Here is a 144179-nt window from a genome sequence, read left to right as displayed (position 1 = left end):
TTCTAAGGGACCAACGTTTACTTTTGCCACTCTCTTCCTTTTTACATACTTGTAGAAGCGGATCTAGCAGCTCAAAACTGGGCATCCATGAGGCGCTGTGGGCCATCAGCAGCAGCAGAATTGTATTCCAGCACAATCTGTAACCTCATGGCCCGGCATATTCCTCACTCTACCATTACCAACAAGCCAGGGGATCAACCCTGGTTCAATTAGGAGTGTGGAAGAGCATGCCAGGAGCAGCACCAGGCATACCTAAAAATGAGGTGCCAACCTGGTGAAGCTACAACTCAGGACTACATGCATGCTAAACAGCGGAAGCAACATGCTATAGACAGAGCTAAGCGATTCCACAACCAACGGATCAGATCAAAGCTCTGCAGTCCTGCCACATCCAGTCGTGAATGGTGGTGGACAATTAAACAACTAACGGGAGGAGGAGGCTCTGCAAACATCCCCATCCTCAATGATGGCGGAGTCCAGCACGTGAGTGCAAAAGACAAGGCTGAAGCGTTTGCAACCATCTTCAGCCAGAAGTGCCGAGTGGATGATCCATCTCAGCCTCCTCCCGATATCCCCACCATCACGGAAGCCAGTCTTCGGCCAATTCGATTCACTCCACGTGATATCAAGAAACGGCTGAGTGCACTGGATACAGCAAAGGCTATGGGCCCCGACAACATCCCAGCTGTACTACTGAAGACTTGTGCTCCAGAACTAGCTGCACCTCTAGCCAAGCTGTTCCAGTACAGCTACAACACTGGCATCTACCCGACAATGTGGAAAATTGCCCAGGTATGTCCTGTCCACAAAAAGCAGGACAAATCCAATCCGGCCAATTACCGCCCCATCAGTCTACTCTCAATCATCAGCAAAGTGATGGAAGGTGTCGTCAATAGTGCTATCAAGCGGCACTTACTCACCAATAACCTGCTCACCGATGCTCAGTTTGGGTTCCGCCAGGACCACTCGGCTCCAGACCTCATTACAGCGTTGGTCCAAACATGGAGAAAAGAGCTGAATTCCAGAGGTGAGGTGAGAGTGACTGCCCTTGACATCAAGGCAGCATTTGACCGAGTGTGGCACCAAGGAGCCCAAGTAAAATTGAAGTCAATGGGAATCAGGGGGAAAACTCTCCAGTGGCTGGAGTCATACCTAGCACAAATGAAGATGGTAGTGGTTGTTGGAGGCCAATCATCTCAGCCCCAGGACATTGCTGCAGGCGTTCCTCAGGGCAGTGTCCTAGGCCCAACCATCTTCAGCTGCTTCATCAATGACCTTCCCTCCATCATAAGGTCAGAAATGGGGATGTTCGCTGATGACTGCACAGCGTTCAGTTCCATTCGCAACCCCTCAAATAATGAAGCAGTCCGAGCCCGCATGCAGCAAGACCTGGACAACATCCAGGCTTGGGCTCATAAGTGGCAAGTAACATTCGCGCCAGATAAGTGCCAGGCAATGACCATCTCCAATAAGAGAGAGTCTAACCACCTCCCCTTGACATTCAACGGCATTACCATCGCCGAATCCCCCACCATCAACATCCTGGGGGTCACCATTGACCAGAAACTTAACTGGAACAGCCATATAAATACTGTGGCTACTAGAGCAGGTCAGAGGCTGGGTATTCTGCGGCGAGTGACTCACCTCCTGACTCCCCAAAGCCTTTCCACCATCTACAAGGCACAAGTCAGGAGTGTGATGGAATACTTTCCACTTGCCTGGATGAGTGCAGCTCCAACAACACTCAAGAAGCTCGACACCATCCAAGATAAAGCAGCCCGCTTGATTGGCACCCCATCCACCACCCTAAACATTCACTCCCTTCACCACCGGCGCACTGTGGCTGCAGTGTGCACTATCCACAGTTTGCACTGCAGCAACTCGCCAAGGCTTCTTCGACAGCACCTCCCAAACCTGCGACCTCTACCACCTAGAAGGACAAGAGCAGCAGGCACATGGGAACAACACCACCTGCACGTTCCCCTCCAAGTCACACACCATCCCGACTTGGAAATATATCGCCGTTCCTTCATTGTCCCTGGGTCAAAATCCTGGAACTCCCTTCCTAACAGCACTGTGGGAGAACCGTCACCACACGGAATGCAGCGGTTCAAGAAGGCAGCTCACCACCACCTTCTCGAGGGCAATTAGTGATGGGCAATAAATGCTGGCCTTGCCAGCGACGCCCACATCCCATGAACGAATAAAAAAAAAATTTTAAAAATTGATTGGATGGGTAGATATTCACGTGGGAAACCCGGAAGCGAATTGAGTATGTCACAATCTGCGATCGCAACTCAATTGACGGTACATATTTGTTCTTTTGGGTTTCCCACATGCCAGGCAGCCAGATTGCCAGGCTGGCTGCCTATTGGGTGGGAAGGGAGCCACAAATTGGAAATGGGGGTGTAAGGGAGAGAGAGATCGTGGGCCGTAAATGATTTTTAAATGATTCAAAAAAACCCAGAAAAGTTAAAACAGAGTGTATCATTTAGAAATTAGAAGACTAAAGTTTAAACAGCAAAATTATAGAAAACATATGAGAAAAAAGAAAAGATTGGGGAAGTCAATGTGTAATTTTTTTTAAAGTATGTATTTTAGTAGTTTATAATTTTATTACAGTAATAACATTACTGCTAATATCTGAGCAGCTTTAACACTAATATCAAAGCTTGCTTCACTGTTGCTATGTGTGAGCTGAAATCTGAAAAAAATGATTAGCTCAGGAGCCTGAAGTTCCGGAGCTTTTGGTCGTCATACAGTCCAATACCTGTTGGGGCTACCCCAGTGAATTGATCTTTATTGGAAATACTACAAATGTTAAAACCTGGTGGCTGGGATTAAAGGTAATTCAAGGATAAATTATAAATTGTGGAATCATTTTCGAGAAGGAAAGGAGAAAATACAGGTAATGAAAGGATGCTTGGATTGGAGGAATGTTTTACTGTAAGAAACATAGTGGGAGTAAAACTGAAGTCAATGGGAATCAGGGGGAAAACTCTCCAGTGGCTGGAGTCATACTTAGCACAAAGGAAGATGGCAGTGGTTGTTGGAGGCCAATCATCTCAGCCCCAGGACATTGCTGCAAGAGTTCCTCAGGGCAGTGTCCTAGGCCCAACCATCTTCAGCTGCTTCATCAATGACCTTCCCTCCATCATAAGGTCAGAAATGGGGATGTTCGCTGATGATTGCACAGCCTTCAGTTCCATTCACAACCCCTCAAATAATGAAGCGGTCCGAGCCCGCATGCAGCAAGACCTGGACAACATCCAGGCTTGGGCTGATAAGTGGCAAGTAACATTCGCGCCAGATAAGTGCCAGGCAATGACCATCTTCAACAATTGTAAACAATTTTACAACACCAAGTTATAGTCCAACAAATTTATTTTAAATTCCACAAGCTTTCGGAGGCTTCCTCCTTCCTCAGATGAACGGTGTGGAAATGACATTTTCGAATCCTTTGCATTTGAAAATCACAGAACAATGCCTGGTGATTACTGCCCGTTGCCAAGGCAATCACAGTGAGCAGACAGAAAGGTGTCACCAAAAAGGCCACCGAATATACAAACCCCCCCAAAAAAAGAGAGAGAGAGAAGGAAGACAGTCAATGACCCGTTATATTAAAAACAGATAACATTTGTTCGCTGGTGGGGTTACGTGTAGTGTGACATGAACCCAAGATCCCGGTTGAGGCCGTCCTCATGGGTGCGGAACTTGGCTATCAATTTCTGCTCGACGATTTTGCGTTGTCGTGTGTCTCGAAGGCCGCCTTGGAGTATGCTTACCCGAAGGTCGGTGGCTGAATGTCCATGACTGCTGAAGTGTTCCCCGACAGGGAGAGAACCCTCCTGTTTGGCGATTGTTGCGCGGTATCCGTTCATCTGTTGTCGCAGCGTCTCGCCAATGTACCATGTTCTGGGGCATCCTTTCCTGCAACGTATGAGGTAGACAACGTTGGCCGAGTCACAGGAGTATGAACCGTGCACCTGGTGGGTGGTGTCCTCTCGTGTGATGGTGGTATCACTAAAGAGACTACACGATAACATCAACAAGTTCCATCCCACCATCAAGCTCACCATGGACTACTCCTCAGAATCAGTTTCTTTCTTGGACACACGAATCTCCATCAAAGACGGGCACCTCAGCACCTCACTCTACCGCAAGCCCACGGACAACCTCACGATGCTCTACTTTTCCAGCTTCCACCCTAACCACGTCAAAGAGGCCATCCCCTATGGACAGGCCCTGCGAATACACAGGGTCTGCTCAGACGAGGAGGAACGCGATGGACACCTACAGACGCTGAAAGACGCCCTAGTAAGAATGGGATATGATGCTCGACTCATCGATCGACAGTTCCGACGGGCCACAGCGAAAAATTGCATAGACCTCCTCAGAAGACTAACACGGGACGCAACCAACAGAGTACCCTTCGTTGTCCAGTACTTCCCCGGAGCGGAGAAACTACGCCATGTTCTCCGCAGCCTTCAACATGTCATCAATGATGACGAACACCTCGCTATGGCCATCCCCACACCTCCACTACTCGCCTTTAAACAGCCACCCAACCTCAAACAAACCATCGTTCGCAGCAAATTACCCAGCATTCAGGAGAACAGCGTCCACGACACCACACAACCCTGCCACGGTAACCTCTGCAAGACATGCCAGATCATCGACACAGGTACCACCATCACACGAGAGGACACCACCCACCAGGTGCACGGTTCATACTCCTGTGACTCGGCCAACGTTGTCTACCTCATACGTTGCAGGAAAGGATGCCCCAGAACATGGTACATTGGCGAGACGCTGCGACAACGGATGAACGGACACCGCGCAACAATCGCCAAACAGGAGGGTTCTCTCCCTGTCGGGGAACACTTCAGCAGTCATGGACATTCAGCCACCGACCTTCGGGTAAGCATACTCCAAGGCGGCCTTCGAGACACACGACAACGCAAAATCGTCGAGCAGAAATTGATAGCCAAGTTCCGCACCCATGAGGACGGCCTCAACCGGGATCTTGGGTTCATGTCACACTACACGTAACCCCACCAGCGAACAAATGTTATCTGTTTTTAATATAACGGGTCATTGACTGTCTTCCTTCTCTCTCTCTTTTTTTGGGGGGGTTTGTATATTCGGTGGCCTTTTAGGTGACACCTTTCTGTCTGCTCACTGTGATTGCCTTGGCAACGGGCAGTAATCACCAGGCATTGTTCTGTGATTTTCAAATGCAAAGGATTCGAAAATGTCATTTCCATACCGTTCACCTAAGGAAGGAGGAAGCCTCCGAAAGCTTGTGGAATTTAAAATAAATTTGTTGGACTATAATTTGGTGTTGTAAAATTGTTTACAATTGTCAACCCCAGTCCATCACCGGCATCTCCACATCATCTTCAACAAGAGAGAGTCTAACCACCTCCCCTTGACATTCAATGGTATTACCATTGCTGAATCCCCCACCATCAACATCCTGGGGGTCACCATTGACCAGACACTTAACTGGACCAGCCATATAAATACTGTGGCTACGAGAGCAGGTCAGAGGCTGGGTATTCTGCAGTGAGTGAATCACCTCCTGACTCCCCAAAGCCTTTCCACCATCTACAAGGCACAAGTCAGGAGTGTGATGGAACACTCTCCACTTGCCTGGATGAGTGCAGCTCCAACAACACTCAAGAAGCTCGACACCATCCAAGATAAAGCAGCCCGCTTGATTGGCACCCCATCCACCACCCTAAACATTCACTCCCTTCACCACCGGCGCACAGTGGCTGCAGTGTGTACCATCCACAGAATGCACTGCTGCAACTCGCCAATGCTTCTTCGATAGCACCTCCCAAACCCGCTACCTCTACCACCTAGGAGGACAAGAGCAGCAGGCACATGGGAACAACACCACCTTCACATTCACCTCCAAGTCACACACCATCCCGACTTGGAAATATATCGCTGTTCCTTCATCATCGCTGGGTCAAAATCCTGGAATTCCCTTCGTAACAGCACTGTGGGAGAACTGTCACCACACGGACTGCAGCGGTTCAAGAAGGCGGCTCACCACCACCTTCTCAAGAGCAATTAGGGATGGGCAATAAATGCCGGCCTCGCCAGCGACGCCCACATCCCATGAACGAATAAAAAAAACTGCTAGTAAAACCACCCTTCTGGGTGTAGTTGTTTGTCACATGGAGGTGCAACCTTTAAGGCTCACCCCATACAGGTTAGGTCATAACATTTATAAAAGGAGCAGTTGGATCATCAGTGGAATAGACTTCAGACTAAGAGACTGGAGCAACAGGAGTTTAACATCTGTGCTGTTGGCTACAGCTTCATAGACTGGAGACTGGTAGGGATACATAAATCCATCTTTAAAATGAGTAGCTCCCTCTCTGAATTGAATAACTCCATAAAAAGAAAGATCAATGGGAAACATGAGCCACATTCTTTAGATATTGAAGAGAATTGATAATATAAATTTAAAGATATATTTTGTAAAAACAAGTTACAGAGACAGAGGTCATGGTTACAAACTGAAGCCTTTGCAAGCTTCACTTCTGGAATAGCACCTCCAAGCTTACAGTTATTGACTTGTGGAATACAGTGTCACCCATTGCGATGGATGCTAGTTCAATGGAATTATTACATAAGAACATATGAAATAGGAGGAGGAGTAGACCATTCGGCCCCTCGAGCCTGCTCTGCCATTCAATAAGATCATGGCTGATCTTCGACCTCAACTCCACTTTCCCACCCTATCCCCATATCCCTTAATTCCTTTAGTGTCCAAAAATCTATCACTCTCCATCTTGAATATACTCAATAACTGAGCATCCACAGTCCTCTGGGGTAGAGAAATCCAAAGATACACAACCGTCTGAATGAAAAAACATTTCCTCATCTCGGTCCTAAATGGCTGACCTTTTATCTTGAAACTATGACCTCTAGTTCTAAACTCTCCAGCCAGGGAAACAGCCTCTCAGCATTTCCCCTGTCAAGCCCTCTAAGAATTTTATGCATTTCAATGAGGAGTTTAATTAATTCCTGAGTCAATTCGCTATAGGTTTAGATAGGAAAGGATTCAAAATTGCCAGTATAAATCCTAAACAGGATCTAATTGTGGAGCAAACTGTATGGACTGAATGGGATTTTATCATTATTATATTTTTGATGCACTCGCAATGGCAAGGCTCCAGGATGATTTCTTTTCCCATTTGCAACTGAGTTCTGTATAAAAATACATAGAAGTTACAACACGGAAACAGGCCATTCGGCCCAACCAGTCCATGTCAGCATTTACCCTCCATGTGAGCAAATAATTCTAATCACATTTATCCAACTTATTCCCATATCCCTTCATCCTCTTTTCCTCCATCCATCTATCCAAGCTAATCTTGAATGTTGACAGTGTTTCTGTTTCAATCACTAACCCTGGAAATGAATTTCACAGTCTCACAACTCTCTGTGTAAAGAAGTTTCTCCTGCCCTCTGTTCTAAATCTTGTATTATTGTCTATATATTGATTGTCATGTTACAGAAATGTGACCCACATTTTGATTTTGTTTGTCCACTTAAAGTGCCCAAGACACTATCTTATACTTGTGCTCACTCTCCAGATAAATATTCCTCAAAGACTTGGGTAGTCAAGGAATTTTCTTCATGACAGACTTGATTACTCTGAGATCATTAGTGACAATGGAGTTCTGTTTGATGATTTTATTGCCAAGGGACTCAACTCTCAATCTAGACTATTGGAAAATACTATTGATTTAATTCTTGTAGTGAAGAAATGTCCTACCAATAGACTCTGCGAGGAGTAGGTGCACTGTAATGATTTGTTTGTTTGAGTATGAGCAATTAGAGATGTTCCACTAAGTGTCAGTGTTTCATTTAAGAAACCAATTAGATGAAGAGGGCAGAAGCCAGACAATCTGCAAGATGGAATCTGTAAGCTGGCAGTGAACTGCTAAATATAAAGATGTTTAAAAACAAAGAGAAAACATTGGCCAGGAATTTGCTGGGCTGTAGCGCCATAGTGATGGAGAAATAGCGGCAAACGCCATTACTATCACCACTAAGGTCCCTGGAAATTATGGCTTTGGTGAATAATGCCACCATTATAGCAACATCATAATTTGTTGGGATATGAGCACCACTCCGCTGGAACCATCGCTGGAACTTGGAAAGGAGTGTAATGCAAGTTCCCCCCACCCACCATTGAAAACAGCGGTGTGGGCCAATTTTTGCTGCATTTAGGCCAGTTTTATCTCAGCTTGTGGGAAGGCCATTTCAGAAAGGCTGCAGAGAGTCAGGTTCAATAAATCTGTAACTATTGGGACAATTATGAGAGAGACGTCTGATGAAATTTAACATGTGGTGCATCAAAAGATGCCATAGCAACACTCAATAACAATATAGTGTGTGTGTATATATATATATATATATATATATATAGACTAAAAGTACAAAAATTATACACTCTCCATGGGTTGTTTTTAAGAATGATAAATTACTTTATTCCGACCATGGCCAACCAAGTCACCCCAAGCAGTGGGCTTTGCTCACAATCACTACTCAGATTTTGGAATTAATCTCTGATTTACCATCAGAGATGATGAACCAATAACAGAAAGGCACAGTTAAATTCTAATTGTGCTTGTGATTTAGACACGATCATTGAGGATTTGTGAATTATCAACATCATCCTGGAGATAACCACAAAGGAACTTTTCAAGAATATACAAGACAGTCTGATATGTGTTCATTTGCTGTTTTCTTCTGTTTTATAAACAGCAATAGGAGCCTCTTTGAGCAGTTGCGATGTCACTGCTATAACATTGCTTGGCCACTTCAGAGGGCAGTTAAGAGTCAACTACGTGGTGTGGGACTGGAGACACATATCGGCCAGACCAATTAAGGATGACAGATTTCCTTCCCTAAAGGACATTGGTGAATCAATTGGGTTTTTACAACAATCCGACAGCTTCATGGTCACTTTTACTGATACCAGCTTTTTATTTCTAGATTTCTTTTTTAAACTGAATTCAAATTCTCAAACTGTAAATTCAAAATCTCAGATTGCCATGGTGGGATTTGAACTCATGTGCCCTGGATTGTTAGGCCAGGTATCTGGATTACTGGGCCAGTAACATAACCACTACTCTACTGTCCCCCAACAATAATGAGTTTCACAGCCAATTTTGGCTTTGGATCGGCACTGGAGGATCGGGGCATGGCGATGGTTGCCAATAATACCGTTGCTATAAATTCCAAGCCAGGATTATTCATTTATCATTTAACCCTAGCCCTAACCCTAACTATATAACACGAGCAATATGCATGGAACTATGTAAACTGCTCAAACTAGCGTTCACGAACAGATTATTCTTGAAAGGATTACCTTTGAGCTTTCTTTTGCTGAAGCAATAAAAATATGGTAGATAACCCTGAACAGCAAATAATTAATCCAATTAAACTCTGATGTGGGCAGTGGAAGGACAAATTCCAACATCCCTGGAGAAGTTTCCAAAAAAATCTTAATATAAGACCAAGACTGGGCTTTTGTAACACTGTTACTCAAAGGAGAAACCTTTGTTTCTTATACTAAACTGCTGCATGACCCCAATTACAATGATTGCCAGCTACAGTTTTCAGTTTGAAAACCAATCATAACCTTGTTGAATGGAAAGTCAAATTAAGTCCAGGGATTCATGAGGTAGAATTAACAACACCAACTTGCATTTATATCATGCCTTTAATACAGTAAAACATCCCAAGGCGTTTCACAGGACCGTAATCAGACATAAGAATTGACACCAAGTCAAAGAAGAAGACATTAGGATAGGTGGCCTAAAGCTTGGTCAAAGATGTAGGTTTTAAGGAGTGTCTTAAAAGAGGAGAGAAAGGTGGAGAGAGATATTTAGGGAGGGAATTAAGGAGCTTAGGGCCTCGTCAGCTCAAACCACGGCCTCCAATGGTGGGGAGAAGGAAATGGGGGATGCACAAGAGGCCAGAGTTGGAGGAACGCAAAGTTCTCGGAGGGTTGTAGGCTGGAGGAGGTTACAAAGATAGGGAGAGGCGAAGCAGAATGAGTTATCTTCATTATTGTATTTTTGCTGTGGTTGTTCTGTAGGACTTTAGAAAAAGGGTGTGGAGACTAATAATATAACTCACAACATTCTACAATAAAATCAAACTTTCTTATTCACAGCTGGCTACTCGTGAACTGATGGCGTCAAGTTAAAAATCTATTTAACATAAACATATATGTTTGGTGTCATTTTTATTTTATAATTTTATCTGAATTTGCTTTCAGATTTTTCAACAGGCTAGAGCAATACTAAGTAATCTGATCAGACATGTAACAAATATACATTGGCAGACAAATCATCATGATTTAAATCCTATTCAAGAGCTCAAACATCTCCAACACAATCTGAAATTATTCTTTAAATTAAGTACTAAACGAATACTGCGCTTTATATAATAACTGCTGGATCTAGCATTCAGAGGGAGAAGTAGTAAGGTTTCTGTGATAAAGTTTTACAGCTATAAATGAAAATGTATAAAAAGATTACTTATATTCATTAGTTCCTTTCTGTAATCTGTCACAATTTTGATATTGATTGTACATTTTCAGCCACTCTTGTTTTACATTGGTCGCTGGGATCTTATTACCTGAACCAAATGGGAAAAAATCTTTTGTGTGTATGTCCAAAATCTTCAGTGATTGATTTTTTTTGTGTGTGTGATTTTTCTTCTCATCAACGTAGGAGATGTCTTTGCTGTAGAATGGAACATGTTTCCACTATTGCTCACTATCAGGTATAACATAGTGTAGATGCAGTCTTCTTCTGCATCAACAATTTACAAGGTCAACCCCTACCCTTCAAGTGCAAATTATACCATCTCCCACACCAGCAATCTTTAGGCCGAGTCTAAGCGAGATTGTCAATGTAGTGCCATGTCATGTGGAATTACATAGATTTTGTGCTGTGGACCAGGAGCTGGATTGAGACTGCGCAAGATGATTTTAAGTAATGATCCTTATTGCTAGCAGAGACTTTATACATCAGGCTGGGCTAGATCTTCTAATCTCGATCCCAGAGATGAAAAGACAATGTTCAAACCTCTCAGTATTTTTAATGTGTCTCCCATTCCCACCAGTGCTGCACTGTCTTGGTTATTGGGATCCAACGTGATGTTTGTGGTGCATGAATCACAAGACACATCACCAATTTACATTAGGCAGCATGTATCTTAACTGAGATCCTTAAAAGATGAAACAAATAAAATAAAGAAATGAAAGATAGATAAGAATATAAATGGAATGGGTGATGCAAAGATGCAATGATTTGAAGAGGTAATGGAAGTAAGCAATAAATGAATTACAGTTCAGACAAAGAGGAACTGAATGTCCTGTGTATTTTTTAAAACATCTCTAATATAAATTTACCATTCTCATTACTTCCACTCTGCTTCAGTTGTAATGAGTCCCAGTCAAATTGGTTGTATTTGGTACTCATACCCTTAGCACAGGGGCCATTTGATTGAGTGATTTCACCAGCATTAAGGATTGTAGGTAATAACATTACTTTACAGGGAAGGAGAAAAAAACTATGACTGGTTGAAAAGTAGTTAATAGCTGAAATAACGGGAATAGAATTGAAGGGCGTAGAGAACGTGGGTATAAATTGCTGTGGTACAATAAACAAACAGGACAATTTGATCTGTTGCCAAGGTGACCTTCAATCTAACAAGCAATGATGGTCTGACAGAGGTATCTAAATCAACAAATTTTAGTTCAGGACTAGTCATGATGAGTCACTATTGGCCCTAGTAATCTTGGTCCTCAAAATTAATTTTGACTCCAAGTGCTCTCGTTCTTCCCCATATTCTCTTATATTCAACCTTGACAACCTATTCATTGTCTGTGCCAGTCAACAAGTAATACTGAACTACAAATCCCAATCTCATGCAATTGGGACTGGCAGGAGGCAGCGCAAGAAGCACTATTTAATATTAACGGAGTGTCAGAGAGAGAAGTAGTATATCCTGCTTGTCAGCCAGTCTCAGTATGTGTTGTTCGAGGGTATGACAAGCAAACAAAACAAGCTGAAACAAAAAGGTTCAGAAAAAACTGACTGCAGAAAGAAAGGTTTAAAGCTTCTATGATACTACTACTTTTGCATCAGTTCAGTATATCTCAGGTAACAGATTGGCAGACCCTGACACTTTCTGGCCAGAGGAGTGAAATCACTTCTGATAAGTGGTTTCAGACCCATTTGGGTTTGCACTAGGGTAGTATAACTTGGTCCCACTGTGTAAGGCGCACCATCTGTTCTCATCATTCTTGACCTGTCTGCAGCCATTGACACGGTTGGCCACACCATCCTCCTCCAAGGCCTCTCCTCCGTTGTCCAGTTGAGTGGGACTGCTCGCCTGATTCCATTCTTACCTATCCAGTAGTAGCCAGAGAATCTCTTGAAATGGCTTCTTTTCTCACCCCCGCACTATTACCTCTGGAATCCCGCAAGGATCTATCCTTGGCCCCCTCCTATGTCTCATCTACATGCTGTCCCTCATTCGAAGACATAATGTCAGGTTCCACATATACGCTAATTATACTCAGCTCAACCTCACCACCACCTGTCTCGACCCCTCCACTGCCTCTGTGTTGCCAGGCTGCTTGTCTAACATCCAAACCTGGATGAGTCAAAATTTTCTCCAAGTAAACATTAGGAAGACTAGTCACCGATTCCATCCCCTTCACTGGCCACTGTCTGAACCAAACTGTTTGCAACCTTGGCGTCCTATTTGACCTTGAGCTAAGCCTCTCACACCATATTCTTTCCATCACAAAGACTGCCTACTTCCAACTCTGTAATATCGCCCGTCTCCTCCCCAGCCTAAGCCCATCTGCTGCTGAAATCTATGCCTTTGTTATCTCTGGACTCGATGATTCTAATGCTCTCCTGGCCGGCTTCCCATCTTCCATCCTCCATAAACTTGAGCTCATCCAAAACTCTGCTGCCCGTATCCTAACTCACAATAAGTTCCATTCAACAATCACCCCTCGCTGACATACATTGGCTCACAGTCCAGCACTGCCTCAAATTTAAAATTCTCAACCTTGTTTTCAAACCCCTCCCTATCTCTGTAACTTCATCCAGCCCTACAGCCCTCCGAAAAAAGTGCTCCTCCAACTCTGGCCTGTTGTGCAGCCCCCACATTCTTCACCCCACCATTGGCAGCTATGCCTTCAACTGCCTAGGCCCTAAGCTCTGGAATTCCTTCCCTAAATGTCTCCACATCTCCACCTCTCCCTCCTCCCTTAAGACGATCATTAAAACCTGCCTCACCTGTCCTAATGACTCCTCCTTTGGCTCAGTGTCAATTTTTGCCTGATTACACTCCTGTGAAGTGTCTTTGGATGTTTTACTACATTAACAACGCTATATTTCTGCACGTTCCCCTCCAAGTCACATCCTGACTTGGAAATATATCGCCATTCCTTCATCGTCGCTGGGTCAAAATCCTGGTACTCCCTACCTAACAGCAATGTGGGAGAACCTTCACCACACAGACTGCAGCGGTTCAAGAAGGCGGCTCACCACCACCTTCTCAAGGGCAATTAGGGATGGACAATAAATGCTGGCCTTACCAGGGATGCCCTCATCCCATGAACGAATAAAAAAATATATAAATGCAAGCTGTTGTTGTAGGTGCTTTCAAAAGGCCTCCAGGCAGTCTGTTGGACAATTTGGATGCTTTATGAATGGAAGCAGAGTCTTTGTAACGTTATCACATTGTGATAAAATTGGCTACTGACTCGTTATCACCCATTTTACACTATCGCACAAGGTCAAAATCTACCCCATTGTGTTTGATGGATCATCACTAGCTGTGGCCATTATGTATATACTTTGTTTTTGATCAGTTGGGTATCTGACACATATAGATAGCCATCACCATGTATAAGAATCTCAAATCAAGCTGCTGAGAAGTCCAAATCAATAAAGTTCTGTTTGCCTGATAAGGTGAGGAAGATTTCTAGTGAACTGTATGCATGCTTTTTTACAACCTTTTTATGATTTTTGCTAAAAATAGCAAAGATGGGAAATCTTTGTGATTTTTAAAATGTAGCTAACACATAGCAACCAAAGGAGATCTTCCCTGAAGGTCTTGACGTCCTCTCCCCACTGAGACACTCCTTACTTAACTAAGCCCAGTGAAATCCAGCTATGAGCCCATGGCCTGTCCCATGCCTTTTCTGGATGTTTGCTTTTTTTAGACTTGAAAGAAGAAAGAAGAAAGACTTGCATTTATATAAAGACTTTCACGACCTCAGGACATCCCAAAATGCCTTACAGTCTTTTGAAATGTAGGAAATGTGGCAAAAGATGGCAGCCCAATTTACTATATTTGTACAATAATGATAGGATAAAGCAACTTGCTGAAATAAAAAGGGGGCCTAGTTTTCTGTGAGCATAGCAGGAAGATTTTCTACGTTCGTTACTGTAAGCACATTCTAAAAAATAAATTGCTGGAAATAACAGTCAGAGAAAATCTGACTGTTATTTCCAGCAATTTATGTTTATGATGCCACTAACACAAAGCAACCAAAGGAAACCTTTCCTCTTGATTCTGCAATGTAATGACAAAAATATCAACCAGTGTGAAAAGCTAGGGCTATAGCCCTGTTGCAGTTTTTTTCTTGGTGGTATTTCTTTTCATCAAGTTGACAGATGTCATTGGTTAAGAATAGAACATTTTCACACAAAGGGTAGTCGAAATCTGGAACACTCCCCCCCCCTCCCCCTCCCCCTCCTCCTCCTCCCTCCCCCCTCCCCCCTCCCCCCTCCAGAAGGCTGTGGATGCTGGGTCAATTGAAATCTTCAAGACTAAGAGCAATAGATTTTCATTAGGTAAGGGTGTCAAGCAATATGGAGTGAAGGCGGGTAAATGGAGTTAGGGTACAAATTAGCCATGATCTGATTGAAAAGTGGAGCAGGCTTGAGGGGCTGAATGGCCTACTTCTGTTTTTATTTTTCTATGTTGTTATCATTTACATCTACTGTCAGTATGAAAAACCCCAAGGTCGGGGTATAGCATAGTGTAGAGCAAAGTAAAACACAATGGCATAGATTTGGACCCCAATACACCACTTTTACGGGCATAAAACGGGATAAAAATGACAATTTCGGGGCCCAAGAACGCCTGAGATATGTCTGATGCCATATTGGCTTTAATCGATATTCAGGCATCCAGGGTGGTCACCTTAAACACACATGAAGCCTTTTGCATATACTAACACTAATGAGGCCCAAGACCCAATTTCAGGCAAGGCTCAGGCCTTTGGCTTTTGGTGTGCGGCCCAAGCACGCCGTCAATTTTGCGCCCGAAAATGTACCTAAATGAATTTTTAGCCCATATATGCTTTAATACAAACATTAGAAGAACAAGCCATGCTCCAGCAGTCTCAATAATTCTATTTTCCACAGCACCAATCCTTGTGGCCCCCGAGTCAAATTGTCAATTTAGTGCCAATTAACATGGAATTATAAAGAGTTTTGCTCTATAGACCAGGACCTGGATTGAGACTGCACAAAGTGATCAGACTTGTGAATACCAGTAGCTAGCATAGATTTTCAGCTATCCAGCTGAGCTATATTTGAACTGAAATGTCCATACTACTAAAATATTAATTAAGATAGATACAAATCATATTTAGAAGTGGACAATCATATATTTTAATGTTTCTGGTATAAATCTCCCAATATCATCAATCCTTTTGTTCCTCAGAATCACAGTCAGGTTCACTGTGCTCAGGTCAAAATCGTAGCATTTGTTACTCATATTCCTTAGAGGCAATCAGGATGCTTTTACCTACTTTTACTCTTTTAATTTATTTTTCATCATTTCCTTGTTCAAAGACCTAAATAGCAATTTCTGAAAGTAGATAGCATCTGTTTTGAGCTGAAGTCTTTTCCCCAATCAAGTATATAGACACAGGGTTTAATAATTATCCCACTTGCAATACTGCTGCAACTGAACAAATTTATTTTCAAAATCATGTGAAGCTACAAAATACGGAAGATTAAACAAACTTTCAAGTGGAAGACAACAAGGATTGATAAATATGGTTCACAGGGTCCTTTCTCAGTCCAGTCTTTTGGAATACAAAGCAAAGTTCTCAGTAATAGCATACTGAACAGTATCAGTTCAGACATGTGACACTATATCAGAGCCTTATGTTCATTTATATCTTGGGTAGGGAGTTTCAGAGGAGCCGTGTAAACCAAATGCTCATGAAGTTCTTTAGCTTGTACAGCTTCCAGAGTCCAGCAAGAACTAAGGAACTGGAGACAGAGCCTGGCAATATCTAATTAATTATTTGTCCATATGAAGCAATTTCTCTGCAGAAAGAAAACACATGAATTTTAAAGATATTACCAAACAAAAATGCAATGGAATGACATTTGACAGATTTAGTTCTGCAAGTCCCTTTTAATCCAGAGCAAAAACAGATTTGAATCCATCATTACATAATGATAACATTCATATAAGCGATTCCTAATTCTGAATTCAATGGCTGTATCAATTGATAGTCATATTCCATTAATAATGTGATTGTTTGGGATTATTGTACCTCAGCAATTCAAAACACAGGTGTAATTTACATTTAGCAGTTTAACCAGATTATCAAATCCAGCAACCCAAGAGCAAAGGTTAACTAAACCACTTGAAACAAAATAAAACAGCCAGTCAGTATTTTAACCCTTCTATGTAAGGATACTACTAGTATTTCTATATACTTGCTGCACTAATTTAATGAGCATGACTAATAACTACCATTAGGGAGGAGAAAAACAGCTGTGACTAATTGAAAAGGAGTTAACAAAAGATCTGAAAGAGAGAAAGAAATAAAATTGAAAGGATAAAATAAAGGCAAAATAACAGAAAGACGTAAAGGAGTGTTGGTATGAATTGTTAAAGTACAATAAACACACAAGATCACCTGATTTGTTGCCAAGGTGACCTTCCTTCTGATAAGCATTGATGGTCTAGCTAAGATATTAAGCTTAACATTTTTTTAGTAAGGGTCAAGTAACCATTAGTCACTATTTGTCCTATTAACCCTGGTTCCTCAAAATTAATTTTGATTCCTTTCTTCACCATTTTCTCTTATCTTCACCCTTGACAACCTACTCATTGCTTGTGCCAGTCACCACGTAATACTGAACTACAAATCTCACTTTAGTACAACTGGGACTGGCAGGACGGAGAGAGAAGCACTATACAATATTAACAGAATGTCAGAGAGAGATATAGCGAGTTCTGTTTGCCAGCCAGCCCCCAGCATCTGTTGTTCTGAGTATATGACAAGTAAACAAAACAGCCAAGGAATGCAATCTGAAGAGACGTTCAAGTTTCAAAAGTGTGATCAGATTTGCTCAGCCTTTTCAAGACGACAATCCTTATTGATACCCAACATCAGAAAGGGGTGGAAAAAAAAGGTGATATTTGAGAGTACAAGATAGCGGGGTGTCAAATTGGATAAACCCCGAAACTGGGCATGGGGGTCGCTGTGTGCAATTAACCCAGTCATTGAGATGCAGGCAGCACATGAGATTGGTGCGGACTGATAATCTCCATGATTTCTACATGCAGCCAGCCCTACCTGTTGAGTGGCTGTACGCACCGGCAGGGGGCCCGAAATGGGGCGTGGCCAGCACTATTTAAAGGCAGCCTGCACCTCTTAAAGGGGAGGTGCACTGTCAATCCAATCGGTGGCAGAAAAGTCTAATGGCTGGACCTGCGCGAGAGCGTGCACCAAGGTTCTTGGATGATGCACTAGAGGCCGTGGTGCATGAGGTGGACGCACAGAGGGCCATCCTCTATCTGCAGGGTGGCAGGAGGCCCTCCAGACACCAGCTGCAGAGGCAGTGGAAGGAAGTGGCGCTGGAAACGAATGCCAGAAGCATTGCACCATACACATGGATGCAGTGCAGGAAAAAGTTCAGTGATTTGATACGAGTGATCAAGGTGAGTGAATTCAACTGTCAAGTGGCACATGCACCACTGCTTCACGCACAACACCCCCCCGTCACTCATTCAACAACAAACGCTTTCCAACGCTGCATTTCAGAGGCTGCACCTCACCCTCACATAGTACCACTCTTGCAAGCCACACACTCACAACTCACAGGTCATGCACGCTGGCAGCTATTCAACCATGACAGCCACATCACTCAAACACCTTGCAGGACACTCACTGACACACTTCCCTCTGTCTTGCAGGAGAAGGTGGTGCATAACAGCCGGCCGCAGCAAAGACCTGGGGGAAGACAGGCACGCCTACACGTCCTCACCCCCATGGAGGAGAAAGTGCTGGGGATCATTGGGTGGGCCGTCGCTGCAGCTGTGGCCACTGGCAGCGCTGGAGGTATCGACAATGAGGGTCTCTGCATACCTAATCCTCCTTCTCGTTTCCCACATCTCCTTCATCCCACAATCTTTTCTGACTCACATACTGCAGTTTGTGTCAACACGCAAGTCTTACTTTCTCCTCTCCCCATTCCACAACTCAACCTGTTTCCCTTTGTCATTGCCGATACCCAAGAACTGGAGCCGGCACCGTCCGAGGTGGAGGGGGAGGAAGAAGACAGTGACGATGAAGCTACACCATCACTTGATCTGACACTCGCAGCCACCAGCTCAGTTACTGACACTACGTGTCCTTTAGAGGTTAGGTTAGAGGAGGGATCTTCACATGGTGAGACACTGAGCACAAGTGTGCAGGAGCCGGAGCGGAGGGAACGGATACCACAGGTGCCAGCACGCCGGAGGGCGAGGTCACTCACTAGTTCTGCTACAGAGGAGTCAGATGAGGACTTCGATGGACGAGGCTCCAGAAGACAGTTGATGGACGTACCCCACCAAATGCTTGGTGCACTGGAAAGCCTGCCGGAAAGCCTGCGCACAATGTCATGAGGCATGGAGGTGTCCACCTCGAACTTGGCACAGGGCTTTACGCAGAGCTTGGAGCCCATCCTTTCCCACATGGAACGGGTGGTCACCTCCATTAGCACACCTGTGGAACCCACCATGATACAGCGTTTGATGACTGATGTCACACCTTTCACTGCAGCACAAACATCTGCCATCCAAGGTCTGACTGCTGCATTTGGAGCTCAGACTGCTGCTATCATGGCTCTGTGAAACGGGGGTTCCAGGGCATCACAGCACTCCAGCAATCTGTTCTCCAAGAGATCACCAGGATTGCTGAGGCACCGCCCCATGCGAGTGGCAGTGGTGCCATAGCAGTCAAACCTGCTGTCCTCCCTCAGGATGACAGCATTCCTGCCCTGCCACTCCACCAGTGCCCTTGCTGTTGCCTGTCAGCCAGTCAGGCCAGACTGCTGCAGCCCATGCCGAGATGGTGCAGTCTGAAGCCGGGCCCTCCCGGCCCAGAGCTGCTCGAGGTCGTCCTGTATGGCCATCTGCACGCTTCTCAATTGAAGGTCAGCAGCCTTCCACCACCCATGCTCCAGCCTCTGGAGTTGCACCTCGTAGGAGCATTAAGAAAGGAAAAGGCACACGAGTGACAGGCACTAAGGGAATGCACAAGAGTGAATAGTGTAATGTTGTATACATGATGTCATGTGTTGGTTTATAAATTTGTATTTGACGTTGCAGTTGGTGGTGGTTTTTATTTCTGCGATGAGCTGAGGAAGCAATGTGTAATCATAAGGTGGACAATTTGATGATCATGTGGGAGAGGAAAGGTGAGGAGTGTAGGACTGTTGGTGAATTGGGAGGTGTCGATGAGGTTACTGATATTGCTTGTGAATAAGGTGAGCATACAGAGCCCTGGCTGACAGGGCCTGAGCACCTCGTTGCCTCTTTGCCTCTTCCTCCACTTCCTCCTTTGCCTGTTCCTCCACTTCCTCCTTCGTCTCTTCCTCCTCTTCCTCTGCCTCTGGCTCAGAGTTTTGCCAGATAGGCAGTGGCAAAGGCTGTCCTCTCATAAAGGCGAGGTTGTGCATCACGCAGCATACAATGATGAATCTTGACATCACTCAGCTGAGTACTGCAGGGCTCCTCCAGAACGATCCAGTCAGCAGCAGCTTTAGGACCCCTATCGCATGCTCGATGACGTTTCATGTGGCCGCATTGCTCTCATTGTAGGCCTGCTCTGCACGTGTGCATGTGTTCCTGACCAGAGTCACGAGTCACCTGATGAGGGAATAGCCCTTGTCGTCCAGTAGCTAGCTTTTGACTTGCCATGCCAGTTGAAAGATAGATAGGATATTGGACTGCCGCATAATGAAGACGTCACGACTGCTGCCAGGGTAGCGGGCATTGACCTGCATGATGCGCTGCGTGTGGTCGCACACCAGCTGCACATTGAGGGAGTGGAACCCCTTTCGATTCATGAAGATGGCCGAGTTGAGATGTGGAGCATGCATGGCAATATGCATGCAGTCAATGACACCCTGCACCATGGGGAAGCCTGCTATGCGAGCAAACCCTCGTGCTTGCTCATTCTGCTCGTCTCTGTCAAGAGGGAACGTTATGAATCTCATGCGCAGGTCATACAGTGCCTCAGTGACCTCCCTTATGCAGCAGTGCACTGCAAACTGCATATATCGCCAGCAGTGGCCTGAAAGGATTCAGAGCCGTAAAAGTTCAACGCCACAGATAGCTTCACAGCCACAGGCAATACTGTCCTTGTGGCTGCAGCAGCTGACATATCTCCGTCACAACCTCTTTCATGAACCACAGCCGTTGGATGTACTGATCTTCGCTCATGTTGAGATAAGAGAATTGGTCCCTGAAGGCCTTCATTTGATATGGTCTCCTCCTCCTCCCTCTCCTCACAGCTTGACCTGCTCTGCATGGCCTCTCTGCATGCTCCCAGTCATGTTCAATGCCCAGCGGGAGCTCTAGCAGGTCACCCATGGTTGGCAGCAACCTTGTTCAGCACACTATTTTAAATGCCACCAACATTAATGCAGGACCTGCCAGACCACTCTCTATATAATATTAGAAGCTTCCAGAAACACATACCAGCAGCCAGAAGCAATAATCCAGCAACTAACCTGCATGATCCCTTTAAATAGCGCTGGTGTGGGGTCCTCCAGGCCGTCCACGACCCGTTCAGCTGTGCATGGTTAAGTCAGTGCGTTGGCTGGAGCTTTGAGTTCCAAAATCACATCTGTCCCCATAAATCAGCGTTACACACTGATCTACCGTATATTCTCCATACTTAACATAGTGCTGGTGTTCGTTATCCGCATGTGCACAAACGCCTTTCGGTGGCATTCGGTACACATCACCCTAGAAGTACGCACGTGCATTCTGGACGCCATTTTGGGTTCTTAGGAGGCCATGTAGGGCCTACAAAATGTGCGCTACGTGGCCCAATTTATAGCCCAGGGTGTGAGATGCCAAAGAGTGGAATACAGCACATACAATGGAGAGATATTCTGATTCTTTGTTCTTTTCTGTTGAACTAAAATCTACTCTTATTCTAAATATAACTAAGAACCTTTGAATTTAGTTTTCATTTTAGGTATTGAATCCACAATTATTTTCTAACCAAACACAGTCAATTTAGCAGATTAATCTTAACCTCTCCATAATTATTTTTTTAAGGATTAACCAGTGCAGTTCAATTTTGCTGCAAAGAATATATCAGTAAGTATTATGCTTCATAACATGTAGTTGACTGAAGCAAGAACAAGGAACACATCAAAAATACTTCATGTATATAATATACTGATTTTCAGATATGGGAATTGATCTTAAAGTCACTCACTTTAAGCTGATCTTCCCAAGCTAAAGTTTGGTCTTTGGTTTTAAGACTTCAATTCTGTTTTGGGTAATACCTTCTGAAAAATGTGGGGTGAATATCTCAGAGAATTGATGATAAAGGATGTTGTAAGGGCAGTAACTTGGATGGGTCTCTGACAGAAAGGGTCTCTAACTGAAAGGGAATGGACAACCCAATTACTGTAATGATATGTGAGAATGAAACAGGACTTGCTGTTGTCTCCTGGCCAATGTAAAAAGGACTGGATTCTGAGAAGTTTTCTTGGAGACTACAGCTTGACAGTCCCTGCAGATAGAATAGAAGGAAGAAAGGACTGCTGGTAAACCCTCACTGAATAAAATTTCCTTTGGCCACGATGTCTGGTAACACTGATGCACTTTCTGACCAAATCACATTCTAAAAACACATATTTACAATTCTGCTAGAAATACTAAAGAAAGGAAATCCATACTAACATGCTTAGAATTTTGATAGAGGTACTTATCTTCTTTAGCCATGATGTGGAGATGCCGGTGATGGACTGGGGTTGACAAATGTAAGGAATCTTACAACACCAGGTTATAGTCCAACAGTTTTATTTGAAAATCACAAGCTTTCGGAGGCTTTCTCCTTCGTCAGGTGAGCGAGTGTGGGATTCCATGGAAGGTTACCGCATGGTGTTGTAAGATTCCTTACATTTGTCAACCCCAGTCCATCACCGGCATCTCCACATCATGGCTACTATCGACACCACAAACTGCCGGCTCACAGTGGAGATGATATCCAAGAAGATCGTGCAAGAAAGCAGACAAGATCCCGAAAGGACTACAGATCACGAACCCACTCAAGTCGACATACAACTCGGATTACGCTGAGAGACTCTGCCGCCGTACCTCTCGCACACTCCGCAACCATCTCATACACCAACTCTACAGCAGACGCCGCAACCTCGAAACCAAGATAGAGTCCATACCCTCAACCTGTACTCAGGACACAGCAGACCAGCTACGAGACACCGCCAAACAGACGAGGCAATGGAACTACGCAGCCTACATGAAAACCAAGAGCAGGATGCTTGAGAAACTCGGCATCACCACCAGCACCAACCAAGCCTCCCCCGGTACCACGGTTGCAACCACAGGGAAGTCTATCGTCAATTTGTCCGACCACACCCTTCAACCAGACAAAATCGAAGTCCTCGGCCGAGGGCTCAATTTCTGCCCCACCACCAAAATGGACCCCATTGGTCTCGTGGCGGACACAGAGGAGAATGAGACTCCGGGAATTCTTCCACAAATCCCACGATTTCAGCAGCGAACCCAATGAGACAATCAACGATCCGGAACAGCAGACAGAGGGATCCGCGGTACAGCAACCGAAGAAGAAAAAGTCAAACTGGACTCCTCCGGAGGGTCGCTGCCCTAAGCTTGACATGTATGCTCAAGCTGTCAGGAAATGCGTCAATGCCAGATTCATCAGCTGCACTCACAAGACAGTCCAGAATGTCACCCGAGCACAATGCAATGCCATCGGCGCTCTCAAGACCAACCGCAACATCGTCATCAAACCAGCGGACAAAGGAGGAGCCATCGTCATACAGAACAGAACGGACTATTGCAAAGAAGCATACCGACAACTGGACAACCAGGAACACTACAGATGGTTACCCGCAGATCCGACCAAGGAACACACCCACCAGCTCAACAAACTGATCAAGACCTTCAATCCAGACGTTCAAAGCATCCTACGCACTCTCATCCCACGTACTCCCCGCGTGGGAGAATTCTACTGCCTCCCAAAGATACACAAAGCCAACACACCCGGACGTCCTATCGTATCAGGCAACGGAACCCTGTGTGAGAACCTCTCTGGATACATCGAGGGCATCCTGAAACCCATCGTACAGGGAACCCCCAGCTTCTGCCGCGACACTACAGACTTCCTACAAAAACTCAGCACCCACGGACCAGTTGAACCAGGAACACTTCTCACCACGATGGACGTCTCGGCACTCTACACCAGTATCCCCCACGATGACTGCATCGCTGCGACAGCATCAATACTCAACACCAACAATAGCCAATCTCCAGACGCCATCCTACAACTCATCCGCTTCATCCTGGATCATAATGTCTTCACCTTCGACAACCAGTTCTTTACCCAAACACACGGAACAGCCATGGGGACCAAATTCGCACCCCAATACGCCAACATTTTCATGCACAAGTTCGAGCAGGACTTCTTCACTGCACAAGACCTCCAACCAACACTATACACCAGATACATCGCCGACATTTTCTTTCTATGGACCCACGGTGAGGAATCACTGAAGAGACTACACGATAACATCATCAAGTTCCATCCCACCATCAAGCTCACCATGGACTACTCCTCAGAATCGGTTTCTTTCTTGGACACACGAATCTCCATCAAAGACGGGCACCTCAGCACCTCACTCTACCACAAGCCCACAGACAACCTCACGATGCTCCACTTTTCCAGCTCCCACCCGAACCACGTCAAAGAGGCCATCCCCTATGGATAGACCCTGCGAATACACAGGATCTGCTCAGACGAGGAGGAACGCGATAGACACCTACAGACGCTGAAAGACGCCCTCGTAAGAACGGGATATGACGCTCGACTCGTCGATCGACAGTTCCGACGGGCCACAGCGAAAAATCGCATCGACCTCCTCAGAAGCCGAACAGAACCAACAGAGTACCCTTCGTTGTCCAGTACTTCCCCGGAGCGGAGAAACTACGCCATGTTCTCCGCAGCCTTCAACATGTCATCGATGACGACGAACACCTCGCTAAGGCCATCCCCACACCTCCACTACTCGCCTTCAAACAGCCACCCAACCTCAAACAGACCATCGTTCACAGCAAATTACCCAGCTTTCAGGAGAACAGCGTCCACGACACCACACAACCCTGCCACGGCAACCTCTGCAAGACATGCCAGATCATCAACACAGATACCACCATCACACGAGAGGACACCACCCACCAGGTACATGGTTCATACTCCTGTGACTCAGCCAACGTTGTCTACCTCATACGTTGCAGGAAAGGATGCCCCGGAGCATGGTACATTGGCGAGACCATGCAGACACTGCGACAACGGATGAACAGACACCGCGCAACAATCGCCAGACAGGAGGGTTCCCTCCCAGTCGGGGAACACTTCAGCAGTCAAGGACATTCAGCCACCGATCTTCGGGTAAGCGTTCTCCAAGGCGGCCTTCAAGACACACGACAACGCAAAATCGTCGAACAGAAATTGATAGCGAAGTTCCGCACCCATGAGGACGGCCTCAACCAGGATCTTGGGTTCATGTCACACTACACGTAACCCCACCAGCGAAAAAAAGTTATCTGTTTTTAACACAACGGGTCATTCTCTGTCTTTCTCTTCCTTTCGGATGTTTCTCTCTCTCTCTCTCTGTCATTTGTTCTGGCCGTTTGTGTATTCGGTGGTCCTGTACGTAACATCTCTCTGTCTGAACACTTTGATTGCCTTGACAACGGGCAGTTGGAAAGATTATCTGTAATCACCAGGTATTGTTCTCTGAATATAAATGCGGTAACCTTCCATGGAATCCCACACTCGCTCACCTGACGAAGGAGAAAGCCTCCGAAAGCTTGTGATTTTCAAATAAAACAGTTGGACTATAACCTGGTGTTGTAAGATTCCTTACATTTATCTTCTTTAGAGATTTTGTCGCTCTCCTCCTTCCCCAACCATTTATCGTGGGCCTATTTTAATAGGACACAGATCCAAAGAAATGAAGCCAAGAATGAGCCTTCCTAGCTCTAGTCATTGTCATTCTACTTCCATTACTTGGGAAGTATAAGTGCTGCTGTAAGAAGGACTACAATATTTCCATGGAAGAGTCCATTTGAAGTTTTAAAAGAGGATCAATCCAATTAGCCACCATCCACTGGGCTGTAGGAGTAGTAGCTTCCACATAACTAAGGCCAGAGGTAAACCCTTTAATGGATGCGGCACTTCATTAGGTAATCTGCATTTAAATTTGGGGCATCCCAAAAGGTTGGAGCTCTCTTGTGACAGCCAACCAATTTCTCCCAATGATAAGGTGCAAGAATGTTAATCTCGTGGGCTCAAAGAGGGAAATATCTTTGGACTTTGTTCAAGGCTTGTGCTTTCTAGATCTGCTTCAGGGAAGTTGCCAGAAGATATCTGAGCCTAGAAATTCGATGCTGCTGTGCATAAAATGAGCGTGAAAGCATCCAATATGGTGGGCGGCATGTGCAAGCATATTGGGCTGCAAATTGGGCCATGTAGCGTTCATTGTGTAGCTGTATGCGGACTCCTAAGGACCCAAAATGGCATCCGGAATGCGTGTGCACACTTCTAGCGCGACGTGTACTGGACGCCATTTTGGTAAAGGCATGCGCGCACTCGTGGTTAACGAACGCTGGCACCATGTAATGTAGGGAGAATATGCGGTAGATCAGCGTGCAACGCTGATTTAAAGGGACAGATGCGATTTTCGAACTCAACACTCCAGCCAACACACTATCTTAATCTTGCACAGCTGAACAGATCTTAAATAGCATGGAGGATCATCTGGTTGAAGAGACGTCACAGTACTGGACAGACCTAGAGGCGTCTTTATGGTGTATGCAAATCAGGGCAAAAGACTAATAAAAAGAGAGTACCATAGGAGGAAAGGCGGCTTTTATGACTTCCAAATGGGAATTAGGGGCCAAGAAGAAAGGCAACCATAATATACTTAATGATAGTAAACCTCAAGAATCAAATAGTGAACACAATGAAATACATGCATTGAAGAAACTGGGAGCTTTAATAAAACATGTTGTGTGACTGCTGACTGAAATGATTCATAGGTTCTATTATGCACATCCAACTGCTGGATCTCCTGGAAAATGAGTCCTCTATGCGCCAGGTCAAACTCAGTGGGGTAATTTTGACTTTGGGGGATTGTGTAAAACGGCTGATATTGGATCAGCCGCCTGTTATACATCTCTTCCCATTTTCATTTCCATTTACTTCAATCGGGAGAGATGTATAACAGGCAGCTGATCCGATATCACTCGTCTTACACTATCGCCCAAAGTCAAAATTTCTCCCCAGTGAGCTGGCTGTTGGGGTCCAACCAAAAAGGCTGGTTATCTGCTTGAATGTCAGCGTAAAATCCATCACCCGAGATACTTCACTGGGTCCTCAGAGTTTTTCAATAATGTCTGAAAGGCTATTAGTACTTGTTGGAATTTTTGAAGTAATCCTTAAAAAAGAATGAAATAAAAGCATTGCACAGTTTGCAAAGCACATCACTGAAGATCTGCCAAAAATCATAAAAAAAGGACTGCTATTTGGCAATGTCACCCTTTATATTTCAGCAATGGAGCAATTTTTAATCAGCAATTCCCTTCATGTGTCCTGATGTAGCATTACTAAGATCTTTATTTAAATGGTAATTTGCCATTACACTGTAAGAGAAAAAAGCAATGCAAGTTTATTAGAATTAATTGAAAGTTAAATGTTGACTGTTTCAAATCACAGTTGTCTGTAATTCAAATCCCGCTTTTTATTTCTATCAGTCTAACACAGATGAACTTGATTAATGTAAGTGTGTTAGGTCTTCTATCTGACACTATTGCTGATACAGTGATACACCAGCAAGTTAGAAGTGATTGATTGTTGTAATCTGCAAGGCATTAATAATTATTTTTAAAATGGAATGCAAAATACTGCGGATGTTGGAAATCTGAATTAAAACCAGAAAATGTTGGAAATACTCAGCAAGTCAGGCAGCATCTGTGGAGAAAGAAACAGAGTTAATGTTTCAGGTCGATGACCTTTCATCAGAACTGGAAGAAATTGAAGATTTAACAGTTTTTAAGCAAGTACAGAGCCAGGGAAAGAGGAGGGGGTGAGAAGGGGAGGAATGAACAAAAGGGAAGATATCTGGTCGGGTGGAGGGCAGGAATGCTTAAATGACAAAAGGGATGATGGTGCAAGACAAGGAGGGTGGTAATAGGACAAGTAAAGATGGGTCTAGAGGAACTGTAAATGGCAGCAGCAGAACCATTACCAGCACTTGCTGTCTGAAAAAATAGGAGCAGTGGTTATGATCTGAAGTTATTGAAATCAATGTTGAGTCCAGAAGGTTATAAAGTGTTTACCAAGAAATTTGCAGAAGGGAATAAAGCTAGGCTAAGGTAATGCAGCATCATCCTTCACAAAACCGCTGTTGCCACAAAAAGGAGTTGTGTCAGGGGAGCAGGAGTTGCAATTTAATGATACTTGTAATGAAACCCACGCATCAGTCAAACCCTGAACTTCATATACATGCAGCTCGCAGCCTCATTGAATATGTGTGAATCCTTGCAGAGCTCTCCTGAGCCTTAGGACATTGTGGAGTCTCTGTGATGACTGCTGCGTAATAATATGGGATCAGCGACCCAAGGAGACCAAAAAAACAGAACGTGAGGATTCTTGCCTAAAATAACATTGCATTTCCAAATTGTAAATTGATTTCACAGTTAAACATGTTGTGCGAGAGGCAAGAATTGGAGGAGCGCAGAGATCTCAGAGGGTGGTAGGGTTGGAGGAGGTTACAGAGATAGGGAGGGGCGAAGCCATGGAGGGATTTGAAAACAAGGATGAGAATTTTAAAATCGGCATTCCCGGACTGGGAACCAATGTAGGTCAGTGAGCACAGGGGTGATGGGAGAACAGTGCTTAGTGCAAGTTAGGATACGGGTTGCAGAGTTTTGGATGAGCTCAAGTTTATGGAGGGTGGAAGATGGGAGACCAGCCAGGAGAGCATTGGAATAGTCCAGTCTGGAGGTAACAAAGGCATGGATGAGGGTTTCAGCTGCAGATGAGCTGAGGCGGGGGCAGAGACAGGCGATGTTACGGAGGTGGAAGTAGGCGGTCTTGGTGATGGAGTGGATATGTGGTCGGAAGCTCATGTCAGGATCAAATAGGATGCCAAGGTTGAGAACGGTCTGGTTCAGTCTCAGACAGTGGTCAGGGAGACGGATGGAGTCGGTGGCTAAGGAACGGAGTTTGCAGCAGGGACCAAAGACAATGGGTTCAGTCTTCCCAATATTTAGTTGGAGGAAATTTTTGCTCATCCAGTACTGGATGTCGAACAAGCAATGTGACAAATGAGAGACAGTGGAGGGGTCGAGGGAGGTGGTTGTGAGGTAGAGCTGGGTGTTGTCAGCGTACACGTGAAATCAGACGTTGTGCTTTTGGATGATTTCGCCAAGGGGCAGCATCTAGATGCGAAATAGGAGGGAGCCAAGGATAGATCCTTGGGGGACTCCAGAGGTAACAGTGTGGGAGTGGAAAGAGAAGCCATTGTGGGTGATTCTCTGGCTACGACTGGATAGATAAGACTGGAACTAGGCAAGCGCAGTCCCACCCAGCTGGACGACGGAGGAGAGGCGCTGGAGGAGGACGGTGTGGTCAACCGTGTCAAATGCTGCAGATAGGTCGAGAAGGATGAGTAGGGATAGTTTACCATCATTATAGTCACATAGAATGTAATTTGTGACTTGGATAAGGGCCATTTCAGTACTGTGGCAGGGGCGGAAACCAGATGACATTGATTGTGCACATCTACGTTGGATACCATCTGCTTTGGTTGTGTGAGGGTCAGTTCAGAGTGCCAGAAAAAAGATAACTGCCATGAAGTTGAAAGCCATCTTCCACTTCAGACACATTCCTTACACAAAGTGCAGCCGCCTCCCTCTTTGTTGAGATGTGTTTTGTCAGCACATTTGACAAAGGCAAACAGACCTGTCAACTTCAGCAAGTAGAAATTCCTTTGAATTTCCCCTCTGATTTTCTTCCCTTAAGTTGGGGATGACGTATGTTTAATAGGTCTCTCCAGAACCTCACCAAGTGGCTATTCTTCATATTTGAGCTTGGAAAATGAGTGTTGTCAGACTATTCGACTGCAGAAAGCATTCTAGACTCAATCAGACCCAAAGGATCAATCGGAGGAAGTGGGGGTTATAAGTTGGAATATCTCGGTTTTACATTCCATTCAAGTTCTGCTCTAAATTCCACTGCAAGTGAGGGAGGTTGTCAGATGAGTCTGCCCTAACAATGGTGCAATCGTCCAAATGGTGGGTTTAAGACAGGATGACATCATGGGGGAGAAATGTGACTTAGGTTCATTCTTTTCTCCGGTGTAAAATCGTCATTGGGCCTGCAAATTTCAGATCACGATCTCCAGCATCCGATCTACCCCGGAATGCACCAGTCACCATATTGGATCAGGTGACTTTTAATCATCCAGGGTGGCCATCTGAAAACAGTGTGGGCCTCATAAATATATTAAAATACATTTCCTGGGTCCTGCACCTGGTTAAGGACCTTTTTGACAAATTAAACTGTGGGAGCGCTTGATACATTGGCCTAGAAATTCATTGGCATCGTGCTCATTTTACACACGCAAAACGGATGCCGAAGCATCCACTATGGTGCATTCTGCACCCAAAGTGCACCGCCCACCATATTGGTAAAGGCTCCTGTATAGGCGTACAGGTCCCAGGCCTGAAATAGGCCTTAAACCCTTTGCATGTGCAAATAGGGGCCTAAAGCCTGTTTGAAGCCCCCTTTCCAAATTCGTTAGTGACTGACCGCATCATGCGCCAGGCATATTACGGTTAGTATTCTCAGATGCTTAGGAGCCAAACCAGCAGAGGTTGCCTCCCAAAAGGTGAGTTTTTATATTTTTACTTACCTTATTGTGGAGCCGGGAGGAGCAGGAATGTGCGATCCAATATCTAGGCCGTTAATTCTTAAACCCACCACTAATCCTTGGCACCAACAGTCGGGAAGGAGTCTGCACCAATGTTATTTAAAGGGATCCTCAGCTACATTCAGTTAAGTCTCTGATTAAGAACAGAAAATGCTGGAACACTCAGCAGGTCAGACAGCATCTGTGGAGAGAGAAACAACAACAACATACAACAACTTACATCGAGTTACATCGGAACTACGGCACAAAAATAGGCTACTCAACCCAACTGGTCCAAGTCGACGTTTATGCTCCACAAGAGCCTCTTCCCACCCTTCTAGATCTAACCCTATCAGGATACCTTTCTATTCCTTTCTCCATCGTGTGCTTATCTAGCTCCCCCTTAAATGCATCTATGCTACTGGCGTCAACTACTCCTTGTGGTAGCACGTTCCACATTCTTATCACTCTTTGGGTAAAGAATTTTTTCCTGAATTCTGTATTGGATTTATTAGCAACTATTTTATAATTATAACCTCTGGTTTTGGACTACCCCATAAGTAGAAACATTTTCTCTGTCTACCCTTTCACTATCTTAAAGACCTCTATCAGGTCACCCCTCAACCTTCCCTTTTCTAGAGAAAACAGCCCCAGCCTGTTTAGCCTTTCCTGATAAGGATATCCTATCAGTTCTGGTATCGTCCTTGTGAATTTTTCATCCTTTCTATAATATGGAGACCAGAACTTGCACAATACTCCAAGTGTGGTCTAAGCAAGGTTCTATACAAATTTAATGCAACTTCTTTGCTTTTCAATTCTATCCCTCCAGAAATGAACCCCAGTGCTTGATTTGCATTTTTTATGGCTTTATTAACCTGCATCACTACTTTTAGTGATTTGTGTATCTGTACCCCTACGTCCCTTTGCTCCTCCATCCCGTTTAGACTCTTATTATCCAAGCAGTATGTGGCCTCTTTATTCTTCCTACCAAAATGTACCACCTCACACTTACCTTTATTGAAATTCATTTGCCAATTACATGCCCATTCTGCAAATATTAACTACGTCCCGCAATTTGGTGTCATCCGCAAATTTTGAAATTGTACTTCCGATTCCAAATCATTATTGTAAATTGTGAACAACAATGGTCCCAGCACTGATCCCTGTAGAACACCACTTCCCACTTTTTGCCAGTTTGAGTAGCTACTTGCATTAATATAGCGCCCTTAACGTAGTTAAACATTCTAAGACATGTCACAGGAACAGTATAAAACAAAATTTGACACCGAGCCACATAGGACAGTTGACCAAAGGCTTGGTGAAAGAGGTAGGTTTTAAGGAGCGTCTTAAACAGGGTTTACGTTTCAGGTTGATGAGTTAGTCTTTTTAGAATGCGAATAGGCGTTTAAGCCTTTATGTTTGGCTGTGTTGGCTACTTTAACTGAGTTTAAATATTTTGGACAGTGACCTTTTGGAACTGCAGGACAATCTCTGTGCAGGGGCTTCTGCCAACATGGACATGCTGCTTGGTCTGCCAATGGGGCTGGAGGATGAGGAGGAGGAAGAGCAGCAAGTCAGAGTGCAGAGTCCTGCAGCTGCTGGGAGAAGAAGGCGACGGAGGGGAGGGCACTGGAGACCTCACACCTTGCATGTCTACAAGAACAGAACATCTTAACCACATGTAACTGAGAAGCAGTATGTCCAGTGGTGCTGCACAGGTGACATAGCTATGTCACCTGTGCAGCACCAACTGCAGTCCAGCACCAGGTCACACTTATCATTGCCTGTGACCCTGAATTTCTATTCCTCAGGGACTTTCCAGGTTGCAACAGATGACATTAGCAATGTCAGTCCATTTGCAGTGTATCGATGGATCAAGCAGGTGACCGATGTGCTCCTCGCTAAATAGTTTCCTCATGGAAGCAGCAAATCAAGAAGAAAGAGATCTGGGCTTCGCTAAAATAGCAGGCTATCCTCAGGTACAAAGCGTTATTGATTGTACCCACGTGACCTGGCGTGCTCCATATGAAGAATTCAGAATATTCATTAACAGGAAGGGCTTCCGCCTCTCAACGTGCAGCTTGTGCCTGATGACAGGCAGCACATCATACAGGTCTGTGCTTAGTTTCCTGCTAGTTCTCCGGATACATTTATCCTGCCCCAGTCCTGACTTCCCCCCCACCTCCCACCCCTCTATTCCACCCAGGCCATTGATTGCCAATTTGTGAAGAAGTGCTTCCTGATTTCACACCTAAGTGGCCTATCTATAATTTTAAGATTGTGCCCCCTTGTTCTGGATTCCCTACTAAAGGAAATAGTTCCCTTGCATTTATCCTATCAAATGCCTTTATCATTTTAAAAACCTCAATTAGATCACAGCTCAACCTTCTAAACTCAAGGGAATACAAACCAAGTTAATGCAACCTGTCCCCATAATTTAATACTTTAAGCCCTTGTACAATTCTGGTGAATCTGCATTGTATCCTGTCCTGATGTTCAGTGCCTAAAACTGAATGCAATATTCCAGATGGGGTCTAACCAAGGCTCTGTACAACTGAAGCATAACTTCCTCACTTTTGCATTCCAACCTTGAGGGAAAGGCTAACATTCCATTAGCCTTTATCATTACTTTTTGTACCTGTGCACTAGCTTTGTAAGATTCTCAAAATTCACAGATCCCCTAAAACTCGGAGGAAAACCCTAAAGAAATTCACCTTTTCCCTGAGTATGGAAAACTTTGGCCATTGACTAAAATCCTAAGATGGAAGGATAGATGAGAGGTCACCAGACGAATCCACAACACACACAGTGGAATGTGGGAGAATTACTGCTTCAGACATGTTTCTGTTTTAACGCAAAACCACAGCAGGTGGTCAACACTCAGTACTAATTCGAAAGGCAGTAGGCCATTGAAAGAGGCAACTGCTCCAGACATGGTGGGGCCATGTCTTTGTTTTAAAGCAAAACCGATCAACACCTAGGACGTTGGATACAAAAGGAAGCCTTGTGTGGCAAGCTCTACAAATCGGAATTAACAACGTCAAATCAAGAAAAACAATTGCAACATGATGAGAAATCATCAAAAGCCATCAAAGATTCTGAAGGACTTTGTAAGAACTGTTCAAACAGACATGAAGTGCCTTTTTTAAAGTGACGAAGATCATTGTAAGAGCGGGATAAAGAAGTGGAAACTCGAAACCTCTCTCGCTCTCTCTCTCTGGTTCTTGCTGGCTCTTGTGTGCTGCTTGTCTTGTTCTGCCTGTCTCTGGAAGGAAAGCAGCTTCCGGCGAAGCCAACGAACCCTACGTGAGAGAACCGGTCAGCCAGACCTGCAAGGGCAAAGGATTGTTCAACAGCTCGGGAGGCGACAGTTCAACAAGGCGAGGGGGCAACAGAGAGAAGGTCAGCAGCTCTAGAAACAGGTCGACACACAAGAAGAAACCAGAGCAACAGCCCCAGTGACCATCAGACACCTCACGGCAACAAGGGCCTTACGAAACAACCAATCGAATATTACCACCAACCAACCGGGTAATATTGGGCCACCGCGACCAACGAAAACCAACTCGGGAGCAAACCGAAGATCCGCAAAGTTTCCACTCTCCGATCTATTTCTGACTTACCTCTGGGTGAATTACTGTCAAGGATTTGTTTGGTGAGCATTATCTCTGGTCCTTTAGAGTCCAACTTAGCTAGTACAGTGGGATTGGGAGGGGTGAGGTATCTTTCTACTGTAATTTCCCTCGTGTGTACTGAAGTGTTCCCCATTTTATTAGAGTGTTAAGATTGTTGTGTTGTATTTTCTCTCTTGAATAAAGATCAAAGTTTCTTGCACCAAAACCAGTTGTCTGCTGCACTTTGTCACAACCCACAAATAAGTCCAAGGTCTAGAACCCAGGGAGTGGGAGCGATTCAAACCGCTCAGAAGTCAGAGGTGAAGCTGACACACACCACCACCCCCTACAGCTTTTAAGGAAAGAAAGAACTTGTACTTGTATAGCACTTTACAGCCAATGAAGTACTTTTGAAGTGTAGTCACTGTTGTAATGTATGAAATGCAGCAGCTAATTTGCTCACAGCAAGGTCCCACATACAACAATGTGGCACTGACCAGATAATCTATTTTAGTGATGTTCGTTGAGAGATAAATATTGGCCAGGACATTAGAAATATTTGTGCACGTGGACAACCAAATCCCTTTGCTCCTCCACAGCTCCTACTCTCTCACCAGTAAGAAAATAATGTCTTTCTTGGATCCAAACTGGATGGCCTCAGACTTCCCCGAATTGCACTCCATCTGCCATACTTTTGTCCACTCAGTTAGTCTGTTTATGTCCATTTGTAACTTCCTGCTCCCATCTACACAACTTACTGTACATCTTAACTTAGTGTCACCTTCAAACTTAGATATACAACTCTCTATTCCTTCATCCAGGTCATTAATCTATATGGTGAAAAACTAAGGCTTCAATACAGTGAATTTATATAACACGTTTCACATCCTCAGGACATCACAACTATTCAATTACTTTTGAAGAGCAATCACTGTTGTTATATTGGTAAACATGGCAGCCAATTTGCACATAGTAAGGTCCCACAATCAGCAATGAGATGAATGTCCCATGTCCTTCATTCTGCTCGCCCTGCACTCAATATCCGCCATCATGCTGCTTTCAGCCGTGCATGCCGGGGGCATCGGGCCGATTAGGGTCTCTTCATCACCTTCTTCTTCATCCTGGGGAGCAGCATACTGCTTGCTTATTGTCTCCATCGATCTTTTGATATACCTTTTGAGCTTCCATTTGCGTAGGAAGTCTGCACCACTGCTTTCTGCAAGTCCAAATCTGCCTTGACAAGAAGCTCCTTTAGAAATGTAGTAATTAAAGTTGCAATCTTCTCTCCATCCAAACAGGGGTAGCATCTGGATTCGTCGATATGATAATAGTTTATGATTCTGTCTGCATCACCTTCAAATGAGCAGCTGCGTACAATTGCCTTCATGTCTATACCTCGAGGAGGCTTCTGCTGAACCTTTAAAAATTCTGCTCCACAGAGGTAGCTGAGTTTGCCACTTGTACTCTCATTGTGCGCCTTTAACAATAGCTTCTTCAAGGTAAGGCTCCAATTCCTGAAGCTTTAGTGCACCAATACCATTTGTCCCATCCACCTTCAGTTGTCTTATTTCTTCTGGACGGTAAGGTGTCTGCTTAGTCAGGGCAATAAAAGTCCGAGAAAGTTTCTGGTAAATTCCTTCTATGGTTGCAGTCCCATACTGCTCCTTGGTATTCCAACAGCAGACCATATAATAGGCTTGGTAAGTTTCTCCTAAGGCACTCACACTATCAATAACAGCATAAGCAAGCTTTGTTTTACATTCCTGCTTTTTTGCTTCATGTAATTTGCGCTTTAGTTCTGTTAAAATTTGCTGCACCTCCCACAACCACTCCTCTTGGATAAGTCTTTTATGCCAGCTTGCAGGTCTCTGAGCAAACTATTCAACAGAAATTCCTGCCGCCAAATTTCTTCCTAATGCTCTCTTGTGTCTCAGGCAAGGCTAGCATTGTTGCCACATTAGACCAGCAAAGTGGTTTCACTACTGGCTTCCATTCGATTTCCCCAAACAGTTCTTTGCCATGAGTGAAAAATAGGTACAGTACTCACCTTACACAACTTTCAGCTCATCAACTTTTGATTTGATACCTGATACCCTATAAATGTCTTCACATTTACATACAAACATATGAATTAAGAGCAGGAGTAGGTCATTCGGCCCCATGAGCCTGCTCTGCCATTTGATAAGATCATGGCTGATCTGATTGTGACCTCAACCCTACTTTCCTGTCTATCCACTAGAACCTTTGACTCCCTTGTTAATCAGGAATCTATCAAACTCAGCCTTAAAAATATTCAATGACCCTGCCTCCACCGCTCTCTGGGGAAGGAAGTTTCACAGACTCACAGCTCTCTGAGAGAAAAAATTTCCCCTCATCTCCGTCTTAAATGGGAGACCCCTTATTTTTAAACTGTGGCCTCATTTCTAGTCTCTCCCACTAGGGGAAACATCCTCTCAACATCTACTCCTTCTAGTCCCCTCAGGATCTTATATGTTTCAATAAGAACACCTCTCATTCTTCTGAACTCCAATGTATACAGGCCCAGCTTGTCCAACCTTTCCTCATAAGATAACCCCCTCATCCCAGGAATCAGTTGAGTGAACCTTCTCTGAACAGCCTCTAAAGCAATTATGTCCTTTCTTAAATAAGGAGACCAAAACTGCACACAGCATTCTAGATGTGGTCTCACCAACTACAACTGTTGCAAAACATCTCTACTTTTATATTCAATTCCCCTTGCAATAAATGATAACATTCCATTTGCCTTCCTAATCACTTGCTGTACCTGCATACTAACTTTTTGTGATTCATGTACTAGGACACCCAGATCCCTCTCAACCTCAGAGTTCTGCAATCTCTCTCCATTTAAATAATATACTGCTTTTCTATTCCTCCTGCCAAAGTGGACAAGTTCACATTTTCCCACATTATACTCCATCTGCCAAACTTTTGCCCACTCACTTAACCTATCTATAGCCCTTTGCAGACTCCTTATGTCCTCTTCACAACTTACTTTCCTACCTACCTTAATGTCATCAGCAAATTTAGCCACCGTACATTCGGTCCCTTCATCCAAGTCATTGATATAGATTGTAAATAGTTGAGGCTCCAGCACTGATCCCTGTGGCATTCCACTTGTTACATCTTGCCAACCTGAAAATGACCCATTTATGCCTACTCTCTGTTTCCTGTTAGCTAACCAATCCTTTATCCATGCTAATAAGTTACCCCCTACACCATGAGCTCTTATTTTGTGTAGTAGCCTTTGATGTGGCATCTTGTCAAAAGCCTTCTGGAAATCCAAGTACACCACATCCACAGGATCCCCTTTATCCACGTTGCTTGTTCCTTCCTCAAAGAACTCTAATAAATTGGTCAAACACGATTTCCCTTTCACAAAGCCGTGTTGAATCTGCCTTTTTGCATTGAAATTTTCTAAGTGTGAAGGGTTCTCAAAATTCCCACATTTTTCATATCATCAACGAGGATATGACTTTTGGAATTTTATTTGAAGACGTATCAACTGCTAGTTTTAAAACATGGATCCCTGCAAGACATGCCTGGACTTGTTGCGACAGAGTGGATTGTTCCTGAAAACCAGACAATGAGAGTAGACAGAATACGCATTCTTCCCTTTAAAACAATCAACCCAGAGAAAGACTTCAGCTTACACGAAACTAAAGCCCATCAAAACTTTGCATAAATTATCGCTACTAACTACTAAAAGCAGGAAGTCAACAATCACCTGAAGAACACAAAGAACTAACCTTGTTTTGGGAATCAGATAAGAAATTCAAAAGTCAGTATAACTGGGGACCAGTTATGAAGCAGGAAAGTTTTGGTTTTGGAGCAGGTTCTAAGCAGTTCAGCTTTAAAACAGCAGTTTTGAAGCAGCAAGAAGGCAGCCACAGCCCTGCATGAAGATCGTCCACTCACAACTGCGCCTTACCGTACCAACAGACTCTATCCAACTGAAGAACCTTCGCAGATTCCTCAGACCAGGGCCACGTGGGGACGGCAGGGCCCAGAGGACACAAAGAGCGTACCCCAAAACTGCAACCGGCTTACCTGGCTGGATTTCGAACTGTCAAGGAACCCTGGTTTGGTGAGCATGATTCCTGACCTCTCCTAGTTCAATTTAGTTAGGTTTTGGGGGTGGGACAAGGGTAAGGGGATAAGGAGGGTGATTTTCCCTCATTATGCCGTGTGTTCCCCATTCTTAACTAAGTGTACTTTGTATCTCAGTATTATCCTAATGTTATAAGTTCATTTGTGATTTCAATAAACCCAGTTTCTTTTCTTGTACCAAAACCAGTTGTCTGCTGCATTTTTTGTCACAACCCCCAAATAAGTCCAAGGTCTAGAACCCAGGGAGTGGGAGCGATTCGGACCGCTCAGTAGTCAGAGGTGAAGCTGACACAGACCACCACCCCCTACAAGTGCCCTGCTATAACCTCCTTAATAATAGATATTAGCATTTTCCCTATGACAGATGCTAAGCTAATTGGCCTATAGTTTCCTGCTTTCTCTCTCCCTCCTTTCTTGAATAGAAGAGTTAAATTCGCTATTTTCCAATCTGATGGGACCCTTCCAGAGTCTAGGGAATTTTGGAAAATTAATACCAATGCATCTACTATCTCTGCAGCCACTTCTTTTAAGACCCTAGGATGAAGTCCGTCAGGACCTGGGGACTTGTCAGCTTTTAATTCTAATATCTTTTTCAAAACCCTTTCCCTGGTGATTGTAAATGTTTTAGGTTCCTCCCTCCCTTTTACCTCTTGATTCACAATTATTTCTGGCATGTTATTTGTATCCTCTGCAGTGAAGACGGACACAAAATATCTGTTCAATTCATCTGCCATTTCCTTATTCTCCATTATTAATTCCCCAGACTCCCTCTCTAGAAGACCAACGCTCACTTTACTTACTCTTTTCCTTTTTAAATACTTGTAGAAACTCTTACTATCTGTTTTTATATTTCCAGCTACCTTTCTCTCGTACTCTAATTTCTCCCACCTTATTATTCTTTTAGTCATTCTTTGCTATTTTTTATATTCTGTCCAATCTTCTGACCTGCCACTAATCTTTGCAGAATTGTATGCTTTTTCTTTGAATTTGATACTATCTTTAACTTCCTTAGTTAGCCACGGATGGTACGTCCTTCCTCTAGAGTCTTTCTTTCTCACTGGAATGTATCTTTGCTGAGTGTTACTTCATGCCATAATTCTCCATGTAGTCAATGTACTCTCGAAAAACTGCTGGCTGCTGGATCCCAGCATACAGCATAGTCCTCTCAGCAGCCTCAACCAATGGACCACCAAAGATAGGCCTGAGGGAAGAAAGAGTATCCACCTGAATTGCTTCCTGCTCTGGAGCAGGCAGCTTCTTTTTTCTTATTCTCTTTCCACTATTTTTCCTCTTTATGTTTTTCCTCTTTGTGCTTTTCTTCCACTGGCTTCTTTTTGAACTTAAAGTCTTTTTATTTCTTCTTGGAGAAACTAGGCTTTTTGAAGACATGGGTACCCTTTGGCCTTTTCATCCTTGATGGGCTTCCTGCTTCATCACCTGAGTTGTCCTTTTAGAAGGTCGTGTCCCCTTCCATTTTGGTCCATCTGGCCCTCCTGCTGACTTGACCCTTGTGCTTTGTTCCTCTTGCCTCAGAGGAATCTTTCTCCACCTTTCTCTGGTTTTTATCCTTATCTAGCCTTTGAGGTGCTGATTCTTCTTTGCATCCATCGATTGAAGTTCTAGTGGAGGCCAAATCTCCAGGAGACTCCAACTTGATTACGGATTTATCAGTCACTCTATTTATTAATTCTACATCATGCTCTTTTTGTGCCTTACCAGCCCTTTCAGTGTCTTTACACTGTTTAGGTACAGCCACATCTGTTTCTTGTCTGAGTTCAATTTAGGTTTTTGATTTGATTCCCTCAAGCTGTGCTAATTGCATGACTTCAAGTTTATCATCACAAACGGCCTCAACTATTTCTGTTTCCACCTTCTTTATGACATCAGTCATGGTGTTTCCAATTTTTTCTTTGCATAAACCTTCAATACTTGACTCTTGTTCTATAATTTCAGTTGCTGAAATTGATGTTTCAACTACTTGTCCCTTCGTTCTCTGCTCCTCATCAGTTCTTTCAAAGGTTTTAGTGACGTCTTCAAATACTGCCCAGTCATTTCAGTTTCCATATTCTCAGCAACAACTTCCCCATGCTTTTTGGTTTCAACCATTTGTTGCACAATCTTGACTGTGCTATTTTATTGTTGTCAGTTGCCATCTTTTGTACATCCTCTTCAATTCTTTCAATCTCTTCCTGCTTTGTAATTTCAAGATCACGTTTGCTTTCATGAACAGACTTACTCTCTTCTACTGCCACTTCCACTGGACTGACTTTGATGGCCTCTTCACTACGTACAACCTCAGTCACTCCCATTGCTGAAGAGATTTCGATGGTCTCTCTGCATCCAGCAACTTGCTCTGCCCCCATCTTCTCAACAATCTCTGCAGGCGTGGCCTCCATCGTCTCCTCACATTCTGTCTGAACCTTTTCAATACCACTTGCTCGAGTAGCTTCAACAGGCTGTTCACATGTAGTCTCTGGCTTTTCCTCATCGTCTGGCTGGACTGGCTTCCAAGGTCTGTTCATGTACTGTCTCCGCTTTTTCCTTCTCTTTAGTTGATCGTGTGGTCTCAGATTCTGGTTTCTTCTTGTTTTGCTCGGTCCTATCTGGAGAAGAAAACACGTTTTCCTCTTCGATTTTGTGATTGTCCATCTCGGGCCCTGCGACTATCTTGCCACTCACCAACTGTTTTCCCTCCACCCTCTCACCTGAGTTCTTCACTGCCTCATCTTCCGCTTTCACACTCATGGTCTAATTCGTTTCGGGTTGGCGTTCCTGAATCTTGTCAATCCACTGCTGTTGTTCCAATGTGGATGGCATGAATGCTCTCAGCATTTCTTCCATGGTGGTAGGTCTTGGCCTTTCTCAGTGTGCCAAGACCCCACTTCTGACACCAAGTTGATGCAGGCCCAGGACCCAGTGGTCAATTAGGCATGCAGACGAGATCTCTTAGCCCGCTCAATTCCTTTCTCCTTCCATACTTGTCTCAGTTCCTTCCTAGGGTACTCCTCTTTTTAGTTCCTTGCTCTTTAAACTCGTTCCCCCAACTAAATCATTCCCCAGCCTTTTATTCTTAGAGGCTGGGAGTCGATAAAGGCAATTAAGGCCAACAATTTTTTAAATCTATAATGCCTTTTATATAACTTCTTAAAGTTGTATCCCTATCTTGGATACAGAGCTCTCAACATCCTATGGATTACATATCATCCGTCTCTCATTCTGTTGCACCAGATAATCTGTTTTTGGTTGAGGGGGAATGATGGCTGGGGCATTACCTTCAAATCTTATACATCGGTCTGAGAAGGCAAATGGGGCTTCAGTCTGACTGAAAAGACAATACCTTCAACAATGCAGCACTCCTTCAGTACTGCACTGAAGTGTCAGCCTAGATTATTTCTCAAGTCTGTAGTGAGGTTTGAACCTACAACCTATTGACTCAGAGGTGAGAATTCTACAAGTTCAGCCTTGCTGACACTTAGTAGACATTCACACACATCGGGGATGATTTTGACTTTGGGTGATAGTGTACAATGGGTGATATCAATTCAGCCACCCATTATACATCTCTCCCATTATGAAAATTGAGAGAGATGTATAACGGGAGACTGAATTGATATCGCTCATTTTACACTATCAATCAAAGTAAAAATTACCCCCATCATGTGTAGGGTTATAAAAAGTTGGTTGCACTGCAGTTGGGCTATCTGCAGAGAATTCTCTCTAACATCTGGCATTATCTTTCATCAGTCGCCAGGAATGGAAGTTTTGAAAGTTGAGTGGGAGAGTTAAGGTGTAAGTGAAGACAGGTTAGTGGAGTGTATGGGCATGTTGTGGGTAGAAGGCCTTCTCTATGAGAACTTGCTAATCAGTCTTGCAGCTGGGAATGGATTCTCTTCTGCAACCTCTTTAGGTTCTTCCTTCTCTTCTTGCTGGTCCCCTTCCTACGCCCAGTGGTCTTCCTCCTCCAGGGCCTCTATGATGATATCACTATGCAGAGCTATGCTGTGCAGCAGATAACAGATTACCACAATTCTGGACACGTTAGGAACATAGGAACATAGGAATCGCTAGATGAGAAAGGACCAATATGCCTTCTACCATCCTGGTAGCTGCATGACGCAACAATAATGGAGTTGTTCACTAATCATAGCAATCAATCTCCATCAATTAGTCTACAACAGACCCAGACATGATGCATGGAAAACCCCAACAACAAAACAACTTGCATTTATATAGCGCCTTTAACATAGTAAAACGTCCCCAAGGCACTTCACAGAAGCATTAACAAATAAAATTTGACACCGAGCCACATAAGGAGATATTAACACAGGCTTGGTCAAAGAGGTAGGTTTTAAGGAGCCCCTTGAAGGAGGAGAGAGAGGTAGCGAGGCGGAACAGTTTAGAGAACTAATTTCAGAGCTTTGGGAACTATAGGTCGAAGTCACCCATTCCTCTCAAGCATGCTACACTTTCATGTCACGTCTCAAATGACTTTATTCGAGCTATACTGCAGACACTTCCAGGCCTGTCCAAGCCAAAGGTATGCTTTATGATTACTCTAGTGGATGCATGTACCTCATTATATCTGTTTTCAGTTGGTGTTCTTGAATGAGACAAAGATATTAAGCTCCATGTGTAGAAGGTAGCCTTGATCCCTAGGAGACATCCTGCCACTTGCCTTTGTGGAGCAACTACTGGTGAGATGGTGGATTGTCTTAAAATGAATGTATTGTGACAGCTGCCTGTGAAGCAAGAATTGACTTGCAAATCTAGTGCTCATGATGGAAAATAAGTTAATAATTTGAGTATAATCCTTTAATATTGATGCAGGTAGTGGCATTGTGCAATAAAGCATGCAGAGTCACATGGGTACAATCTATAACCTCTTGGTCCTTTGCGAACGCTGGGACTCAATGAAATTGCATAGCTCCCTCATGCTGCAGATGATCAAACGAACTGACAAAAAGATTGGTAGCAACATCTAAAAGAGAAGTCGTAGATCCTTTGAATGAGATCCAGTCTCTGCTTTCATGCAAATCTGCTGGAAAGAAACAAGAGGAAGATAAAAGTGACTTTCTTTCTCTCCCTGTCTAGGAAGTGGTATTTGTAGTGCAATCTGAATTGGGAGAAGCCAGACCCTGATTTGTATGGCCAACCCAAGTTTAAGAATGTGTATCAAAATCCTCTCAAGCTATGTGAAACATTATTGTATTACATGAACTGCATTAAAAAAAGCCATTTATTTACATTAATAAAACGGCACTGATTCTTTTTCATTCCTCTCTAGTTTTTACTCTAATTTTGCCCCTCTCAAAGGCAGTAACTCTTTGTGGAGTATCGTTGCCATGCTGACATCAATGAACCTGAGACTTTCCGGGTCTGTACAACTCAGCAATTCACTGGACAAGCTTGCTGAGCCATTGGCTGATCCCTGTTGTGTTCCTTCTGTTTCTTGTATTCTTTTGAATGCCAGGGGAATGGTTACATTGAATACAAAACTAAAGATGTAACATAATTGCCTATTAAGCACCTACTATTTATAGCTTTAATGCTTTTTTATTTATTTATTCTTGGGATGAGGGCAATATTGGCAAAATAACATTTATTGCCCATCTGTAGTTGTCCTGAGAAGGTGATGATGGGCCTTCTCCCTGGACTGCTGCAGTCCTTGTGGTGACAGTGCTCCCATAATTGTGTTAGCTAAGGAATTCCAGCATATTGAACCAGCATCGGTGAAGGAACGACGATAGGTGTCCAAGTCAGGATGTTTGAGATACATTTCAGTGTCTTCGAAAATATTCAAATCCTCTACCTATAAATCTATGGATCAATTTTGATAGTTGTGATCAAAAAGTCAAAAGCAGGTACAGATCAACCTTGTATCCTTGCAGGCTGATTCTAGATTCAAGGCCTAAGGCTTGCCGCTGTTGAGATGAAACTCACCTGTTCTGAGCTTTATACTGCAGTGATTACACTAAGGAATAGGAGGAAAGTGCTTTTGTGGTAAAAGTATGTAACCTGGTACAATAATACATTGCAACTCCATTATCTTTAACTTGTGGAGCCAACTCAAAAACAACTTCTAGTGACACAAAGGTGACCTCCAAAATTGAGCCCTGTCAACTCCCACCTAGGACAGGGATGTCCAATCTGTGGCTCAGCACGACATGCAGAAATCCAGCCCTCAAAACCAGGCAATTTAGTCTTATTTGTGTCTCTCTTTTTTTATTCACTGGTTTGCCCTGTTTGAATGTTGTGGGTCTGAAGGTTTGAAAAGGACTGGTCGTAGCGCGCAATCTCATTGGTCGATAAATATTAAATGAGAGATCAAATGTCTGTTAGCATCAGCCATTTCAGATACAAGCAAATTAATGGAAAGGTGGATTTAAATTTTATATGTGGTCCCCTTGGCTACATGTTACACACCTATGCTCAAGAAGGGAGAGAAGGATAAAGCAGGTAACTGTACATCAGTTCATCTAACATTAAATGCGGACTCTTAGGGGGTTATATTGGATAACCTGCTTGATTGGCACCCTATCCACCACCTTAAACATTCACTCCCTCCACCATCGGCATACCATGGCTGTAGTGTGTACCATCTACAGGATGCACTGGAGCAACTCGCCAAGGCTTCTTCGACAGCACCTCCCAAACCAACGACCTCTACCACCTGGAAGGACAAGGACAGCAGGCGCATGGGAACAACACCACCTGCACGTTCCCCTCCAAGTCACACACCATCCCAACTTGGAAATATATCGCCGTTCCTTCATTGTCGCTGGGTCAAAATCCTGGAACTTCCTGCATAACAGCACTGTGGGAGAACCGTCACCACACGGACTGCAGCGGTTCAAGAAGATGGCTCACCACCACCTTCTCAAGGGCAATTAGGGATGGGCAATAAATGCTGGCCTTACCAGCGATACCCACATCCCATGAATGAATAAAAAAAACTCCCAAAACCGGACACGGGGGTTGCAGTGCGCGATTAACCCATGCCCAGTCGTTGAGATGCAGGCAGCATGTAACACACTCACCAGCAGGGTGTAAGATTCTCAAAATTCACAGATCCCCCAAAACTCGGAGAAAAACCCTAAAGAAAAGGACTTTGGACTCTTTTCTAACCATTTCAAGGTGATGAAATATTGGGCTGCCTCACACACACACCACACCAGGAAGCATCAACCAGGGAAAAGTACTTTTCCAGGAATCGACGTCCTTTACGGGGCTCGCTTCCTCGTAGGGGCAACTGTAAGAATTCTGGGAATTCACCTTTTCCCTGAGTATGGAAAACTTTGGCCATTGACTAAAATCCTAAGATGGAAGGATAGGTGAGAGGTCACCAGATGAATCAACAACACACACAGTGGAATATGGGAGAATTACTGCTGCAGACATGTCTCTGTTTTAATGCAAAACCTACAGCAGGTGGTCAACACTCAGCACTAATTCGAAAGGCAGTCAGCCATTGAAAGAGGCAACTGCTCCAGACATGGTGGGGCCATGTCTTTGTTTTAAAGCAAAACCGATCAACACCTAGGACGTTGGATACAAAAGGAAGCCTGTATACCAGGTGATCAGCAAATCGGAATTAAAACAATGACCCATCGGGAGAAGCAATTGCAACATGATGAGGGACCATCAAAAGCCATCAAAGATTCTGAAGGACTTTGTAAGAACTGTTTAAACAGACATGAAGTGCCTTTTTTTTTAAGTGACGAAGACCATTGTAAGAGAGGGATATAGAAGTGGAAACTCGAAACCTCTCTCTCTCTCTCTCTTTGGTTCTTGCTGGCTCTTGTGTGCTGCTGGTCTTGTTCTGCCTGTCTCTGGAAGGAGAGCAGCTTCCAGCGAAACCAACGAACCCTACGTGAGAGAACCGGTCAGCAGACCTGCAAGGGCAAAGGATTGTTCAACAGCTCGGGAGGTGACAGTTCAACAAGGCGAGGGGGCAACAGAGAGAAGGTCAGCAGCTCTAGAAGCAGGTCGACACACAAGAAGAAACCAGAGCAACAGCCCCAGCGACCATCAGACACCTCGCGGCAACAAGGGCCTTACGAAACAACCAACCGAATATTGCCACCAACCAACCGGGTAATATTGGGCCACCGCGACCAAAGAAAACCAACTCAGGAGAAAACCGAAGATCCGCAGTTTCCACTCTACAATCTATTCCTGACTTACCTCTGGGTGAATTACTGTCAAGGATTCGTTTGGTGAGCATTATCTCTGGTCCTTTAGAGTCCAACTTAGCTAAAACAGTGGGATTGGGAGGGGTGAGGTATCTTTCTACTGTAATTTCCCTCGTGTGTACCGAAGTGTTCCCCATTTTATTAGAGTGTTAAGATTGTTGTGTTGTATTTTCTCTCTTGAATAAAGATCAAAGTTTCTTGCACCAAAACCAGTTGTCTGCTGCACTTTGTCACAACCCCCAAATAAGTCCAAGGTCTAGAACCCAGGGAGTGGGAGCGATTCGAACCGCTCAGAAGTCAGAGGTGAAGCTGACACACACCACCACCCCCTACAAGGGGGCCCAGGTATCACAAGTGGCAAGCACCACTTAAAGGCTGCCTGGACCGCTTAAAGGAATGGTGCATTGTGGCTGCGTGAAGTGGTGGAAGAAAATTGGGAAGTGAATCCGTGCTGCAATATAATGAAGCATGGTGATGATGGGACCTCTGGGATTTATAATGAGCAACAACTGGGCTGCTCAACATTTCTCGGACTCTGATATTTGCAAAATATAAGACACAGGTTCACACGGAGTCTGAACAGAGATCAGACATCGCACATGTAAAATACAGATGCAGGTCCCATCCTTATGTTTACAAACTGTTGAGTTATTTTAAAACATTGAATAAAGGTTGTGCACAACTAAATCCCACATCCTCCAATCTGCACGCCAGACTCCACCAATCTGCCGATCTGAGTTTGTACCGGGCCTGCGAGAGACCATGCACCAAGGTTCTCTGATGATGCACTAGAGGCCTTGCTGCAAGAGGTAGACAGAAGGATGGGCATCCTATATCTGCAGGGGGGGCAAGAGGCCCTCCAGACACATGCTCCCGAGGCAGTGGGAGGTATTAGGGGACGAAGTCAATGTCAAGCACATAGCACCACGAACATGGATGCAGTGCAGGAAGAAGTTCAATGCTTTTACACAAGTGGTCAAGGTGAGTGAGGTTAACTGTTAAGTGGCATCTCCTACCAAATGCACCGCTAGCCGCATCCGCTGCTCCACACACTACACCCCCCATCACCCATATACCAACAAACTCTTTCAATCAGTACTCAACTCTTCCAATCTGATGCTTCCTCTCACTCTAACACATTTCCACTGTTGCAAGCCGCACACCCACAACTCACAGGTCACACACACTTGCAGCTATTCAACCATGACAGCCACATCACTTGAAGGGAAAGAAGTTGCAGGGCTACGGGGAAAGAAAGACCAGGGGAATGGGACTAACTGGATTGCTCTTACAAAGAGCCGGCACGGGCTTGATGGGCCGAACGGCCTCCTTCTGTGCTGTAACCGTTCTATGATTCTATGACATCATCCAAACATCTTGCCGGACACTCACTGACACACATCCCGCTTTCTTGCAGGATAAGGTGGCGCATAACAGGAGGCAGCAAGTGGCAGTGGTTCCATGGAACATGAACCTGCTGTCCTCTCTCAGGATGACAGCATTCCTGTCCCATCCCTGCCACTCTGCCAGTGTCCTTGCTGTTGCCTGTCAGCTAGCCAGCCCACTCCCTTAATAATTTTGGTTAACAAAAATCTATCAGTCTCAGATTTAAAATTAACAATTGAGCTAGCATCAACTGCTGTTTGCGGGAGAGAGTTCCAAACTTCTACCACCCTTTGTGTGTTGAAGCGTTTCCTAATTTCACTCGTCCAAGTCCTGGCTCTAATTTTTAGGCTATGTCCCCTAGTCGCAGTATTCAAGTATAGGAGACCTCCAAAAACAGGTAAAAATGCAACAGCAGCCAGAAGCAATAATCCAGCAACGAGCCTGTAACTCCTGCACGATCCCGTTAAATAGCGCTGATGGTAATGCGTTGGCTGGAGTGTTGAGTTCCTAAATTGCATCAGTCCCTTTAAATCAGCATTGTACACTTATCTACTGCATATTCTCCCTATTTTACATGGTGCCGGTATTCGTTATCTGCGCGTGCGTGAATGGCTTTACCAAAATGGCGTCCGGCGCACGTAATGCTAGAAATGTACGCACGCATTCCGGATGCTGCTTTGGGACCTTAGGCTTCTGCGTAGCGCCTACAAAAAGGGTGCTAGGCGGCCTAATTTAGACCCCTTAGAATCTATATTGCAAGATAAAATTAGTGAACATTTTGAGATGCATGGGTTAATCAAGGACAGCCAGTTCAGATTTATTAAAGACAAGTTACGTTTGATAAATTTATTAGATTTTTTTTTGAAGAAGTGACTGATTGGATAAATAAAGGGAATGCAATAGGTGTAGGATTTTCAGGAGGCGTTTGGTAAAGTGTCTCACAAGAAGCTCGATGGACCGAAGGGCCTCTATCCGTGCTGTATAACTCTAAGCTCGTTAGAAAAATTCAGGCTTATGGATAAATGGAAATGTAGCAGCACGGATGAAAAGTTGGTTGACAGGCAGGAAATCAAGAGTTAGAGTAAATGGGTATTGCATGAATAGGAGAATGGATGGAAGTGGACTAACCAGGGGTTACTGCTGGGTCCAGTTTTATTCTCAGTAAATATCGATGATTTGGACTTGGGCATAGGGACCACAATCTCAAAATCTGCTGAAGCCCAAAAATAGGAGGTTGGGCAAACAGCGAGGAGGACTATAAAATGCTTTCAGAAGGCGTAGATAGTTTAGTGGGATGGACAGATAGGTGACAGATGCAACTTAACAAGGCCATAAAAAATGCAAACAAAGCACCAGGGTTCATTTCCTAGAATCATAGAAATTTACAGCACAGAAGGAGGCCATTCACTCATTGTGTCTGTGCCGGCCAAGAAAGAAGTATCCAGCCTAATCCCACTTTCCAGCTCTTGGTCTGTAGCCTTGTAGGTTACGGCACTTCAAGTGCACATCCAAGTACCCTTTAAATGCAATGAGGGTTTCTGCCTCTTCTACCCTTTCAGGCAGTGAGTTCCAGACCCCCACCGCCTTCTGGGTGAAAAAAATTCTCCTCAACTCTCCTCTAATCCTTCTACCAATCACTTTAAATCTATACCCCCTGGTTATTGACCCCTCTGCTAATGGAAATAGGCTGTTCCTATCCATTCTATCTAGGCCCCTCATGATTTTATATACCTCAATTAAATTTCCCCTCAGCCTCCTCTGTTCCAAAGAAAACCACTCCAGCCTATCCAATCTTTCCTCATAGCTAAAATTCTTCAGCCCTGGCATCATCCTCGTAAATCTCCTCTGTACCCTCTCTAATGCAATCACATCTTTCCTGTAATGTGGTGACCAGAACTGTAGCCAGTACTCTAGCTGTGGCCTAACTAGTGTTTTATACAGTTCTAGCATAACCTCCCTGCTCTTATATTCCATGCCTTAGCTAATAAAGGAAAGTATCCCGTATGCCTTCTTAACCACCTTATCTACCTGTCCTGCTACCTTCAGGGATCTGTGGACATGCACTCCAAGGTCCCTCTATCCCTCTAAACCTCTCAGTATCCTACTATTTATTGTGTATTCCCTTGCCTTGTTTGCCCTCCCCAAATGCATTACCTCACACTTCTCTGGATTGAATTCCATTTGCCACTTTTCTGCCCATCTGACCAATCCATTGACATCTTCCTGCAGACTATAGCTTTCTTCCTCACTATCAACCACACGGCCAATTTTAATATCATCTGCAAACTTCTAAATCATGCCCCCTACAATTAAGTCTAAATCATTGATATATAACACAAAAAGCAAAGGACCTAGCACTGAGCCCTGAGGAACCCCACTGGAAACAGCCTTCCAGTCACAAAATCACCTGGCAACCATTACCCTTTGCTTCCTGCCACTGAGCCAATTTTGGATCCAATTTGCTACTTTCCCTTGGATCCCATGGGCTTTTGCTTTTTTGACCAGCCTGCCATTTGGGACCTTGTCAAAAGCCTTGCTAAAACCCATGTAGACTACATCAAAAGTGTTATCCTCATCGACCCTCTTTGTTACCTCCTCAAAAATTCAATCAAGTTAGTCAGACATGACCTTACCTTAACAAATCCATGCTGACTAACCTTAATTGATCCATGCCTTTCTAAAAGATGTGATGTGGAGATGCTGGTGATGGACTGGGGTTGACAAATGTAAGGAATCTTACAACACCAGGTTATAGTCCAACTGTTTTATTTGAAAATCACAAGCTTTCGGAGGCTTTCTCCTTCATCAGGTGAGCAAACTTGCTCACCTGATGAAGGAGAAAGCCTCCGAAAGCTTGTGATTTTCAAATAAAACAGTTGGACTATAACCTGGTGTTGTAAGATTCCTTACATTTCTAAAAGATGATTAATACTGTCCCTCAGAAATGCTTCCAATGCTTTGCCCACCACCGAGGTTAGGCTGACTGGCCTTTAATTACTTGGTCTATCCCTTTCTCCCTTCTTAAACAAAGCTACAATGTTTGCAGTCCTCCAGTCCTCCAGCACCACACCTACAACCAGAGAGGCTTGGAAAATGATGGTCTAGAGGAATAGAATTGAAAAGCAGGGATGTTATGTTAAAATTGTATAGAACCTTGGTTAGACCACACTTAGGGTACTGTGCACAGTTCTGGTCTCCATATTACAAAAAGGACACTGAAGAAGGTGGAAAAAAGATTTATAAGGATGGTACCAGAACTGAGAGGTTAGAACTATCAGGGAAGACTGAACAGTCTGGGGGTCTTCCCTATAGAAAAAGACGTTTGAGGGGTGACCTAATAGAGGTCTTTAAAATTAAAGGAATACAAAAGAAGATCTTTCCATTTGTAGGGGAATGCAAAACTAGGGGCCATAAATATAAGATAGTCACTAATAAATCCAATAAGGAATTCAGGAGAAACTTCTTTGCCCAGAGAGTGGTTAGAATGTGGAACTTTCTACCTCATGGAGTACTTGAAGCGAATAGCATAGATGCCTTTAAGGGGAAGCTAGATAAGCACATGAGGGAGAAAGTAATAGAAGGGTATGTTGATCGGGTTAGATAAAGTAGGGAAGGAGGAGGCTCATGTGGAGCATAAACACCGGCATTGACCAATTGACCCGAATGGCCTGTTTCTGTGCTGTAAATTCTATGTAATTCTATGTAATTTAATGTAAGTAAATGTGAGGTAATACATTCTGAGAGGAAAAACAATGAATGGGAGTATAAATGCAATGGAAAGACGCTGGAGGGTGTGGATGAACAGAGAGACTGAAGGGTTCAAACACTTCATTCTATGAAAGTGCGAGTTCAGGTTGATAAAGTCATGAAAAAGGCCAACAGCATATTGGGTTTTGTAAATAGGAAACAATTGTAAAACAGTTGTTTCAGCAATAGTTAGAGTAAAGTTCTGGGCACTTCAGTATAGAAAGGACATTAAAGCCATAGAGACTATACAATGTCGATTCACCAGGACGATGCCAGAGATGGGAAACTATACTTATGATGAGAGACTTGAGATACTGGGACCATTTCTACTGAAGCAGAGAAGGCTAAGAGGAGATTTAATAAAGGTTTTTAAAATTATGAAGAGTTTTGATAGAGTGAAAACAGAATGATTATTTCCTCTGGTTGTGGATTCAGTAATGAGGGGTCATGAATTTAAAATTACCTCTAAGAGAGTGAGGAGAGAGGTTCTGAGAAATTTCTTTCCACAGAGAATTGTTGAAGCATAGAACACTTTGCCACAGGGAGTGGTTGAGGCAGATCTTATTGCTTTTCTTGAAAAGTGTCAAGCAAAAAAAAAATATTCTGTAGGTAATATTAAATAGGATTTATTGCCAGTTTGTCTTTATTGGACATTTCTATTTAAGTTACATACACATATTATTCAATCTGAAATCCTTATACTGACAAACAAAGATCTTGCATTTATACAAAATAATCTTCTGTAGTAGCTCCTTTGATTTAGTTTATACCCAATATTGTGCTATAAACTAATCTTTCCTTAACCAATTGTCATGATCATTGTTCCCCTCCAAGTCACACACCATCCCGACTTGGAAATATATCACCGTTCCTGCATCATCGCTGGGTCAAAATCATGGAACTCCCTACCTAAGAGCACTGTGGGAGAACCTTCACCACACGGACTGCAGCGGTTCAAGAAGGCGACTCACCACCACCTTCTCAAGGGCAATTAGGGATGGGCAATAAATACTGGCCTTGCCAGTGACGCCCACATCCCATGAACGAATTTTTTAAAATGATATTTTCGGAATAAAGTACCCTATTTTTGGACTGTTTGGTATTAATGGTCTTTGGCTGTTTTGAGACAATAAATGTTTAGAATTAGCAATGAGGCTAGTGAGCCCAAATCTTGTCTCCAGTGGGTCTGAACTTACCACTGACAGGAAGCTAAGTAAGTCAAAGAATAGATATCAGCAATGATCACCTTGAAGAATCTCAACAAACAGCAAATAAGACAGTTGACTGATATAAGTAATGGAAGCATTAACACAACAATGCCATATCAAATTGAATCCCAGAAGCTACCATTTGCCAATAGCAGTGGAGGTCGTGCACAGATCATACAGGTTTGTATCATGAAGTACAGCCATCTTTGGCACATGAGTGAATTTTGCCAACTCCAGCGCCAGGGGGCAGAGTTGGGAGGAAGTTGCTCAGGAGTTGAACACAATCTCCAGAAATAAGAAGATTTCTTGTGAAAGGTCGGGAAGAGATTCAATAAGGTGAAGAAGGCCACAAGGGGGACAATTATGTCCAACTGCTAAGCTGAAAGGACATCTGTAGGTGAATTCTGAGACCTGAAAGAAAGGACACTGACAGCACTGAAGGTCACTGATCTCTGCAGTTTAAAGAACTTGGCAGAAGTTGTAATTGGAAGTGTCAGATGATATTGACATAAAGTTCAAATTTCACTCATGTATTTGCCATGTACCATGTAATACATTATTTCCAATCAATAAACATATTCTGCTCTGCTAATTTGAAGGTCATGTCAGTTCCTCCTAAATTATAACAATGTCTTTCCATAGGATTGACAACACGTATTACCTAACAAACAACACAAGACAAAAGCACAGAAATTTAGACACTAGCACCCATGGTATATAACACATCACAAACCCATGAGCACTTACATGACAACAAGGAAGCAACTACACGTTCAAGCCCCTACATGCTTTCCTTCCATGTAACCTCCCACTACAGTAAAGATAAGATATGAAAAGCTGCAATGACTGCCTTTAAAGTCTCTTCAATACAATATTCTGCTCTGCTTTGTTGCACTGTGCCTGCTTTGCAAGTCTCTTCAAATTAGTGTCGGCAGCGTTCAGTTCCAGAACATTCTGCATAAGACCAACAGTTTGTGTACTGTCTCTTTTTCTCTCCATAGATAGATAATCATCTTTGAACTCAACTCCACCTATTCTAAAAGTTACAACTAATTTGGAGGCTAGCAGTGAAACCAGGGGCTAGAAATTGGGCCATCTAGTACCCGTTGTTCGGGCGCTACGTGGCCTCTCGAAATGCCAAAATGGTATCTTGGCTGTGCACGCACATTTCTAGCATGACATGCGCCGGACGCCATCTTGGTAAAGGTAGTAGCGTATGCTCAAATAACGAACGCCGGCAGCATGTAAAGTAAGGAGAAAATGGATACAATCAGTGTGCAATGCTGATTTAAAGTAATAAACAACATTTTGGGACTTAACACTCCACTCAATGCAAAGTCTTAACCGCGACCATCTGAACATGTCTTAGAGTGCCTGGAGGAACCCCCACCCCCGCCAGCGCTATTTAAAGGGACCATGCAGGATTTACAGGTTAGTTGCTGGATTATTGCTTCTGGCTGCTGATACATTTGTAACTGTTTTTGGAGGTCTCCCATACTTGAAAACTAGGACAAGTGGACATAGCCTAACATTTAGAGTCAGGGCGTGCAGGAGTGAAGTTAGGAAACGCTTCTGCACGCAAAGGGTTGGAGAAGTTTGGAACGCTCTTCTGCAAATGGCATTTGATGCTAGCTCAATTGTGAATTTTAAATCTGAAATTGATAGATTTCTGTGAACCAATGGTATTAAGGGATATGGGGCTAAGGCAGGTATATGGAGTTAGGTCACAGGTCAACCATGATCTTATTGAATGGTGGAACAGACTCAAGGGGCTAAATGCCACTGCCACTTGCTGCTTCCTGTTATGTGCCACCTTCTCCTGCAAAAAAGCGGGACATGTGTCTGGGTTGTGCCTGTCATGGTTGAATAGCTGACAGTGTGTGTGGCCTGTGAGTTATGGGTGGGTGGCTTACAACCAGTGGTAATGTGTAAGAGTGAGTGGAAGCATCTGATTGGAAGAGTTGATTACTGATGGAAAGAGTTTGTTGGTAGGTGGGTGATGGGGGTGTAGTGCATGGAGCAGTGGATGCGGCTAGTGGCGCAGTTGGTAGGAGACGTCACTTGACAGTTGACCTCACTCATCTTGCCCACTCGTGTCAAAGCATTGAACTTCTTCCTGCACTGCATCCATGTTTGTGGTGCTATACGCCTGGCATTGACTTCGTCCCCCGCTGCCTCCCACTGCCTTTTGAGCATATGTCTGGAGGGCCTCTTACCCCTCTGGGGATTTAGGATGTCCGTCCTTCTGTCCACCTCTTGTACCAAGGCCTCTAGTGCATCAGCAGAGAACCTTGGTGCACACATTCTCACAGGCCTGGTACCAACTCAGATCGGCAGGTTGATGAGGTTTGGCATGCAGCTTGGAGGATGTGATATTTATAGTACGCAACCTTTATTCAATGTTTAACATAATTCATCAGTTTGTAAACATAGGGATGGGACCTGCATCTGTGTTTTATGTGTGTGATGTCTGATCTCTGTTTAGACTCCATGCAGATAGCAGACTGTTATTTTTAGCAAATAACAGGTACTGGCTACCTTTAAGAGATTTTAAGAGACATCCTCCCTTTAAGAGATTTGGGCTCCCTCTGCTGGTGGAAAGTGCGCATTTCCTTGAATCTTCGTGTCAGGCTGAGTTTTTAACGCTGCTGATAGGTAAGTAATCAGGCCGGACGAATGTGTCGTCCGGTGCTTCCTGCGCACGCAGGCCAGTCCTGCATGTGCAGGAAGCACCGGGCACAGGTTAGTCGTGGACGCGCTACCCGTGCCCGATTATTGGCCTTGTCCAATTTAACCCCCCAGGAATCCACTAGTGAGGAGTCATTGCATACAGCTACAGTATAATAGTCAGTCAGAGAGAAGGGTCCGCAGTCAGCTGTGGAGCAGCAGGAAAAAGAGAGAACTTAGATTTCTATAGCACCTTTCACGACCTCAGGACGTCCCAAAGCACTATAACACCAATGAGGTACTCTTGAAGTGTAGACACTGTTGTAATGTAGGAAATACGGCAGCCAATTTGTGCAGAGCAAGGACCCACAAACAATAATGAGATAGTGGCAAGATAATCTGTTTTAGTGATGTTGGTTGAGGGATAAATATTGGCCAGGACACCGGGGAGAATCCCCTGCTCATCTTGAGATATGTCTTGGGGTTTTTTTATGTCCATTTGAGAGGGCAGACATGGGGCTCGATTTTCGCACCCCCGAGCAGGTGTGTTCGTGGTGGTGGTGGGGGGCTGCGAAAATCGGGGATTCCCGGGGCGGGTCCGGAGCCCGGCTCCAACCCGCCCACTTCCGGGTTCCCCAGTGACGTGCTGATATGTGAGCGCAGCCCCCGCATGTGGGACTCCTGCCGGCAATTAAAGCCAGCGGGGTGCCACATAAAGTACTCATTAAGGTATTTCAGGTCGTTTACAGACCTGATTAACATGACATTTTAGGAGGGTTGGAATTTTGCAATTAACTGAGACTGTTTCCCATACTGGGGGAAACACTCCCAGTTGAAATGGACGTATTGTAGCCATCAGCCTGTGGCAGCTGCAAAGGTCCATTTGATAGGTGGGGGAGGGAGACCCTCACTCATTGCAGGAGGCCACTCTGTCACTTTGGACAAAGTTTGGCCTCCATCACCCTCCTCCTAACAATAAAATTCACAAACTTGCACATTTACCCCGGTGTCCAGACACATGTACCTACCTTGCGGACCCCCTCAGATGTACATCTTCCGGATGGGGGCCGCCGTAGCTGCAGTCATGACCTCCTCGGAGGGTGAACAGCATCACCAGCCTCGCCGGCCATGCCGTCCACCTCTGACACGTAGAGCTCCATAACACAGTGCTGTGACACATCCACCTGCACAGCAGGAAGGAGGGCAACCACCGAGAGAGATGCGTCGTAGAGGGCACTACCCTCACCACATGGTCCACAGACCGAGGCTCAGCTTCCTGGACCTCTCTGAGCAGCAGTGCACACGGAGGCTCAGAGTCACTCGACATGGAGTCGTGGACATCTGCAGCCTCCTTCATGCCGAGCTGCTCCTGGCTGGCCCGAGCACCATCTTCTTACCTGTCGCTGTCAAAGTCACCACTGCCCTCAACAACTGCTCCTCCGCATCCTTCCAGGGTGCCACCGGGGACATCGCCGACGTCTCTCAGTCATCTGCACAAAAGAGCCCTGCAAATACACCTACACCCACTCTGCAGTGACACAATGGGTGGCATCAGTTGTGGGTCTTCATAGTGATCCTCAGGAAAGGGCATTATTGCACAAACCAGACAAGATTCGCAAAGACATGGCAGTAGTGGTGACAATATAATATGTAATGTGAGTTGGTCAGAAATTAAATATAAGTAAAAACCATGACAAACCCTCAAACACCCTTGTGCATCCCCTTCATGCTCACGACATGTTTGCCTTACGCTTCCTACTGCACATAAGTGATGCATGCCCTGTGGCTGCAGCACAGGTAGTGGCAGGTTGAGTGAGGCTGACCGTGAAAGAGATGCCTGAGAGGGTGAGTATGAGATAGAGCCATGAGATTGTATGAGGATTGGGTTGAGTGGTAGTGGTGGGATGAGTACTGGCGAGGTGAGTAAGTGCAGGTAAGATGAGGATGAGGTTTGAGTGGGTGTGAGCAGTGATGTGATAGAGTAGTGTTGGCAGTGCAGAAGGAGATGTGGGGTGGGGGCGGTGATGTGGCAGACGGAGTGTAGGGGAATGAGTAAGTGTACTCACTTCGGCTGACCTACTTAGGTCATTGGAGCGCCTCCTGCCCTGTATGCAGGTGGGCGATATGTTGGTGGTGCTGGTGACCTCCTCTGCCACCTCGAGCCAGGCCTTCTAGGTGGCAGAGGCAGGCCACTTCCTCCTGCCCACTGGGGGGAAGATCTCTGTCCTCCCCCTCTTCCTCACCCCATCCAATGATACCTGGAGTGAGGCATCGTTAAACCTGGGAGCAGCCTTCCCCCTGGACTGCTCCATGCTGTAATTTTTCCTATTTCCTGCAGCATCAGTCAGTGGAGGACTGCCCCTTTAAATAGAGCTCCTCCAGCTGACAGTCCGCCCGCTGCGCAGCTTTCCAGCACGAAACCTGGAAGCACAGGTAAATGGCACCAATTCGCCTGCGTTTCCGTGCGGAGCACCCCGATTTCACTGGGCGCGTTACCCACGCGCCCAGTCGACCCCCCGCTGCGAACCCGCCGCCCTCCTAATATCGGGCCCATGGTCTCAGTTTAATGTCTCATCTAAAAGACGGCACCTCTGACAGTGAAGTATTCCCTCAGTACTGCACTGAAGTGTCAGCCTAGATTATGCGCTCAAGTCTCTGGAGTGGGACTTGAGACCCACAACCTTCTGACTTAGAAGCAAGAGTGCTACCACTGAACCAAGGCTGACACCCTTCGCACTACTACCAGGTTCTAGCCAGAAGTATCTCAAACTTTACGGGATGTCCTGCACCTGCAAATATAGACTCCAACTTTTGATACACCTCTACCCCCAATATCACACAGCTTTATGAAGAAAGGTTAACACCAGTAAGTGATCTGGTGACCACATTTAAAGTGACATGATTTTTACTGCAAGATATTATGCAGTCAAGCTGGACACCTTTGGCTACGCAGATGGGTTCTTCATACAATCTACTCATCACACTGTGGTGTCAATCTGCAATGTCGTCATTCAGAGTTCTTTAGGAACATCCAAAGTCCTTTGGATGGGTAGTGCAGGCCTGTTATGATTTCCCCTCCCTATAAGCAGCATTATTCAATGAACAAGGTCCTCCCAAAGACCAGCAACCTGGGTTTCTTAAATCTGAATATATATAAAAAAAAACATTTGTTAGCATTTCCTCAACTGTATCATATACAATGATAGAGGGTTATTAATGCTTGTAGAGCAATATTTTTACACAGAATGTTTCAACAGAAATAAAACATAATGGCAGAGGCAGCATGGAGATGTATTTAAGTGCTGTTTGCATTTTGCCTGTTCAGATGAATAAACTACTTCAATCCATTGTCAAGATAAGTATACTATTACTCTAAGTAGCAACATTATTATATTTACCTGTAATATTTTACTAGCCTGCATTAGAAGAAAAACTTTCTTCTCACCAAATCCTTGGTATTGATGTCTGATACCACCCCATGCATCAGTTCTGTGGGGTTAGCTGTTTTCATTACCACGATTGCGCATGATAATAAACATTGATTCTCATTGCACTGATGGGCATTAAATTATGGCCTGGACTGAGTGTGACTAACAAACCCAAGTAAGTCTGCCACATTACATTTTGGTAATTACTGCCTGACTAAAATAGATTGGATCTACTTCCTCCCCCATGAGCGACTTAGTCGGCTGTAGTAGGGTTATCAGTGTTGAACAAACTTCACCGTCCCATTTCCAGGTTAATACCACCCAGATGCATGTTTACATCAAGTCAGACCTCATTCATATGCATTAAAGTTACTACAAAACAGTTAAGCAACCTCAGAAAGACTATGGAGTAAATGTTACAATTTTGCACTCCTGGCGGAGAGCTTCACGCAATGGGAGTTGTTATCGGGAATTGGGGTATGGAGGTCAGCATGTCTGATTGGACACCAGCGTGATGTCCTGGCCATTAATTTTAATGGACAGAAAATCGCGTGGGGTATGCTCAAGTTCCTGATATATGAAGCTCTGTAAGGAGAAGTGGAGCGGGGGACACAAAATCATAACATTTACCCATACAGGCACTTTTTACATTAAATCCTGGGTTTTTTTGAGTGATGTCAGACCACTTCTATGTACTGCGTGTACACTGGGGGTAATTTTGACTTTGCATGATAGTGTAAAACGGGCGATATCGATTCGATAGAAATGAGAATCAGGAGAGATGTATAACGCGCAGCTGAATCGATATCGTCTGTTTTGCACTATTGCTCAAAGCAAAATCTGTGCCTCTTCTCCAATGTAAGCTCGTGTGTAGAAAATAGGGGCTCAGTTTTCTGAAACTACATCCTCCAACAGGAGAGGGCAGGGGCACAACAGTGTAAGTTCTTTTAACTTGATCGCATTTCATTTTGAACCCAATTGGATGCAGTGGGATTGGTAGGTAAAATTAGTCTCAGAGGGCCTGTGAGCATCAGCATGCTTGCATTACAACTCGACTTTGTATCATGATATAAACATGCCATTGACACTGAACTGGCTGAACACACTTGCAAAGCCGATGGAGGTATTGCGTGTGGGGAGTCAAGACCAGGTGAAGTCTTCAAGTGAAGTAGGGTTAGAGGGTGGGGAATACTTAGACCAGAGCATGCAGAAATAATTCGGTCCCCATTTTAAAATCATACATTCTGCCCTTATTTTTATATTGCCATTTTAAATGCATGCAGCGCCTCTCCTGGTAGAAGCATGTAATTACAGCATGACAAATTTACATAGGCAGTTTCCATTATAAATGTGGACATAGAAATTTATAATGGAAAAAAGTTGATATGAAGTGCGTGCGGTTGTAAGATTTTTAATATGTTCTAGATATTTGGCACTGTGGTCAATCATACATCGGGAGTCAATGGCACCAGAGCAAAATAACTGGAGAGGGGTATGGGGGAGTTATGATAATTACACAGTCATTTGGTGATAGTGGAGCATTGGTAGTGATCATAAAGAAGTTGATCTGGATCATTACCCGACCCCCAAGGAAGGAAGACACATGAAAGCATAAAGCCCTCAATTAGGGAAATTGAAAGGGAAAGTTTTTTTAAAAAAGTAATTTCTTACAATTAAATATTTCACCTTCAGTTCATATCTAATCTGGTTCCAGGTTAAGTGCACTTATTACATTTGGGTACAAGTAATAGCACAGTATTGGCAATCTATTAAATTTAATGCACTCTGTGCTATCTCTGAAACATACCATGACCTTTGATATGTTTGTGGCTCCCTCACGAATATAGATACCATATAAAATAGCCTCTCTGACATATTCCTCGCTGTAACAATATTTTTATTATTCAAACCACTGCTGAGCAACAAATTAATAGCAGCAAGTCTGGACAGTAATATTTTACACGTGAAGATAATTGAAACCATTATTTATGGTGCGAGTTTAGCCTCTTGGTGTTTGATTGTTGAATGGGTTATGATATTAGCATTGATGTCAACACTCACTAGATAAGGTCTCTGCCCAGTAAGCCTGACTTAACTAAGAAAGCAGTAGAGTGTCCTGGTTGCTACCAGGAAACCATACTGTTGCTATGTGTATTGTGCAGAATTATCCTCAGGGATCAGGTAAGAAAGGACATTCAGTGGGAGGGAGCATGGAGCAAGGAAGAGCTATTCAATTCATGTTCAGCATCTAAAGCAGGTGAGCAAGTGCCAGGACTGGATAATGAAGGAGTAGAGAAGTATTCAGCATGCTGGCACTGTTTCTTTGGAATGGTGCAAGATTTATTTGAAAAGGTTAGCCAATGAATAAACATATTGCATCAAGGTCTTCTGTAAACGCAAAGGAGACCTTAATGACAGTCAGTAATGGGTTCAGAAATTAATAATATTCTTGATCTGTTACGTACAATTTAGTATGGTTATTTTGTGAAAAATTCACAGTATTATTTACGATGTTTAGTAAATCTCTGTTCAATCGTTGATCCTGTTGTCAGCTTTTCATTCTGTGTAAAACTGTGATTTCTCTATAATCTGTGCTGTTAATATACACTTCTGATATGCTGAATACTGTCTTTTATGCTAATAAAAACTGCAGGAACCAATGTTGGACATGCTTACGAAAATAATGATAAATTAATGAAACTCATTCAAATCACTTGTAGGTCAGCTCATTAAATGAGACAAAAAGGTTTCATATATTGACAGTGAACTGAAGTCAGTTACTGGAGAAATTCCAATTCCAACAGGTGATTTACAAAACTGACAAAAATTGGATTTTAATACTTCTGCTTCATACTTGACGTCAAATTTGTAAAAATATGTCAATTTAAAAAAATCAATTCAAAACCTGGAAAACAAAACCAGCAGTAGATACATCTCACTGTCTACAAAAAGACACTTCTGAAGAAATCATTAATGAGGATGAGTTTGTTCTCTAGGTAGCTTATGGGGCTGAGACATTTCAAGCGTACAGAGTTTTAGAGATCCCTCATATTTATGTGAATGATAACGGTTTGCTCTACTCAGTGATCTCACTTCAAGTTAGAAAAAAAGGTATTGGAGCATAATTTGCTGTCAAAATAACAGTGAGGGAATGGTGCTCGCTGTTATTTATGCACAAATGGTAAAGCAACTTCAGGTGAGGGGCAGATAAACTTAAATGTTCAAAAGTTGCTGTCCGAGTTGCGCCACTCCGGCGTTAGCTTCGCAAAAACGACATCCCGCTGCCTGCCTCCCCATTGAAATGCATTGAATGGCGTGAAGTTGCTGTATTTGCACGGAAGATACGAATTGAACTTGTCACAGAAGGTTAAATCTTGTCCATTGCTGTCTAAGTACCCTTTTAACAATGTGATAAGTGTTAATTACTGCCAGTCAACCTATCTGGCACTGAAAATTAACTGTTGAAAGGAGTCTCATTCCTTTAGGTTTTAATTGTTGAAGATTTTAAAAATGTAAAATTTTTTTAACTTTTCCTTTTTTTCTCTTTTTTTTGTCTCTCTCTTAATCCAATCTTTCATCCCCCCACCCTTATTTCTCTTTCTGTACCTGATTTGACATTGAATTCACCCACTCTAATTTACACTTCCTTCTCAGTCCTTGTGCTGTTTATTCCACAGTTGCTTGCCCTGTTCACTCAGGTCCTAGTTTTGCTTTCCAGCAGGAATTTTTATTACTTTTTTTGTTTGCGAAAGAAACCTCAATAGGGTAAATTTTGATAGGCCCTGCACTGTTGCCATTGCCTCCCTGCGCAAATCTGAAATATCTCTGTGCTAGTTTGTAATCAATATGTCGTTTAATTGTACCTCTCCTCAAGGAGCTTTTTTAATAGCTAAATGTAACAATTAAAAGCGAGCTTGGAGAGAAATAAATTTGCCTGAACAAGAGTCGAAATGAAAAATTAGCCAACGAGAACAGATTCAACAAGTGTCAAAGCAGAAAGCAGAAATCACCAGAAGTACTCTTAATTACTTTTTGAACTCTCCAATAATGTCTCAAAAGCAGACATTAAAATTAAAGAGCACTTGCGTTTATATAAAGTATAAAGAGGAATTATGTTTATGTAATGCGCCAGCACATCTCTCAGAAACATCTCAAAGTGCTTCACATACAGTGAATTATTTTTAAGTGCAGTGGCTGTTATTTTGTGCACAGCAATGTCCCGCGCAGAGTAATGAGATGAATGATCAGATAATCTGTTCTTGGTAGTATTGGCTGAGGGAGGGAGTCCCTTTTCTTCCACAAGTAATGCCCCAGGAATTTTAATGTTTCACCTCAACCAGCAGCGCAGATGGGCAAGGGCCTCAGTTTAAATGTTTAAGGACTGCACTTCCAACAGTACTGAGCAGTACTCCCTCAGTACAGTTCTAATTTATTGAATCCCACGGAAAGACAATGGCCCCGACCCGCAACCCGACCTCACTCCTGGCCGCCGTAATATTTACAGCTGCAATTCAGGCCCTGGCTGAGGCTCCCACTAAAAGCAGGCGGGGGCCTACTTAACATGCAAAAGTCGCAATCCACTGATGTCATTAGCACCGTGACTTACTTTTAACCTCATCACAGGGGGAGTCCCGCACTGTCTGTTGTCCGGCAGCAGCAACAGAGTGGGAGGAGCCGACTGGCCAGAAGAGGCCCAGGTAAGTTTTAAAACTTTGCATGGTTTTAAGCTCCTTGTGGACCAGGGAGGGCAGGAGTGCTCCCTCCAGACCTCACAAGGAAGCCTTCAGCCTCCCCAGCCCTTATTGCGGCCCCGACATATCAGCCTCCCCCCACCTCCCAATCGCGGCCATGAGACTTTAACGCTCTCCCCCCTCCCGAACGCAGCCCTGACTTTCTCAGCTCACCCTCCCTCCTGATCGCAGCCCCGAGCCTCCCTCCGACTGACTGCCGGGGACCGTTCCTACAGGTCCCCGGCTGTGGCCTCCTGCCGCAAGATTACTACTTCCACCCACCGTCCAGGCTGTCAATCTGGCCAGCAGTTGGGCGGGATTCATAAGAACATAAGAAATAGGAGCAGAAGTAGGCCATACAGCCCCTCAAGGCTACTCCGCCATTCAATAAGATCATAGCTGATCTTCTACCTCAACTCCACTTTCTTGCCCTATCCCCATATCCCTTGATTCCCTTAGATGTCCAAAAATCTATCGATCTCAGTCTTGAATATACTCAATGACTAAGCATCCACAGGCCTCTGAGTAGAGAATTCCAAAGATTCACAACCCTCTGAGTGAAGAAATTTTTCCTCATCCCGGTCTTAATGGCCGATCCCTTATCTGGAGACTATGACCCCCAGTTCTGGGCTGTTCATCCAGGGGAAACAGCCTCTCAGCATCTACCCTTTCAAGCCCTCTAATTATTTTATACATTTCAATGAGCTTATCTCTCATTCGTCTAAAGTCCATAGAATATAGACCCAATCTACTCAATCTCTCCTGCGAGGACAACCCTCTCATCCCAGGAATCAATCCAGTGAACCTTAGTTGCACCACCTCTAAGGTAAATATATCCTTCCTTAGATAAGGAGACCAAAACTGTACACAGTACTCCAGGTGTGGTCTCACCAGAGCCCTATATAATTGCAGCAAGATTTCCTTACTCTTATACTTCAACCACCTTGCAATAAAGGCTAACATACCATTTGCCTTCCTAATTGCTTGCTGTACCTGCATGTTATCTTTCTGTGTTTCGTGTACAAGGACACCCAAATCCCTCTGAACACCAACATTTCTTAGACTCTCACCTTTTAAAAAATATTCTGCTCTTATATTCTTCCTACCAAAGTGGATAATTTCACATATCCCCACATTGTACTGCATCTGCCACCTTCTGCACGGAATTATTTAAATGAGGCACTGTCTTTATGATCAGCAGGGCCTTCACGTCCTCAGCCTTGCCGGGTTCTGCGCCCGCTACCAGGCTCACCTGCACCCTACCCGTCTCCCCATTACTATCGGGGTCAATGTGCAAGGGGAGGTTTTACCTCCCTACGGACAAAGATTCAGAAAATCTACCCTACAAACCACGTGCAATCAAATTTTATACCGATAGATATTTTTTACACAGCAAAAATACTTATTTCCATCAAAGGGACTTATCTACCAGCCCCAATACCTTTTATGTTTTATCGCATTTATAATGTTGCAAGGTCACAAAGGTCCTCAGTGAACAGTCCAGAAATCCAAAATTAATACTTCAATTTGGGTTGCTCTCCCAGATCTATAATTCCTCCCAGTTACTGTTAATCAAAAAGCTCCATGCAAGTATAAATTCAAGATGTTTATTTGCATGCATGGAACATTTTTCAAAGCAATTGGTAAGAAATATAATGAACAAATTTTCTTTCCCTTTACGAGTAATTCATTTTCTACCGTGTTCACCGTGTTTAACTTCAATCAATATTGTTGAGATGGAAGTTTGGCAACAACCCAGGAAATTCAGGATTCTTTTGACCTCTGACATCTTTGTGCTATAGAGCTTTAAGAAGGCTGTAACTTTATTATTGAACTGCAAGTTGAAAGTTATAGCCTCGAAACTTCCAGCAACTCTCTGCATTACTCTGCTGCACTGAACATAGTAATCTAGCTACACCAGACTTTCTACAGGCTACAGTGGTGATTGTTCAGTATTTAGTCATAATTAGCAATGCATATTGTAATTTTCTGGTATTTAGGAACAATTAAACTTGCATGAAAATAACGTAGATCACATAAAGAATCACTTAAATGGCTAACTAGAGTAAAAGAACCCATGGAATAGACTCAACTGATAAATGAAACAAAAGACACAAGAACAAAAGAATGACAAAAGGGCATTCAGCTGATTCATTGTTAATCTGACTGTGAAGTTTATTGTTCTAATCCTTGCTGATCTGTTCAATACACTTTTTCAATATTTCAATGCAGTTACCACTTACTGCGTTAACTGGCAGTTTTTCTCTCTTAAATGACTCCAAATTACTCGCCAAGTTGCATTTAGTTCATGGCTTTTTCAGCTCACAGCTATCCCCTTGTTCCCATATCTCTGCTTTGGTATAAAATATCTTGTAAACATGTTTAACGCAAAAATGTCTTTTGATGTCCTGCTCCTATAGTCTCTAAATTTATTTATGTTTAAACATTAATCTTAGACTTTTCATGTATGAAAAGGTTTGTATGCTTTATTTTTTTTAAAAGTAGTTCTTTTTTTACTGGAACAGATATTAATATTTCTCATAACTCCATCACTGAGACATGGTTGCAAGGTGACCAAGGTTGGGAACTAAATATTCCAAGTTTCTTGACTTTTAGAAAAGATAGGCTTTCTGCCCCTTGTTACTTCCTAGCTCCACCCACACTGATTCTACGGGCAAGATTTTAACTGCCAAGTCTGGGTGGGTTTGGAGCGGGGGGAGAGGCAAACAAAATCGCATTTTTATGGAATCCCGTCTCCAACCCGCTGAAAAACCCGTACGACCCAGATACATCTGGGTGCGCGCACGGATCAGGAAGCTGGAAGTCCTGCCGGCAATTAAATCTGGTGGGCCAATAATTAAAGGGGCAAATGTACCTCATTGAGGTACTTAAGGTAGTGGAAAAGGGGTGGGCAGGGGGGTGGGTAGCCTTGATAATAAAGGATGAGACATCGGCAGTAGTGAGAAAGGATCTTTGCTCGGAAAATCAGGATGTAGGGCTTTATCATGCTAGTGAGAGGAGAGCAGGGGGGAAGATTTGCGGGTGCGAAACCCAGAAGGGAAGTAGGCGGCACGACCTTAATGAGGCTAATCAATGCCTCTTCCGGGTATCGCACCGGGCAGCCAGCCTGGTGGACTGGCTAGCTGCCTGTCAGCAGAGAGGAGCTACACATCCAAGAGGTGGGGGGAGAAAGAGAGAGAAAGAAACCTCATCGGCCGTTGGGAGAGAGATGGGGGTGGGGGGGACAAAGATCAGAGTGGGGGGAGACATCGGACATCAGAGGGGGTGAGGGGAGACATCGGACATTGGAGTGACATTGCATATTGGAGTGGAGGCGAGACATCGGACTTCGGACATCGGAGAGACATCGGACATCGGGAGGGGGAGGTGCAGGTGACATCAGTTTTAAGGTATGTTTATTTATTTTTTACAATGGGAAATGTAATTTTATTTAATTTATTTAGTCTATTTTTACACGTAAATAGGAAGCCATGGGAAAGCCGTCCAGGCACGGTTAAAATCTTTTTAAGAGTCCAATATACAAAAAATAAACTACCTTAAGTACCTCAATGAGGTACATTTGCTCCTTTAATTATTGGCCCGCCAGATTTAATTGCCGACGGGACTTCCAGCTTCCTGATCCGTGCGCGCACCCAGATGTATCTGGGTCATACGGGTTTTTCAGCGGGTTGGAGCCGGGATTCCATAAAATGCGATTTTGTTTGCCTCTCCCCCCGCTCCAAACCCACCCAGACTTGGCAGTTAAAATCTTGCCTGTAGAATCAGTGTAGGTGGAGCTAGGAAGTAACAAGGGGCAGAAACCTTGACCTTCCCTCCATCATAAGGTCAGAGATGGGGATGTTCGCTGATGATTGCACAGTATTCAGTTCCATTCGCAACCCCTCAGATAATGAAGCAGTCCATGCCCACATGCAGCAAGACCTGGACAACATCCAGGCTTGGGCTCATAAGTGGCAAGTAACATTTGCATCAGACAAGTGCCAGGCAATGACCATCTCCAACAAGAGAGAGTCTAACCACCTCCCCTTGACATTCAACATCATTACCATCGCCGAATCCCCCACCATCAACATCCTGGGGGTTACCAATGACCAGAAACTTAACTGGACCAGCCATATAAATACTGTGGCTGCAAGAGCAGGTCAGAGGCTGGGTATTCTGCGATGAGTGACTCACCTCCAGACTTCCCAAAGCCTTTCCACCATCTACAAGGCACAAGTCAGGAGTGTGATGGAATACTCTCCACTTGCCTGGATGAGTGCAGCTCCAACAACACTCAGGAAGCTCGACACCATCCAGGACAAAGCAGCCCGCTTGATTGGCACCCCATCCACCACCCTAAACATTCACTCCCTTCACCACCAGCGCACCATGGCTGCAGTGCGTACCATCTACGGGAAGCACTGCAGCAACTCGCCAAGGCTTCTTCGACAGCACCTCCCAAACCCACAGCCTCTACCACCTAGAAGGACAAGGGCAGCAGGCACATGGGAACAACACCACCTGCACGTTCCCCTCCAAATCACACACCATCCTGACTTGGAAACATACCGTCATTCCTTCATCGTCGATGGGTCAAAATCCCGGAACTCCCTACCTAACGGCACTGTGGGAGAACCTTCACCTCACGGACTGCAGCAGTTCAAGCAGGCAGCTCACCACCACCTTCTCAAGGGCAATTAGGGATGGGCCATAAATGCTAGCCTTGCCAGCGACGCCCACATCCCAAGAACGAATATAAAAAACAAATCTGATTAGGCAGAGTTAACACGGTTTTATAAATGGGAAAGTGTGTTGGACAAATCTATTGGAGTTCTTTGAGCGTGTAACTAACAGGTAGATAAGAGGGAACCAGTGGATGTAGTATATTTGGATTTTCAAAAGGCATTCCATAAGGTGCCACACAAAAGGTGCCACATACAAGATTAGGGCTCAGGGGATTGGGGGTAATTTATTAGCATGGATCGAGGATTGGTTAACAGACAGAAAACAGAATTGGAATAAACAGGTCAGTTTCAGGTTGTAATTAGAGGGCTGCCGCAAGGATCAATGCTTGGGCCTCAGTTACTTACAATCTATATTAACAACTTAGATGAAGGGACCGAGTGTAATGTATCCAAGTTTGATGACGATACAAAGCTAGTCAGGAAAATAAGCAGTGAGGAGGATGCAAAGAGTGTGCAAAGGGATATAGACAGGTTAAGTGAGTGGGCAAGAAGGTGGCAGATGGAGTATAATGTGGGGAAATGTTAGATTATTCACTTTGGTAGGGAAAATAGAAGAACGGAATATTTTTTAAGTGGTGAGAAACTATTAAATGTTGGTGTTCAGAGGGATTTGGGTGTCCTTGTACACGAAACACAGAAAGTTAACATGCAGGTACAGCAAGCAATTAGGAAGGCAAATGGAATGTTGGCCTTTATTGCAAGGGGATTGGAGCATAAGAGTAAGGAGTCTTGCTGTAATTATATAGGGCTCTAGTGAGACCACACCTGGAGTACTGTGTACAGTTTTGGTCTCCTGATGTAAGGAAGGATATACTTGTCTTAGAGGGGATGCAATGAAGGTCACTAGATTGATTTCTGGGATGAGAGGGTTGCCCTTTGAGGAGAGATTGAGTAGAACAGGCCTATATTCTCTGGAGTTTAGAATAATGTGAGGTGATCTGATTGAAACGTATAAAATTCTTAGAGGGCTTGTTAGGGTAAATGCTGAGAGGTTGGTTCCACTGGCCAGAGAGTGTAGAACTAGGGGGCATAGTTGAAGGATAAGGGATCGGCCATTTAAGACTGAGATAAGGAGGAATTTTTTCACTCAGTGGATGCTGAGTCGTTGAGTGTATTCAAGGCTGAGATAGATACATTATTGGACTCTAGGGGAATCAAGGGAGATTGGGATCGGGCAGGAAAGTAGAGTTGAGGTTGAAGATCAGCCATGATCTGATTGATAGCTCTGGCTATGGTTGCAGATAGGTCTCTTTCTCTTCCTTCATAGTTGGGCTTGCTTGTATTGGAAAGTTGTGAAACAAGTTTTGGATGACGACCTTCCAGACTCTGGCTGGACCACATTCCAGCCTAATCTGCTGAAGTATGCAAAGTGATGCTTCTTGTTGCCTACAGTGAGCTCCATTGGCCTTGTTGGCCTTGTTGTCTCTGTGCTCTGCTTCTGTTGATGGCTTTCACAAAGCTGTGATCAGCTGGGCTGTAGAACGATAGCCTTTCATTCTGAGGAGCCATCCTGTCTTCATCCACAAACATCGCTGCTTCAAACTCAAGGCATTCTGCCTACAGCCTAAAGAGTCGATATTTACCTGCATGATATCATGAGTGGTGATCACTGACCAGCTGCAAGCTAATAAGTCATAGGCCTTTCCATTCATGTAACCATTCTATCAAGCTAGAGAGCCCAGATGACCATACACGTGCCATCAATGACCCCCTGCAATTTGAGATATCGAGCAGTGCAGTGAAATTGTACAAACCTGTCATGCTGCTGTTGCTTTTCAGTGTGATTCTGGTGCCATCTGATTCCCTGCCATCCTTTCTTTGTTTTTTTTTTGCCTTAAATCTTGTGAGAGGCGACACCTAAATGGAATCCCTAGGCCTTGGCTTTGAATGACAGAGGGAAAAAAACAAGTGCACCTTTTGGATCTCTTCCTCAACAGCAAATTACCTTGCTGGCCTTATAGACCCATTGTAAAATGAGCAAACTTAGCACTGGGCAGCGATTGCCCAAGTAAACAGGAAATGAAGAGTTGCCTTGTTATGCTTTTTTATACACCAAATGTGGCTGCCTAAAGAAGCTCTTGCATGTTCTATGTGAGAGAACACACAACCAGCAGACAACCTAGTTGGGAACCTTGCACAATGCACAAAACACTTCCATAGGCTGGAATTGTAAAGTCTGCAATGTGACACATGGAGGTATTGAGACTATGGCAGTTAGAATAAATGACAGGTATTCATAAAGAACAGTTCATGTGATTAATATAAGTGTTGAGCTAATGAACTGCATTTCAGTTCATGTTTGATGACCTGCAACAATCTGATAAAATATTTCCACTGAAGCAGATGCCCAACAACGGGACTCACGGTAAACATATTGCTCAATATCCATTAAATAAAGAGAAAGGATGAGGTTGATAGTGTAAAACAGCACCGAGGTTATAAATAAAATGATGGCAAAGCAATGCATTGAGAAGACCAGTTTCACCTATCTCTTAGCCAATCAGACAGCAAAAACATATTCCTTCCTTAGAAAGAAGCTTGCAATAACAGTTGGGGAATGAAAATTGATTTCATTGAGTATAAATAACATTTCTTAGGGTCTACACAAAAAAGCAACTGTAACTTGGGATGACCTGCTGAATATTTGGGCGTGAAATTCGAGTTCAGAGATAGCGTAAAACAAAAATAATTGGGTGGGGTGTAAAACGAGCTGTCATTTTCCACTGCTGTCGAAGTCACATTTCATCCCCTTTATTATTTTTTATTGCCAATAAGATTTAAGAATAGATACTCAAAGTCATATTTAAACACTTCTACAAACATCTGGGAGTAAATTTTAACCCCCAAGAATGGGTGGGTTGGGGGCAGGTGGATAGTCAATATTCTCCGATTTCGTAGCGGAAACCCGGAAGTCCTGCTGGCACTTAAAGCCAGCGGGATGATATTTAAAGGGCCAATTGAGATATTTAAAGTCCTTAAAGCTATAAAGTGTTTGTGTATTGACCAACACAAGCCATTTTAACAGCTTATGAACTTGTCTCCCGTGGCCTCTAAAACACGTCATGAAAACAGAGGCGAGTTGCAGCCGGCCCTTAATTGGATCTTTAAATCACTGATTGACACATGTGCAGAGAAGGTGAGTTTTTGCAGCAGGGCAATCAGTTCTCTCAGACAAACCTTTGGCTGGGAGTTCTTTGTGTTTAGACTCAAATTTCTTTGTGTTCAGACATATTCACTTACATTTTGGACCCCCTTAAACTGACAACATCAGGATGGTGGGCACAATGGATTTAGAAACATAGAAACATAGAAAATAGGAGAAGGAGTAGGCCATTTGGCCCTTCGAGCCTGCTCCGCCATTCAATATGATCATGGCTGATCCTCTATCTCAATACCATATTCCCGCTCTCTCCCCATACCCCTTGATGCCTTTTGTGTCTAGAAATCTATCTAGCTCCTTCTTAAATATATTCAGTGACTTGGCCTCCGCAGCCTTCTGTGGTAGAGAATTCCATAGGTTCACCACCCTCTGAGTGAAGAAATTTCTCCTCATCTCAGTCCTAAATGTCCTACACCGTATTCTGAGACTGTGACCCCTTGTTCCGAATCCCCCAGCCAGGGGAAACATCCTCCCTGCATCCAGTCTGTCTAGCCCTGTCAGAATTGTATATGATTCAGTGAGATCCCCTCTCATTCTTCTAAATTCGAGTTAATACAGGCCAAGTCAACCACATCTCTCCTCATACGACAGTCCTGCCATCCCAGGAATCAGTCTGGTGAACCTTCGCTGCACTCCCTCTATGGCAAGTATATCCTATCTTAGGTAAGGAGACCAAAACTGCACACAATACTTCAGGTGTGGTCTCACCAAGGCACTATATAACTGCAGTAAGACATCCTTGCTCCTGTACTCAAATCCTCTTGCAATGAAGGCCAACATTTGCCTTCCTAACTGTTTGCTGCACCTGCATGTTTGTTTTCAGTGATTGGTGTATAAGGATACCCAGGTCCCTTTTACATCAACATTTCCCAATCTATCACCATTTAAATAATACTCTGCCTTTCTGTTTTTCCTTCCGAAGTGGATAACTTCACATTGATCCACATTATACTGCATCTGCCTGCTCACTCAAATTGTCTAATTCGCCTTGAAGTCTCTTTGCATCCTCCTCACAACTCACAATTACACCTGGTTTTGTGTCATCAGCAAACTTGGAAATATTACATTTGGTTCCCTCATCCAAATCATTGATATATATTGTGAATAGCTGGGGCCCAAGCACTGATCCCTGCGGTACCCACTAGTCACTGCCTGCCACCCTGAAAAAGACCCATTTATTCCTACTCTATGTTTCCTGTCTGTTAACCAATTTTCAATCCATGCCAGTATATTATCCCCAATCCCATGTGCTATAATTTTGCACACTAACTTCTTATGTGGGACTTTATCAAAGGCCTTCTGAAAATCCAAATAAACCACATCCACTGGTTCTCCCTTATCTATTCTACCAGTTACATCCTCAAAAAACTCCAGTAGGTTTGTCAAACATGATTTCCCTTTCATAAATCCATGTTGACTTTGTCTAATCCTGTTGATATTTTCTAAGTGTCCTGTTATCACATCCTTTATAATAGACTCTAGCATTTTCCCTACTACTGATATTAGGCTAATGAAGCTTCCCAATCTATCATTGCCAACTCACTCCTCATACCTTCGTAGTTTCCTTTGTTTAGATTTAGCACCCTAGTTTCGGATTGGACGACTTCACTTTCCATCTTAATGAAGAATTCTGTCATGTTATGGTCGCTCTTCCCTAAAGGACCCCGCACAATAAGATTATTAATTGTCCCTTTCTCATTGCACAATACCCAATCTAGGATAGCCTGTTCCCTGGTTGGCTCCTCAACGTACTGGTCCAAAAAACCATCTCGTACACACTCCAGGAATTCATCCTCCACAGTATTATTGCTAATTTGGTTTGGCCAGTCTATATGTAGATTAAAGTCACCCATGATTACTGTAGTATCCTTGTTATATGCATCTCCAATTTCCTGTTTGATGCCGTCCCCTACATTACCACTACTGTTGGGAGGCCTATAGACAACTCCCACCAGTGTTTTCTGCCCCTTGGTGCTCCTTAACTCCACCCAGATTGATTCTACATCTTGATTTTCTGAACCAATATCCTTTCTCACTATTGCTCTGATTTCATCCTTTACTAACAATGCCACCCCACCTCCTTTTCCTTTTTGCCTGTCCTTCCTAAATATTGAATACCCTTGGATATTCAGCTCCCAGCCTTGGTCACCCTGCAGCCATGTCTCCATAATTGCAATTATATCGTATCTGTTTACGTCTATTTACTCTGTTAATTCATTTACCTTATTACGAATGCTTCGTGCATTCAGATACAATGTCTTTAGATTTGTCTTTTCAACATTTTTAGACATCTTAACATTTTTATGTACTATGGCCCTATTTGTCTTATTACCATTTTTTCTTACCCGGACCCTATTTGTTAGAACACTCTTTTCTTTGTATGCTCGGTCCTTTCCTGACACAGCAGTACATCTGAGGAGGAGGCACATCACCATTCGCGGCAGGCCCGGCGTGCAGTTTTGGGAGTTGCAGGTCCACAAGACAGAGGTACGCCACAAGGATCTGCAGAAGAGCAGAGAGGGGATCAATGGAGGGGCCAACGTCACAGGAGGCACTACCCACCTGAGAGGGTGTGGAGTCAGAGGCTGAGCTTCCTGGACCTCTCTGAGGAGCAGTGCCTACGCAGGTTCAGATTGAGTCGCAGACATCTGCACGCTCCTTCAAGCAGAGCTGCTCCCGGCTGGACCTGTGTCCACACATTGCCCGTTGCAGTTAAAGTCACCACTGCCCTCAATTTCTTCACCTCTGGATCCTTCCAGGGCGCCACCAATGACATCACCAGGATCTCTAAGTAGTCTGCACATAAGTGTGTGAGACAGGTCATGGATGGCTTGTTTGCCAGGGTATCTGGCTACATCAATTTCCTTGCGGCGACATCAGCCAGACTGAGAGGACAGTGGGTTTCCACTCTCTGGTTGGATTCCCACGGGTGCAGGGTGTAATTGATTGGGCACAAGCAGCAATCCGAGGACCTGCACATGAGCCAGGACTGTTCATCAACTGAAAGGGATATCACTCCATCAGTGCGCAGCTGGTTTGCAACCACCGGAAGAGGTTCTGCAGGTGTGTGTCAAATTCCCTGGCAGCTGCCATGATTCCTTCATTCTGCGCGAATCCAACATCCTAGCCCTCTTCCACGCACAAGACAGACTTAAGGGCTGGCTCCTTGGAGATAAGGGATACCCCCTGCAGATGCGACTCATGACTTCTCTGAGAAACCTTATCAACGAGGCACAGCAGCGGGACAACGACAGTCACATCACCACTAGGTCTGTCATTAAACAAACCGTTGGAATGCTCAAGATGTGCTTCAGGTGCCTGGATCGATCTGGGGGATCCCTTCAGTATTCACCAGTGAGTGTGTGCAGAATAATAGTCGTGTGTTGCTTCCTGCACAACGTCGCTCAACAGAGAGGTTTACAGATGGAGGAGTTCCCATGCACTCACGAAGCATTTGCATCTGCCAGCAACATTGAAGAAGACGAGGAGGAGGAGGGCAATGGGCAACTGATCGGCAGAGCAGAGGCACGCATGGCTGCTCGTGATGCCAGGGAATCACTCATATCTGATAGATTTTCATAAGTAGATCTGCAAAATGAAGATAGTGAACTACTCAGACCGCCTGGACCGACCACCACCACCAACACCAGCACCCCCAACCACCCCCCACTCCCCCACCTCCGGTTGCACAAAACAGTTCTATAACCACACACACACACAAACACACATTGTAAATGCGCACAGTGGGTGGCATGAATTCTTTCATGATGCACCTGTAATGGTGCTTTCACAAAAGGGACTCAAGAATGGACAAGACGTGGCAGTGGTGGTGACAATTATAACATTTAATGTGAATGTAACAAAAAGCAAATAGAAATGAAAAACATGACATTTAGTCAGACACCCTTGTGCATACCCTTGGTGATTACAAAATCTCCACCTTCCTCTTCCTACAACTTCCACGTGGTTTATCCCCTATGGCTTGAGCACAGGTAGTGGCAGCCTACTCAGGTCCTTGCCCTGACTGCTAAGATGCTCTCGACCTATGACCTCTGGGTTTTGGAGCCCGTGAGGGCCTCCCCAAAAACTGCTCCACCTGCACCTGTGCAGGGGCAGACTCGGCCATCAGGAGAGGAGGTAGCATTTCTGGTACTGGTTGAGGTGGGGGGGGGCAACAGGTGAGACGTGGGCACGCTTTGAGTAGAGTCCCCACTTCCATGTCCCCTTTTGCCATTATCCTTCTCCAGGGCCATGGCCATGTCACCCTTACCACTCTGCTGGACAACAGCTTGGAGGACATCTGTGATGCTTTGTAAGGCCACTGCTAAAGTATCTGTCTTTAAGGTGGCAGAATAGTCAGCACCCTGAATGGGCTCATTTGTGAGTTGTGTTTGGAGCTCAATGGTGGCTGCCATTCTCTCCATCGCAGACATTCCTGCACTTACCTGCGCCACCATTCCACGAATGCTGGAGGTGGACTCCTCCATCCTCTCCGCTATTGTGGAGCTTGTGCATGGCACGTCTTTCTGTACCTCGCAAAGGTGCATCTGTACCGCTATCATTCTCCTTCTCAACGATGCTCCCCGGGGTTCAGCATCTACGTCCAGCTGAGCAGAGCTTGAAGAGGAATGCGCCCACCGATGCGGACTCTCCACAGCTGCCCCTGCCACCAATGTCTACTCGTGCACACTTGTGAGTGGTGAATCACCAGGTGATGACCCAACTAACTGTCTAATAGGAACCACCGAGGTGTGAGTATCTGCACTGGTGCGTCACTTGATATGATGTGACAGTGCACCTTCGAAGCATGGAGCTCCTCTGAGGAATCGCCCTTGTCCAGGTCGTCTACTGCTTCAGTGATCCTTGAAGGACCTGGAAGAGAATGTACAGCAATATTAAGAATCATTGCAGAAGTAATATTGCTATGAGTATACTGAGCTGTGCAACAGGTCAATCATTGATAACATAAATTCATGATGTGTTTGAGGGATGTTCAAGTTCTGTCACCAGGCATTTGCACGGTGCCCGTCTCGGCATCTCCGACGGCCAGGCATTCCACCGTGCGGCTCAGCTCCAAGGCCTCCTCCTGCGCCTCTGTCAGGGCCACTATTTGTGGTGGTCCCCCTTCAGTACTCGTCTTCTCCCTTGCATTTTGCACTATCTTCTTTTACAAGGGGATAAAGAACAGATGTGTGAGTGAGTGAGGGTGATGGGGTCACCTGATGGATGCATTGCTCTGGGTGAGGCTGCCAATGAAAGAGATGCATCAGAGGGTGAGTATCAGATTCATGAATTGCATCAGGATTGGGGTGAGTGGGAGTGGTGGGTGCACAAATGGGGAGGTGAGGAAGTGCACAGAAAGTGAAGGTAAGTTGATACTGAGCCTTTAGTGAGTATGAGGAGTGATGTGATGGAGTAGGCTTGGCAGGACAGTGTGAGAGGAGGGGTAATGTGCACCACAGGATATAGATGAATCAGTAACTGTACTCACTTTTCCTGACTTGGTTAGGTCATTGAAGAGCTTAATGCACTGCACCCACGTCCTTGAGACGATGCTCCCGCTGCTCACCTCCTCTGCCACCTCGAGCCAGGCCTTCTTGGAGGCAGAGGAAGGGTGCTTCCTCCTGTCAGCCGAGTACAATGGTTCCCTCCTGATCCTAACACCGACTAGTAGCAACTTCAGTGAAGAGTCACTCAGCCAAATGCTGGCCTCATCCTTTGTTGCTCTATTTGGCTCAATTCCTCCTTTCTCCCTCAAAATCCATGGTTGCAATGGCCCTTTAAATACTCCAGCTCCCAGCACATCATTCGGGTGTGCAGTGCACCCGCTGCGCAGCTTGGAAACGTGAAAAACGGAAGTAACATTAAAGGCCTTCAATTGAATCGTGATCACTCGAGGAAACGCATCAAAAAATTTTCCAGGTTTCCCACGTGTGCATTGACCCCCTCCCCCCACCCCACTGAGTTCCCACCGGTATGTTAAAATTTACCCCCTGAAGTCACTTCTGAACAATTTTTTTGAAAGCCGAACTGAAGTCTCAGCTCATAGCTGTAACTCAACAAACCGAGATAGAGCTGAGCCTGAACCCAGTGAGATAAAACTAGACTCTTTAGAAGAAGAGAAATAAAGACTCATCACTGGATCAGATCTATCAGCTACATAAGATGGTCTGCACCACAAGCTGATAGAAAAGGCACTTCAATCTGTGCTGAACCGAATCCAATATCAATCACTCATCACTACCAGAAGGGGACAAAGTTCTACTAAATCATTCCACACGCGTTTAATCTGTCGTAAGATTGGAGAGGCTGCATGTCTCATTACAATATCAACCAAGAGTTAATACTGGCAGTTGAATGCTTCATTATTCTACTAATTTGACTACAAAAAGTTAGATTCAGTAATGTTATAGTAAGTCGATTGCAGCTGGAGAACTGCCGCTGAAAGTCTGAAAGCAGAGTTTTATTGTATTTATTGACACACTGTATGGCCTAGAAATTTGAGCACACCCATTTTTGCACCTGAATGATGAGACCTGAGGCGCACTTGATATTGGGCCTCAGGCCTCATTAACATTGAGCCAGCGAGCTGCGGACGCCACTAGGTCTCTCCAGGCAGCTCGTCGATGAAGAAGAATGGAAGATCGGCTCCGGCCTCAGCATATGCAAAGGGCCTAACGCCTGTTTCAGGCATGGGCCTTGAATGCTGATTTTTTGGGCTTTACCAATGTGGCGAGAGGTGCATTTCCGGCTCGTAATGAGCGTGCACTTCCTGCCCACCATAGTAGAGGCTTAAGCGGCTGATTAGCACCCAAAAAACAGTGCTCCACGGCCGGATTTCGAGGTCATGTGTGTTGTTAAGTGAAATTGTTTGTTGGCAATATGTGGCATGTCATTTCAAATAATTAATGGCTTCAAGGTCAGCTAAGGACCAATTGGTAATTACTACGGTGCAATGTCATTTTAAGGACTGCTGATGACTGAGTATTAACTAATTTTTCCCAGTTTTCTCCCCTCCTCTACCCAACCCGAATCTAGCTGGAGTACGGTTCACAAATAAGACAGCCCTCCAGTACCTTGCCTAAGTGGCCATACTTCATATGTGAGCCCAGATAATAGTGTCAGCAGGTTTTGTACCATGGAGAACATTATTCCTGATTCCATCCCTGCGCTCACCTGCTGTCTACACACAAGGTTGGGGACGGGGGGAGGAATCATTTTTAACTTTACCACCTGGGTAACTTGGCACAGTGGATCATGCAGCACCCACCTGATTATCAATCTGTTGAGGAAGATGCAGCTCCACAGGGCACTCAGGTTATTACAGGTCAAAGTATTTGGAGAAATCTCATCCTAAAAGCCTTCTCATGATTATGGCATTCAGAGCAACCCCTTCCTTTCATCTCTCTCTCTTTATCTTCCTCTCCAATAAAGTCATCTCTGAAAAACTTAATCAGAATGAATCCATCATTTAACTTACCACAAAATCCTCAACTCACAGGGGCTGTTGGGGAAAGTATTTTTGTTTTAATATATAGACCAAAGGCTGCAGTTCTGGGCCTATGTGCCACTAATGAGTTCGAAACATGGAGTCAAACACTTGAAGGTTTATTAAGGGTTAAATAAAAAAACATACTAACAGCCAACACCGAGATTACAAAAGATGTTGCTGTAGAAGAACAGCATGTTACAGCTAATTGAGCTCAACCTTCCGCCCCTCTCACTCTTCTTCTTCCAAGTTCTTCCAACAAATGGCTACAATCTCACCCCATTTATATTGTTTTGCTGCATCAGCTGCAGCCAAAACATTTATAGGACGTACATCTAATTGTAACTGTCAACCCACAGTGCTTCCCTTTCTAAAAGTGGCTGTTCATTGTGTGAGACAGGAAAAGGGCAGGAGGATGGCAGTTGTGTGTCACTGTTGGGCTTCAGGACCCTGGGTGGCTCTCGATCTGGGTGAGTTGGTACACAAGATGGGCCAGCTCCAGGCTGCAGCATCAGCTTGGTCCCACCTGCTTTCAGGCTCCAGTGCAGTCAAGGGTGGAAGGAGACTGATAGCAGTGGAGTCAGAGCCTTCTGCACAGAGCAGCATCATCCACAGTCTGTTCCGACCTTCCCTTTCTCCTGGTCTCTCTGGCATTCTGCCTGGAGGTCCAAGGGCTGTTGGACTCCATGACGGGATTGGTAGGGGTGCATGGTGCACACTATGTTGCTTCTTGTTCGAGCTACCTCTTCTGTGAGTCTGCCTCTGGAGGTTGCCACAGCGCTGCTGAAAGTTTGTGTTGTAGCAGTGTAAAACATAACAGGCCTCAGACGGTCTGTGCAGCAGATGGCCCTGGAGCTGGCACTGGATCCAAGGATGACTGCATGCATTGATTTCGTGCATCAGTTTTACACACGTGAGCTGTAGGCTCCTCCATACTTGTTGCCAGGCACATCACGCAATGACTGCAATAGCCTATAGTCTGCAAATATTTTCCTTTTGAATGCAGGGCCACGGAAACCTGGCTCCTCTGTCTGTTAAGCTGCTGGAGGAGGCTCATTCATTCAGTAACTTGCTGGCACATCTGCCCAGCAGCAGCATGGCACAATATTAGCTTTGCTACTACGTTCAGGATCCTTATTCGCGACCCCCCACCCAGCATGGTCACGGCCTCCATGACTTACCTTGCTGGTAGTAGCTGCAGCCCCATTTCCAGTGTGCAATTTGGTGAGCTGCCTTGGGATGCCTGTTTGGTGCCCTGCAGCTCGCTTAGCGAATGTAAATGAGACCGGAGCCCCTTCGCCACCAGAATGCCCGGCCGACCAGTGCATTCCACCGATCGCTCGCTCAATAGTCAGAATACTCTGTGTAGATTTATTGGTCAGAAACAATACATTAAATTTGCAGGTGATGGGAAATAGACAGGGATAGTATTTGAGATAGTGCTCATTAGGCACAACATTTCGTTCATAGAGTCAGTGTATTATGAAGAGGATCATAGTATTTTCTCATGCAGAACCACAAGTACAGACTTTTTAAGTGAAGTTTTAGTCTGTCTGTCTGCACATCAACCTTGCCCAGTTTTTGCTTACTTCTCTTCCTTCCCCTCCTCTTGTTCTTCCTCCTCCTGCTCTTCTGAGTCTACAGGCCAACTCTCTTGGTCCTTTAGCTAAACGGTTTCCTTTCTCTCCATATGGCAAAACTGTACAGGATACAACAGCCCCTGATAATTTTAGACCTTCTTAGGGCTGAAGAGCTTTAAGAATCCAAGTTCTTAAATGGACAGCATGGAAGTGCAAAAGCAGCAATTTTATACCAGGAAAGCAGCACTCCAGGAGAGAAGAGGCCAGAAAACTCATGGAATTCATTTAAGGTCCTATTTAAATAGGAATGCATCAAATTGGTCTCCGTATGTTCTCAGAGCAGCCTCCAAAAGCTGAACATTTTTGAGATCTGTCACTCGCTCTCCTTGCTTGATCCTGCGATCAGTGTGCTCATTGTGAGCACTGTCTGCAATCACCTCTCATCTATAAATTTGATCTGATGTCACTAGCTCAATGATGTATCTCTTTGCTAAACCGATGCGATATAGTATGAAGTGGTACGATGTAGGTATGCTTCCACAATTACCTATTTGGGAATTTCTCAATGTTGGCAGGTCTGCAGGAGAATGGTCGGACTTAAACTCAGAGAGTGAAACAACTCGCACACACTCCCTGGCAGATGATTGCAGAGCAGCAATGGTAGAGGACTGTGAGCAAGGCACCTGCCCAACCTCTCAGCTGGTAAATGATGTCTGGCGCTCATTAAATCAAAGCAGTGGGAGAAAGATAATTAACAAATGGGAAACGAACTGCTATCATGTAATTTATTGAAATGCAACACATATCAGCACTTGCACTCTATATGTGTGTGTGTGTGTGTGCCTGTGTGCATGTTTAAGTAGCAAATCCCAGCTACAATGATTATTCATCTGTCAAGAAAGTAAGGTTTCTGTACATCATTCTTTACTTTATTCTCCTATCCTGTTCTATTTTCTGCCTCTACATTGCCGTTTCTCTTTGCCCATTATTAGCTCTTTCATTTTCTGTTCTAGCGAGCCTATCTTCCTGCATTTATTTTCTTATCTGGCACCCTCCCTGCTTCCAGGAGCTCTACATCATTCTCAAGGCCAATTGCTTGTTACATTTTTTATGGATCCATCTGGTCTTTGTTTTTTTTAACTACCAACTTTGAACCATTAGCCTGGTGTTCCTCTTGACAACTGTCCTCTTTTACAAGCTTTATATCCTTTTCACAGTTCAAGGTTCTGCACCTCAGGGGTTTTTTTCAATTCTGAACTTCACATTATAACCACATGCTTTGGGACAAAATTGGGTCAGATGAAATTACAGTAGGTGTAACATTTCCATTACCACAAGCAGATATTAGTATAGCGTAAAGTATCTATGAGACAGTGTAGAAATTTCTATTTGAAAATATTAGCATATAAACACTTAATACATTGGTGTGACATTCATCTGTGTGCAAATTTAATAGAGGCATTAACCTATTTATTTTAAGTAGAATCATATAGAATCATACAGCACAGAAGAAGGCCATTCGTCCCATTGTGCCTGTGCCAGCTCTTTGAAAGAACTATCCGATTAATCCTACTCCATCACTCTTTCCCCATAACTCTGCAAATTTTTCCTTTTCAAGTATTTATCGAATTCCCTTTTGAAAGTTATTACTGAATCTGCTTCCGCCACCCTTTCAGGCAGTGCATTTCCAGATCATAATAACTCGCTGCATAAAAAAACATTCTCCTCATCTCCACAAGTGGATTAGTACCTTTGTTAAAAGAGTGCAGGGATATGTCCCACAAATGCCAAATGCATACGTACTATTATCAAAAACCTAGGTTCATTACTTCAAACAGAAGGTTTAAAAGGGAGAGAAATCATGAAAAGTTTGTATTGAAATTAAGTGAATGCTGATGGATGAGAGCAACCAAAAGATGCAAATCTATATTATTAAAAGTCTTGTATCTAACACAACAATAACAGCAACTTTAAAAAAAATTCATTCCTGGGATGTGGGCATCGCAGGCAAGGCTGGCATTAATTGCCCATCCCTATTTGCTAGGAGGTGTGGTGGACCTCCTTCTTGAGCAGTTTGATATAACTGAAAGTCTTGTTAGGCCATTTCACAGGGCAATTAAGAGTCAACCACATAAGTGTCGGATTGGAGTCACATATGGGCCAGACCAGGTAAGGTCAGCAGATTGCCTTGCGTTGCTCAGGGATACGACCACCAACTTGCAGGACAGGGATTGCCTCATCAGCCTGGACCAGGAGAAGGCCTTCGACAGAATATCCCACACGTACATGGTGGACATGCTCTCCAAAATGGGTTTTGGGGAGTGAATCCGCGATTGGATCTGACTGCTTTATGTGGACATCTATAGTGCAGTCCTAATCAATGGGTGGGAATCAGAGAGCAAGCCAATCAGATCTGGAGTCAGGCAGGGCTGTCCTCTCTCCGCGGTCTTGTTCATAATTTGTATCGAGCCGTTTGCCACGTCCATCAGGAAGGATGCAGGTAAAAAAGGGGGTGATGACCCCAGGCAGAGGAGGCTCTCATGTTAAGGCCTCCCTGTACATGGACGACGTCACCGTCTTCTGCTCCAATCAGCAGTCGGTCCACACACTGATGGGCATCTGCGAACATTTCGAGCTGGCCTCGGGGGCCAGATTGAACTGAAGTAGGAGCAAGGCCACGTTTTTTGGCAGGTGGGAGACCTGATCCTTTGTCCCCTTCACCATCAGGTCCGACTACTTGAAAGTGCTGGGGATTCGGTTCGGGGGGCCTCTGGCCTGCACAAAGAACTGGGAAGAGCGGATCGCCAAGGCCAAACAGAAGCTTGGTATGTGGGTGGGGCGATCCCTCTCCATAACCGGCAGGAACCTGGTGATAAGATGTGAGGTACTCGCGGTGTCGCTCTACGTGGCCAGGGTCTGGCCCATTCCCCACAACTCTGCTGTCACGGTCACCCAAGCTATCTTCCACTTTGTCTGGAGGACCAAGGTAGAACGCGTCCGCAGGACCACCACGTACAAGCCCCCAGACAAAGAAGGGAAGAGCGTCCCCAATGCCGCTTTGATCCTGATGGCCGTCTTTGTGTGTGGCTGCCTCCAGATGTGTGTAGAGCCCCAGTATGCAAACACCCAGTGTCACTACATGTTCAGTTTCTACCTGCCCAACACACTGAGAAGGCGGGGTCTGGCCATGCTGGCTGAGCAGGGGCAGGATGTCCCGTCCAGCTGGACCCTTCTCCCCTACCTGTCCCAGGTGGAGAAGTTCCTGAGGAGGAACCCCTTCGACCACAAGGCCGTCAGACAGTGGTCGACACGAAACATCCTGAGAATCCTGCAAGGAGCTGAGAGGGTGGACTCGATTGGGCTTTTCTCCGATCAGACGGTCGATGCCATTTGGCAGAACGTCTCGTCGTCGAAACTGACCAACAGGCACCAGGATGTGGCCTGGATGGTGGTGAGAAAGGCCCTTCCAGTGCTGTCCTTTCAATACGCATGGAATCTCAGCGCCACCGCGAGCTGCCCTCAAGGCTGCAGCAGGGAGGAGACTGTCGTCCACCTCCTGATGGACTGCCCCTTCGCGCAGCAGGTGTGGAGAGAGATGCGATGGTATCTGTCCCGATTCATCCCCACAGCTTGTTAATACAGGATGCTGTAGTCTAGGGCTGTTCCCCGGAGCACACACTGAGACAGATATCACCAGCGGCTGGAAGACCATCAACTCGGTGAAGGAGGTCCTTTGTTCCACCTGAAACCTGCTGGTCTTCCAGCTGAAGGAGCTGTCCACGAGCGAGTGCTGCCAGCTGGCACACTCCAAGGTCCAGGAGTACGTGCTGCGGGACGCACTGAAGCGAGGTACGGCCTATGCAAAGGCTCAACGGGGAAAGGCCACCGTGCAAGGCCACCCCACCTTGTATTGTACAGAGTGTATTAGAAAATATGTACTGTGTTTTTAAAATTGTAACAGTGAGATTATAGTGTATACGACCTGTACTGTATTGCTTTGAACTGCTGTGCTGCATTTTGTGCCATACATTTGAACTGTGTGTAAACCGTGTGTATCTTTAAATTTGATGAAATAAAGTATATTTTGAAATAAAAAAAGGTGAGAACAGCAGATTTCCTCCCCTAAAGAACATTAGCAAACCAGTTGGGATTTTGTAACAATCCAACAGCTTCATGGTATTTTTTACTAATACCGGCTTTTTATTTCCAGATTTTTTTGGAAATCTGAATTCAAATTCTCAAACTATCAGGATGGGATTTGAACTCACATTCTCTGGATTATTAGTCCAGGCCTCTGGATTACTAGTCCAGTAACATAACCACTGTATTACCATACAAAACGTGCATTTATATAGCGCTTTTAACATGGAAAAACGTTCTAAGGCACTTCACAGAGGGATAATCAGACAAAAATGGACGATGAGCTGAAGAAGGAGAGATTAGGAGGGGTGACCAAAAGATTAGTCAAAGAGGAGAGGTGGTGGGCTTCAGGGACGGAATTCTAGAGGGCAGGGCCTAAATGGCTGAAGGCACGGCTGATAATGGTGGGGTGAAGGGAAGGGGGGATGCACAAGACAATATGTGTCCATCGCGTGGGAAAGTGTCCATCACACATCAAAATATCACACTTGGTAAATGTTCATGAGCCCAACAAACATCCAGATAGGCTCAAGTACCAGATTCATAATAAAACAACAGGTGACGGTTAACTCAAAGATGACCGCCCGTCGTCGTTTCCGTGGGGTTCTCCTGATCTCCTACTGTAAGTTTGGCAGGAACCCTGGAAGAAAGGCGTAAACGGCCATTGATCCCGTTTCTCTGGGTTTTCTGTTGTACTTTTGCCAAAATGAATGCAGACGATCAAGGAATTCTCACTGAAATTCTACCCCACTGTCTCCCTCAGATACGACTAAACAGGAGGAAAACTGCTAATAAACAACTGTCAAGTAGAAAATAAAATCTTTTTTCAGTGGCAATGTTAATTAGTGAGCTACTGCCGATGTACTGCTAAACAATAAATTTATCACGTAATAAATACATAAATAATTTTAAAATTCTAAAAGAAATCATGAAAGCAGTGCCAGCCATTTTATGTTAGAAATAACTGAAACAGCTTTCCCTTGCACAGGCCTGACTTTTTCCCTAGAGCCTGAGACTTGTGTTTTACTCCATCTGTACGGTTTACATTGTCTAGCTGTGCTTGCCTGCTGATATTTGTCAGGTTCTGAAAATCCTTGACCTCATTTCATGCCTGGTAAGATTGTCTTACTCTAAAAGGGAAAAAAATGGCAGTCAGAAGTCTGCCTGACTTTTCTTTGTTTTGGCAGTGAAGATTTCAGAGGTAAATAAAGGCAGAGGATTGTACAGATGTTATTTATTTATTTATTAATTTATTACATTCTGTCATGCTTCTATGCGTCCAGCATAGCAACGAAGGAGGAAATATCACAGATCAAGTGATGCCAGACCCCAGTCCTCCCCATTCGAGTGATATGAGGCAGTCCCCTAAAGATGCCAAACTGCCTCCTCTCCTGAATACTAACAGGACTTCCTTTTGCCAAGTATTTCAATGTGTCAGTCCCTCCAATCAGGAGTTTTTTTTTATTCATTCATGGGATGTGGGTGTCGCTGGCAAGGCCGGCATTTATCCCTAATTGCCCTTGAGAAGGCGGTGGTGAGCCGCCTTCTTGAACCGCTGCAGTCCGTATGGTGGAGGTTCTCCCACAGTGCTGTTAGGTAGGGAGTTCCAGGATTTTGACCCAGCGACGATGAAGGAACGGCGATATATTTCCAATGTAAGGAATCTTACAACACCAGGTTATAGTCCAACAAATTTATTTTAAAATCACAAGCTTTCGGAGATTATCCCCTTAGTCAGGTGAATGAGTGAAAAGGTTCTCAAATCGCATATCTTATACAAGGCTGGGACAGCATCACACCAATCAAAAGGTGTCATTGTTATTCAAACAGGCCAGTCACGGAGAACAGCACGTCCCAGTACACTGGATATACATTGTGTCAATTACACAGACAGACAGAAAGAAACCTCAACCGGGATCTTGGGTTCATGTCACGCTACACGTAACCCCACCAGCAAAAAGGGGAAAAAAATTATGTTTTTAATATTCCCTCTCTCTCTCTGCCATTTGGGTTTCTTTCTGTCTGTCTGTGTAATTGACACAATGTATATCCAGTGTACTGGGACGTGCTGTTCTCTGTGACTGGCCTGTTTGAATAACGACACCTTTTGATTGGTGTGATGCTGTCCCAGCCTTGTATAAGATATGCGATTTGAGAACCTTTTCACTCATTCACCTGACGAAGGGGATAATCTCCGAAAGCTTGTGATTTTAAAATAAATTTGTTGGACTATAACCTGGTGTTGTAAGATTCCTTACATTTGTCCACCCCAGTCCATCACCGGCATCTCCACATCATGATATATTTCCAAGTCAGGATGGTGTGTGACTTGGTGTGTGACTTGGAGAGTGCTCCTGTACCTCAACCCCTTCCCAATGCTCTCAGACCCCAGTCCCTCCAAGCATCCTGGAATGCTGCTCGGCCCCACTCTCAAAGGCCCTGGCCCCCCACACTCTTTTATCCATTGCTGCGTCCACCCACTTCATTCCATATACCAACCGTAGGTTCTCCCAGCCTCAACCGTCAACCCCAACACATTTGTGACTGTTGTGCCAGCTTCGATATAAACCACACCACCCAATCCTGGTGCTATTCTCCAACCTGTTGGCAGTTATCTTGTGTGTCCTGGGCTTTGACAAGAAGTAAAACATAGAAATTAAGTACATCATTAAAGGTATATTACAACTCAAAATGTCTCAAAATGTCTCAAAGCACTTCACACAATAAATTACTTTTGAAGTCTAGTAACTGTTATTGTTGGTGAACACAGCAGCTGTTCTGCAGCAGAAAGATCCAACAACAACCGGGGTGAATAATTAATTGATCTGTATGGTTTTGGGGTACCGTCAGAGGTAGGAAGGTTCACTGGGACATTACCTAAACTCCCTGCTCTTCTTTGAATGGTGCTCTGGGAATTTTAACACTCACCCAAACCACTAGAATATATAGAAGGGACCTCTTTTATTCACAATGGGCACCAACCCTAATACCCAGCAGAGAAATTAGCCCCTCACTGCTATCTTGCTGTGTACTGTGGGCTTCAAGAAAAGGTAAAACATCGAAATTGAGTACATCAGTAAAGGTCCTTCAGTAACTTGTATTTATATAGCAACTCACAATGCTCTGATGTTGTCCTTAAGATTGTCTCCAGTTGAATCTATGGAGGTCTTTATGCCAACATCTAGCCTGATAAAGAGAAAGGCAGAAGGGATCTCACTAACATAAGCATCAAATTGACCACAAGATTATATTTGACAACAATTAGGCCCCATAACATTGTAAAACATTTTGCAAACTACTTAAATCCCATAGACCTATGGTTGAAGCCATGGTGCATTGTCTATAAGTGCATCTAACCTTTAATAATTAAAAATCAAAAAAACTGTAAGTGCTTGGAATCTGAAACAAAAGCAGAAAATGTTGGGAACACACATCAAGCCAAAGTACATGGGTAAATTTTAACCCCCAAGAACGGGTGGGTTGGGGGCGGGTGAGGAGTAGAAATGCTCTGTTTTCAGAGCGGGACTGCATCCCGGCTTCAACCCGCTGACTTCCGGGTTTGACCCAGATGCAACTGGGTGCTCACACACTTCTGAAACCCAGATGTCCCGCTGGCTTATATTTAAAGGGCCAATTGAGGCACTGAAAGTCGTTAAAGAATTTAAATGTTTCAGTATTGACCTACCCAAGCCATTTTAACTACTTATGGACGTGTCTCTCGGGCCTCTGAAACACGCCATGAAAACGGAGGTGAGTTGTAGCCGGCCCTCATTTGGATCTTTAAACCAGTGATTGACACGTGAAGAAAATGTGAGTTTTTGCAGCAAGGCAATCAGTTCTCTCAGACAAACCTTTGGCTGGGAGTTCTTTGTGTTTAGACTCAAATTTCTTTGTTCACACTCAGAATTCTTGTGTTCACACATATTTACCCACATTTTGGACCCCCTCAAACTGACAACATCAGTTTATTCGGCAGTACATCTGAGGAGGAGGCACATCACCATCTGCGGCAGGCACAGCGTGCAGTTCTGAGAGTTGCAGGTCCACAAGACAGAGGAGCGCCACAAGGACCTGCAGAAGAACAGAGAGGGGACCAAAGGAGGGGCTGTCGCCGGAGGAGGCACTAACCAAGTGACAGGTCGTACAGACAGAGCATCCTGGACCTCTCTGAGGAGCAGTGCCTACGAAGGCTCAGATTGAGTCACCAGGTGGTCGCAGACATCTGCACATTCCTTCATGCAGAGAGCTGTTTCCGGCTGGGTCTGTGGCCACACGCTGCCCATCGCAGTTAAAGTCACCACTGACCTCAATTTCTTTGCCTCCAGATACTTCCAGGGCGCCACCGGTGATATCACCAGGATCTCTCAGTCGTCTGCACATAAGTGTATACGACAGTAGAAGTGCACACGGATGGCTTGTTTGCCAGGGCATCCGACTATATCAACTTCCCCATCGATGACATCAGTCAGACTGAGAGGGCAGTTGGTTTCCACACTCTGGCTGGCTTCCCATGGGTACAGGGTGCAATTGATTGCAATCCGAGGACTTCCACATGAGCCAGGACTGATCATCAATGAAAAGGGATATCACTCCATCAATGCGCAGCTGGTTTGTGACCACTGGTAGAGGTTCTGCAGGTGTGTGCCAAATTCCCTGGCTGCTTCCATGATTCCTTCATTTTGCACATGTCCAACACCCAGCCCTCTTCCATGCACAAAACAGACTTAAGGACTTGGTCCTTGGAGATAAAGGATACCCCCTGCAGACATAGCTCATGACACCTCTGAGAAATCCTATCAATGAGGCAAATCAGCGGTGCAACGACAGTCGCATCACCACTAGGTCTGTCATTGAACAAGCCATTGGAATGCTTAAGATGCACTTCAGGTGCCTGGATCGATCTGGGGATCCCTTCAGTATTCACCAGTGAGGGTGTGTAGAATAATAGTCGTGTGTTGTGTCCTGCACAACATCGCTCAATAGAGAGGGTTACAGATGGAGGAGCTCCCATGCGCTCATGAAGGATCCACATTTGCCGGCAACATTGAAGAAGACGAGGAGGAGGAGGAGAATAATGAAGATGGGCAACCATCGGCAGAGCAGTGGCACATCTGGCTGCTCGTGATGTCAGGGTGTCATTCATATCTGATAGATTCTCATAAGGAGATCTACAAACTTAAGATAGTGAACTACTCAGACCGCCTGGAATGACCACCACCACCAACAGCACCAACACCAGCGCCCCAACCCCGCCCCCCACCCACCCCCCTTGCAGAAAACAATCCTACAATCACACATACATCCATTATAAACACGCCCTATGGGCGGCATCAAGTCTTGCAGTTCATAATGAGGCACATGCAAGGCCGCTTTCACAAAAGGGGCGCAAGAATGGACAAGTTGGTGACAAGTATGACATTTAATCTAAATGTAACAAAAAGCAAATACAAATGAAAAACATGACATTCAGTCAGACGTCCTTGTGCATATCCTTGGCGATCACAAAACCTTCGCTTTCCTCTTCCTACTGCTTCTACATGGTGCATCCCCTGTGGCTTGAGCAGAGGTAGTGGCAAGTTGCTCAGGTCCTTGCCCTGACTGCTGAAATGCTCTGGGCTGACGCCCTTTGGGTTTTGGAGCCTGTGAGGGCCTGCCAAAGTCTGCTCCACCTGCACCTGTGCAGGTGGAGACTCAGTCATCAGGAGAGGAGGCAGCATTGCGGGTACTGGTTGGGGGGGGGGGCAATGGGTGAGACATGGGAGTACTTTGAGTGGAGTCCCCACTTCCATGTCCCCTTTTGCCATCATCCCTCTCCAGGGCCAGGGCCACATCACTCCTACCACTCTGCTGGACAACAGCTTGGAGGACACCTGTGATGCCTTGTAAGGCCACTGATAAAGTATCTGTCGACCAGTTTAAGGTTGCAGATTAGTTGGCATCCTGAGTCCTGAATGGCCTTATTTATGAGCCGTGCTTGAAACTCAATAGAGGCTACCATTCTCTCCATCGCAGACATGCCCACACTTACCTGACCCACCATTCTACTAATGCTGGAGGTGAATTCCTCCACCCTCTCTGCTATTGTGGAGAGTGAGCGTGTCATGTGTTCTAGTAGCTCACAAAGGCGCATCTTACCTCTATCATTCTCCTTCTCAAGGATGGCCCTCAGGATGGTCCAGCTGAGCAGAGCTTGGAGAGGAGTGCACCCCCGACATGGACTCTCCACAGCTGCCCCTGCCACCAATGTTTGCTCATGCTCACTTGTGAGTGGTGAATCACAAGGTGACAATCTAACTAACTATCTAATAGGACCCACCGAGGTGTGAGTATCTGCGCTGGTACTTGCCTCGATATGATGTGATGGTGCACCCTTAGAGGCATGGAGCTCCTCTGAGGAATTGCCCTCATCCAGGTCTTGTGGCAATTCAGCAATCAATGAAGCCCTGGAAGAAAATATAAAGCAATAGTAAGAATCATCATGGAAGTTATGTTGCAATGAGCAGACTGAGATGTGCAACAGGTCAATCATTGATAACATCAATTCATGATGTGTGTGAGGGATGTTAAAGTTCTATCACCAGACATTTGCGGGTTGCCAGTCTCGGCATCTCCGACAGCCAGGCATTGGGCCGTTTGGCTCAACTCCAAGACTTCCTCCTCCACCTCTGTCAGGGTCACTATTTCTGGTGGCCTCCCTCCAGTCTGACTCTTTAACCTTGCCTTTTGCATTCTCATCTTCTACAAGGGGAGAAAGGACAGATGTGTGAGTGAGTGAGGGTGATGGGGTCACCCGATGGATCCATTGTTTTGGGTGAGGCTGACAATGAAAGAGATGCAACAGAGGGTGAGTGTCAGACAGATTCATGATATTACATCAGGATTGGGGTGAGTGGGGGTGGTGGGTTCACAACTGGGGAGGTGAGGAAGTGCACAGAAAGCGAAGGTAAGTTGATACTGAGCCTTAAGTGGGTGTGAGGAGTGATGTAATGGAGTAGGCTTGGCAAGACAGAGTGAGAGGTGGGGTAATGTGCACCACAGGATGTAGGTGAATCAGTAACAGTACTCACTTCTCCTGACTTAGTTAGGTCACTGAAGGACTTCCTGCACTGCATCCATGCCCTTGAGATGGTGGTCCCTGGTCTTCACCTACTCTGTCACCTCGAGCCAGGCGGCCTTGGTGGCAGAGGCAGGGTGCTTCCTCCTGTCAGCCGGGTACAACGTACCTATCCTGCTTCTCACACCGTCTAGTAGCAACTCCAGCGAAGAGTCACTGAACCGGAGCGCTGGCCTCATCCTTTGTTGCTCGATTTGGCTCAATTCCTCCTTTCTCCCTCCAGATCCATGATTGCAATGACCCTTTAAATACTCCAGTTCCCAGCACACCATTCAGGTGCGCAGTGCACCTGTTGAGCAGCTTGGAGACGCAAAACCAGTAAGTCGCATTAAGGGTCTTCAAACGAGAAAACGGACGAAAAGTTTATTTGAGTTTCCCATGCACGTACTGACCCACTCCCCCCCCACCCCGGCTGAGTTCCCGCCACGATGTTAAAATTTACCCCCATGCGTGGAGACAACAGACAAGTTAATGATTCAGATGTGAGCTTGCCCGTTCTCTCCACAGGTGCTGATGGAAGTGCTGTATGTTTGCAGCATTTTCTGTTTTGTGTTTCTGACCTTTCAATATATGGACCTAACTTCTCTCTCCTGCATGCTCTGAAGTGTTGGAGAGAAAAAAGGACACCAGCTGTCTGCTCTACTTGATGCATCCCTCTATGTAGTGCTGGCCCTGTGGAAGATGTCTCCAGGCAAGAGATTGCTTCCTCCCACCTGACTGTACGCTCAAGTATCTGCTCCCCAAAGGGACTTTGGTGCATGTCTTAGTTCCCTTACTTTCTCAGCTGCACCAAGTTACTAATGCTGTTACATACGTTTCTTACTCCTCCTGGATCACAATGATGCTATTTTCCAAACCCAAGGACAAAGATGAAGACAAAGCAGCTATGGAGGTAAGGAGTGGAGTTTTCTGACTTAATTCATATATAAACTGAAGAACTATATATAACAATAAAAGTCTGCAAAAAATTAAGCAAAGACTTGAGGATAAAAAAAAGTTACCGACCAAGAAAGTGTAACACAGCGTAAAGGACTTGTATTACATATTATTGCAGTACATTATACAATATGTAATGATAATGATTGAGATTGTTATATGTGCAATAACAGAGACACATTTATTAAATAATGAACAACTAGGCCAGAATTAGTGGAGTCAGGTGTTGAGTCAGATGTTCCACCAGCTAGTATATTTAGGCAACCCTTAGCTGACATCTGAGCCTTGCAGAGGGAGTCTTTTTTTGTTAAAAACAGAGAAAAATCCCTCAATACACTCATCAATCCGGCCCCATGTTATACCGATGGTAACTATTCTTATTCATGGTTATTTGTTTTAAAAGTGCATTCTCTACTACAGTAAATTATATCAGAGTATTTGTAGAATTGAATACTTACTAAATACTAAAAACTAATGCCTTTCAGACAGGTAAACGAAAGTGGGCAGGGATGGCACTGTGGATTAATAAATTATGCTTCCACATCCAGGACATGGGATTGAATGTAGCTTAGGTTGTTGGGATAAAATTCTCTTCTCTGTGGGTTGTAACAGTCTTATTTGAAGCGCAGATTGGAGGCCCCTCTGGGCCTGACTAAAGCCACCAACCACAGGTGATAGGTGTGTAGGATCCGCAGGGATGGTTACTTCGATTGCTTGCCGCTCTTCCAAGGCCTTGTGCACACCCAGATCACCCCGTGTCCACTGGTACACTCGAGGCTTTCCACACCCTGTGGGCACTGCTGGACAACACCTGTATCATTGATGAAGGAAACCAGGTCGCAAAAACAACAACTTGCATTTATATAGCGCCTTTAACATCGTATAACATCCCAAGGTGCTTCACTGGAGTGTAATCAGACAAGCATTGACACTGAGTTAAAGAAGGAACTATTAGGACTGGTGACCAATAGCTTAGTTAGAGTGGTAGGTTTTAAGGAGCATCTTAAAGATGGAGAAAGAGGTGTGGAGGCAGAGATGTTTAGGAAGGTAATTCCAGAGCTTAGGGCCTAGACAGCTGAAGGCACAGCCGCCAATAGTGAGCATGCACAGGAGGCCAGAATTGGAGGAACGCAGAATTCTCGGAGGGTTGCAGGGCTGGAGGAGGTTACAGAGATAGGGAGGGGCGAAACCATGGAGGAATTTAAATATGAGAATAAGAATTTTTAAATCGAGGTGTTGGTAAACTGGGAGTCAATGAAGGTCAGCGAGCTCAGGCGTGATGGGTGAACGGGACCTGCTGCAAGTTAGGATATGGGCAGCAGAGTTTTGGATGAGCTCAAGATTACCGAGGGTGGAAGGCGGGAGACTGGCCAGGAGATCTCTGGAATAGTTGAGATAGGAGTTGACAAAAGCACGGATGAGGGTTTCAACAGCAGGTGGGCTGAGGAAGGGTTCAGATGGGCGATATTACGGAAATGGAAGTTGTGATGGAGAGGATATGGGGTTGGAAGCTCAACTTAGGGTCAAATAGGACGCCGAGGTTGTAAACAGTCTGGCTCAGGGCGGGGTGGAATCGGTGGCTAGGGAATGGAGTTTGTGCCAGGGGCCGAAGACCTCTGCTTTAATTGGGACATTTGTATTAATGGTGCCCTCCTCTTGAGGAGGCACTTGTAGTGATATCATGTCCTGGTGGCATTGGGTAAAACCTGTGGACTCTGTTGGTCCAACTCAAAATAGTTATGAGTTCAGTTTAAGCAGACTACATCCAACTTCTTGTGTGGGACAATCTTTTGCAAAACACCTCACTCAGTTAGGTCATAATCATGGCCAGTGTGGAGCTGTAAAAGGTGCTCTAGTGAGGTATCCAAGTTTGCTGACGATACAAAGCTAGGTGGGAAAGTAAGCTGTGAGGACGGCACAAAGAGTCTGCACAGGTTAAGTGAGTGAGCAAGAAGGTGGCAGATGAAGTATAATGTGGGGAAATGTGAGGATAATCACTTTGGTAGGAAGAATAGAAAAACAATATTTTTTCAATGATGAGAAACTATTAAATGTTGGTATTCAGAGAGATTTGGGTGTCCTCGGACAAGAAACATTAAAAGTTAGCATGCAGGTACAGCAAGCAATTAGGAAGGCAAATGGCATGTTGGCCTTTATTTCAAGGGGGTTGGAATACAAGAGTAAGGAAGTCTTACTACAATTGTACAGGGTTTTGGTGAGACCTCACCTGGAGTACTGCGTACAGTTTCGGTCTTCTTATCTAAAGAAGGATATATTCGCCTTCGAGGCAGTGCAACAAAGGTTCACTAGATTGATTCCTGGGATGAGAGGGTTGTCCTATGAGGAGAGATTGAGTAGAATGGGCCTATACTCAATGGAGTTTAGAAGAATGAGATGTGATCTCATTGAAATAAATAAGATTCTGAGGGGGCTTAACAGGGTAGATGCTGAGAGGTTATTTCCCCTGGTTGGAGAGTCCAGAACTAGAAGGGATAGTCACAGGATAAGGAGTCAGCCATTTAAGACTGGGCATTGGGACTAGTTCTGGGGAAGGTGGGACCTGTACAGGGCGGACTGTTTGCACCTCAACGGAGCTGAGACCAATGTCCTCGCAGGAAAGTTCACTAGTGCTGTGGGTGGGGGTGGGTGGGGGGTTAAACTAATTTGGTAAGGGAATGGGCACCAGGATGTAGCATTGGAAAGGAGAAACAAGGGGCGCAAAGGATCGGGAGAGTAAGATAACACTGGAGCAAGTAATAGTGCAGTATTAGGTGGGATCAGACTAAGAGAGTACAAGAAAGTCTAAGACTGGTTTGAAGTGCATGTGTGTAAACACATGCACTTCAAACCAGTCTTAGACTTTCTTGTGAGCTGTAAACTCAAATAGCCACATGGGAATACGATCTTGTGGCGATAGCGGAGACCTGGCTCAAAAAAGGGCAGGATTGGGTACTAATTATTCCTGGATACATGGTGTCCAGGAAAGATAGGGAAGGAAAGAAAGGAAGGGTGGTGGTGGTGACAGTATTGATTAAGGAGAATATTACAATGCTGGAGAGAGAGGATGTCCTGCAGGGGTCAAGGACAGAATCTATTTGGTTAGAGTTAAGAAATAAAAGAGGTACCATTACATTATTGGATGTATTCTATAGGCCACCAACTAGTGGGAAGGATATAGAGGAGCAAATTTGCAGAGAAATTACACAGTGGTGCAAAAGCTCTAGAGAAGTGATAACTGGGGACTTCAACTATCCTAATATAGACTGGGATAGTAATAATAATATAAGGGGCAAAGAGGGGGAGGAATTTTTGAAATGTGTTCAGGATAACTTTCTTAATCAGTTCGTTTCCAGCCCAACGAGGAAGGAGATGTTGCTGGACTTGGTTCTAGGGAATGAGACGGGCCAAGTGGAGCAAGTGTCTGTGGGGGAGCATTTAGGGAGCAGCGATCATAGTATCATTAGTTTCAGAATAGCTATGGAAAAGGACACGGACCACTCTAAAATAAAAATACTCAATTGGAGGAGGGTCAATTTCAATGGGATGAGAACAGATCTGGTCCGAGTAAATTGAAATCAAAGATTGGCAGGCAAAACTGTAATTGAACTGTGGGCGACCTTTAAAGAGAAGATGGTTTGGGTACAGTGTAGGTACATTCCCATGAGGCAGGAAGGTAGGGCAACTAAAGCCAGAGCTCCCTAGATGACAAAAGAGATAGTGAGTAAGATAAAATGGAAAAAAGGGGCATATGACAGATATCAGGTTGATAACACAAGTGAGAACCAGGCAGAATATAGAAAGTTCAAAGGGGAAGTGAAAAAGGAAATAAAAGGGGCAAAGAGAGAGTATGAGAACAGACTGGCGGCCAACATAAAAGGGAATTCAAGAGTCTTCTACAGGCATATAAACAGTAAATGGGTAGTAAGAGGAGGGGTGTGGCCGATTAGGGACCATAAAGGAGATCTACGCATAGAGGCAGAGGAGACTGCCGAGGTACTAAATGAATACTTTGCATCTGTCTTTACCAAGGAAGAAGATGCTGCCAGAGTCTCAGTAAAGGAAGACATAGTTGAGAGGTACTTGAAAGGGTAGCTGTACTTAAAGTAGCTAAGTCATCCGCTCTGGATGGGATGCATCCTAGGTTGCTGAGGCATATAACGGTGAAAGTTGCGGAGGTACTGGCCATAATCTTCCAAACATCCGTAGATATGTGGGTGGAGCCAGAGAACTGGAGAATTGCAAATGTTACACCCTTGTTCAAAAAAGGGTGTAAGGATAAACCCAGCAACTATATGCCAGTCAGTTTAACCTCAGTGGTGGGGAAACGTTTAGAAACGATAATCTGGGTCAGAATTAACAGTCACTTGGACAAGTGTGGATTGATTAGGGAAAGCCAGCATGGATTTGTTGAAGGCAAATCGTGTTTAACTAACCCGATAGAGTTTTTTGATGAGGTAACAAAAAGGGTAGATGAGGGCAATGCAGTTGATGTGGTGCATATGGACATATGGACTTCCAAAAGGCGTTTGATAAAGTGTCGCATGGTAGGCTTATCATCAAGGTTGCGGCCCATGGAATAAAGGGGTCAGTAGCAACGTGGATACAGAATTGGCTAAGGGACAGGAAACAGAGAGTAGTGGTGAACGGTTGTTTTTCGGATTAGAAGGAGGTGCACAGTGGTGTTCCCCAGGGGTCGGTGCTGGGACCACTGCTTTTCTTGATATATATTAATGTCTTGGACTTGGGCGTACAAGACCCAATTTAAAAATTTGCAGATGACACAAAACTTGGAAGGGTAGTAAACAGTGAGGAGGATAGTGATTGACTTCAAGAGGATATAGACAGGCTGGTGGCATGGGCGGACACATGGCAGATGAAATTTAACGCAGAAAAATGCGAAGTGATACATTTCGGTAGGAAGAATGAAGAGAGGCAACATAAACTAAAGGGCACAACTCTAAAAGGGGTACAGGAACAGAGGGATCTGGGGGTATATGTGCACAAATCATTGAAAGTGGAAGGGCAGGTTGAGAAAGCGGTTAAAAAAGCATACGGGATCCTGGGTTTTATAAATAGAGGCATAGAGTACAAAAGTATGGAAGTCATGATGAACCTTTATAAAACACTGTTTCAGTCACAACTGGAATATTGTGTCCAGTTCTGGGCCCCGCATTTTAGGAAAGATGTGAAGGCCTTAGAGAGGATGTAAAAGAGATTTATAAGAATGTTTCCAGGGATGAGGGACTTTAGTTACATGGATAGACTGGAGAAGCTGGGGTTGTTCTCCTTGGAATAGAGATGTTTGTGAGGAGATTTGATAGAGGTATTCAAAATCATGAAGGGTCTAGACAGAGTAGATAGAGAGAAACTGTTCCCATTGGCAGCCGGGTCAAGAACCAGAGGACATAGATTTAAGGTGATTGGCAAAAGAACCAAAGGTGACATGAGGAAAAACTTTTTTACACAGCGAGTGGTTAGGATCTGGAATGCACTACCCGAGGGAGTGCTGGAGGCAGATTCAATCATGGCCTTCAAAAAGGAACTGGATAAGTATTTAAAAGGAAAACATTTGCAGGGCTGCTGGGATAGGGCGGGGGAGTGGGACTAGCTGGATTGCTCCTGCATTGAGCCAGCGCGGACTCGATGGGCCAAATGGCCTCCTACCGCGCTGTAACCTTTCTATGATTCTATGATTCTACAAGGAGGAATTTCTTCACTCAAAGGGTTTTGAATCCTTGGAAATCTCTATCCCAGAAGGCTGTGGCTGCTCAGTTGTTGTGAATTTTCAAGACTGAGATAGATAGATTTTTGGACTCGAGGGGAATCAAGGGATATGGGGATCAGGCAGGAAAGTGGAGTCCAGGTCGAAGATCAGCCATGATCTTAATGAATGGTGGAGCAGGCTCGAGGGGCCTACTCCTGCTCCTATTTCTTACGTTCTTATGTGTCATTGCGAGAATATTGTTGAGACACAATGGTAGATCTTCTGCAGACTTGCATGTAGCGAGTTACCTCACATGTATGCATGGAGTCAGAAATTTGTCCTACAATTTTTTCTATATCTGGTACATGATTGGTAAATTTGCAATGCTCCTCTGTTAGCTCTAGCGGCTAGTGCACCTCAGTGAACCAAGGTGATAACACTGTAGCTCTATCTCTGACTCACACTCACACGAACGAGGCTCCGTGCTGTCAGCAGAGGCTCACAATTTTATTCCTGTTATACTTGAACAGGGAGCGCTTGATGATTACACAAAGTTGAAAAAATGTCCCAGTCCTTGCATTGACAACCCTCACTTCAATGAGCACTAAAAATAAAGTTAAAAATACAATAATAAGAAATATGCTTGAAAATTCACTGTGCTGTCCCTAGCCTCTGCCTATCATGGACCTGAAGCATGTTAAATGTCAGCCTTGGCTCGGTGATGTCACACGACCTGATCCTCTCCAGAAACTTGAGCACATAATCTAGGCTGACACTTCAGTGCAGTACTGAGGGAGTGCTGCACTGTCGGAGGCGCCGTCTTTCAGATTAGATGTTAAACAGAGGCCCCACCTGCCCTCTCAGGTGGACATAAAACATTCCATGGCACTATTTCAAAGAAGAGCAGGGGAGTTCTCCCTGGTGTCCTGCTCCAATTTTGTTGGTTGAAAATTTTAAAGTTAAAATTGTTTCTATCTGGACCACAAGCTATTTGATATTTGCCATGATGTGGAGATGCCGGTGATGGACTGGGGTGGACAAATGTAAGGAGTCGCACAACACCAGGTTATAGTCCAACAGCTTCATTTGAAATCACAAGCTTTCGGAGCTTTGCTCCTTCATCAGGTGAGAGCAAAGCTCCAAAAGCTTGTGATTTCAAATAAAGCTATAACCTGGTGTTGTGTGACTCCTTACATTTATTAGATATTTGGCAGTTTTCCTATTTTGGCTTGTAGTCTTGCTTGTAATTTTTCATTTCTTGAAGTAAATTGCTACATATGAAAAGAAAGAAAATTGTTCAAACATTTATGGTTCCTTTTTAGTTCAAACATTGCACCTAAAGTACAGGGTTTTCTCCTAATGTATCATTACACTGCATAGTACATTATTATTTGACACTAATGAAGTGCCTCCAAGTAGGATACTTCTTTGATAGCTCCATAGGAAGTTGCTTTGCAGGCACTCTGTACATTATTGTTATCGATTGCCCCTTCATTTTCATGCTCTTCTGATATGCAAGCTCTGGTTTAAATACACAGACTGAGAAAGCAGCTTGCCTCAAAAATAGGATCCTGTCTCCAGCAATAAATAGCAGCCAGATTTATGGGGTCATTGGAATCGGAATTTTGGGAACCTCTAAGAAAAAGTGGGATTTCTCTTTTAGGTCCCACATCTATTGGAGTTGTTCTTCAGCTGCGTTCTTAGCAATGAAAAAAAATGGAATTAAAAACATGTCACCAGCCAACTCAACCATCACTCAACAGAGGTTTCTATTGTACTGATTGATAAAACCTTATTTCTTCCACACTTTCAGATGCTGTTGTCCTGAACTCCTTAAACCAGTCAAGTTTCATCAGTTGCTCCTGAGAATGCTTGTGAAAGAGTCAGTTGATGTGACTGATAATCGAACAATGTTATAAAGGTGAATTTTGTTGAACGAATACACTTTGTCCTTGACATTTTGCCAAAGTTTGCACACACTGCATAATTCCAGGCATCATTACGTCTTCTAATCACTATATGTCGTAGATCCATAAAAGCTAAGCCTCCACAATTACTGCAAGTGACCATTACCGACTTTTGCCTTCCGATCACAAACCTCCCGCTCAATAAACAATGCTTCAAAGAATCAAATAATGCATTGTTTATGCCTGTAGATCACTAGAAATTCAAAGAGTGCCTGTGTTTTGCACACAGTAAATGTTGCACAGTCGCCAAACTTGCACAATGAGTTATTAATAGAAGTATAATTAAGAATGTTAGTTTTACGTGCAGAAAAGTAAATTATATATTATCAGCATATTACCAGATTCCATCATTAAGATTGTTAGAGAGGACTAATATAATGCTGGTGAACAGGCCATTCCACAGAGCTAACCGATAGGCTACTGTACAGAAAGAGTATGGAAGTTTTACTTTCCACAAAAAGGTGATCTTGCTTCTAAAGGAAGCTTTGTAACTGATAACACTTGTGTGGAACACAAAAGGGCATATCAAATACAATTCATTATATGTGCTTAATTTAACTCTGCTGCCGAGATCTCTCTTCCAGGGACATCATGGAGTGCAAGTGGAGGTACTTCTGGGATTAAACCCCAACACCAACCTAAAAGAGAGCACTTTGAAACATCACAACATCATCCTTGTAATCCTTTAGGCATTTCTGACACGATGTTTGTAATAGTGATAAATGGTAGACTTGTCAGTGAAACAATACAAGCAAAGAAATCTCAAGCACCAAGAGAGAAAAAAAAAGCACTAAGAACAGACAGCTCACTGTCCCGGGGATGTTGCAAGATAAAACTCCTTAGGGATGACGGAAACAGTAACCCATAAATCTTTGTTGAATTTTCAGTATTTCTGGCAAAACCATCTTCAGAGCTTTCTTTAATTGACAAGTATACTTGTTTGTTTACTGTTATTTAACACTTTTGTTGCACCTATGAAATAACTTGGATTTCCCAAAGGATATAACAAAAGCCTAACAAGTTTAAACCTACTCTAAAACTGGCAGAAATATAATTTGTGACATTGTTGTGCCACATTGTAACTTGTCAAAGTGTCGCTGGGCTTTCAGCTGAAGTCCCCAAAGGTGAAAGACTGACTAAAGTACTTTGCCATCTGCTACCTTTACAAATATAATGTCTATAAAAAGAAATTACCATAAAGTGTCTTTGTTTTTATGCATGGCATTTACACAATTTAAGATTTATACATTTTAAAAATGAGTCCCTCCAGTCTTTTGACAACTCATGGGCATCTGAATAAAACTTTCAGTGTTCTTTGTTCTTTATCCTTCAGCATGGATCATTAATGAAACCTTTCACACTCCTACAATATTTAACAAGCATTATTGCATGGAAAAAAAATGGCATGGATCCAAACTTTTGAACTACATTCAAAAAAACCTTTTGGATACATTTGGATTGGGAAAAGCACAACTAGGAAAATATAAATAAATAATCGGTATATTAATGCTATATATTTTTTTTAAACTGGTTCACTAAAATTGACCGGCATAAATATTAACATTTAAAATCGCAAACATGGACAGGTGACAAGGTTTGTATTCTATTATGAGCATAAGCTTTTCGTTACATATTTTGCAGAGTTAAGAAAGATTTCCAGATTGGGCACACCTGGAGAGGAGCATCGTCCGCAGGGAGCACTGATCAGGAAACTCAGGTCCACAGAGCATGGTTTTCCATCCACTTATCCGGGCCCAGGAGCCCAGTTGGCCAGGGCACCTGACTGAAGCTGGTGTTAGGCCCATTGATCATGCAAATCAGGGGGCCTAAAGCCTGTTTTAGGCCCCTTTGTAAAATTTGTTGGCCACTGGCCACAGCATTTTTTGCACAGTTTTCTCAGGCACACAAAGGCCAAACCGAGGGTCCTTAAAAGAACTGCTGGAGGCTGCCACCCAAAATGTAAGTTTAAAGTTCTATAATGTGGAGCCAGGAGGAGCAGGAGTTGCTAATGAGGCCAGCGGGCCAATTTGGCATGATCCTGCCGTTGGCCTCGTTAGGATCGGACAGCATGCATTGCACCGAGACCACGCACCAATTTGGGCATGAGCCAATTTCTAGGCCGATCTTTATAGAAGAAAATGATAAACAGCGCTGGCTGATTATTGCAGCAACACTATTAAAGAGTTACCGTCCACACTTATTAGCAGATGAATACTTCTCAGGGTAGAATCTGGTATGCATGCGCCCGTTTTTTCAGGTGTAAAATGGGCACAAGCATGCTAATTTAGCAATTGGAGGACTTGCACTCAATCTGCGCAGGTGTTGATCCCACTGGTAAATTTGTGATGCCTTAGACCCTTAAATATTCAAATTAGGGGTCTAATTCTGGTTGAAGTGCCCCATCTTTAAATTAGTATGCGGCGAGTGGGGCTACCAAGGAAAGGTAAGTGTTAAAAACATTTTTTTAAAACCTCAGGAGTTGCGATCACCCCTACCCTCAGTAGCCCGTTCCAATCCCCCGTCCCGGGATTTATCTGTAGGCCACTGCCAGTGAGGCGGGCAGCCGGACATTGATGTCTTCGCCCGGGTGAGCTGCCTCTGGAGGCGTGACCAGGGCCTGCAATCCATGCCGTATATATTGATATGGCCTGAGGACTAATTTCCATAACAGGTCCAGACCAAAAACTACCACCTCATGTTTGCATGACATTTCTCTGTCTGCCATTTTAACAGTGGCACAAACCTATTTATTTTCAATGCATTATGGCTACATTGAAAAAATGGACAGAAGAATGTCATCTAAACAGATGATAATTTCCAGCCTTGGAAGGAATATAAGGCCAATAATCTGGTCCCACTGCAGTTTTCCACACGGTCAGCTCATTTTAATATTTTTTCCTCACTCTCAGAGTATTGTGTATGATGTGCTGAGAGTATGTTGTGGTCCTTGGTGGAATATCTGGCACCAGCAGCTCTTAAAGGGCTGCTGACCACTCTTAATTCTGTCCTACTACAAGTTCCAGAAAAGTAGCTGGAGGCAGTGCTGAACCAGTCAGTGAGAATGTCTTAGGGGTCCTGCACTGAATTTTGGGTCTATTTTGAGAAAAGGGGAGTGCCATCAAATAAATAGTAGCACCGGAATAGAATGGTTAGAGGTGACACAGCTTTCTTATCTGTGGCCTCAACCTTGAAGCAGGTGAGGAAGAAATGTTCTGGGCTGCACAAGGTTATCAAGTTAGATGTGCAAACATATGGCTATGTCTTAATATATTGCCTTGAAAAGTATTGTTCTTGATTGTAAACTTGGTGCATTACCTTCATCTTTCATCGCCACTGGGTCAAAATCCTGGGATTCCCTTCCGAACAGCATTGTGGAAGTACCTCAAGGTTCCTCTGAGTACCAAAATGGCCTAGAAATTCGATAACACTGCACCCGTTTAGCAGGCATAAAACTGGCGCAAAAGCATTCAATATTTGCACGTGCACATTTTGTATATGTAAATACGTGGCCTTACGCCTGTTTGATGCCCTCTTTACCAAATTGGTTGCCTGGAACACAGCCGGCGCCAGGCCAACTGCATTTGGGAAAACCAGGTCTACATGCGGCCTAATGTAATCCCACAATCCACTACTTCAACTGCTTACTGCAGTTTGGTGGCTGATGCGCCTGCTGGAAGCAGACAGGAGGCTCAGCACTTTATGCAAATCGGAGTCCCGTTTATGTCAATGGGACGCCGATTGAATTTTAACTCAGGCCTGAGCGGGGAACTCGATGCAACTTTCCCCCCAGGCTGAAGCAGGACAGCTGCTGTCGGGAAGGACGAAGAGGCCCTCCAAGGTAAGTTGAAATCTTTCCTTCATGGGGCCAGGATGAGCAGGAGTGCTCCTCCAGGCCACACAAGGATAATCGTAGCCTCCCCAGCCCTGGACTTCCCCCTCACTCCACCCTCCCGAAGCCCCCTCCGCATGACTTACCTGCTTGCTGACAAGCCTTCCTTTGCTGCCAGCCAGTTGCCTCTAATTGCACAAACTTCTGATTCCGCTCACCAGTCAGCTGCCTCTTTCATCAGTTTCATGTGGGCAGATGACCAGCGACACACGGATGAGGTCCAGGAGTTTATCAAAAAACTCTGGGCCAGAAATCTGGGCCAACCAATGCATTTTGCACTCACCCGTCATCGCCCCACCTCCACCCTCTCACCCCCAACTGCCCGAACCTCTCTGGAAGTAAAATAGACCCCAGGGACTTTACTCTTTACAATAATAAGCTTTTAAAATCCGCACTCCATGCAAACATCCTTGAACCGCATGAAGCAAATGTGCACTGCAGATGGGAGATTTGGCAGATATCTCCTGGTGTTGCTTGGAAGGACTTTTGGAGTCAAGGTGCAAGCTGTTGACACAGCCATCCCTGTCGTGGAAGTGGGTTCCAGATCTGTTTGCAGTACTGTGCCCAGTTTTGAATCTGCTTCCCTGGAGAATGCATTTTCAGATACGGATGAGTAGCCCTGACAGACGGGTGATGACATGATAGCAGATCCTTCGTAAGTGCAGGAAGTGCCAATCTACTTGTGCAGCATTCGTCCCCTTATCCTTGGAACGTAGGAATTACTAGACGAAAAATGACAATCTAGTTCACCTTCTACCATCCTGGTAGTCGCATGAAACAATGATAATGGAGTTGTTGACCAATCATAGCAATCAATCACTATCAATTAGTCTACAACACGCCCCCACATGAGGTGAGGAAAATGAGTGGTGGAGAGCTTTGGGAACTGTAGGCCCAAAGTCACCTGTCCCTCCCAAGCATGCTACACTTACCACATGTCATGTCTCAAATTACTCATATACTCTATCCCAAAATAATATTTTTTGAAAGGAAAGTCCTCCTTCAATATCTGCAAACACAGAGCAATGCACAGATAAAGACCCATATAACCGACATTGTATGAAATATCCCTGGGCAAAGACGTTAATGTGGCAGATGTAGTTCTAAGAGTAATCTCGGCAGTTACACCAGTATCGCACCTGCCAGTGCCCTCCAGCACTGAGACCTCTGGCAGGGTCAGTGGGAGGGTACCTAACTTAAATGCAGTAGGCAGTCATTCCACTGTGGCCCTGCCTCAAACTCGAGCTCCTGGCTGCTAGAGGGGCGAGGGGTGCCCAGGTCCAGACCCTCAGAGATCCCATGCAGACCCCCTCCTCCTAGCACTATGTTTAAGGGGGCCTATAGAAAAATTAAAGAAATATCATCCTTTTTTATGGGTCCAGGAGGATTCCTAGTTCTGGATAACCACGAGTGAGGCCTACTTGCACCATCTGGAAATCAATACACCTCATCTCACTGGGTGTGCCGATCTCTGACAAGCCCTGGCTAACGTAACTCCTGGCCTGGCCCCGCTCCCTGTGCATCACTGACCTCGTAAGGGACAGGTGGAAATTCTGCCCTTTATAAGACCCTGAAGGAATCCCCATGCAGGTCAGGAGCTGGTGTATTCAGGTCCCAATCAAATTCCTGGCTCTTCTGCTGCACCCCAGTCAGAGTTGCATCAGGAGAGCCCTAGAAGGACTGAGCAACTTTGGCCCCTCTGAGCTTGGTTTTGAATTATGCATGCACAAATCTGCAAAACCCCAGATAATAAAAGCTAATATTCTTACCTTTATTAAAAGCAGAAAATGCTGGAAATACTCAACAAGTCAGAGGGAGGTAGGTTAGAGCGATTGAGGGGAGTAGAGAAATTGAGACGGCCAATGTCACGCCGGCAGTTCCCAATGAAGGAAAGCAGGTGATGGAAGACTGGTCCAGTCTTCCATCACCTGCTTTCCTTCCCACAGCACCATCCCATGCGAGTGCAGGAGATGCAAAATCTGCCCTTTCTTCAGCTGCCTTCCCACCGTCCTCAGCCCCAAACACTCCTCCCAGGTGAAACACAGAAACATAGAAACATAGAAAATAGGAGCAAGAGTAGGCCATTCGGCCCTTTGAGCCTGCTCCGCCATTCAATATGATCATGGCTGATCCTCTATCTCAATACCATATTCCCGCTCCCTCCCCATTCCACTCGATGCCTTTTGTGTCTAGAAATCTATCTATCTCCTTAAATATATTCAGTGACTTGGCCTCCACAGCCTTCTGTGGTAGACAATTCCACAGGTTCACCACTCTCTGAGTGAAGAAATTTCTCCTCATCTCAGTCCTGAATGTCCTATCCCATATCCTGAGACTGTGACCCCTCATTCTAGACCCCTCAGCCAGGGGAAACATCCTCCCTGCATCCAGTATGTCTAACCCTGTCAGAATTTTATACGTTTCAATGAGATCCCCTCTCATTCTTCTAAACTCTAGTGAAAACAGGCCGAGTCGACCCAATCTCTCCTCATACGACAGTCCTGCCATCCCAGGAATCAGACTGGTGAACCTTCGCTGCACTCCCCCTATGGCAAGTATATCCTTTCTTAGGTAAGGAGACCAAAATGGCACACAATATTCCAGGTGTGGTCTCACCAAGGCCCTGTACAACTGCAGTAAGACATCCTTGCTCGTGTACTCAAATCCTCTTGCAATGAAGGCCAACATACCATTTACCTTCCTAACTGTTTGCTGCACCTGCATGTTTGCTTTCAGTGACTGGTGTACAGGGACACCCAGGTCCCTTTGTACATCAACAATTCCCAATCTATCACCATTTACATAATACTCTGTCTTTCTGTTTTTTCTTCCAAATTGGATAACTTCACATTTATACCATTGCCGAATTCCCCCAACATCAACATCCTGGGGGTCACCATTGACCAGAAACTTAACTGGACCAGCCACATAAATACTGTGGTGACAAGAGCAAGTCAGAGGCTGGGTATTCTGCAGTGAGTGACTCCCCTCCTGACTCCCCAAAGCCTTTCCACCATCTACAAGGCACAAGTCAGGAGTGTGATGGAATAATCTTCACTTGCCTGGATGAGTGCAGCTCCAACAACACTCAGGAAGCTCAACGCCATCCAGGACAATGAGGTACCAACCTGGTGAAGCTACAACTCAGGACTACATGCATGCTAAACAGCAGAAGGAACATGCTATAGGCAGAGCTAAGCAATTCCACAACCAACGGATCAAATCAAAGCTCTGCAGTCCTGTCACATCCAGTCGTGAATGGTGGTGGACAATTAAACAACTTACGGGAGGAGGAGTCTCTGTGAACATCCCCATCCTCAATGATGGCAGAGTCCAGCACGAGTGCAAAAGACAAGGCTGAAGCGTTTGCAACCATCTTCAGCCAGAAGTGCCGAGTGGATGATCCATCTCAGCCTCCTCCCGATATCCCCACCCTCACAGAAGCCAGTCTTCAGCCAATTTGATTCACTCCATGTGATATCAAGAAACAGCTGAGTGCACTGGATACAGCAAAGGCAATGGGCCCTGACAACATCCCGGCTGTAGTGTTGAAGACTTGTGCTCCAGAACTAGCTGCGCCTCTAGCCAAATTGTTCCAGTACAGCTACAACACTGGCATCTACCCGACAATGTGGAAAATTGCTTGGTTATGTCCTGTCCACAAAAAGCAAGACAAATCCAATCTGGCCAATTACCACCCCATCAGTCTACTGTCAATCATCAGCAAAGTGATGGAAGGTGTCATCAACAGTGCTATCAAGTGGCACTTACTCACCAATAACATGCTCATTAATGCTTAGTTTGGGTTCCGCCAGGACCACTCAGCTCCAGATCTCAGTACAGCCTTGGTCCAAACATGCCAAAAGAGCTGAATTCCAGAGGTGAGGTGAGAGTGACTACCCTTGACACCAAGGCAGCATTTGACCAAGTGTGGCACCAAGGAGTCCAAGTAAAATTGAAGTCAATGGGAATCAGGGGGGAAACTCTCTAGTGGCTGGAGTCGTACTTACCACAAAGGAAGATGGTTGTGGTTGTTGGAGGCAAATCATCTCAGCCCCAGGGCATTGCTGCAGGAGTTCCTCAGGGCAGTCCATGACCGCATGCAGCAAGACCTGGACAACATCCAGGCTTGGGCTGATTAGTGGCAAGTAACATTCAGGCCAGACAAGTGCCAGGCAATGACCATCTCCAACAAGAGAGTGTCTAACCACCTCCCCTTGACATTCAACGGCATTACCATTGCCGAATCCCCCACCATCAACATCCTCGGGGTCACCATTGACCGGAAACTTAACTGGACCAGCCACATAGATACTGTGGTTACAAAAGCAGGTCAGAGACTGGGTATTCTGCAGTGAGTGACTCACCTCCTGACTCCCCAAAGCCTTTCCACCATCTACAAGGCACAAGTCAGGAGTGTGATGGCATATTCTTCACTTGCCTGGACAAGTGCTCCAACAACACTCAGGAAACTCAGTGCCATCCAGGACAAAGCAACCCACTTGATTGGCACCCCATCCACCTCCCTAAACATTTACTCCCTTCACCACCGGTGCACAGTGGCTGCAGTGTGTACCATCTACAGGATGCACTGCAGCAACTCGCCAAGGCTTCTTCAACAGCACCTCCCAAACCCACAACCTCTACCACCTAGAAGGACAAGGGCAGTAGGCACATGGGGACAGCACCACCTGCACGTTCCCCTCCAAGTCACACACCACCCCGACTTGGAAATATATCGCCGTCCCTTCATCGTCATTGGGTCAAAATCCTGGAACTCCCTACCTAACAGCACTGTGGGAGAACCTTCACCACATGGACTGCAGCGGTTCAAGAAGGCTGCTCACCACCACCTTCTCAAGCGCAATTAGGAATGGGCAATAAATGCTGGCCTCGCCAGCGACGCCCACATCCCAGAAATGAATAAAAGAAAAAAAATTATACCCGCCCCCTTTTTCTGTGCTGACAATCTGGGTTAAATAAACTGTTTGCTGCTACATTATCTAAAAACCTGAATCATTCATCTTCAATTTTTTTTTCTCTATTAACAATCAGTTTCATTCATTGAAGGATAGATTTTGTGGCTTCATGCATGAGAAGTGTAGATCGGGAATTCGCCCGTGGAGGCCTAAATCAGACCATCAGAACTAATCAATGGATCCATTGCCCCCTATTTCCAAATTCCTGATTTCTGCTCCTGGTGGATGAAACCCCTCGTTAAGACTGTGAATTTGTAATATCTAACCCAAAGTCTCTCTTCTTAAGCTAGAACCCCAAGCATCAGCTGGAGTATTGTGTCCAATTGTGGATACCATACTCTAGGAAGGATGTCAAGGCCTTGGAGAGGGTGCAGAGACGATTTATTCGAGTGATACCGGGAATGAGGGATTTCAGTTATATGGAGAGACTGGAGAAATTGGGATTCTTCCCCTTAGAGCAGAGAAGGTTGGGGGAGATTTAATAGAGGTGTTCAAAATTATGAAGAGTTTTGATATAGTAAATAAGGAGAAACTGTTCCAACTGGCAGGAAGATTTAAGATAATTGGCAAATGAACCAGGGGGGACATGAGGAGAAATGTTGTTTACGCAGTGAGTTGTTGTGATCTGGAATGTACTACCTGAAAGGGTGGTGGAAGCAGATTCAATAATAACTTTCAAAAGGGAATTGAAAAGGAAAAATTCGCAGGACAATGGAGGAAGAGCAAGGGAATTTGACTAATTGGATAGCTCTTCCAAAGAGCCGGCACAGGCACGATGGGCCGAATGGCCTCCTTCTGTGCTGTACGATTCTATGATTCTACAACCTGAAGTTCTGGGATCATTCTTGTCATTTGTTTCTGAGCCCCTCCCAAAGGACCAGTGTCCTTATAAAGGTGGAGTGTCAGCACACAATGGGATAAACGTTGAAAGGCCCCAATCCACCGGTAGGGCCTCGCACACTGGGAAATCGCAGGTGGGCATCCCACGATTTTCCATCCGATTAAACTGTGCGCTCGTGATTTCTCGATAGTTGATTGGGTTGGGCAAGACACTGCAATGACAGCGCATATTTCGAAAATCAGTCCTTTATTAAATTAGCAAAAATCATCTCCGAAACCATTCCCTTTTCCTCTATTATTAATGGACACTGTGTAGATATTTCCTACTCACAAGTTTTCAAGTTGTGTTTTCATATGCCATCTCCAATTTTTCATTGTTTCTGTCGCCCTTTACCTTCTGCAGCTGATCCTATATGCCCTTTTGCAAACCTTTTCTAGCCCATTAGGTAGCTTCTTGTCTGCACAAATTGTGTAACCTATTCCTTTTATTTTTAATCAGAATTTATTTCCCCTGGCTAAAGTTCAAATAACATTTTACGGTGAGTGAAAAGTTAATTTAGCCGAGTTCAAAAGAAGTGCTACATGCCACGCAGTAAGTAACTTTTAATACATTATCCCGCCTTGGGCTGAAAGCACTGGTAGGATTGAAAAACAGCCCAGAATTATCACTGTTGATTCATTTTCTTTTGGAGCCGGGAGGACATCAAGGTTTGGGTATTGCACAAGCTTCTGGTCGCTTCGGGGTCTGGTGTTCCTCGAAAAAAATGAAATTTGTTTTCTTTTGATTAGTGACGTGTCTAAGTCCCTATATGGACTGACATTTTTCCAATGATTATAAAATTCAAGGTTGTATTTGAGGTGATTTCAGTGACTGACACTCTCTTCTATGTCCTGTGGCAGTAAATTCTGGTACCAGTACATAATTCTTTTTTTCTACAGCTTGCTGCTTCTCTGCCATTGACAAGCCATATTTACACCAGTAAAGCGCACAGACTTGGAATACGTGACTGGCTGAACTATATTTCAAAGGACAGAAGGTCACGGGCTGGGATTTCCTCGGCCTGCGCTCTCTGTGAGCCCCGTTCCTCTCTGCTGCGCCTGACCACGTAATCAACCCGAATATCTTAAGCTGATATCTCTGCACCTTTTCAAATTGTGGTACCATCATCCTTACTGTTTTGTCAGGAGATCAACTGACTTCAAAGACGTTTACACAATTCCTTAAATAAAAACAGAGAATGGTGAAGTCCTCAGCAGGTCAGTCAGCACCTGTAAAAAGAAAGGGCAAGGTAATGTTTTGGGTGTGATTACCTTTCATCAGAACTGGTTAATGTCTTCTACTGAAGACCATAGGTAAGCACAGACTTTTTACTGATTAGAACATTTGAGTGAAGGATAAATTATCCTCAATTAGGGGTTTTGTAATCCCCTCTATACCAGCCCCCTGGAATGCACTGCCTGAAAGGGTGGAGGAAGCAGATTCAATTGTAACTTTCAAAAGGGAATTGTATATATACTTGAAAAGGAAAAATTTGCAGGGCTATGGGGAAAGAGCAGGGGAATGGAATCGAAGAACCAGCAGAAACACGATGAGCCAAATGGCATCCTTCTATGCTATATGATTTAATGACCCCTGATATGACCCCTGACCCCTGTCAGGGAGGGAGCGGGGGTTCGAGACAGCAGCCGGGAAACCCTGAAATAACGGGAAAGCGGAGGTCTTGCCGAATTTTACGGCAGGACCTCATTAGAGTTTTTTTACTCCGTTTCCCGCCCAGCAGCCGGCCAAATTGAGAGGTTGGTCGGCTGCCGGGTGAGAAAGCCTGCTGTAGCCGGCATCAGCTGGGGACCGCGGGGGATGGTCCATGGCAATTGAGAAGATCGGGGGTTGGTGGTGGAGGGCTCGGAGAGCGGCAACGAGGAGGGAGGGCGGGTGGGAGGGAGAGATCATCAGCTAGAGGGGCCAGGGAAGCACTCCTGCTCTTCCTGGCCCACAAGCAGTGGTCTAAAAAGCACTTACCTGCTGGATCTGGCAACTCCCGCCTCCCTTCAGCTGCCAGGTTTCCCGAGCATTGGGAAAGCCAGCCTGCAGCTGTTAAATTCAAATTGCTCCCAAAATCTGAGGAAAGGAACCTCATTTAAATATTAAAATCATTGACCTGACTCTCCAGAGCGGATTACCTGACCACCCCCAAACCCGCCATGGTTAAACTGGAAGTGGGTGCTTTTGCGGCGGGTTGGGGTCGGGTTTCACATTTTTACCATTTTTAACCTCCACCCCCCCTCCCCCCCCACCGACCCTCTTCCACCAATCATGGGACGGTTAAAATTCACGCCAATGATTCTACAGTCAGTCCCCTACCAAATATCACCTGGAGATAACACCACAAGTTAAAACAATGCTATTTTAGTGCAAAAGAAATATTTCTTTGATAAAAGGTTTCTATACTTTTACCTTAATTGAATTGCTGAATTTGGTGCTCATAGAGGTTGTGGTATAAAGATAAGAATCAAAAGCAAAATACTGCGGATGCTGGAATTCTGAAATAAAAACAGAAAATGCTGGAAATACTCAGCAAGTCAGGCAGCTTCTGTGGAGAAAGAAACAGAGTTAATGTTTCAGGGTGATGACCTTTCATCAGAACTGGAAGAAATTGAAGAGTTAACAGTTTAAAAGCAAGTACAGAGCCAGGGAAAGGGTGGGGGAGTGGAGGGGTGGGGGGAAGGAAAGAACAAAAGGGAAGGTCTGTGATAGGGTGGAGGGCAGGAGTGATTAAATGACAAAAGGGATGATGGTGCAAGGCAAGGAGGGTGCTAATGGGATAAGTAAAGAAACAAAAGATGGGGCTAGAGTAGCTGTAAATGGCAACAGCAGAACCAGCATCTGCTGTCCGAAAAAAGGGGGCAGTGATTATGATCTGAAGTTATTGAAATCAATGTTGAGTCCGGATGGTGCCTAATCGAAAGATGAGGTGCTGTTCCTTGAACTTCCGTTGAGCTTCACTGGAACAGTGTAAGAGGCCGAGGATGGAGAAGTCAGAGTGGGAGTGGGACGGGAAATTAAAATGGCAAGCGACCGGCAGCTCAGGGTCACGTTTGGGGACTGAACAGAGGTGTTCAGCAAAGCGATCACCCAATCTATGTTTGGTCTCCCCAATGTAGAGGGGCACGGACTGCTTCATTATCTGAGGGGTTGCGAATGGAGCTGAACATTGTGCAATCATCAGTGAACATCCCCACTTCCAACCTTATGATGGAAGGAAGATCATTGATGAAACAGCTGAAGATGGTTCTTCTATTACTATCTTCCTTTGTGCTAGGTATGACTCCATCAAATGGAGTCAATCCCCCTGATTCCCATTGACTTCAATTTTACTAGGGTTTCTTGGTGCCACACTCGGTCAAATGCTGCCTTGATGTCAAGGGCAGTCACTCTCACCTCACCTCTGGAATTCTTTTGTCCATGTTTGAACCAAGGCTGTGATGAGGTCTGGAGCCGAGTGGTCCTGGCGGAACCGAAACTGAGCATCAATGAGTAGGTTATTGGTGAGTAAGTGCCACTTGATAGCACTGTCGACGACACCTTCCATCACTTTGCTGATGGTTGAGAGTTGACTAATGGATGGTAATTAGCCGGATTGGATTTGTCCATTTGCTGTCGTTGTCAGCTAATTGACCTTTACCCTACATGGGTATCTTGGGAGTCACAGTGGTTCCATTTATGGCTGGTTCACTTATTTCCAAATTGCTTGACCAATGCAGTTCTCAATCTTTTTATTTCCTGCCCCATCCCTTCTCTGCCTTATCTCAGGTAATAGAAGCTCTAACTCACTGAGGTCGATTTTGACTGTTCCGGTGGCGAAGAGGCCCCAACTATTTTGAGGCCTGGCCTCATTTAAATTTGGCAGGTAAGCTGCAGGACATCAAAGAGATGTCCCGAAGCAGCTCATCAGATTGATGCCTCAAAATTGGGTTGGGGTGGCTGCCAGCAAAGTGAGTTGTGGGGGGAAGGCACGATCACGGGGAATGGAGGTCCCATGACGGCAACGGCCAACATTACTTTCATGGGCCATGGGAGAGCACTCCTGATCTCCAGGGCACACAAAAATAATTCAAGACTTACCTTTGCCGAGCCTCTTCGGTTCCATCACCCGTGGAACTGGTGGGACTGTGCATGGCCCAGACTCCAACCAGCTCCCACCAAAAATGATAATGGAGGTCCTATTTACGTCATAGGACCCCAATTTCTATATTAAAAGGGGCCTTTCTCCTGAATCAGGCAGGTACTTTGGACACCTAGCAGTAGGCCCCTTTCAAAATGGAGCCAGCTGCATTGCTGCTGTTAAGGGGCCGTAAGACTACAGACCCCATTTTGAGGCCATTACCGGCCCCGTTAATGCCAGACGAAGGCGGTGAAATTTCATCCACGTGTAAAATTTGTAGTTCTTCTTTTCCTCCTATTCAATGGAGCCACGTCTACTTCCGATTTACTGACCTTTCCATTTAAGGCTTCCTTTAAATGACTACACACACACCGCCTTCTTCTGTCTCCCTCCCCCCTCCCCACTTCCACAGCTTTTCTGGGCCTCCAAAGATATTTAAGGCCAGCTGCTGGAAGGACTCACATCTTTATCCCACCCAGCAATATTATAATGAGCTGACCCCCAGGATTTCTGGCAGAGTTGGTATCTGGGGCCATAGGGTGACCGGAAGTCCCGCCCATCCACACTTTCGGTGGCAGATTGTGGGATTCAGAATTTCGTTACTGAGCTTTCTTTTCGCTAAAGAACAAGGAGCGTCTGTCCCTGACCTCGCATTCATCTGTAGTAAAACATGGCCAAAAAAATGCATGAAGATTGTAGGAGGAAGGAAAGATGGAGGTAAGTAAGGAGTTCCAGCATGTTGATGTCTTAGAAGAAAATGAGGCAAAAGTACAAGACAGTGAGGATGTAGGGAGGTAGAGGAATGTAGGTGCAGATTAGGAGGATCAAGATAGGAATGTTCAGGGGAGTAATGACCATAACATTGAGGGAGACAAGAAAGGTTGCAATGGAGAAAAAAGAGGTCAGAGATTAAAGGTAGTTCTTCACCTCCTATTAGCTCTTTCTTGTATCTGTCCAAGAGTGTGAGAGAAGTGTTAAAAAAAAGAGCCTCCCAAATATGGGGGCGGTAAACAAATCTAGGACAGAATTAGGCTTTCTGCCTAATTAGGCTTTCCGTAGAGTTGTTGAGGGGAAAAGAATTGTTTGGTTAAAAAAAAGGAATTTAAGTTTCTTGGAGGTACATTCAAATGGAAAGTTTTGTTATTTACCATTATAGCCATATATTAAATGAAGCCCATAATTCAATAATTATCTATGTTTCATTGGAAATCTTTTTTGCTCAGCATCTGTTGGGATAATAAATATGGCAGGTTATGAATTTCAAATCTATTCTGTAATTGAAGCACTGCATGCAGAACACGGCGATGGAATTTCGGTATATGGAAAGATTTAACAGCCTTCGTTAATTGATTCAGTTGTTCATTTTCCTAAACCTGCACATAAAATTATAATATGGAAAGTAAAAGGGGTCAGTAGAAACTGTAATCAAGATTTAACTGATAATAGCAGTTCCTAGAACACAGTGCAAGTGTTGTGATATCGTACACGCAGACTTTAATTCATGCTTACTGACAGTCACGTTCTCTTTCTAAGTTTGCCTCTTCTAAATTGCACCACATTAAAGTACCCTTGAAAATTCAACCTAAGAATTATTAATGAAACTCATCAAATTGCGTGTTAGAACTGTAAGTTTACTCCATAGGGTAAGTTCCCCGAGTCCTTGCACGCAGAGAGATATCTCACATGGTATGAGCACAATGTTGAAGAATCATGGACAGCGATTTTCTGGTACGTCTTCGTAGTGTGTGAGGTACTCTGCCATGAGCAAGGACTCCAAAAATCTGCCCTTATATTTCATTTTTTTAAGCTTTTCTTATCCTCACCAACCACCTGTCATAACAAATTCATTTTAGAAACATAACACTTAAAAGAAGACAGGATCCACCAGAGCACATTTACACTCAATAATATTTCTTTTCCACTGCAATTGCATTAAGTCAATACGGTATGCTAGTGAGTCTTGATTGCTCCTCATCAAACTAGTCCCTTTCACCTCTGTCACCTTGTGGGCGTACCAGTCAAACCTATTTCAACAGAGCTTTCCACTTATTGTCAGCATAATGACCCTAGAAAGCCCCCTAGTGTATTATTACATCTACATGTTTAAACCACCAATGTCACACTCAGTAACAGAAGCACTCTCCTACTGCTAGCCAGTTATATTCCAATACTGCATTAGAAACATCCATTAAATCAGCCTTATCCCCAGTAATACTACCAAGGAACTGGCCAGGCAATCGACTCTATCAGCTGTCAACACCTGAAATCTAAGACCTGATTATCCAAAAATGGCGACGAGCACGCCCGCGACGCAAGCTTGCCAACGTTGGCAATTTAGAAGGCGACCATTCGGAATTCTCCACTAGGAGTTCTTATTCCTAATTTGAATAGGCTACTGGCATACAAAATACTTGGCCTGACGCTTGCTTGACTTTGCAGTGTAAAATATGATGAGGCAGCTGCTCTTAAAGGGTTACAACTTGCCATTAAAGGGGAAGTCATAGCAGTGGAAGAAGAGTGGGCTAATTGTTCGCAACGGCACTGTGAAGACATTTAAGCAACCCTGTGCCCTTTGATACTCAACAAGTGGCTGTTCTGCTGGGCCAAAGGAAGGGTGGTCCCTCATTTGGAACTGAAGGCCACTCTTCAGTAAAAGTTTGGAGATAATTCGCCAACTGAGTCAAAGCAGTAACCCAGATACCTGGCTGCAAATGAGGAAATTTGCAGGTGTCAGGATGATGGTGAAGATAATAATTTTATACATATATAACGTGGGGCCCATTAAGCATGGCACAAATCGTTTGGGAGTTACTATGTCAAGCATTGTTCCCAACCTTTCCATTTTGCACATATATTTTCATTGCCTAAGCTGGATGGCACACTTTTCTTGCAAGTAGAGATGCCAACTGAGGAACAACAAACAGATGTTCAGGCTTCCAACTCAAGGCATTTCTCTGCTGTTAAGGGTTTTTTCAGTGGAGTCACCAGCCAAAGGCTAGAGGCTAGCTTTGGTTTCTTAAGCACCAACCCATGATTCCTCTCTTTCAAAAGTGCAGGGACAATGTAACCTCTGCATAATCTGTGACTAGATATCACCTGAACATTACTTAAGTGCAAACTCTTTCTGTTCATGTAATCCATGGGGTTGCAATGAGGAGGTCATAGGAATTGCTAGACGATAAAAGACCAAAGTCCATCTAGTTCGCCTTCTACCATCCTGGAAGTCGCATGACACAACGATAACGGAGTTGTTGACTAATCATAGCAATCTATCTCTATCAACTAGTCTACAACAGACCCAGACATGAGGTGAGGACAACCCGCAGTGGTAGAGACCTTTGGGAGCCATAGATTCAGGTTCCAGCTTGAGTGCTACCCTTGACATCTTGCACTCAAGAGAACCTTGCTGCCCAATGTAAGATCTGCTCCCTGTCCAGTTGATGCTTCCTTTCCTTAGAGAAAGCGATGAAGGCATTGCCCCTTTTAAACATAACATTTCCTGCCTGTTTGATACGCATGTGGACTGTAGGCTGCCTGATGTGGCCAATATGCCCTGGGGTGGGCTTGGAAGGGCCCGGAAGCACAAAAATTTCATGTTGTGGTCATTTTCATTTCTAAGAGAAGAGCCAATCCTATTCCAAATGTTGTCTGCAGGCCATCATGCAGCAAATGGCACAATTCTGGCAGCGTGTCTTCTGAAGTGAAGGCAGAAAAACAGGTGTCCTCTGACATGTCTATAAACACGGGTCATGGGGTAATGATGAGTGCAGACAAAGTGGGGGCGATTCTCATCCTGCTATCGTCCCGCGTCTTGGCAGGAGGGAGATGGTAGCATGATGAAAATCACAAAAAAAATCTTACCACTGACTTCCTGACTGCTGTCATTTTAGGGGACCTTGAAATAGGAGGCCATGGCTCCCATCAGAAATAGGCAGGAGCCTCATTATTACATACGATTTGGGGTCTTATGACATCATTAAGGCCACTAAAGCCATTTTCATCTGATTTGGCAACGCACCTGCTGAATGCTGGACCCACCCAGTAGCCCTGGGTGCTACAGGCTGCAAACAGCCAGTTCCAGCTCTATTTAAAGGGGCACTCACCTGCAAGTTCTCAGTTCATTGAAATGACATCTTGCTTGAATTAAACAGAATTTTTTGGCTGATGGTTGAGGGGATAGATGAGGGAGCGATATGCTGTCATCCTGAGAGAGGTCAATATGTGTCACTCCCATTGCGCCACTGCCACTGTCACGGGGCTGCAGACCTGCACCTCCCACTCATTTACAGGAGAGCAGATGGCAGGACATCTGTGCCACGATTGATGCCCTACGTACGTGGTCCATCTAGCCAAGACGGAGGAGACGGTGGAGCCCAGAGCCTGCATGGCACCTGTACGAGCATCTCTAGAGATTCTATTACTGGTGCCACAGAGTCCTACAGGGAGGGCTAGCTGCAGTATCCACAGAGGTGACCACAGGCTCCATGATAGACTGCAGAGTGTTGGTGCCTGGAGTCAGAACCCCACACAAGTTTGAAACAGACTCCTCCATACTCTCTGGAATAGTCGATGCCCCCTGGCAGGTAGTCCAATACATTCAGAAATCTGGAACACGGGAATCATCCTTCTTTTAAAGGCTGGGCCCCTAAAGTCTGCATCTCTGTCCTCTCAGCAGAGCTAGAATGCACAATTTCTTGGGTTATCCTTTCCACCTCCACCTGCTCACCTGTGCTCGGTAAATCACCCAGTGCAGATCCCTCTAACTCACTATCTATACCATGTGGGATGTATAGTTCAGTGCTGGTGCTTGGAGGGTAAGAGCGACTGACAGTGCATCTTGGAGAGGGTGATTCCTCCTCCATCTGTATGGCTGCTGTGCCCAAGTCATCAGGTGGACCAGGAAAAAGGATGGAAAGGGACAAGAGTCGGCACATAATGAGACACATAATGGGAAGGGCAAGCAGTAGCAGATGAATGGCAATGTAATATAGCACCAGGTTGCCATGCTGTCTGCATTGTTTGAGGAAAAGGCAAAGGTAAGGGAAACAGTCAAACACCCTGATGCACTTGGCCTCCAGTCATTTGAGAAAAATGACAGATGAAGAAATCATTCTCGCCTTTGTTGTCCACATAATCTCATTGAACTTTTTATGCTACTGCAGCCCAATCCTTGGAAATAAATTGAATGCATTGGCATTCTCTGCCACCTATTTCCCAACCTGTTGGCTGGTTTGCCTGGACAACTGTTTCCCATTTGAAGGGTAGAGGACATCCCTGTGGGCTCTAACCTGCTCCACTAAGACCTCCACAGCTGCATTGCAGAAATGGGGTGTCCTGGCAGTAGGCAATAGTGTCTTTAATAGGTGCGAGGTTGCTTTTAATACTTGTTGGAGCAGTTGGTTATTCCACCCTCCCATATGGCGAGCTGCCTATCACCGCTGGATAGGTACAGATAGCTCACCTGTCAAATTTAAATTCAAATGGTGTAAACCTCTCGCTGGTGATATCTCGAATGCTCCGTCCACCGCTCACCCAATGTATTCAGTAAATGAAATTCGCCCCCAGTGTCTCAGTGTCCTTCCACCTGCATGTGTTGTCTCCTCAACAGTGTCAGCCTTTGCTCAGTGGTAGCACTCCCACCTTTGAGTCAGAAGGTTGTGGGTTCAAGCCCCACTCCAGAGACATGAGCATATAATCTAATCTGGCACTTCAGTGCAGTACTGAGAGAGTGCTGCAATGTTGGAGATGCCGTTTTTCAGATGAAACATTAAATCAAGGCCCTATCTGCCCTTTCAGGTGGATGTAAAATATCTCCACTATTTTGAAGAAGAGCAGAGGAGTTCTTTCTGATGTTCTGGCCAATATTTATCCCCAAACCAACATCACTAAAACAGATTATCTGGTCATTATCTCATTGCTGTTTATGGGTGCTTGCTGTGCCCAAGCATCCTCCGCATGGTTGCCATGTTTCCTACATTACAACAGTGACTACACTTCAAAAGTACTTCATTGGCTATAAAGCACTTTGGAACATCCTGAGGCTGTGAAAGGGGCTATATAAATGCAAGTTCTTTCTTTCACATGGACGAAGTGCGTGCTGTGGGCAGAGCCTCACATCATGATGTGAGAGTTATCGTGGCACTAAATTGAAATAAATATCCTGTGCTGAGGAGACTCATACATGCCTAAAATCGTGCAGTGTAAAATGCAGCATGTGATGAATCAGTCACATGAGATTGCTGGCCTGTGCTTGCCACCAGTGAGACTCTGTGCTGCTGATGGAGCCTTGGAAAGTCAGAGCGATTCAGTCTTTCCCGTGTCAATTTTTCCTCTGCCCCCTGGCCCGCATCCATTCCTTTCCTCACACTGATGTACTTGTGAACACTGACAACGAGGGTCAGTAGGGTGCAGAGGAGATTTATTAAACTGGTACCAGGGATGAGGGACTTCAGTTATGTGGAGTGTAAGAAAAGCATTATACAAGCTTTCTATATAATATTGCTAACCTCGTTAGGGAAAAGCATTACGTTAGCTCTCCCTGTGAACAAAGGCTTTCTGTTCAACCAAAACAAGCTTTTGGGTTACTTTGTGAAGAGAGGACCGCTTTGAGTAATGAGCAACTGGTGTCATTGTAATCCCCTGTTCATAAAATGGGAAAGGGGAGTTGTCTCTAGTTTGGGTAAAGATAAGAGTTCTTAATAATTCAGAGGCAAGTAATCATAAGGGAGGCTAATGATGTCAGGTATTCTGTTATCTGACATGTCCGGGGAGACCCTGAACAGTTTTGATAAGGAGGGGGTTCAAGTAATGTGAATAGTAAATGTTTAAAGACTCAGTTATTGCTTGGAGACAGAGAAAGCTATTGATGTTTGTACACAGCTCACAGAGAGCTAATGGGGGTAATTTTAACCCTAAGGACGGGTGGGTTGGGGGCAGGTGGGAAGGTAAAAATTGTAAAGATGTAAAACCCACCTCCAACTTCCGGTTTTAATGGAGGCAGGCCGGGGGGGGCGGGCGACCAACTTGGGAGGCAGGTCAGTCTGTAAAATCTCTTAAGGAGGCTGCAGGCCTCCATTTTAATAGATTTTTATTTTTAACTCTTGGGGGCCGAAATTCCCGGGGCCTTCTGATTCACGCCACGTAAGAGGAGGTGAGAAGGGCCGGATCAACAAGTAAGTGCCTTGATTGCATTGCTTGTGGGCCAGGAGGAGCAGGAGTGTTTCCTCCAGGCCGAACAAGCTCACCCGTCTCAATCCCACACATGCAATCAGCCGACCCCCCTCCCACTCGATGAGTGACCACCCCTGATGTCCGACCCCCCCACTGATGTCCGAAGCTCCCCTTACGACCGATCCCCCCGATGTCTCCGAACCCCTGATATCTGAACCCTTTGATGTCCTAACCCATTTCGATGACTGACTCCCCTCCTCGATGACTGACCCCCTCCCCCGCCCACGGATGACTGACCCCCGATGACCGAATCCCCCGCAATGACCGACACCACCCCCCCCCCCCCCCGATGACAGACCCCCCACCCCCCGATGACAGACCCCCCACCCCCCGATGACAGACCCCCCACCCCCCGATGACAGACCCCCCACCCCCCGATGACAGACCCCCCTCCCCGATGTCCGGTCCTAGGCCCCCGATGTCAGATTTACCAGCTGGCATCCATTCCCCAGCTGGTTTCCCATCCGACAGACAGGCAGCGTGTCAATCAGGCTGGCTGTTGCGCGGGAAACCTGCAGAAAAAATTCAAAAAACATCCTTACTTCAAATTGTAAGGACATCCAGGAAACCCATACTTTCGGGTTTCCCATCCAGCTATGTTCCCCTACCCGTTCACCACGGTTTGGAGTAAAAAGCAAGGCCTATGTGTCTAAAAACATATTTCTTTGTACTGATTAGAACATTCTCGGTCCGAGCCTGGACCACTCAACTAATATCAAAGACCTTCGAGAAGTGCACGTCAAAGCTTTATACGGTGACAAATATTGTAGGTTGTCAGGTTGTATGTTTAATTGTAATCTTGTATTTTAATATTTTTGCTCCTTGTTATAACATCTTAATAAAGCTATTATTTTTGTTTTATTCATTCATGGGATGTGGGCGTCACTGGCAAGGCCAGCAATTTTTCCCATCCCTAATTGCCCTTGAGAGGATAGTGGTGAGCGCCTTTTTGAACCGCTGCAGTCCGTGTGGTGAAAGTTCTCCCACAGTGCTGTTAGGAAGGGAGTTCCAGGATTTTCTCCCACCAACGATGAAGGAGCGCCAATATATTTCCAAGTTAGGACGGTGTGTGACTTGGAGGGGAACGTGCAGGTGGTGTTGTTCCCATGTGCCTGCTGCCCTTGTCCTTCTAGGTGGTAGAGGTCGCGGGTTTGGGAGGTGCTGTCGAAGAAGCCTTGGCAAGTTGCTGCAGTGCATCCTGTGGATGGGACACACTGCAGCCAGAGTGCGCCAGTGGTGAAGGGAGTGAATGTTCAGGGTGGTGGAGAGGGTGCCAATCAAGCGGGCTGCTTTGTCCTGGATGGTGTCGAGCTTCTTGAGTGTTGTTGGAGCTGCACTCATCCAAGCAAGTGGAGACCATTCCATCACACTCCTGACATGTGCCTTGCAGATGGTGGAAAGGCTTTGGGGAGACATGAGGTGAGTCATTCGCCAAAGAATACTCAGCTTCTGACCTGCTCTTGCAGCTACAGTATTTATGTGGCCGGTCCAGTTAAGTTTCTGGTCAATGGTGACCCCCAGGATGTTGATGATGTGGGATTCAGCAATGGTATTGCCGTTGAATGTCAAGGGGAGGTGGTTAAACTCTCTCTTGTTGGAGATGGTCATTGCCTGGCACTTGCCTGCCGCAAATGTTACTTGCCACTCAGCAGCCCAAGCCTGGATGTGGTCCAGGTCTTGCTGCATGCGGACATGGACTGCTTCATTATCTGAGGGATTGCGAATGGAACTGAAGACTGTGCAATCATCAGCGAACATCCCCATTTCTGACCTTATGATGGAGGTATGACCATTGATGAAGCAGCTGAAGATGGTTGGGCCTAGGACACTGCCCTGAGGAACTCCTGCAGCAATGTCCTGGGGCTAAGATGATTGGCCTCCAACAACCACTACCATCTTCCTTTGTGCTAGGTATAACTCCAGCCACTGGAGAGTTTTTCCCCTAATTCCCATTGACTTCAATTTTACTAGGGCTCCTTGGTGCCATATTCGGTCAAACCTCACCTCTGGAATTCAGCTCTTTTTTCCATGTTTGGACCAGGGCTGTAATGAGATCTGGAGCTGAGTGGTCCTGGTGCAACCCAAATTGAGCATTGGTGAGCAGGTTATTGGTGAGTAAGTGCCACTTGATAGCACTGTCGACGACACCTTCCATCACTTTGCTGATGATTGAGAGTAGACTGATGGGGCTGTAATTGGCCGGATTGGATTTGTCCTGCTTTTTGTGGACAGGACATACCTGGGCAATTTTCCACATTGTCGCATAGATGCCAATGTTGTAGCTGTACTGGAACAATTTGGCTAGAGGCGCGGCTAGTTCTGGAGCACAAGTCTTCAGCACTACAGCCGGGATGTCGTCAGGGCTCATAGCCTTTGTTGTATCCAGTGCACTCAGCCGTTTCTTGATATTACGTGGAGTGAATCGAATTTGCTGAAGACTGGCTTCTGTGATGGTGGGGATATCGGGAGGAGGCCGAGATGAATCATCTACTCGGCACTTCTGGCTGAAGATGGTTGCAAACGCTTCAGCCTTGTCTTTTGCACTCACGTGCTGGACTCTGTCAACATTGAGGATGGGGATGTTTACAGAGCCTCCTCCTCCGTTAGTTGTTTAATTGTCCACCACCATTCACGACTGGATGTGGCAGGACTGCAGAGCTTGGATCTGATCCTTTGGTTGTGGAATCGCTTAGCTCTGTCTATAGCAAGTTCCTTCCGCTGTTTAGCATGCATGTAGTCCTGTGTTGTAGCTTCATCAGGTTGGCACCTCAGTTTTAGGTACGCCTCGTGCTGCTCCTGGCATGCTCTTCTACACTCCTCATTGAACCAGGGTTGATCCCCTGGCTTGTTGGTAATGGTAGAGTGAGGAATATGCCGGGCCATGAGGTTACAGATTGTGCTGGAATACAAATCTGCTGCTGCTGATGACCCACAGCGCCTCATGGATGCCCAGTTTTGAGCTGCTAGATCTGTTCTGAATCTATCCCATTTAGCACGGTGGTAGTGCCACACAACACATTGGATGGTGTCTTCAGTGTGAAGACCGGACTTCGTCTCCACATGGACTCTGCGGTGGTCACTCCTACAATGCACTCACGGACAGATGCATCTGCGACAGGTAGATCGGTGAGGATGAGGTCAAGTAGGTTTTTCCCTCATGTTGGTTCGCTCACCACCTGCCACAGGCCCAGTATGGCAGCTATGACTTCAGGACTCGGCCAGCTTGGTCAGTCGTGGTGCTACTGAGCCTCTCTTGGTGATGGACATTGAAGTTCCCCACCCAGAGTACATTCTGTGCCTTTGCTGCTCTCAGTGCTTCCTCCAAGTGGTGCTCAACATGGAGAAGGACTGATTCATCAGCTGAGGGAGGGCGGTAGTAGTAATCAGCAGGAGGTTTCCTTGCTATACTTTGGAACAAAACACCTTGCAGCCTTTTTGATTGAAGACTAAACCTTTAAAATAGATAACACAATTGGAGAGACTAGAATAGTTGGGATTGTTCTTCTTGGAGCGGAGAAGGTTAAGGGAAGATTTAATAAAGGTATTCAAAATTATGAGAGGTTTTGATAGAGTAAAGAAGGAGAAACTGTTTCCATTGGTTTGGTAACCAGAGGACACAGATTTAAGATAAGTGACAAAAGAACCAATGGGGAGCTGAGGGGAATCTTTTTATGCAGTGAGTTGTTATGATCTGGAATGCACTGACTGAAAGGGCGGTAGAAGCAGATTCAACAGTAACGTTCAAAAGGGAATTGGATAAATATTTGAAAAGGAAAAACTGGCAGGGCTATGGGGAAAGAGCAGAGGAGTGGGACTAATTGGATAGCTCTTTCAAAGAGTCAGCACAGACACGATGGGGCGAATAGCCTCCTTCTGTGTTGCATGATTCTATGATTCGAATGCATTCAGTGGTGGGAGCATCACAGTGGATCCTGATCCTGTCCACAAGTGCACTTTCCAGCAGAGGTCATGGGTTGGCCATCAGATACCAGAAACCCTGGTGAGCTGTTTGGGGAGCCCCTCACATTGTCATATTGATAAAAATCATTGCAGAGTGGATTGTACCTGTGTCATGATCTCACCATGCAGTAAAAAGCTTCAGAGATCCACTCTTGTACTTTGACAGAAGTGATTCGCTGAGCTACGATTGTACTTCTGGTTTAATTGTTAGTCTATACGACGTGACATCAACCCTCTCGAGCAAATCTTATGTCTAGCAATCAAAAAATATTGGGCAAAGTATGGGAGCTATTTCTACCTGTGCAACAAGCCTGACATAGCATGCAAATAAGCGTGACAGATTGATATAATTATCATAAGTCGTAGGATGTTCATGATCTTTTGAATTAGTACTTAAACGGCTGCAGTAGCCAGCCATACATTACAGGAATTAAATTATTGTTTTTAGTAAAAGGTGCTTTCAAAATGATTATTTTTCCTGTTATGCACAAAATCAAACAGTAATTTATTGGACGTGCAGCTGCCAAATCATCGCATTAGCATTAAAACTAAAGTGTGGAAACATGCATAAGGAGATTTGTTTGATGTGTGCAAAACTGTTTCAGCAAAAGGACGGAAAATGGAGAAACCATAAATTTATAATTAATGACGTCATCTTCAAGCTAAGTCCCTAACTTTAGTGCTAGTCCACAATGTGCATTTAACCATAAATTAGCATTTCATTCTCTAACCTTGCAGTGTAACTAGCAGAGCTCTGCTTGAGTGCTGTAATTCACATGCACTACAGCTGGCAAGGTATTATCCAAATCCCAGTGGTACTCGACTGAATTGATGAAATGACCTGCAAGGCCTAATTAAAGCTGTTCAGTTCAAATATATTGATGTATTACATCTATTATGCCGTGGTTCAATAGGCCTGCCCTGTGTGCACTGCCACAGCCTGTAAAGCAAACTAAACAGAGTGAATAAATAATGCTGAAAGCGGGGGGGTGGGGGGGAGATACCAGTAGCTTAAATATGTGACAGGAGGCCCTGAACACTAACTATTACTAAAAACCTGGCTTCTGTGTAACCATCATTCTGCTTCACATAAAATTACCCAATACATGGTAGTTAGCAATTTCAGCTTTTTGTTGTTCAATTTGGCCAATCAAAATCAAATTTCTTGATAATGCACTTCTATCAGATAAAATGGCGGTGTATAATTAGTCGCATTAGTCTTATTCATTCATTGTGTGTTTTGAATAATACATGGAGGGTGCAGGATTACATTTTTTAAAGCTGCAATGTTTCTTCTTGAAGGTCTACCTTGATGGCTCAGAAACCTGTCCAAAAAAAAATCAATTTGAACGCTAAATCTTCATTGATATGCTCCAGATTTAACAAAGTTTCTTGGAGGGATTTTGAAGTGAAAAATGAACTCGTAGTACTCTGAGAAGAAGAAAAAAAGAAACCCAGTATTGTACTGCTGACACTTCCATCATCCATGGGCATGAGTGCCTTAAATTGAAAGGAGATGAGCCAGGTTCAGTGAGGTTTCCATGGAGCATGTTTGATACTGCGGGAATTGGACTGTGCAGGTCAGCAGAAAGGCGTATTGTAAGCTTCGAAAGTTTGAGACATCTCTTATGATCTATTGTGAGTGATAGAAATGTCTAATCTAACCTGCTTACAGCTATAAATGATACCTGCAGTCAATCTTGGCAGACAGAAGATATTAAGAACTTATTTTGAGGCCTTGTACCATTTCTCAGAGGCTGACATCACAGGGACAGAGTTCCACTTCAGCTTGAAATAAGACATTCATTTGGGGGAGGTGGGGTAGCAATATAACATTCTCCTGATGTATGGGTTGCTAAAGGCTTTAAAATTATTAATAGTCTGCTCCATGGATTGATTATTGAAACCTAACTTAGGTTTGTGTTCCTGCAAGTGACTACTGTTCTTAAAGCATCTAGCGAGAAGTTAGAAAATATCCATTTCATATTCAACACATGCAATTAATTTATAAGTTGCAATAAACCAAGTGCACAAGGTATGGAAAATATCTCACCCAGAAGATATACACGGGTTTGGATCATTTCCATGAGGCTGACAACAATTTATTCCCTTTGCAATTCTCAGCCATCCTCAGTGTAAGCTAACAAGTTCATGGGGTGTACTTAAAAATTCAAGCGTCCAGTGATGACATCGGATTTTACGATGCTCTGCTACCAGCAGATTTACTGGACCACAAGGTACATGTGGAAAATATCTGCCACTCACCTATCCCTTGGCAATTACTCTCCGTGATAGGTGCAGGACACAGAAAATTAATAAATCCCTGTGAAACCAATAAGCTCCTTTTCATTGAACTCCATGTGAACTTTATTTTTATATGTTTCGAGTCAGTGACAGGCACTGAATGCAGCCATTCCATTCTCAAAACCGTGATCAATATTTATTCCATGAATTTTAAAATAAACAAGCATTTAAAAAGGCCAAAGCACTGTCGTAATTGTTCTATCTTATAGAATATGTGAAAATCACTATTAGTTAATGGCTTAATAGATGACAATCTTGTTCTCAAGTAATAGTTGCAATTAGCAACAGGCAAAGAAAAGAATCTATCCAACAGATTATACAATCGAACAATCAGATCTGAGAAACATATAGCATGTAGAAGCAAATACTGCAGTCAAAGGCTGATCAGAATAAAAACACCAGAGACCCTAGTAATATAATAGGCTTTAAACTTGTTCTAGAAGATACAAGTGAGAGGCAGAGAGAGACAAAGACAGACAGAGAGAGAGAGAGACAGACAAAGAGAGAAAGACAGACAGAGACAGACAGAGGGGGCAATTTTAACCTAACCTGGCTGTTGGGAAACTGACGGGATCGGGTGCAACCTTGGTTTTACATCCCGCCCGATTTTACGCTCTATTGAAGTCAATGGACAGTAATATTGGGTGGGGTGTAAAATCGACGTCCCCACCCAATCCTTTGGGTTTCCCACCAGGTGAGTTAGGTGAAAATTATGCCCAGACAGAGAAAGAGAGGGAGAGACACAGAGAGGGAGAGACACAGAGAGGGACACAGAGAGGGAGATACAGAGAGGGAGACAGAGAGAGAGACACAGAGACAGAGAGAGACAGAGAGACAGCCGTGACGTCAGGAAAAGTGGTGAAAAGTCAGGTGGTCCAGGCCCAAGGTACGTGCTGGGGGGAATGGGGTGTCGATGTTTGGGGAAGGGGAGGGAGAGAGTTCGGGCAGGGAAGACCTACATTTCCTTTGTGGGGCCTGAAGGAGCACTCCTCCTAGCCCCACAAAGGAAAGTTTTGAACTTACCTGGACTTAGTTGTAGCTGCCAGTGCGGCTGCTGAGGGAGTCCCACTCTCTTCCGGGTTAAGATGGCGTTGGGGTCTTATTGACGTAATAGGACCCCGATTCGCTTATGTGTATCAGTCTCCCACCCTGACTCGGAATGGCTCAGGAACAGAGTGGGTATTTTACCTGCTCCATTTTAACTGCCCCTCCACCCAGTTTCTGTTGGGATGGGGGCTGTTAAAATTAAGTTTTCTATAAAAGGCAGATGGAAATTGAAACACTCTAACAGTTTAAGTTTGTAGAACTCTTTGTGGAGAGGGAGAGCAGTTTCTGAAGGATCAATTGTACCTGGTGTATTGGATTGATTAGACTTTCTTATTCCATGTTCAAGTTCTTAAAAGAAAACATTTTCTTTTTCAAAAAGTTGACTTGATACAGTATCCATATTCTCTGAAATGCATTCTAATTCAATGTTACCACTCATGTTACTTAGCCTATATAAAATCAAAAACCCCCTGCCAACTTTGTTCAAGGTGAATACACTTTCCCATGTAATGAAAGACTCAATACATTAAGGATAAATTCTGTGCCATTCTCCGAATTCTAATGCGTGCAGAAAGTATGTAAGATTTATCACATAGTATAGTCTGCTGCAGTAACAGACGAATACAGTCGAATACGTAGGATAGGAGACAACAATGTCCTAAAAAGTGTGAAAGTTCTAATTAGGTACTGAGTATTTTTATTACCCATTATATTTAAAGTACAGCAGTGACAGATCATTGAATCAGTTACCACAGCCACCCTACACACACCCACTGGTAAATGAAGGACCGTTTAAATTTTTCACCAGGTTAGAACAACATAAAAATTCTTGGGGAGAGGAATAGACCATTAAGCCGAACAAGCCAGTTGCTTTTTAACCCCACTTACCATGGGGTGGATTTTCAATTCACATCCTGGGCATAAGTCAATGGAAATGAAAATGGGACAGTTTCTATGACGGCTGATCCCCAGCACCAGCCAAGCGGCAAGTTGAAAATTTACTCCATTTCTCAATTCCATCACTTGAACCCATTGATTGTCTGCTTCAAGGGACTTCCCTAATAATCACACAACTCTATGGGATAGATTTCCTCCCCCCCACCCCCCGAGTGGATTTCGGGCGTCTAACTTGTGGAACGCTTAAAAAGCGACTGGCTTGTTCAGCTGGCAGGCTGAAGGAGGAAATTGAGCGCTCACTGGCTCCAATCCACCACAATATCAGGCGGTCAAGATAGCTCCATGGGGAGGGACTCCTGGAGCTCGACGTTAGCAGGGCTGCGGGTTCACGGCAGGGGGGGGCTATTGGGCACGTGGGTAACACGTCCGGTGAAATTAGTCAGCCACCCGCGCGATCGCAGCCCAATTGGATCCACTTAGCTGCTCCTCCGGGTTCCCCACTGCTGATCTGCGCGGCGGGCGGACTGCGCATGCGCAGTAAGGTCTGTCAGCTGGAGGCGCTCTATTTAAAGGGGCAGTCCTCCACTGACAGATGCTGCAACAAATAGAAAAAATTACAGCATGGAGCAGCCCAGGGGGAAGGCTGCTCCCAGTTTAATGATGCCTCACTCCAAGTATCAATACATGGGGTGAGGAGGAGGGGGAGGACAGAGATCTTCCCCCCGGCGGGCGGGAGGAAGCGGCCCGCCTCTGCCACCAGGAAGGCCTGGCTCGAGGTGGCAGAGGAGGTCACCAGCACCACCAACATATCACGCACCTGCATACAGTGCAGGAGCCGCTCCAATGACCTCAGTAGGTCAGCCAAAGTGAGTACACTTACTCATTCCCCTACACTCCGTCTGCCACATCACCGCCCCCACCCCACACCTCCTTCTGCACTGCCAACACTACTCTGTCACATCACCCCTCACACCCACTCAAACCTCATCCTCATCTTACCTGCACTTACTCACCTCATAGAGTCATAGAGTCATAGAGTTATACAGCACGGATAGAGGCCCTTCGGCCCATCGTGTCCGCACCGGCCATCAGCCCTGTCTACTCGAATCCCATATTCCAGCATTTGGTCCGTAGCCTTGTATGCTATGGCATTTCAAGTGCTCATCCAAATGCTTCTTGAATGTTGTGAGGGTTCCTGCTTCCACAACCCTTTCAGGCAGTGAGTTCCAGACTCCAACCACCCTCTGGGTGAAAAAGTTCTTTCTCAAATCCCCTCTAAACCTCCCGCCTTTTACCTTGAATCTATGTCCCCTTGTTATAGAACCCTCAACGAAGGGAAAAAGCTCCTTAGTATCCATCCTATCTGTGCCCCTCATAATTTTGTACACCTCAATCATGTCCCCCCTCAGCCTCCTCTGCTCCAAGGAAAACAAACCCAATCTTCCCAGTCTCTCTTCATAGCTGAAGCGCTCCAGCCCTGGTAACATCCTGGTGAATCTCCTCTGCACCCTCTCCAAAACGATCACATCCTTCCTGTAGTGTGGCGACCAGAACTGCACACAGTACTCCAGCTGTGGCCTAACCAGTGTTTTATACAGCTCCATCATAACTTTCTTGCTCTTATATTCTATGCCTCGGCTAATAAAGGCAAGTATCCCATATGCCTTCTTTACCACCTTATCTACCTGTTCCGCCGCCTTCAGGGATCTGTGAACTTGCACACCAAGATCCCTCTGACCCTCTGTCTTGCCTAGGGTCCTCCCATTCATTGTGTATTCCCTTGCCTTGTTAGTCCCTCCAAAGTGCATCACCTCGCACTTTTCCGGGTTAAATTCCATTTGCCACTGTTCCGCCCATCTGACCAACCCATCTATATCGTCCTGCAGACTGAGGCTATCCTCCTCGCTATTTACCACCCTACCAATTTTTGTATCATCAGCGAACTTACTGATCATACCTTTTACATTCATATCCAAGTCATTAATGTCGACCACAAACAGCAAGGGACCCAGCACCGATCCCTGTGGTACCCCACTGGCCACAGGCTTCCAGTCACAAAAACAACCTTCGACCATCACCCTCTGCCTTCTGCCACTAAGCCAGTTTTGTATCCAAAGTGGAGCTACAATAGGGGGTGATGTGCAGCCAAATATAGAGAAAAAAACAAGTCAGCTTGGAAGACAGGGCAAATATGTGAGGGCAAGGCTGGATGACATCTATTTTAATGCAAGGAGTCTTGCGAATAAGGTGGATGAACTGAAGGTGTTGATAAACACATGGGAGTATGATATTGTTGCTGTCACAGAGACATGGTTGAGGGAGGGGCAAGACTGGCAGCTCAATATTCCGGGGTACAGAATCTTCAGGCGAGACAGAGGGGGAGGTATAAGAGGAGGGGGGGTCGCAATATTAATTAAAGAATCAATTACTGCCATAAGGAGGGATGATATATTAGCAGGTTCCTCTAATGAGGCCATATGGGTGGAGCTTAAAAACAAAAAGGGGGCAAGCACTTTGATGGGAGTGTACTATAGGCCCCCAAACAGTCAGGGGGAGATAGAGGAACAGATATGTAGGCAAATCTCAGAAAATTGTGCAAATAATAGGGTAATAATAGTGGGGGATTTCAACTTCCCCATTATTAACTGGGATACTCAGAGTGTAAAAGGCTTAGAAGGGTACAAAATTCTTAACGTGCATCCAGGAGAGCTTTTTGAGCCAGCATGTAGAAAGTCCTACAAGAGAGGGGGCGGTACTGGACCTAATTCTAGGGAATGTGGCCGGCCAAGTGGAAGAAGTGCTAGTAGGTGAGCACTTTGGTGAGAGTGACCATAATTCGGTGAGATTTAAGGTGGTCATGGAAAAGGACAGGGAGGGGCCGGAAATAAAGGTTCTAAATTGGGGGAAGGCCGATTTTAATAGGATAAGGCAGGATCTGGCCAAAATGGACTGGGATCAGCTGCTTGTAGGAAAATCCGCATCGGAGCAATGGGAGTCTTTCAGAAGGGAGATTGAGACCATACAATGGCAACATGTTCCCGTAAAGGTCAAGGGTGGTTCCAAGAACTCCAGGGAACCTTGGATGTCAGGGGATATACGAGAATGGATTAGGAAAAAAAGGAGGGCTTTTGGCAGATACAAAAGGCTAAAGATGGAGGAAGCCCGAGAGGAGTACAAAAAGTGCAGGGGGATACTTAAAAAAGAAATTAGGAGATCAAGGAGGGGCCATGAAATAACACTGGAGAGCAAAATAAAGGAAAATCCTAAGATGTTTTATAAGTATATTAAGGGTAAGAGGATGACTAGGGAAAAAATAGAGCCTATTAGGGACAAAAATGGCAATCTGTGTGTGGAGCTGGCAGATGTAGGAGGGGTTCTAAATGAATTTTTTGCATCTGTTTTCACTATGGAGAAGGACGATGTAGACATAGAAATACGGCAGGGGGACTGTGATATACTTGAACATATTAACATCGAGCGGGAGGAGGTATTGGCGGTTTTAGCAGGCCTAAAAATGGATAAATCCCCAGGCCCGGACGAAATGTATCCCAGGCTACTGTGTGAGGCAAAGGAGGAGATTGCGGGGGCTCTGACACATATATTCAGAACCTCTCTGGCCACAGGGGATGTGCCAGAGGACTGGAGAACCGCTAATGTAATACCATTATTCAAGAAGGGGAGTAGGGAAAAACCGGGGAACTACAGGCCAGTGAGCCTAACATCAGTGGTAGGAAAATTATTGGAAAAAATTCTGAAGGACAAAATTAGTCTCCACTTGGAGAAGCAAGGATTAATCAGGGATAGTCAACATGGCTTTGTCAAGGGAAGATCATGTCTGACTAATTTGATTGAATTTTTTGAGGGGGTGACTAGGCGTGTGGATGAGGGTAACGCAGTGGATGTGGTATACATGGATTTCAGTAAGGCCTTCGATAAAGTCCCCCACAGGAGACTGGTCAAGAAGGTACGAGCCAGTACTCATCCCGCCACTACCACTCAACCCAATCCTCATACAATCTCATGGCTCTATCTCATACTCACCGTCTTGTGCATCTCTTTCACGGTCAGCCTCACTCAACCTGCCACTACCTGTCCTGCAGCCACAGGGCATGCATCACATATATACAGTAGGCAGCGTAAGGCAAATGTGTAGTGAGCATAAAGGGGATGCACAAGGGTGTTTGAGGGTTTGTCATGGTTTTTACTTCTATTTAATTTCTGACCAACTCACATTACATATTACATTGGCACCACTACTGCCACGTCTTTGCGAATCTTGTCTGGTTTGTGCAATAATGCCCTTTCCTGAGGATCACTATGAAGACCCACAACTGATGCCACCCATTGTGTCACTGCAGAGTGGGTGTAGGTGTATTTGCAGGGCTCTTTTGTGCAGACGGCTGAGGGACGTCGGCGATGTCCCCGGTGGCACCCTGGAAGGATGCGGTGGAGAAGTTGCTGAGGGCAGTGGTGACTTTGACAGCGACAGGTAAGAAGATGGTGCTCGGGCCAGCCAGGAGCAGCTCGGCATAAAGGAGGCTGCAGATGTCCACGACTACATGTCGAGTGACTCTGCGCCTCCGTGTGCACTGCTGCTCAGAGAGGTCCAGGAAGCTGAGCCTCGGTCTGCGGACCCTGTGGCGAGGGTAGTGCCCTCTGTGACGCATCTCTCTCTGCGGTTGCCCTCCCTCCTGCTGTACAGGTGGATGTGTCACAGCACTGTGTTGTGGAGCTCCACGTGTCAGAGGTGGACGGCATGGCCGGCGAGGCTGGTGATGCTGTTCGCCCTCCGAGGAGGTCATGACTGCAGCTACGGCGGCCCCTATCCGGAAGATATACATCTGAGGGGGTCTGCAAGGTAGGTAAGTGTGTCCTCACACCGGGGTTGCGGTTCCAGGTTGGTGAATTTTCTTGTTAGGAGGAGGGTGGTGGAGGCCAAAATTTGTCCAATGTGACGGAGTGGCCACCTGTCGAATGCACCTTTGCAGCTGCCACAGGCTGCTGGCTGCAACACCTCCGTTTGAACTGGGAGTGTTTCCCCCAGTATGGGAAACAGTCTCAGTTCAGTGTAAAATCCCACCCCTCCTAATAAAACAGCTCAATCAGGTCTGTAAACGACCTGAACGAGCAACATAAATACTTTCAAGTGGCATCCCGCTGGCTTTAATTGCCTGCAGGATTCCCACCAGCGGGGGCTGCGCGCGCACGCCGGCGCGTCATGTGGGGAACCCGGAAGTGGGCGGGTTGGAGCTGGCTCCGGTTCCGCTCCGGGATTCCCCGATTTTCGGAGCCCCCCCGCCAGGAACGCACCCGATAGCTGGTGCTAAAATAATGCCCCTGACCTCGAGGATGGGGGAGTCAGAGTGGCAGTGGCCTTGGCTGGTTTTGCAGAGCACAGGAAACCACTCCTGCTCCTCCCGGCCCCACAAGAATAAAGTGAAATATTCTCGGCTGGGCAGCCAGCTGATCCTGGTCGGAGCATGCATGGCGCAGGCTCCACCCACTTCAGGACTAAAATAGCATCAGGGTCCTATTGATGTCATAAAGCCCCAACTTAAATATCAAAATCAGGTGCACCCAATTCAGGCAGCCCAGGCCACCTATTTGGAGGATCCCAACAAAATGGACATTGCCGCAGCAATGGCAGGATCGGGGCGGTAAGTTCTTCCACGCCATTTTCAGTGCGTTACTGCCCTCTTTTCAATGGGCAGAAGGCCTCAAAATTCAGCCTGTTGACCATTTGGATGAATGAAATTCCATCCAACTTCCCTTCTTACTTCTGCCTTCCCAATTATTAACTTGTGTCACTGGGTGTTTAACCCTTCGCCATAATGAACAAGTTAATGCAACAGTTTTGCGATTTCCCTTCGTAATGTCGAGAAGCTTAACGAGCTCAGCTGGAAGTCTCCTGGCCCATAAAAAAAATGAATTACATTTCCTAAGCCTTTCTTCATAACTTAAATTCCTAGAATCATCGTCATTGCTTGCCTCTGTGTCCTTTCTATGATTAAGCGATTGCAATTGCAATTGCACACAGCACTCCAAATGGGGTATATACAGCAACAATACAACTTCTAATTCACACTCTATCCCTTTCCCTAAAGCAATCCAGTACCTTCTTTGGATTTTTAAACTTTTTTTTAATTCATTCTCGCTATTTGGGCGTTGCTGGCACAACCAGCATTTATTGCCCATCTCTACTTGCCCTTAAAAAGGTGGTGGTGAGCCTTCTTCTTGAACCGTTGCAGTCCTTGAGGTGAAGGTACTCCCAGAATGCTGTTAGGTAGGGAGTTCCAGGTTATTGACCCAATGATGATGAAGGAACAGCAATATATTTCCAAGTCAGGATGGTGCGTGACTTGGAGGGGAACTTGAAGGTGATAGTATTTTTAGTTAATGCAAAGAGCGAAAAGTTTTATCGAACGATCCACTATAATCTTTCGATTCCTTCCCTTATCAGCACACTGAGCCACTATTCTATTTAAGAGAAACTCCCTCTTTTGGTTCCTTTTTCCCAAACTAATTATTTTACACTCATCCACACTGAGCTGCATCTGATGTATATTAAACCAGTAGCTTAAACGATCTAGTAGTATATCTATTCACTATTTTCAGCAAACAAAGTAAGTACAGGTATAAAGCAGTGTTCTCCACTTTAGGGCCAGGATTTTGACTCGGAGCTGGGAAGTAGGGTCGAATCGCAGACAGGAAACCCGGAAGTACGGATTTTCCGGACATACTTTTGATTTTGACGTAAGGACGCCTATTATTTTGTATTGTTAGTTTCCCATATGACAGGCCGGCCTGATTGACAGGCTGGTCTCCGTAGGACGGGAGCAGAGCAAGAAAAAGGACATGAAAATGTAAGTCTTCAGATAAGTTTTAGATTGCATGGATTGGGGGGGGGTGTATAGGGACATCGATGGGCATGGAGCACCAGGGGGCATGATGGCAACTGGGGGCATCGATGGGCATTGTAGCAGCAATGGGCATTGTGGCACTGATGGGCATGGGGGCCACGGTGGGGAGGGGAGTCAGTTATCGGTGGGGGGTGGGGGGAGGTCTGTCATTGGATGTCAGTCACCGGGGGAATCAGTCATGGCGGAGGGGATCGTGGGTCAGTCACCGGGGATCAGTCACTGGTAGGAGGAGGTCGGGATTGGGAATCATCGTGGTGGTCCACGATCGTTAGGGGGGGGGTGCATAATCGCTACAGGGGGGGATCGGAGATCAGGGTGGGGAGAATCGGAGATCGGGGGGGGGCGGTCATGATCGTTGGGGAGTTTGCTGCAGGTAGGCTTGTTGGGCCTGGAATAAGCACTCCTGCTCCTCTGGGCCCCCAAGCTGTTCCATAAAGGCAGCTGCAGTTTTGGACCTTCTTGCCTCCTTTCACATGGCATGAATTAGAGGCAGGGAATCCCAGTCCTCAGGGGTTGCAATCGCAATACCTGAAAAAAATGGAGGCCCGCAGCCTCCTTGAAAGGTTTTAGTGACCAACCCGCCTCCTGGGAGCGGGTTTGGTCGCCTGCCCCTCGTCCCGTCCCAGTGAAAACCAGAAATGGACGGATTGGAGGCGGGTTGGGAGCAGGTTGGGGGCAGGTCTGAAATTGTTGCAACTTTCAATGCCCAACCCACCCGTTTTTCACTGTTAAAAGCCTGCCTTGTATGTACATCTACTTGTTTCCTAAAGGATGGTAATATCTAAAAATATCTAAATACTTTTCAATCTGGTTGCTTTCTTCATTCTTTGCTGTGCCTCCAATTTTGGTGTCATCTACAAACTTGAACATTTTGCTTATGATTTTCTCATGCAAATGATTAATATATTAATAATGGCAAGGGATGGACCTCTGGGGAGTAGGAATCCATGTCGAGTTTTGTAAAGTAGGCAGTGAATTTTGCAATGAAACTGTGAGGTATTGCACCTCATATTAAGAAGCCCATAAACATCCATTTTATACATAAAGGCACAAGGAGACAATAATAAACATTTGACCATTTCATTAAGCAACAACACTGTCAAGAGATTTCACGTTGACTTTTTTTTTCAGCTTTTCCTATGATCCAACTTCCATCGATAAACACCAAGGTGGGAGGACGGGGTCTAATCAATGCCGGTTGGCGTGAACAGATACTGCATCATTGGGATCAGTATACAGATTATTTGCAAAACACCAGGGTTGTACCTTCCCTTTTCATTTGTGGAAGACAAGCCAGATGACAGTGCTAGTGATTTCACTGACCTGGATATTTTCAGTGAGACAGGGGCAGTTTCAGATGCGGACAGTCCACAAACAGAATTCAAACAGTGCATTTGATTTTCTTTGCTCCAAAATGTTAAAACCTGAAATGAAACAGATTTCACGGAGATAATCAGTTTCTGCAAAATCCGTGAGGGGAAACACTGCGTGCATTTTCTATTGGCCTTGTGCTTAATAAGAACCAGAATGAGAACCAGCACTCCCTACTGCAATGTCAGTTTTTTTGGCACTGATTCCTGGCACACACACACAAATCTGTCCTTTTTATGCTCAGCCCTGCTGTCATCATGCACAGGCACCTGTAACCTTTGCCCCCCTGGAGTGTCTGATGCATTATGTTGTGCCTCAAAATGCTGGCAAGCTCTCTACAGCTGGCAGTTAGCTAACACAAGCTCCACTGCACATTAATTTAAACCCAGAAAGGTCAAACAGTAGGTGAAGTGAAACTGTTGTTTGCATATGCTGATAGTCTACCAATACGGATTACACATTCTTTTGATTAAAATGTTAAAACTGTTGCAAATTTGGCTATTAATCACAAGCATAATTGTTCTGCTACTTTCACATTTTTTGTAAACTCTTTCCCCCTTTTTGTTTCTAAATCTGTTCACGAACGCAAATGACGGCAGTGATGTGAGCATAGAATATTTTCCAACTCTTAAATCATGTGTGACATAGACCAGATGTGATGTAGAACTCCCTTTACGTTACACTTACAATGTGCCTGAAAACCAGTCCTCAGAAGAGCGCTCTTTAATGCACTCGTGTGACTCATTACTTCCCTATGTCATTTATCCTTATGGCCTTCCTGAGTGACGAAGCCCAGTCAATGTCAAGTTGTGCAAAATTACAGGTAGTATTATGTTATCAACTTATGTCTATTGAGAGCTGTGTCAAGACTGCCCAAACTCATTTCACTGAAGAACTGTAACAGAAATCAAAGAGGAAAGCCTTTGATTTGATTAGTATAGACTCGTTTCAGGCCCATATGCCAGCAGTAACTTCAATGCCCAACTCTCCTGCATCTCCAGGAGTCTAATGATTACTCTTTAGTAATCATAAAACACATCCAACAGTTTTGCATCTTTTGTATGGGCCTGTTTCTGGCTGGGGCACAGATCTCCTCGTACAAGAGGTAGGTAGCGTATAACATTAATGAGGGCCAGAGTGGTTTCCTGGACTAGTTTTGATCGGCTAAGGGGGTCAGAGAGGAATTTTACAGATTTGTTCCATGATTGACCTGGGTTTTTAATCAGTTTTTTCACCTCTCCCAGGAGATTACATGGCTTTCTGGTGGGTGGGAAGTGAATGTATTATGATGCACAAGGCATCCTAGTTGTGTGGGACAGACAGGATGGACCAGAGGGTCTTTTCCTATCTGTCATTGTTCATTTCTTCGTAGCAATCTGTGCATTACTTCATATGAACATACGAAAAATTATAGGCAAATAAAGACACTGGTCCATCTTGTCTGTCCCCTACAGATGTGCATCACAATACAGACACTCCCCAGGACACCCAGAACCATGTGATCTCCTGGGAGAAGAGTAAAAACAGATTTAAAACCCAGGCCAATTAGGGGGGAAAATCTGATAAATTCCTTAGGCAATCAAAACTAGTCAAGGAGACCACCTTGGCCCTGATTAATGTTATAAAACGAATGATTGGAAAGTAGCAAATGTAACCTCGCTATTCAAGAAAGGAGGGAGAGAGAAAACAGGAAACCACAGGTCATTAGCCTAACATCAGTCAACAGGAAAATGCTGGAATCCATTATTAAGGAAGTGGTAACAGGGGACTTAGAACATTTATTAGAGTTTTTTGAGGATGTAACTAGCAGGGTAGATCAGGGGGAACCAGTGGATGTAGTATATTTGGATTTTCAAAAGGCATTCGATAAGGTGCCACATAAAAGGTTGTTACACAAGATGAGGGCTCATGGGGTTGGGGGTAATATATTAGCATGGATAGAGGATTGGTTAATGGACAGAAAAAAGAGAGTAAGGATAAACGGGTCAATTTCAGGCTGGTAGACTGTAACTAGTGGGGTGCTGCAAGGATCAGTGCTTGGGCCTCAGCTATTTACAATCTACATTAATGACTTAGATGAAGGCACCGAGTGTAATGTATCCAAGTTTGCTGATGATACAAAGCTAGGTGGGAAAGTAAACTGTGAGGAGGACACAAAGAGGCTGCAAAGGGATATTGACAGGTTAAGTGAGTGGGCAATTAGATGTGACACTATCTCAGACAGTTCCTCACGTCCCTGTGACACTATCTCAGAAATTCCCTCCTGTACCTGCACCGCCATTCCACTAATGCAGGAGTTGGACTCCTCCATCCTCTGTGCTATTATGGAGAGTGCCCATGGCACCTGTTCCAACACCTCACAAATGTGCTGATGTCCCTGAATCATCCTCCTTTTAAAGGATGGCCCCCATGGTTCAGCACCTGCATCCAGCTGAGCCTAGAGAGGTGTGCGCCCACTGACGTGGACCTTCCATAGCTGCCCCTGCCACCAATGTCTGCTCGTGCTCACTTGGTGTGGTGTCTCACCAGGTGCCAACCCAACTAACTGACTACTAGGGCCCTCCGAGGTGTGAGTATCTGCGCTGGTGAATGGCTCGCTAAGGTGTGACGGTGTGCCCTCAGAGGCCGGGAGCTCCTTTGGGGAATCGCCCTCTGCCGTCACTGTGGTCATTGAAGGGCCTATAAGAGAACAGAAGGCAACATTAAGCATCTTCACAGATGTGTCTTGTTGTGATGAGCATACTGAGGTGTTGAACATGGCGAGCATTGTTAACATCAATTCATGTTGTGTGTGATGAATGTTAAAGTTGTGTCATCAAATGTTTGTGGGGTGCCAGTCTCGCCGTCCCCGACAGACAGGCCCTTGAGGGTGCGGCTGATCTGCAGGGCCTCCTGCTTCGTGTCTGTGAGGACCACTTTTTGCTGTGGCCTCCATCCAGTCCTCGCCCTCTCGCGTGCATTCTGAGCTCTCTTCTAGAAGAGGAGAAAGTACAGACGTGTGGGTGAGTGATGGTGAAGTGGTCAGCCGATGAATGCATTGCTTTGAGAGGGGCTGACAGTGAAACAGATGCATCAGAGGGTGAGCATGAGAAAGAGGTGTCACATTGGATCAGGATTGGGGTAAGTGGTAGTGGTGGGATCACAAATGGGGAGGTCAGGAAGTGCAGGTAAGTTGAGGATGAGGCTTAAGTGGATGTGAGGAGTGATGTGATGGAGTAGTCTTGGCAGTGCAGAATGAGTCGGGGCGGTGATGTGGAACACGGAATGCAGAAGAATCACTTTTGCTGATCTAGTTAAGTCATTAAAGCATTTCCTGCATTGGTCCTAGGTGTGGGATATGTTGCTCCTGCTGGTGACCTCCTCTGCCACCTCGAGCCAGGCCTTCTTGGTGGCAGAGGCAGGGCACTTCCTCCTGTCGGCTGGGTAAAATAGTTCTCTTCTTCTCCTCACCCTGGCCAGTAGCAGCTGAAGTGAGGCAACGCTGAATCTTGGAGCAGCCTTGCCCCTGTGCTGCTCCATTGGGTCTTCTTGCTCTTTGCTCCAGCAAAATCCATTGGAGCAATGGCCCTTTAAATCCAGACGCTGCAGCTGACAGCCTGTCATGCGAGTGCGCAGTCCGCCCACTGCGCAGATTTCGGACGGCAAACCCGGAAACAAGGTTAAGGGGCACCAATTAAGTCACGATCGCGTGGGCAACGGTAAGCTTTTATTATTCGGGTTTGCCGTGTGCCCATTGACCCTCCCTATGCCATCGCACCATCCTTTTAAAATCGAGCCCAAAGAGTCTGCAAAGGGATATCGACAGGTTAAGTGAATGGGCCAGAAGGTGGCAGATGGAGTATAATGTGGGGAAATGTGAGGTTTTTCAATTTGGTAGGAAGAATAGAAAAACAGAATAATTTTAAATGGTGAGAAACTATTAAATGTTGGTGTTCAGAGAGACTTGGGTGTCCTCGTACAAGAAACACAAAAAGTTAGCATGCAGGTACAGCGAGCAATTAGGAAGGCAAATGATATGTTAGCCTTTATTGCAAGAGGGTTGGAGTACATGAGTAAGGAAGTCTTACTACAGTTGTGTAGGGCTTTGGTGAGACTTTACCTGGAGTACTGTGTAGAGTTTTGTTCTCCTTATCTAAGAAAGGATATACTTGCCTTAGAGGTGGTGAAACGAAGGTTCACTAGATTAATTCCTGGGGTGAGAGGGTTGTCCGATGAGGAGAAGTTGAGTAGAATGGGCCTATACTTTCTGAAGTTTAGAAGAAATGATAGGTGATCTAGAATAATAGAATCATAGAAAGGTTACAGCACGGAAGGAGGACGTTCGGCCCATCAAGTCCGTGCCGGCTCAATGCAAGAGCAATCCAGCTAGTCCCACTCCTCCGCCCTATCCCTGTAGCCCTGCAAATTTTTTCCTTTCAAGTACTTGTCCAGTTCCCTTTTGATTGAATCTGCCTCCATCACCACCTCGGGCAGTGCATTCCAGATCCTAACCACTCACTGTGTAAAAAAATTTTTCCTCATGTCACTTTTGGTAAATCTATGTCCTCTGGTCCTTGACCCTTCCACCAATGGGAAGTTTCTCTCTATCTACTCTGACTAGACCCTTCATGATTTTGAATACCTCTATCAAATCACCTCACCACCATCTCTGTTCCAAGGAGAACAACCCCAGCTTCTCTAGTCTATCCACGTAACTAAAGTCCTCTCATCCCTGGAATCATTCTAGTAAATCTCTTCTGCACTCTCCCTAAGGCCTTCACATCTTTCCTGAAGTGCGGTGCCCAGAACTGGACTCAATACTCGAGTTGTGGCCAAACCAGAGTTTTATAAAGGTTCATCACGTCTTCTATACTTTTGTAGTCTATGCCTCTATTTATAAAGTCCAGGATCCCATATGCTTTTTTAAGCACTTTCTCAACCTGCCCTGCCACCTTCAATGATTTGTGCACATATATCCCCAGATCTCTCTGTTCCTGTACCCCTTTTAGAGCTGTGCCCTCAAGTTTATATTGCCTCTCCTCGTTCATCCTACCAAAATGTATAATTTCGCATTTTTCTACATTAAATTTCATCTGCCACGGTCCGCCCATGCCACCAACCTGTCTATATCCTCTTGAAATCTATCACTCTCCTCCTCACTGTTTACCACCCTTCCAAGTTTTGTGTCATCTGCAAAATTTTGAAATTGTGCCCTGTACACCCAAGTCCAAGTTATTAATATATATCAAGAAAAGCAGTGGTCCTAGTACCGATCCCTGGGCAACACCACTGTACATCTCTATCCAGTCTGAAAAACAACCATTCACCACTACTCTCTGTTTCCTGTCCCTTAGCCAATTCTGAATCAATGTTGCTACTGCCCCCTTTATTCCATGGGCCACAATCTTAATGATAAGCCTACCATACCACACTTTATCAAACGCCTTTTGAAAATCCATATACCACCACATTGGCTGCATTGCCCTCATCTACCCTTTCTGTTACCTCATCAAAAAACTCTATCAGGTTAGTTAAACACGATTTGCCTTTAACAAATCCATGCTGGCTTTCTCTAATCAATCCACCCTTTTCCAAGTGACTGTTAGTTCTGTCCCAGCTTATCGTTCCTAAAAGTTTCCCCACCACTGAGGTTAAACTGATTGGCCTGTAGTTGCTGGGTTTATCCTTTAACCCTTTTTTGAACAGTGGTGTAATATTTGCAATTCTCCAGTCCTTTGGCACCACCTCTGTATCTACCTATGTTTGGAAGATTATTGCCAGTACCTCCGCAATTTCCACCCTGACTTCCCTCAGCAACCTAGAATGCATCCCATCCGGATCGGGTGACTTACCTACTTTAAGTACAGCTAGCCTAATTGAAACATATAAGATTCTGAGGGGGCTTCACAGGGTAGATGTTGAGAGGTTGTTTCCCCTGGCTGGTGAGTCTAGAACTAGAGGGCATAGTCGCAGGATAAGGGGTCGGCGAATTAAGACTGAGATGAGGAGCCATTTCTTCACTCAGAGGATTGTGAATCTTTGGAATTCTCTACCCCAGAGGGCTGTGGATGCTGAGTCATTGTGTGT

Source organism: Heptranchias perlo, chromosome 6 (assembly GCF_035084215.1).
Source record: "Heptranchias perlo isolate sHepPer1 chromosome 6, sHepPer1.hap1, whole genome shotgun sequence".
Classification (NCBI taxonomy): domain Eukaryota; kingdom Metazoa; phylum Chordata; class Chondrichthyes; order Hexanchiformes; family Hexanchidae; genus Heptranchias; species Heptranchias perlo.
The sequence above is the reverse complement of the archived record's forward strand: the minus strand, read 5'-3'. Positions refer to the sequence as shown.